The sequence below is a fragment of the Oncorhynchus tshawytscha genome, linkage group LG05, assembly GCF_018296145.1.
Source record: "Oncorhynchus tshawytscha isolate Ot180627B linkage group LG05, Otsh_v2.0, whole genome shotgun sequence".
NCBI lineage: Eukaryota > Metazoa > Chordata > Actinopteri > Salmoniformes > Salmonidae > Oncorhynchus > Oncorhynchus tshawytscha.
The window spans coordinates 62,826,936-62,956,241 of NC_056433.1; the positions used below are offsets into that span (position 1 = coordinate 62,826,936).

The 129,306-nt window shown below is 44.9% G+C and overlaps 4 protein-coding genes and 1 pseudogene across 7 annotated transcripts; 4 read left to right on the plus strand and 1 right to left on the minus strand.

Annotated features, from left to right (window-relative positions):
• LOC112251584 overlaps positions 1-5,688 on the minus strand; it is a 16,976-nt pseudogene extending 11,288 nt beyond the window's left edge.
• On the plus strand, positions 1,582-13,133 carry LOC112251820 (flavin-containing monooxygenase 5-like). The gene is made up of 11 exons (XM_024422759.2): positions 1,582-1,640; positions 8,333-8,471; positions 9,936-10,124; positions 10,211-10,376; positions 10,603-10,745; positions 10,962-11,161; positions 11,361-11,496; positions 11,599-11,818; positions 11,949-12,021; positions 12,244-12,496; positions 12,627-13,133. The coding sequence occupies exons 2-11, from the start codon at positions 8,340-8,342 to the stop codon at positions 12,777-12,779; spliced, it is 1,665 nt and encodes a 554-aa protein (XP_024278527.1). The 5' UTR covers positions 1,582-1,640; positions 8,333-8,339; the 3' UTR covers positions 12,780-13,133.
• A 17,825-nt stretch (positions 13,134-30,958) lies between these two features.
• On the plus strand, positions 30,959-56,501 carry LOC112251078 (flavin-containing monooxygenase 5). Of its 3 annotated transcripts, none has more exons than XM_024421760.1 (10): positions 30,959-31,047; positions 46,623-46,764; positions 48,104-48,292; positions 48,427-48,592; positions 48,835-48,977; positions 50,892-51,088; positions 51,156-51,291; positions 53,476-53,695; positions 53,847-53,919; positions 54,013-56,501. In XM_024421760.1, exons 2-10 carry the CDS (start codon positions 46,633-46,635, stop codon positions 54,446-54,448), a joined length of 1,692 nt encoding a protein of 563 aa, XP_024277528.1. In that variant the 5' UTR covers positions 30,959-31,047; positions 46,623-46,632; the 3' UTR covers positions 54,449-56,501. The 3 variants fall into 3 exon arrangements, with proteins under 3 accessions (XP_024277528.1, XP_024277527.1, XP_024277526.2); XM_024421759.1 differs by lacking the exon at positions 30,959-31,047 and adding an exon at positions 33,504-33,587; XM_024421758.2 differs by lacking the exon at positions 30,959-31,047 and adding an exon at positions 33,650-33,767.
• A 2,196-nt stretch (positions 56,502-58,697) lies between these two features.
• LOC112251079 (flavin-containing monooxygenase 5) lies at positions 58,698-84,682 on the plus strand. Of its 2 annotated transcripts, none has more exons than XM_024421762.2 (12): positions 58,698-58,990; positions 72,981-73,129; positions 74,851-75,039; positions 75,174-75,339; positions 76,848-76,990; positions 77,406-77,488; positions 78,251-78,367; positions 78,438-78,585; positions 78,670-78,877; positions 79,090-79,162; positions 81,966-82,167; positions 82,385-84,682. In XM_024421762.2, the coding sequence occupies exons 2-12, from the start codon at positions 72,998-73,000 to the stop codon at positions 82,607-82,609; spliced, it is 1,686 nt and encodes a 561-aa protein (XP_024277530.1). In that variant the 5' UTR covers positions 58,698-58,990; positions 72,981-72,997; the 3' UTR covers positions 82,610-84,682. The 2 variants fall into 2 exon arrangements, with proteins under 2 accessions (XP_024277530.1, XP_024277531.1); XM_024421763.2 differs by lacking the exon at positions 58,698-58,990 and adding an exon at positions 59,799-59,952.
• Positions 84,683-86,264: 1,582 nt separating this feature from the next.
• Positions 86,265-117,923, plus strand: LOC112251585 (protein PRRC2C). Its single transcript, XM_042322711.1, has 33 exons — positions 86,265-86,666; positions 91,052-91,221; positions 91,836-92,010; positions 92,152-92,402; positions 92,572-92,906; positions 97,043-97,122; positions 97,239-97,366; positions 97,481-97,568; positions 97,722-97,875; positions 98,048-98,906; positions 99,050-99,225; positions 99,404-99,686; positions 99,850-100,051; positions 100,389-101,247; positions 101,495-103,563; positions 104,156-104,304; positions 108,289-108,443; positions 108,590-109,004; positions 109,605-109,690; positions 109,823-110,017; positions 110,158-110,418; positions 110,546-110,734; positions 110,832-110,997; positions 111,133-111,333; positions 111,929-112,056; positions 112,188-112,351; positions 112,513-112,765; positions 112,935-113,042; positions 113,176-113,370; positions 113,554-113,657; positions 114,894-115,020; positions 115,561-115,839; positions 115,962-117,923. Exons 2-33 carry the CDS (start codon positions 91,107-91,109, stop codon positions 116,214-116,216), a joined length of 9,204 nt encoding a protein of 3,067 aa, XP_042178645.1. The 5' UTR covers positions 86,265-86,666; positions 91,052-91,106; the 3' UTR covers positions 116,217-117,923.
• The last annotated feature ends 11,383 nt before the right edge of the window (positions 117,924-129,306 follow it).

Below are 129,306 nucleotides of genomic sequence, written 5' to 3' on the forward strand. Positions count from 1 at the left end.
GAGTCATTAATTCAACACTAATATATTTTAATTTAGATAAGTATTCAACACTGAGTCAATACATGTTAGAACCACCTTTCTGGGTAAGTCTCTTAAGGGCTTTCCACACCTAGATTGCGCAACATTTTATTATTTTGAAAAATTCTTTAAGCTCTGTCAAATTGGTTGTTGATCATTGCTAGACAACCATTTTCAGGTCTTGCTATATATTTTCAAGCAGGTTTAAATCAAAACTGTAACTTGGCCACTCTGGAACATTTCACCGCCTTCTTGGTAAACTATTCCAGTGTAGATTTGGCCTTGTTTTAGGTTACTGTCCTGCTGAACGGTGAATTTATCTCCCAGTGTGTGTGGTGGAAAGCAGAATAAACCAGGTTTTCCTCTAGGATTTTGCCTGTGCTTAGCTCCAGAAACTACAATATTGTTGATCCATCCTCAGTTTTCTCCTATCACAGCCATTAAACTCTGTTTTAGTCACCACTGGCCTCATGGCCATGTGTTATTTCATAGTTTTGATGTCTTCACCATTATTCTACAATGTAGAAAATAGTACAAATACAGGAAAATCCTGGAAAGAGTAAGTGTGTCCAATCTTTTGGAGTGGTTGGCTGAAACACAACCGGCCGTGATTGGGAGTCCCGTAGGGCAGTGCACAATTGGCCCAGCGTCGACTGGGTTTGGCCGGTGTAGGCCGTCATTGTAAAAAAGACTTTGTTCTTAACTGGCTTGCCTGGTTAAATAAAGGTTCAATCAAGTAAATAAAAATACTGTAGTTAGGGATAAAGTGTCTAGGTGACAGGCTAGCTAAACAGTAGCAGCAGCGTATGTGATGAGTCAAAAGAGTTAGTCCGGGTAGCTATTTAACAAACTGTTCAGCAGTCTTATGGCTTGTGAGTAGGAGCTCCTTTTGGTTCTGACTGGAGTTTTTGACAACTTTTAGTCCCAAACTACTTTTGGCCAGAACCCTATAGGCCCCGGACTTGGAGCTAGTAGTCTGTTTGGAACTGTGCTCTACCAGTTTGGCCATCTCAGCCTCTGTACAGTCAAACAAAGTTTGCCGGCACAAACATAGTTATTTTAGGTTGACTGTATACTGTAGCAAATTTGACTTTATTCTATGGATTTTGGTTGGAGGCGTACTCCAGAATGATTTCACTAATTCTGTATATATGTTTTATAAATAAATGTGTCAAATTGTGACATTGACTCACCATGTGGTTTATATTTAGATATCTGGGACAAAATTACATCCGTTTTATCTTTTGTGGCTAATAGAAGTAGCTGAAAACTAGAAATGACAAAGTGGAATTTTAAATGGAGCTTGATGCTATTCTGCAGAATTGTTTGTTTTAAATCTGATCTAGAATATGTAGTATGGTAGAAATCTGCGTCATGGAAATGTACCAGATGTGGTGCAATGCCAGATATTTGTTTTGACTGTAATATCTAACCTCCACCAATATAACCCAGGTCATTGCACTCCTGTCAATGTTAAACATGTTCACTTTGATCCAGGTCTTATTTTGTGATGATTCAAAAAAAACGTCACTGTGTTTGCTCGGCAATAAAGGCTGTGATGAGCTCTTCCCTTTTGACACACACACACACACAACCCTCACCTGCCGACACTCAACACAAAGGTAAGTCGCATTAGAGTAGACATTACTGCTTCACCATATGTAATTGTCTAGAATCTATGTAGAAATGACATGTGCTCTGTACACTATTATGCAGAATGTATACTGCAATTACAGTGGAATAAAGAATTCTGTAGATGTTCTGTTATATTTAAGCCTAATGTCTTTATGCTGGAAAACCCTTTTGTCTAAATTGAAGTGTTAGAGGTAGGATTATCTTCACGAGGATTAGATTTCATGTTTGAATTAAATAATGAATGTCTGTTGAAATCAAAACGTGGGTAAAAAAAGAGCCTTCAATTCTGTGGTGCATTAAAGAGCGACTGCCCCTAAGAAGCAACTCATCCTTTTCAAAACAGCCTATGTAACATTATTTCATCACCCCCAAATGTGTTCAAAGGATCATGTGTCCTATAGCTACAGATTGACCATGCCTCCACAAGTTCTATGGTTTGCATACCCTGCCAAAGGACCCTTGTATGGAGTTCATCAGTCCTCAAGTCTGGGGCGGCAGGTAGCCTAGTGGTTAGAGCATTGGGCCAGTAAACAAAAGGTTACTAGATCAAATCCTTGAGCTGACAAGGTAAAAATATGTTGTTCTGACCCTGAACAAGGCAGTTTACCCACTGTTCCTTGACTGTCTTTGTAAATAAGAATTTGTTCTTAACCGACTTGCCTAGTGAAATGAACAGTCCCTATGACACCGATGCCTCACAAGTCCCCAACTGGCAGCTTCATTAAATAGTACCCACAAAACACCGGTTTCAATGCCAACAGTGAAGAGGTGACTTGGATGCTGGCCTAGGCAGAGTTCCTCTGTCCAGTGTGTGTTCTTTTGCCCATCTTAATATTTTCTTTTTATTGGCCAGACTGAGATCGGGCTTTTTCTTTGCAACTCTGCCTAGAAGGCCAGCATTCCAGAGTCACCTGTTCACTGTTGACGTTGAGACTGGTGTTTTTTGCAAGTACTACTTAATGAAGCTGCTGCTTTTCTTTCAAAAACACAGACATTTCTAAGTGACCCCAAACGTTTGAACGGTAGTGCGTATGAATATTTAAGATTCTTCAATATTCCACCTTCAGCCACCTTGGCGTACCTCTCTCTAAAGAGAGACCGAAGGCCCCTCCACTCACCTCGAATTTCTCAGAATCATACTGAACAAAGTCTCCTTTCAGGCCTCCCGGCCTCTCTACAAACACATTTCCCTCCCGCTATCCAATTACTTATAATCTCCACACTGCACTAAAAGTCAGCGGCTTTCACTGCTGGGCCACCTGATCTCTGCCATCAGGATCACCCCTTAAGGCAGTTCCTTCCTGTCCCACCTTCTCTCCCTGGCCAACTCCGTGCCTTTCCTGCTTCACGCCGTGGTCTTAGATCCCTCGTGCCTCTCGGAGCTCACCTTCTCCTCAGTCATTGGAACGGTATCACCTTTTTCTATGATGACTGTCTCTTCTCCTGAAGACTTAAAGCTTTTCACTGCACTGCCTCTTCCATTGGGTACGGAGGTTTCTACAGAGGTCATTTGTTTGCTGCCATAGCTGCTTTTCTCTGAGGAAATGAAGGGTCCAGAAGGGCCATCATTAACCGGGGCCGTTCTGACTCCCTCCCTATCATGAGTTTCCTAAGACAGCCAGGTTAGACGTCTGTCAGTTCCTTCTCAGAGCTGGACATGTACCCAGCCAATGTAACCGGCCAATGTTATCTGTCCCGTCTCCAATTTCAGAGATTAAGGCACTTGGCCACAAATGCAGAACCCCTACCAACCCCAGTCCCTCCTTATTCCATGATGACCTTAAAAAATACAGAAATGCCTTATTTGCTTTAGTATTCAGACCCTTTGCTATGAGACTCAAAATTCAGCTCAGGAGCATCCTTTTCCATTGATCATCCTTGAGATGTTTCTACAACTTCATTGGAGTCCACCTGTGGTAAATTCAATTGATTAGATATGATTTGGAAAGGCACACACCTGTCTATATAAGGTCCAACAGCTGACAATGCATGTCAGAGCAAAACACAAGCCATGAAGTCGAAGGAATTGTCTGTAGAGCTCCGAGACAGGATTGTGTCGGGGGCACATATCTTGGGAAGGGTACCAAAAAATGTCTGCAGCATTGTAGGTCCCCAGGAAAACAGTGGCTTCCATCATTCTTAAATGGAAGAAGTTTGAAACCACCAAGACTCTTCCTAGAGCTGGCCGCCTGGCCTAATTAAGCAATCGGGAGAGAAGGGCCTTGGTCAGGGAGGTGACCAAGAACTCGATGGTCACTCTGACAGAGCTCCAGAGTTCCTCTGTGGAGATGGGAGAAACTTCCGGAAGGACAACCATCTCTGCAGCACTCCACTAATCAGGCCTTTATGGTAGAGTGGCCAGACGGAAGCCACTTCTCAGTAAAAGACACATGACAGCTCTCTTGGAGTTTGCAAAAGGCACCTAAAGGAATCTCAGACCATGAGAAACAAGATTCTCTGGTCTGATGAAACTAAGATTCAACTCTTTGGCCTAGTGTCCCGTCTGGAGGAAACATGGCACCATCCCTATGGTGAGGCATGGTGGTGGCAGTATCATGCTGTGGGGATGTTTTTCAGTGGCAGGGCCTGGGGGACTAGTCTGGATAGAGGGAAAGATTAACGGCGCAAAGTACAGAGAGATCCTTAATGAAAACCTGCTCCAGAGCGCTCAGGACCTCAGACTGGGGCGAAGGTTCATCTTCCAACAGGAAAACGATCCTAATTACACAGCCAAAACAACACAGGAGTGGCTTCGAGATAAGTCTCTGAATGTCCTTGAGGGGCCCAGCCAGAGCTTGGACTTGAACCCAATCAAACATCTCTGGAGAGACCCTGAAAATAGCTGTGCAGCGACTCTCCCCATCCAACCTGACAAAGCTTAAGAAGATCTACAGAGAAGAATGTGAGAAACTCCCCAATAAAGGTGTGCCAAGCTTGTAGCGTCATACCCAAGAATACTCAAGGCTGTAATCGCTGTCAAAGGTGCTTCAACAAAGTACTGAGTGAAGGGTCTGAATACTTATGTAAATGTAAATATTGGGCCTCCCGAGTAGCGCAGTGGTCTAAGGCACTGCATCACAGTGCTAGCTGTACCACTAGAGATTCTGGGTTCAAGTCCAGGCTCTGTCGCAGCCGGCCGTGACCGGGATACCCATGGGGCGGTGCACAATTGGCCCAGTGTCGTCTGGGTTAGGGGAGGGTTTGGCCAGCAGGGATGTCCTTCTCCCATCATGCACTAGCAACTCCTGTGGCGGGCCAGGTGCAGTGCACGCTGACACAGTCGCCAGGGGCACGGTGTTTCCTCTGACACATTAGTGCGGCTGGCTTCCAGGTTAAGTGGGCATTGTGTCAAGAAGCAGTGCGGCTTGGTTGGGTTGTGTTTCGGAGGACGCACGGCTCTCGACATTCGCCTCTCCCCAGTCTGTATGGGAGTTGCAGCGATGAGACAAGACTGTAACTACCAATTGGGGAGAATACGGGGTAAAAAAAAGTTAATGTGATATTTCAGTTTTTGTATTTGTATATTTTTTGCAAAAATTTCTGAAAAACCTCTTATTGCTTTGTCATTATGGGGTATTATGTGTAGATAGGGGGCGGCAGGGTAGCCTAGTGGTTAGAGCGTTGGACTAACCGGAATGTTGCAAGTTCAAACCCCCGAGCTGACAAGGTACAAATCTGTCGTTCTGCCCCTGAACAGGCAGTTAACCCACTGTTCCTAGGCCGTCATTGAAAATAAGAGTTTGTTCATAACTGACTTGCCTAGTAAAATAAATAAGTTAAATAAAGGTGAAAGATTAAAAAAAAAAAAAAAATTTAAATAGATGAGGGGGGAAATTATTTAGTCAATTTTAGAATAAGGCTGTAACGTAACAAAGTGGAAAATGTCAAGGGGTCTAAATACTTTCCGAATGCCCTCCATCACCTGCCTTTTTCCTCCAACGACTTGGTCACCATGTTTGCCTTCTTCACCCATGCCAGCTCATCCCTCTTCATGCGGATATCATCCATCTGGATGTACCTGGCCAGGATCAACATCTTTCTCAAGTTGCTTACTGGGTCTTCATGTTCCTCCTCTCACCTGCATGTCTCCCTTCTCCTCAAGGGCTTCCAACGCACAGAAGTCCCCCCCTCGACACCAGTCCATAACACTCGACATCCTGTCTGCCTGTCTTTTGGCATTTTTTGGGATTCCTGCAATGTTCAGAGTTTACATCCTCATCTACTATCTACAACCCTTCTCGACATCCTAGTGTGTCAGACGTTCCCATCCTCAATCACTTTGGCAGGACCACACCAGTCTACCAGTTCCGGCTACTATCTACCCTCAGCCTCTGTGAACCACTTACCTACTTCCTGCAGCTCAGACAATCTCAACATGCCTCTCCATCCGACCCACTATTCAACACTGATTCTGCTTCCATCGCCTCTCGTCAATGATTCCATTCCCATCTGAGACAAATACTATCCCTGTCCGGTTATTTTGTTGACCAATTCTCTGGACACACCTGCCGCCTCCATGGCATCCCGACACAGCATCGCAGACCACACCGTACAACTCCTCGGCCACTGGTCCTCTGAAGTCTACCATTCCTACATCTGCTCTGACATAAACATCAGGACAGCCCACAACATGCTAATCTCACAGAACCTGCATTAACTCAGTCTCAGTCCTCCAGTCTCCGCCTCATTTCACGGACACCATCTACTTCACGCACTGTATCCTGCCAAACCTGGAAAAAGAGTATTTGTTCCCCAGCTGTGTCTGGTTCCTCAAGGTTTTTTCATTCAAGGGAGTTTTTTCCTTTCCACGGTTACTTCTGCTTGCTCTCCTGGGGTCTATGGTTAGTTTTCTCCATGGGCACCTAGTCCGTATGACTGTTCTACCTCCACTATATCGCCAATCATTCAGCACATGAAGTCCAGAACAGCTCACTTCCTATCCAGGGTCCAACTAACTTGGTGCTCTCTTATTGGAGATACTGCCTAACTACTGTACCACGACCTGACGGTGATGTTTACCTGAGGCTCCAAGCCAAACCATACAGAGTCAACCCCTCCGGATGTTTGATCTGCAGCCCTTGGCTTCATCCGGTCCATTCTCATTTCCCTGCTGAATCCTCATTCTCGCATCCATTCCACCTCCTCAATAAATATTCTAAACCCATTTCATGTCTAGTCCTGACACTCGTGAAATGGCGTTAAGGATTAAACAAATTCAGGAGAAGGGACCAGACTTGAATATAACACTTAACTAGTTGCCTAGCAACTCAACAAGCACCAGCTGTTAACCATTGCAAATCAGCCTATTTTTTGCAACACTTTACTAGTTTGCCTTGAACGTAACTCCTCAAACAAGCTCCAGCTGCTACTAACTGCTAATCTCCACCCCTGTTTTCACTCTTCTTAATCACCACTACCCCCCTACTTAAACCTGACCAAACAGTAATTCCTCCTCTTTTTTTGTGTCACATGCCATTCCTTTAAAAAATATTCTAAACCCATTTCACGTCTGGTCATGTGAATTGAACTCAACCTGCAGGAAGTTTGTTTGTTGTGATTGAGTGGAGGGAAACGGATGCTGGCAAGGTTCTGACAGATGGGTGTGTCATGGCTGCCAGCATTACATGAGGAGCAAGCCAAAAGACCAGGCCAAATCAGTGGGTGGAGTTCCCCTTTAAGATCACCAGCATGCAGCAGTTTGTTTTCTAATCAGCATGCAGTTTTTCTCCATGCACCTGATATTACAATAGGCGTGCAAGTTTGGCCTGTGCTTTTTCTAATGTTTAGCCTAATTTCAAACTGGTCAATGTTTGCAGGGTGTGGCATAGTTATCACTCAAAAGTCTGATTGTTACATTTAAATGTAACTAAATGACCTGGAGAGAAGCCATTGCTGTGACCTTGCCTTCAGCATTCTATTTGTATCATAACACTAAAGAACATCTCTCCACTCTCCTGCCTGATATCATCTACACAGAGTGTACACCTTCCTGATATTGAGCTGCGCCCCCTTTTGCCCTCAGAACAGCCTCAATTTGTCGGGGGCATGGACTGCACAATGTGTCGAAGGCGTTCCACTGCTGGCCCATGTTAACTCCAATGCTTCCCACAAGTTGGTTAGATGTCCTTTGGGTGGTGGAACATTCTTGATACACACTGGAAACTATTGAGTGTGGAAAAACTCAGCAGCATTGCAGTTCTTGACACACTCAAACCTGTGCACCTGACACCTACTACCATACCCTGTTCAAAGGCACTTAAATATTTTGTATTGGCCATTCACCCTCTCCTCCACCTTAATCTACACTGATTGATGTGGATTTAATAGGTGACATCAATAAGGGATCCTAGCTTTCACCTGGTCAGGATGTCATGGAAAGATCAGGCATTCCTAATGTTGTGTACACTCAGTGTATGTAAGTTAAATTAGAGCAATTAAGGTTTGCACAACAAACTGCTTTTTAAAATGAGTTCTTCTACCTACAACCTCTGCTGTCTATCCTTCTCTCCTATATTCTCCCTCCCTCTCTTTCTCCTCTCCTACTCTTCCTCCCTCTCTCCTTTCCCTTGTCTGGGGGTAGGGGCTTGAAGTGTGTCTCTCCCTGTAGTGCCATACTAACCATCACTCTCCCTCCTTGTAGTTCCAGCATGGTACTAACCTTCTCTCTCTCTCTCTGTAGTTCCATCATGGTGCGTACAGTAGCAGTGATTGGGGCGGGTCCCTCAGGTCTGACCAGCATCAAGAGCTGTCTGGACGAGGGTCTGGAGCCCACCTGCTTCGAGAGCAGTGATGACATTGGGGGGCTGTGGAAGTTCAAGGCAAGGCCTGGGACCAGGGACTGATGTACATTACATTTGGCAAACTTAGTTTGCAGATTTATTCAGGACGTTATAATGGTCGCCATGTTGGCACCAACAGTCCAAAGGTGGACAATATATACAAAAGTATGTAGTCATCAAATTAGTGGATTCAACTATTTCAGCCACACCCGTTTGCTGACGGGTGTATAATATCGAGCACACCGCCATGCAAGCTCCATAGACAAACATTGGCAATAGAATGGTCTTACTGAATCGCTCAGTGACTTTCAACATGGTACCGTCATAGGATGCCACCTTTCCAACATGTCAGTTCGTCAAAAATGCTGCCTTGCTAGAACTGCCCCGGTCAACTGTAAGTGCCGTTATTGTAAAGTGGAAAGGTCTAGCAGCAACAACAGCTCAGTTTGCGAAGTGGTAGGCCAACCAAGCTCACAGAATGGGACCGCCAAGTGCTGAAGCTCATAGTGCGTACAAATCGTCTGTCCTCGGTTGCAACACTCACTACCCAATTCCAAACTGCATCTGGAAGCAATGTTCTTCGGGAGCTTCATGAAATGGGTTTCCATGGCCGAGTAGCCACACACAAGCCTAAGATCACCATGCTCAATGCCAAGTGTCGGCTGGAGTGGTTTAAAGCTCGCCATCATTGGACTCTGGAGCAGTGGAAACGCGTTCTCTGGAGTGATGACTCACGCTTCACCATCTGGCAGTCCGACGGACGAATCTGGGTTTGGTGGATACCAGGAGAATGCTACAGTACCTGCCTCAATGCATAGTGCCAACTGTAAAGTTGGGTGGACAGGGGAATAATGTCTTGGGCTGTTTTTTATGGTTCGGGCTAGGCCCCTTAGTTCTGGTGAAGCATATAATGCCATTCTAGAGGATTCTGTGCTTCCAACTTTGTGGCAATAGTTTAGGGAAGGCCCTTTTCTGTTTCAGCATGACAATGCCACCGTGCACAAAGCAAAGTCCATACAGAAATGGTTTGTTAAGATCTGGCCTGAACAGAGCTCTGATCTCAATCCCATGGAACACCTATGGGATGAATTGGAACGTCAACTGCAAGCCAGGCCTAATCGCCCAACATCAGTGCCCGACTTCACTAATGCTCTTATGGCTGAATGGAAGCAAGTCCCCGCGGCAATGTTCCAACATCTAGTGGAAAGCCTTTGCAAAAGAGTGGAGGGTGTTATAGAATCAAAGGGGAGGAGACCAAATCCATGTTATATATCTGTATGTATCAATCTACAGAATAGTTACCACACTGTTGTACCTAGCGCAGCTAACATAATGTAATGATTATAAATGGGTGAAACAGTTCCACGTTTGAGTTGACCTAATATGCTCACAGAGTGAGATCTTATTTATTATGTAAGCACAAGGGAGCAGTCAGTTATCAGATGATAATATGGATATTGATAATCATAGCGCTATGACTTAAACATGTCTGCCTCCTTCCAGGAAGTTTCTGAGCCCAACAGAGCCAGTATCTACCGTTCCCTCACCATCAATATCTCCAAGGAGATGATGTGTTTCAGCGACTTCCCCATCCCAGCTGACTACCCCAACTACATGCACCACTCCCGTATCCTGCAGTACTTCAGGCTCTATGCTGAACACTTCAAACTGCTGCAGCACATCCACTTCCAGGTGACAGCAGTGACTTTACAAACCCAATTAGGGGGAATAACGGGCTGGTTGGTGGGTTCAAGGTTGGTTAATTGTGTGTGTTTCAGACCAGTGTGCGGAGTGTGAGACAGAGGCCAGACTTCAGTCATTCAGGCCAGTGGGAGGTGGTGACAGAGAACAGGGAGGGACAGGAGAAGAGACACATGTTTGACTCTGTCATCGTCTGCTCTGGTCACTACTCCTACCCACACCTTCCACTTAAAGACTTCTCAGGTCAGCAGAATCAATCAACAAATAAAAATCATTTTTTAAATAAAAAAGTGCTTTACAATAACCTGGCCCAGACCACCAGAGCAAGAAGTTAGCACAATGGCAAGAAGAAACTCCTTGAACCATTATCAGAGCTGAGACTATCTTCTGACACACACATACTGTATATACTGTATATACACACACACACACAGTAGAGCATGCCAATCGAGTATTCTGTTGGTTTCAGGTATTGAGTCGTTTGAAGGGAAGTACTTCCACAGTTGGGATTATAAGGGTCCAGAGGACCTTCATGGGAAGAGGGTGGTGGTGATCGGCATCGGCAACTCTGGAGGAGACATCGCTGTGGAGTCCAGCCGGGTGGCCGAGCAGGTAACTAACAACTGATACAGGGTCAGATTCAGAGCAGGTAACCACTAATACAGGGTCCGATTTTCAATTGGCATAGTTTCTGTGTTTATTTGTATGGGTTGTTTGTTTCTTATTATCTGTTTATTTGGTCTGTGAATGAAGCTGGGGGAAGAATGTTCTCTTATGTTCTCTCTTGATAAATGAATTATCCCATCCCTCCTATCTCCCGTTCTGCAGGTGTATCTGAGCACGCGTCGCGGTGCGTGGGTTATACGTGTGCTGTCGGACAACGGCTTGCCCGTGGACATGAAGTATAACACACGCTTTGTCCACATCCTGTTCCAACTGCTGCCAGTTAACTGGCTCAGCTGGTTCGGAGAGAAGAAGCTCAACGCCATGTATGACCACACCATGTACGCCCTCAAACCCAAACACAGGTAGGTAGGTGTGTGTGTGTGTGTGTGTGTGTGTGTGTGTGTGTGTGTGTGTGTGTGTGTGTGTGTGTGTGTGTGTGTGTGTGTGTGTGTGTGTGTGTGTGTGTGTGTGTGTGTGTGTGTGTGTGTGTGTGTGTGTGTGTGTGTGTGTACACAATACATGTATACATCCTCTCTTTTCATCCCAACCGCTCTCAACTAGGTTGTTCAGTACGATTCCAGTGATAAATGATGAGCTTCCCAATAAGATCTTGACTGGTGGAGTCATGGTCAAACCCAATGTCCAACAGATCAGAGGCTCCAGTGTGGTGTTTGAGGATGGGAGTGTGGTGGACAAGGTGGACACACAGCCAGACACAGATACACACACTGAAACATACATGCTCGCATTCACACACCCTATTAACGTTTAACATGGCTAAGTGTGTTTCGTTTTCTAGGTGGATGTGATTGTGTTCGCTACGGGTTACAACTACGACTTTCCCTTCCTGCCTCCCAACGTAATGCATAAGTCTGGCCACCGGTTGGGGCTGTACAAGCATGTGTTTCCCCCCACCCTGGAGCACCCCACCATGGCCGTAGTAGGCTTCATCCATGCCCTGGGTGCCATCATGCCCCAGGCAGAGATGCAGTCCCGCTGGGTCACACGTGTCTTTAAAGGTCAGACTGAGTGATAGCCAGTAGAGAGGTTTCAGGATCCATTACTGCACATCATTTGCTTCTACCCCCACCTGCTTCATGTGTAGTTCTGATCAGAGGAGTGGTCTTAGTTCTGTCTCGTGTTTCTCAGGTCATAAGAAGCTACCGTCCAACCAGGCCATGCTGAAGGCTGTGGAGTGCGACACCAAGGACATGGACAAGAAGTGAGATGGCTGTCCATCCCAAAGCCATATAATATCTAAACTTCATGCATACATGAATACAATGCATTCGGAAATTATTCAGACCCCTTGACTCTTTCCACATTTTGATACGTTACAGCTTTATTCTAAAATGGATTAAATTAAAAAAATAAAAGCTGGGTATTACTAATCAATATCCTGAATAATTAATAACTGATGACTGTTGCTCTGTCCTGTCCACAGCTACATCGTATCCAAGCTGGTGCCGCTGCAGGTGGACTTTGTGTCCTACATGGATGACATCGCTGGAGAGGTGGGGGTCAGACCCAGCCTGGCCTGGCTGTTCTTCACTGACTACCCCCTATTCAAGAGGGTTCTGTGGGGTCCCGTCACTGCCTACCAGTACCGTATCACCGGCCCAGGGAAATGGTCCGGGGCACGCCGAGCCATCTTCACCCAGTTTGAACGCATGTTCCAGCCCTTCAAGACCAGACAGGTGACATATTTATTATATATTCATACTGAAGATGCATCTAAGATATTTGTATTTAAGATGAATGTACATTGGTATCGAATAGGTTATTATACTATGATGTGATGTGTTCTTCTGTCCATCCTTGTACCAGGTGGAGGAGAAGCAGGGATGTTTTGTGGCGGGCCGTCTGCTAAAGCTCAGCCTCACAACGATGGTGGGAGGAGCAGCAGCCTACTACTTCCACCTCCAACCACCCCCCTCCCTCACCTACCTTCTCTCCAAACTCACTCCTCAGAGAGCCTGAACACCATCTTCCTCCACCTCCCTCCTCTCCACCCTCAACCCCCAGAGAGCCTGAACACCATCTTCCTCCACCTCCCTCCTCTCCATCCTCAACCCCCAGAGAGCCTGAACACCATCTTCCTCCACCTCCCTCCTCTCCACCCTCAACCCCCAGAGAGCCTGAACACCATCTTCCTCCACCTCCCTCCTCTCCACCCTCAACCCCCAGAGAGCCTGAACACCACCCTCTTTTCATCCTAAACCACCTCCATCCTCTTTTCTGAACACCACCCTCCACTCCTCTCCTCATGTGATCTTCATGATTGTCAGAACCATTCCTCTGCTGTGAAGTATATTATTAAATATTGTAACTGGACTGCTCTTTGTGTATAACTGGGTAGAGAAAAAAAACTTCTGTTAAATTTAATACCCCATATTAAATTTCATAAATATTGTTTTTCTTTCCAATTCAACCATTCCGCAACATAGCAAATGTTTAAGCGAACCGAATGCACATTTGCATTTGACATTTTCCAGTCAAAACTACTTCAGCTGAGAGAGAGCAAAGTATATCCCCCTGACTGCATGACTGACATACGACTGGTGTTACATAACAATCTGGGTTTTGACTGAGAGTTTAGAGGTTTTCCACACCAGAGAAACACAGCAGGCAACACACAGGCTTCTGGGTCCACTCACTGGACCAGGTGAGTACAGTCTATGGGTAACAGATTTAGATGGGTTTGCATTGTTATTCAGGTTTACAATAGATAATAAATAACTTGGTGGGTGATTATATTTATCCTGTTTCACGTGTACACGTACAAGAATGTATTATACCCATGTGTTAAATGGAAATGTGTTTTTGCATATCCCAACTTCCCTGAGACACCCTTGGTGAATGGGGTCACAGCCAGGGTCAGCCATTATCAATGGCGGCACAGTAGCAATTAAGGGTTAATCAACAGATTTTTCACCTTGTCAGAGGTCAAGGAGTGTCAAATTTAGTCAGCAATTTTTTGCATCTCTAATTTGCTATGTGAGGCTTATTTGATCTATTAGAAGTTTCATAATGGTTAGGTTGTTACGGACGCACTGATATAAGCCTTTACATGTGGCATTTCGGCAACTTTATATTGGACTTGCCTTCCACTTCATGATTGTGTCCCACTTGTTGTTGATTCTTCACAAAAAAATACAGTTTTATATCTTTATGTTTGAAGCCTGAAATGTGGCAAAAGGTCGCAAAGTTCAAGGGGGTCGAATACTTTCGCAAGGCACTGTAATAGATTGTCTAATAGAGACTCTTTGTTTCCACCCCTGTGGGAGAATCTCAATTGCATACTCCTATCTCCTTGCCTCCTTCTCAAAACCCAAAACCCATCCAACTGGTTTTGAGGAGGCGAGGAGGGAGGAAGCCAGGGGTAAACAATTGAGATTCTCCCTGTGTCCAATGGAATAGAGGTAAGCACAACTTCTTCAACATCAAAGTTTACTGTTTGTGCAGTAGACAGCTTTTTGGGCGATCCAACCAAATCCAATAGAAACGGGAGTTATAGATAAGTCATTCTCAGTAACTAGAGTTTTCATCCAATTGGTGACAGATTTTCTTGCGAATATTCTACAATCTACAAAGAAAATATGCACATTTTCCCACCCATGGTGTTTCCACCAAATAGACTTGTTGGGTCTAAAACTCAGAGCGTGATGACAGTGCACAAAAAAATTACTTTTCCGCTTAAGTTTTCATGTACCGATTAAAAGTTGTGTTTCCATCGCATTTTCAACTACCTCACACAAAAACGGTTGCATTGTGCCTCCCGGGTGGCGCAGTGGTTAAGGGCACTGTACTGCAGCAGCAGCTGTGCCATCGGAGACTCTGGGTTCACGCCCAGGCTCTGTTGTAACCGGCTGCGACCGGGAGGTCCGTGGGGCAACGCACAATTGGCCTAGCGTCGTCCGGTTTAGGGAGGATTTGGCCGGTAGGGATATCCTTGTCTCATTGCGCACCAGCAACTCCTGTGGCGTGTCGGGCGCAGTGCACGCTAACCAAGGTTGCCAGGTGCACAGTGTTTCCTTCGACACATTGGTGCGGCTGGTTTCTGGGTTGGATGCGCGCTGTGTTATGAAGCAGTGTGGCTTGGTTGGGTTGTGTATCGGAGGACGCATGACTTTCAACCTTCGTCTCTCCCGAGCCCATACGGGAGTTGTGGAGATGAGACAAGATAGTAGCTTCTAACAATTGGATACCATGAAATTGGGGAGAAAAATGGGTAAAAAAAATTACAAACTTGCATTAAATAGCATGTGCCTTCTCTGGTCCTGGCACGTGCGCTCTAGTTAACAGCTCGAATAAACAGTGCGAGTAGGTTGTGCGGGTAGGCTGGTCTGCACAAGATTATTCATATTTTTATTTGTCAAGCATCAATAAGGTATGTATTGGAAATGAGCATCAATATTACTGTGCACTTTCACCACCCTGTGAAGTTTATATTAATTTATTCCATCTGTAGATAACTTCTGGCTTGAATCCCGCTAACGGGATCGATATGACAACGCCAGTGAAGGTGCAGGGCGCCAAATTCAAAACAACAGAAATCGCATAATTAAAATTCCTCAAACATAGAAGTATTTTACACCATTTTAAATATAAACTTGTTGTTAATCCCACCACAGTGTGCGATTTCAAAAAGGCTTTACGACAAAAGCACACCAAACAATTATGTTAGGTCTGCACCTAGTCACAGAAAAACACAGCCATTTATCCAACCAAAGAGAGGAGTCACAAAAAGCAGAAATAGAGAAAATGAATCACTAACCTTTGATGATCTTCATCAGATGACACTCATAGGACTTCATGTTACACAATACATGTATGTTTGGTTCGATAAAGTTCATATTTATATACAAACTATGGATGGAAACGTGGTCAATGAAAGCAAGCCTGAGAGGCCGTAGATTTGTTCAATGTGGGATAATTCTATACTTGCCGTTCTTGTTTAGTTTTTGCTAAAATTAGGCCAATAACATTTAGAATTTAAAGCAGCAATCCACAGGTCGTGGGCTACACTATGCCGCCCCTCTTCTTGTGTCATGTTTTCACTGAGCCGCCTTGGGCTGGCCTTCTGGGTAAACTGTGTCTTTGCGCCAATCCTGCCTACACGAATGACCCCTCTTCCCCAGAGCTGGAGAGGAAGTAAAATTCACTTGAAATTTAACATTACAGCTGCCAGAAACAATCAGAGCAGACGAAGTCAACATGCATCATCTCTGTTCTTGGATCTGAATCAATTCAAGTCAAAAGAGAAAAAGAAGCGAGAAAAAGATTGCTCATGACCAATCCAGGAACCGGATAAACATAGGAATTCATTTTGAAAGGTGGAAGAGAAATGGCCACCATTCTCATGGACTGGTAACCTTAGGTAAGTGTTGGGTTGCATTTTTAGCCTGCTAACCTTAGTGTGTTCAATGTTCAAGTTAGCTATCATCTTCTGTATTCGGGCTGTTTTGTACTCAAGGGAAATTAAATGATAGCATCAAGTAGCTACACTGCATAAACTCCACAAGATGCCAAAAGCCTTTATTTCAACTAGCTGACATTAGCTAGCTAATGATATACAGATTATTGACATGATAGTGTTTTGTTTAGATGGTAGTGCTAACTTAGTTAGCTAGGTGGTCAACATAATTTTTGGCCAAGGACCACCCCAAAAAATGCATCTAGCTATAACATTTGGCACAGTAACATCACACAAACATGTATTTCTCAGGGAGATACTGGTGGAGACCTTTTCGAGGTAACCCGAGGCTGTACAAGTTGTGGTTGTACAAACCCCAAAACTGAAAGGGAGATAAGAAATGCTGTATGTATTTTCTGTTATGTTTTGTAATTCGACCAAAATAGTTTGCTATGTTTGCCTGTTCAGCACATTGCCTGCCTATATACAGCATTGATTCCTACCGAGTGTGAACTACCCACCAGAATGACAATGAAAACCCACTGTGGTCAGTAAACAATGGCTCATTGTTTCAGTATGATATGTTGGATGAATTAATAAAGACAGACACCAATGTCCAGTTCAATAGCCTTGTTCAAGCATTGTACAAATCCCTACATGCGGAGTCTGGCAGACATTCAGACAACCAATCGAGGCAGAGTAATTCACCACGAACGGTGAACACAGAGAGCCCCATAGCATGTAAATACTGTGGGAATACACACACAAAGAGCACTGCCCTGCCTACAGAAAACCATGCAGAGCTTGTGGAACTAATAATCTGTTTGCAAAAGTGTGTTTCAAAAGCAAATGAATGGTGAGTGAGGGCAAGATTCACTGTGTTGATGATGTCACTCAATGTTCAGAACAGTGAAAGTGACATTTACATGCATGAATCCATTGGAGTTGTACACTCAAGAGGGAAGAAATTGTTCATGACACTACGATTACACAACAAGCAACAACAATGTCAACTGGATTCCGGTGCTACATGCAACATAATGAGCTACAAAGACAAAAATCAATCTGGCATCTGACACACATCTATTGCCCAGCGACACTAGACTAAAGCTGTACTCAGGAGAACTAATGTGCTCTATGGGCATCTTTGAGACCAAATGTGTTATTTGGGGACGCAATCACAAGCTGGAGTTTGAGATTGTGAAAACCAGTCAACATCCTCTCCTCTCAGGCTCTACATGCGAACGCCTGGGACTGATGCAGTTCACCGTACTAAATGACCTGCACATTGTGGAGCATGTCCAGCATGGACCCCTGTCCAAAGAACAACTACTCAGCAGATATGACGATGTATTCAACAGGCCTGTTGAATCAGTGCCTGTGGAGGTACACTTTGAATTGGATGAGAGCGTCACTCCAGTCCAGTGTGCTCCTCGCATTGTGCCCATTGCAATGAAAGTGGCTGTGAAGGCCCAGCTGAACAAGTATGAGGCCGATGGCCACATGACATCTGTGACTGAACCAGCAATATGGTCATAGTGAAAAAACAGAGAAGCTGAGGGTCTGCATCTGAACCAAGCACTGAAACGATCCCACTACATCATGCCAACACTAGAGGATGTCCTCTATAAGCTTTCCAAGGCCAGGATTTTCACCTTGGTTGATGCCCGAGATGCATTCCATCAATGCAAGCTGGACGAAGAAAGCAGCTTCATGACTACCTTCTGGACCCCATGGGGTCGGAAACATTGGCTCAAGCTCCCGTTTGGTGTCTCAGTGGCGCCTGAGTTATACCAACGCAAGCAGCACAAGTTACTGGCTGGGCTCAAGGGTATTGAACCCATCGCCGATGGTGTCCTGATCGTAAGCTGTGGTAACACAGACGAAGAAGCAGAATGCGACCACGATGTGAAGCTCCTGGCACTGATGGAGCGCTGCCGATCAGTTAAGCTTTGTCTTGGCCTGAAGAAGCTGCAGTTCAAGGAATAAAGACAGACACCAATGTCAAGTTCAATAGCCTTGATCAAGCATTGTACAAATCCCTACAAGCGGAGTCCGGAGAACAGTCTGGCTAGTCGATTACCTATCAACTAGACTCCGTAACACTCATCTGCACAACATATAGGTGGACTATGGGCCATCAAGTCATGTGATGGTTATGTTCAAATTACACTGGTCATAGCACAACCCCAACTCCAATGTAATGTAACAGGTCAAGCATTTCCAACACTCCTTTTTTAAACTTTTTTTTTTACAAAAGATACCTAGAAAACGGTTGAAGCCCAAATGGCAACCTATTCCCTACATATTGAACTATGTTTGACACCCCCAGCCCCTGAGAAGCAGGGGGTCTCTATACGGGGACTTATGTTCATTTTAAAATACTGTAGAGACATTTGTAAAGTTGTCCTTTTGGAATCAATCCATTCTCTCTTCACACAACAGGATATCAAATAACTCAAATTACATAACTCTGAAAATCCAAAACACGCTAATAGATAAACTATTTTTTAAAGATGAACAACCATTTTAGTTTTTTTGTCTGGCACATGGTAATCTTAAGGGAAAAAACATGTAGTTCTGCTCATTTCCCAATGTCAACCTATAATGCACAGGATAGCTTAGACCTGTTGGATGGAGGAAAATGTCAGCCATAGACAGTGGTATAAAGTACTTTAGTAAAAATACTCAGACACAAATAGTCAACGGCTCAGACACGAGATGTATGTGGCAGGGTTTACTGGCAATCACGGACTACAAAGAGAAAACCACCCACGTCACGGACACCGTCGTCTTGCTTCCAGACAAACAAAACACCTTCTTTGCCCACTTTGAGGATAATAGAGTGCCACCGACACGGCCCGCTACCAAGGACTGCGAACCCTCTTTCTCTGTGGCCGACATGAGTAAGACATTTAAAAGTATTAAACCTTGCAAGGCTGCCGGCCAAGACTGTATCTGGAGCATCAGTATTTGTGGGTTTGATTAGAGACTTAAAATGGCCAGAAACAAAGAACTTTCTTCTGAAACTCATCAGTCTATTTTTGTTCTGAGAAATGAAGGCTATTCCATGCGAGAAATTGCCAAGAAACTGAAGATCTCGTACAATGCTGTGTACTACTCCCGTCACAGAACAGCGCAAACTGGCTCTAACCAGAATAGAAAGAGGAGTGGGAGGCCCTAGTGCACAACTGTTGATTTTTACACAAAAGATTTGTGATTCGTTTTTAAATGTTTAATGTTAAATGCCGCAAGTAGTCCAAGTCATCCAAGGTTCTGTTACTCCGGCAGTGTTGATGCTGAAGAGGGAGAAAATAATCACTGGAATGCATTGAAATCACAAATAAAGTATTGATTGTAACTCAATGTAATTGTATATTCATTTCTCAAGTTTCATCAGGAAAAGGTCAAATATTTGTAACAAGTGTAATATCTACCATTCTGTATGAACAAAAGTTTCTTACCAAGCCCTTTGCACTGATGTTCCTGGAGAAACTCTTGCTTGCTTGGTAGTGGGACGAGTCTGAGTTCATTAAACAAATTGTTACTTCAATAGTACACAGTACAATGCAATGTCATATTCCCGTATACACCCCACTGTATTCTGTGCATATACCAAATAAACATTGATACGAGTAAATTAGTGATAACATACGCACTGTTTATGAATTTAACCAATTCACCATCAATTAATTGATGGTTGGTAACATACTGGCCATGGTCTCACCTGAGATAGAGCAAAGAAGTAGGTAATTTACTGGCCATGGTCTCACCTGAGATAGAGCAAAGAGGTAGGTAATTTACTGGCCATGGTCTCACCTGAGCGAGAGAAGGTAGGTAATTTTCTGGCCATGGTCTCACCTGAGAGAGAGCAAAGAGGTAGGTAATTTTCTGGCCATGGTCTCACCTGAGAGAGAGCAAAGAGGTAGGTAATTTACTGGCCATGGTCTCACCTGAGATAGAGCAAAGAGATAGGTAATTTACTGGCCATGGTCTCAGATGAGCGAGAAAAGCGAGGTAATATACTGGCCTTGGACTCACCTGAGAGAGAGCAAAGAGGTAGTAATTTTCTGGCCATGATCTCACCTGAGAGAGAGCAAAGAGGTAGGTAATTTACTGGCCATGGTCTCACCTGAGAGAAAGCAAAGAGGTAGGTAATTTACTGGCCATGGTCTTAGATGAGCGAGAAAAGCGAGGTAATATACGGGCCTTGGACTCACCTGAGAGAGCGAAGGTAGGTAATATTTTCTAAATGTAATTGTATATTAATTTCTCAAGTATACTCAAAATACTTGTAAAGAGCGTAACGTCTGCCACTGTGTATGTCAGGATTTGGCCAGGGTTGTTCCAGTCTTTGGTCACTAGATGCCCCCATTGTGCTTTTTGACCCTTTTTGTTCTCCCTTGTTCCCTGTTATTATTTGCACCTGTGCCTTGTTTCCCCTGATTGTATTTAAACCCTTAGTTTTCCTCAGTTCTTTGCTCTGTGTTTGTATGTTAGCACCCAGCCCTAGTATGCTGTGAACTTTTGTGGCTCCCGTTGGACTCTCTTGTGGAATTCTGTTTTTGTTCTTGTTGATACATTTTTGAGTATCCTTTGAGGTTTTTTCATGCTATACCTACCACCCTGTGGATTTACCTTTTGTCTTGGAGGATTACCTTTGTTCTCGTGGATTTACTTTTGACGTTGTGGAGTTATATGTTTGCCTGAAGGACTTTCCTTTTTACTTTATTAAATACTCCAATCAAGTACTGCTGTGTTCTGCCAACTATTCGTGGTTCAGTTGGTTAAGTGACTGTTTCTCACTCCGGAGACCCGGGTTCGTTACCGGGCCCTGACAGAAACACAGAGCCAGAAATGAACCCAGAGGCAGCCAGTTCCCAGGACCTTGTTGCCATGCTGTCCCACCACGAGGAGACTGTGCAATGCCACGAAGCCGCTCTGGTTCAGCAAGAGGCCTTAATGGCTAGACATTCTCATCTTCTGTCGGAGATGCTGACTTCCATAAAGCAGATATCTGATCGACTTACCCCGGCAACTGCTCCCGCCCCAGTGCCTCAGATTCACATACCCGTGGCAGTTAACCCCCTGGCTGAACCTCGTCTTCCACCTCCCCAACGGTTCTCAGGTGATCCGAGTGCTTGTAAAGGGTTTTTCACCCAATGTTCTCTCTCCTTTGAGCTGCAACCCTCGTTGTTTCCCACCGACCCGTCCAAGATCGCATACATCATCACCCTGCTGTCGGAGAAAGCCCTGGCCTGGGCTACTGCTGTGTGGGATGCCCACAGTCCCTGCTGTGCCAGCTACTCTGCCTTTGCTGAGGAATTCAAACGAGTGTTTCAAGGCCCTAGCAGTGGTCCTGACTCAGCCAAACAGCTCCTGACTCTCCACCAAGGTCAGCGCAGCGTGACGGACTATGCCATCCAGTTCCGCACGGTGGCAGCAGCGAGTGGCTGGAACAACGAGGCGCTCACGGTGTGCTTTCTGAAGGGCCTTTCCGACACTATCCAAGATGAACTGGCCACTCGGGAACCACCGGACAATCTCGAGTCTCTGATCAAGTTGGCCTCACGCATTGACCAGCGTCTGAGAGAGAGAGAACTCAACCGTAGACCTCTAGCTCCTATCAGTCCCAGCTCCGAGTCCCCACCTTTATCCTCGCGGGCTCCACCGGAACCCATGCAGATTGGACGCATCTCCCAGGCTGAGAGAGACCGCCGGATGAGGGAGCGACGCTGTCTATATTGCGGCAAACCGGGCCATTTCCGTTCCACGTGTCCCGGGCTCCAGGGAAACGCTCTGTCCCGTGCAGACCGGGGGGAACTGTAACGGGAAACATAACCTCCTCCCATCCGTCCAACTCCCGTCTGCTCATTCCAGTCACCCTTTCCTGGGACAACCACAAGCTTCACCTTCAAGCCTTGGTAGACTCTGGAGCCGCAGGTAACTTCATGGATGGTGTCTGGGCGAAGGAGAATGGCGTTCCCTCTGAACCTCTAAGTGACCCCATGAGGGTTACTACATTGGATGGAAGCCCTTTGGGATCTGGACTTGTCAATCATGTCACTACCTCCTTGCGACTTTCAGTTTCCCAACACCAGGAATTGATGAACTTTCATCTGATCTCCTGTTCCGAGTTCCCTCTCGTCCTTGGATACCCCTGGCTTCACAGCCATAACCCTCACATCGACTGGTCTGTGGGCACTATCAAGCAGTGGGGTCCTACGTGCCAAGCTACTTGTATTTTCCCGAGTTCCCCGAATTCTACTTCTGAGTCTTTAGAATCCATCGACCTGTCCCAAGTTCCCGAGTTTTACCATGACCTCAAACTGTTATTTAGCAAACAGAGGGCCACCATGCTACCACCCCATAGACCTTACGATTGCCCCATCGACCTGTTTCCGGGCACTTGCCCCCCCAGGGGTCGGATCTTTTCCCTATCTCCTCCCGAACGAGCTGCTATGGATATCTACATCAAGGAAGCTCTGGAAGCAGGCCTCATGCGTCCATCCACCTCCCCGGCGGGAGCAGGGTTTTTCTTTGTGGCTAAAAAAGACGGTGGATTACGTCCTTGCATCGACTACCGGGGACTCAATGCCATAACCGTCCGTAACCGTTACCCGCTACCCCTTATGGCCACAGCCTTCGAGCTGCTCCAGGAAGCAGTTGTTTTCACTAAGCTTGACCTGCGGAACGCATACCATCTTGTGCGGATCAGACCTGGTGACGAGTGGAAGACCGCTTTCAACACGCCTACTGGTCACTACGAATACTTGGTGATGCCCTTCGGCCTGACCAACGCCCCAGCTGTGTTCCAAGCGCTCATAAACGATGTGCTTAGGGATATGCTTAACATATTTGTGTTTGTTTACTTGGATGACATCCTCATCTTTTCGAGCTCCCTTCAAGAACACACAAAGCATGTCAGACAAGTACTCAAACGCCTCCTAGACAGCCATCTGTACGTTAAGCCGGAAAAATGTGAATTCCATTCAGCCCGAGTACAATTCCTGGGATTTGTAGTGGAACCCGGTCGAATCCAAATGGACTCCATGAAGGTAGGGGCGGTAGCGGATTGGCCCACCCCCAAATCCGTTAAGGAGGTTCAGCGTTTCCTGGGCTTCACAAACTTTTACCGCAAGTTCATCAAGAACTTCAGCTTGGTGGCAGCCCCTCTCTCAGCTTTAACCAAGGGTGGCAATGCAAGGTTTTTGTGGGGAAGAGAAGCTGAGACGGCCTTCCAAGGACTCAAGCAGCGCATCCTCTCTGCTCCCATCCTGATACTACCAACTACAGATGAACCATTTGTGGTGGAGGTAGACGCATCAGAGGTTTGTGTTGGAGCTGTCCTGTCTCAGAGGGGTGAAGACAAGAAGCTTCACCCGTGCGCTTTCTTCTCACACCGGCTGACCCCGGCTGAGAGGAACTACGATGTGGGGGACCGTGAACTCCTAGCGGTTAAGATGGCATTGAAGGAATGGAGACACTGGCTCGAGGGTGCTTCTCACCCGTTTCAGGTGCTTACGGACCACAAAAATCTGGAGTATATCCAGCAGGTGAAGCGGTTGAACGCCAGACAAGCTAGATGGTCTCTTTTCTTCAATCGATTCCAGTTTATCCTCACCTATCGGCCCGGGTCGAAGAATCTCAAACCGGATGCCCTGTCCCGAGTCTACGCTCCTGCCATTCGAGACGACACGGACATGCCTGTCCTTCCTGCTGCCAAGATCGTGGCCCCGATCTCGTGGCAAGTTGAGGATACCGTGAGACGAGCTCAAGCTATCGAACCGGGTCCGAAAGGAGGTCCTGCCAATCGGTTGTTTGTCCCCAAGGCAGTGAGGACTCAGGTCCTTCTGTGGGGGCACTCCTCTCGTCTCACCTGTCACCCGGGCGTAGGTCGCACCTTGGAGTTCATCCAGCGTAAGTTCTGGTGGCCCACCATAAGAGAAGACGTTGCCACTTTCGTCAAGGCCTGCCCCGTGTGCTGCCAGGGCAAATCTTCTCACCTCCGCCCTCAAGGACTCCTTCACCCTTTACCTGTTCCCCACAGACCCTGGTCCCATATCTCGTTGGACTTTATTACTGGCCTTCCTCCGTCCCATGGCAATACTACTATCCTAGTCATCATCGACAGGTTTTCAAAGGCGGCCAGGTTCGTCCCCCTGACTAAGTTACCTTCTGCCAAGGAAACTGCTGAGTTGGTAATTAACCATGTGTTCCGAGTCTTCGGCATTCCTCAAGATATGGTTTCCGACAGAGGTCCCCAGTTCGCCTCAAGGTTTTGGAAGGCCTTCTGCCAACTCATGGGGGCCTCTGCCAGTCTATCTTCAGGGTACCACCCGGAGTCCAACGGCCAAACAGAGAGGATGAATCAAGAGCTGGAAACCACCCTCCGATGTATGGCTCTTAACAACCCATCCACATGGTCGTCCTTCATTGTTTGGGCCGAATACGCGCACAACACCTTGCGCTCCTCCTCCACTGGTATGTCCCCGCACGAGTGTCAGTTTGGCTATGCTCCTCCATTGTTCCCAGACCAGGAGGCAGAAGTCAGTGTGCCTTCAGCCTTGAAGTTCGTCAGACGCTGTCGGCTTATGTGGAGGAAGACCCGTCTTAATCTTCTGCGTTCCTCACAGAGGTACCAACAACAAGCCAACAGACGTCGCCGTCCCGGGCCTACCCTGCACCCCGGCCAGAGAGTCTGGCTCTCCACAAGAGACTTACCACTACGGGTGGAGTCTCGCAAGCTGTCCCAAAGATACATCGGTCCCTTTAAGGTTGCCAGGAGAGTTAACCCAGTTTCATATCGCCTACACTTACCCAGATCTCTTAAGATTAATCCCACGTTTCACATTTCCTTATTAAAACCTGTTTTTTTTCTCCCCTTGTCCCGGCAGACAGACCTCCGCCCCGTGTCATCGGAGGCCAACCGGCTTATACCGTCCATCGGATACTGGATTCCCGCCAGGTGCAGCGGTCCTGCCAGTATCTGGTGGACTGGGAAGGCTACGGTCCCGGGGAGCGCTCATGGGTTCCTGCTAAAGACATACTGGACCCTGACCTCATTCGTCAGTTCAGGGCCCTCCACCCTGAGAAAGCTGGTAGGAACGTCAGGAGCCGTTCCTAGGGATTCTGATTTCTGTCAGGATTTGGCCAGGGTTGTTCCAGTCTTTGGTCACTAGATGCCCCCATTGTGCTTTTTGACCCTTTTTGTTCTCCCTTGTTCCCTGTTATTATTTGCACCTGTGCCTTGTTACCAAGCCCCCCTGATTGTATTTAAACCCTTAGTTTTCCTCAGTTCTTTGCTCTGTGTTTGTATGTTAGCACCCAGCCCTAGTATGCTGTGAACTTTTGTGGCTCCCGTTGGACTCTCTTGTGGAATTCTGTTTTTGTTCTTGTTGATACATTTTTGAGTATCCTTTGAGGTTTTTTCATGCTATACCTACCACCCTGTGGATTTACCTTTTTGTCTTGGAGGATTACCTTTGTTCTCGTGGAATTACTTTTGACGTTGTGGAGTTATATGTTTGCCTGAAGGACTTTCCTTTTTTACTTTATTAAATACTCCAATCAAGTACTGCTGTGTCTGCCTCATCTTCTGGGTTCTGCCAACTATTCGTGGTTCAGTTGGTTAAGTGACTGTTTCTCACTCCGGAGACCCGGGTTCGTTACCGGGCCCTGACAGTGTATGCACATGTTTCTTACCAAGCCCTTTGCACTGATGTTCCTGGAGATACTGTTCCTCTTGCTTGGTTGGTTGTGAGAAAGGAGGGACGAGTCTGTGGGGAGTTGTTGGCACTGAGTTGACTACAGCTAAATGTAGAGTCAGTACCATCAAATAAGTTAGTGTTGGTCACAACAGTGTCCTTTTACATACAGTGCATTCGGAAAGTTTTCAGACCTTCACTTTTTCCACATTTTGTTACGTTACAACATTATTCTAAAGTGGATTAAATTAAATGTTTTCCTCATTAATCTACACACAATAATCCAAAATGACAAAGTGAAAATAGGTTTTTAGAAAAGTATAAAAAATAAAACACAAATGTTTTATGTATTCAGAAATTGAGCTCAGGTGCCTCCTGTTTCCATAGATCATCCTTGAAATGTTTCTACAACTTGATTGGAGTCCACCTGTGGTAAATTCAATTGATTGGACATGATTTGGAAAGGAAAACACCTGTCTATATAAGGTCCCACAGTTGAGAGTGCAAGTCAGAGCAAAAACCAAGCCACAAGGTCGAAGGAGTTGCCCGTAGAGCACAGAGACAAGATTGTATTGAGGCACAGCTCTGGGGAATGGTACCAAAATATTTCTACAGCATTGAAGGTCTCCAAGAACACAGTGTTCTCCATCATTCTTAAATGGAAGAAGTTTGGAACCACAAAGACTCCTCCGAGAGCTGGCCGCCCAACCAAACTGAACAATCAGGGGAGAAGGGCCTTGGTCAGGGAGGTGACCAAGAACCCAATGTTCACTGACAGAGCTCCAGAGGTCCTCTGTGGAGATGGGAGAACCTTCCAGAAGGACAACCATCTCTGCAGCACTCCAACAAACAGGCGTTTATGGCCTTTATGGTAGGGTGGCCGGACGGATGCCACTCCTCGGTAAATGCACATGACAGCCCGCTTGGAGTTTGCCTAAACACTCTGACCATAAGAAACCAGATTGAACTCTTTGGCCTGAATGCCAAACTTCACATCTGGAGGAAACCTGGCACCATCTCTACAGTGAAGCATGGTGGTGGCAGCATCATGCTGTGGGGATGTTTTTCAGCGGCAGGGACATGGAGACTAGTCAGGATCGAGGGAAAGATTAATGGAGAAAAGTCCAGAGAGATCCTTGATGAAAACCTGCTCCAGAGCGATCAGGACCTCAGACTGGGGCAAAGATTCACCTTCCAACAGGACAACGATCCTAATTACACAGCGAAGACAATGCAGGAGTGGACTTGAACCCAATCAAACATCTCTGCAGAGACCCTGAAAATAGCTGTGCAGCGACACTCCCCATCCAACCTGACAAAGCTTAAGAGGATCTGCAGAGAAGAATGTGAGAAACTCCCCAATAAAGGTGTGCCAAGCTTGTAGCATCATACCCAAGAAGACTCAAGGCTGTAATCGCTGCCAGAAGGTGCTTCAACAAAGTATTGAGTAAAGGATAAAGGATCAAATAATTTAATCAATTTAATCAATTTTATAATGAGGCTGTAACATTTGGAAAAAGTCAAGGAGTCAGAATACTTTCCAAATTATAGGATGTGGTGGTGTAACATATCATGCTAATTTAACCATCGAATGAGTCATGATTTGATGGCCCACCAATATGTCATGTAGATGAGCAATTTTTTACTTGACTGGCCATGCTGGATATTCATTGTCTTTCTGGTAGGTAGTTCAGACTAGGTAGGAATCAATGCTGTATATACGCAGGCAATGTGATGTACAGGCAAATGTAGCCAACTATTTTGTTCGATGAACAACTAAATGATTATTGAATCAATAACCATAACAGAAAATGCATACAGCATTTCTTAGCTCTTACAGCGTTGGTTTGCAAAACAACAAATTGTACAGCCTTAGGTTGCCTCGAAATCAGACTGTGATTCATATTCCATTCACTCAGCTTAATGTAACATTGATTGATGTAGTAGGCTAAACCTTACTCAAATTTGCCCTATACCCATCATGAGGTTGTTAGAACCTAGCCTACAAATTCAAGTTTAGTGTAGGTCTAGAGACAAATTGGAGTAATCAAGTTGACAGACAGTGAAACATGCACACACTTGCCTGTATCTAGCTGATCTAGAGTTTAGTTGAACTAAAACTAGTTTCTATTGGACAAATTCAGTTAGGTCCATCCCCGTTTCTATCCATTTGCTTCCGTTTAAGAAACTTTTTGCAACAGAATTGGTGGAATGAATACACCCCTGATCACCCGCACACACAGTTCACTTTCATAGTCGCCATACAAACAGCATCTACGCGCTCCCCTCCTCTCACATTTTCCCTTCGCTTGTGGACTTCAGTGCACAACACAACAGCTGTCTGTGACCAGGCAAAAACAAACAAACATCATACCAGAACCGATACACACAGCCTATATTGTTGTCATATTAGCTAACATCATAGTCAACATAGCTACTATAGTAACACTTTAGTAAACCCACAATCCAATCCATGGTGTAGAGTCATGCAGTACAGTGTACAGCAAGCAGTTTAGCAGTTACATCAGCAGGTCCCGTTGGCAATAAATTAATAAAACCGAAAGCAAAGACTGTTGTATACATTTATGTTAGCCAGCTAGCTAACATAAATGTCCTTCCTCTCTGTTTGAGTCAGGTTGTTGAATAGGCTAAATTAACTGCATTAGCTAGCGTAGGTGAAAGTAAATTTTAAAAAATACTACAAAATGTCTCTATCTGCTGCTTCACCTTAATTTAAGAAATGTGTTAAAAAACTTTCACCTATTGCCTTTCTCTTTCATTGAGTCACCTACTCAACACATTTTATGCACTGCAGTGCTAGTTAGCTGTAGCTTATCCTTTCAGTACTAGATTCATTCTCTGATCCTTTGATTGGATTCACAACATGTCAGTTCATGCTGCAAGAGCTTTGATAGGTTGGAGGACATCTTCCAGTAGTCGTCATAATTACTGTGTAAGTCTATGGAAGGGGGTGAGAACCATGATCCTCCTAGGTTTTGTGTTGAAGTCAATGTACCCAGAATAAGATGGAAAATAAATGTCCTCCAACTACACCCTGGTGCTACCCTACAGAGTGCTGTTGAGGCTACTATAGCCCTTCATTGCAAAACAGTGTGTTTTAATCAGTTATTTGGTGACGTGAATTTATTTTGTATAGTTTTGTTAAAAAGGATACTTTTTTGTGTTTCACTATTTTTATGAAGGTCCAGTTGTGTGTTTGCTAGGTGGATGTGATTGTGTTCACTACAGGCGCAACTACGGCTTTCAATTCCTGCCTCCCAACTTAATGCATAAGTCTGGCCACCGGGTGGGGCTGTACAAGCATGTGTTCCCACCACCCTGGCCATGGTGGGCTTCATCCATGCCCTGGGAGCCATCATGACCCAGGCAGACATGCAGTCCCGCTTGGTCAGACTGGGAGACTGATGGCCATGGGGGGCCGGGCATCAATTTGTTCTAGCCAAGCTCTGTTGCTCTGTTAATCTGTCCTGTCCACAGCTACATCATATCCAAGCTGGTGCCGCTGCAGGTGGACTTTGTGTCCTACATGGATGACAATACGGGGAGGTGGGGGTCGGGCCCAGCCTGGCCTGGCTGTTCTTCACTGACTACCCCCTGTTCAAGAGGGTACTGTGGGGTCCTGTCACCGCCTACCAGTACAGTATCACCAGCCCAGGGCACGCCGCGCCATCTTCACCCAGTTTGAATGCATGTTCTAGCCCTTCAAGACCACACAGGTGACATGTACTTCAGAAATATTCACACTAACCATGCAGGTAACTGACAAAATAAAAGAAACACTATCATAAAATGTATTAATAGGGTGTTGGGCCACCACAAGCCAGAACAGCTTTAATGCACCGTGACATAGATTCTACAAGTGTTTAGAACTCTATTGAAGGAATGCGACACCATTCTTCCACAAGAAATTCCATAATTTGGTGTTTTGTTGATGGTTTCTGTGTGAAAAGAAACATTTATAAATACGTTGTTATTCCTTGCTGTCAGTATTCTGGTCTAGACTTTATCTTACATGTCCACCCCTTCAAGAGGATTCTGTCAAAACAAGCTGAAGGTAAAATGGTGGATGGTGAGATGAGTTCATTATGTTTATGAGTTTCAGCTTCTTCCCATAGGTAGATGAAATAGAGTTATGTAGGCTAGTAGCAACCCTCAGGGTTATTTAAGTATGTCAGAAAAGGGTTAGCCTATAGCAGTGGTTCTCAAAACTCTCCTCCGGGATCCCAGCTGTTCCTTGTATTTGATCTATTCCAAAGCTAGCACACCTGATTCAACTTGGCAACTAATCATCAAGCCGTTGAAATGTCTGAGGGTCCCTGAGGAGAGGTTTGAGAACCACTGACCTATAGGACACTCCCCTACTCTGCTTTTTGTTCACTTCCTGATTTGTGAAGTTTCTTTACTCTGCTAATATGCTGGTCAGAGTCTATGTGTGCAGGACAGGCCTCTGAGGGAAAAGTTAAAGTCCTCAAGGAATTAGAAAGTTTGACCTGAAAGAATGTCTCACTACAGCTTACAGATCCAGTTATTCCAAGAATGCATCCTGAAATCTAACATGGGGGAGCACCACAAGCACACTGTGGAGCGGCACAGCCAGCCTCCCTTTCGGTTCTCAGCTGAAGGTATGGACCAGCTGGCTCCATGTGAACTTCTTTCCCAAAGCTGTGTTTTAACGTTTAGAAACATCAATGATACGGTTTTGGAAACCTTTGTATCTTAACTTTCATACCAGCAAGAAATAATCTTTCTCGTTCATATGAAAAGTAAAGTTGCAAATGTTTCCAGAACTGTCGTGTGAGAGGCATATTTGTGTCGGGACATTTCACTCACAAGGCTGCAGGGGACGTCCAATGACCCAATGTAATGGAATTGGAGTCATGATAAGGGCTATCTGTGGGGTACCAAACTATGACCTGCATCTGACAGAGTTTCAGTTAACAGGGAGCAAAGTCCTTCTCACTCACTCAGACTACATTACAGACTGGGGTTACACAAAAACCTGGGTTCTGGGAGTTTAGAAGTTTTCCACACCAGCTAGCACAGGTAATAAACAGGTAGTATATACAGGCAAGACACAGGTTTCTTGATCCACTCACTGGACCAGGTGAGTACAATCTATGGGTGACAGCCAACTGATTTTAGATTAGTTTGCATTGTTATTCAGGTTTATGAAATTATCTACATTTTCTGAGGTGTGATTCTGTTGGTAGAGTGAGTTGGACAGTTGTTGGTATAAGCTGCCAGTAGAGACAGAGGAACGATAACGGATCTGTGTGGTGATGCAATTGTGTCTCTGTAGGCTCAGTGGAAACTGAACTAGAGTGTCTGTCATCTGCCTTCTATAGTGTTGTCCTATGTCTCCCACCCTCTACAGACAGACAGACGTTATGTCTAAGCGTGTGTGTGATTGGGGCAGGTTCCTCAGGTCTGACCAGCATCAAGAGCTTTCTGACTGAGGGTCTAGAGACCACCTGTTTCAGTGCAGTTGTGACATCAGGGGGCTGTGGAACAGACTATCCACTCCCACAAAAATCAGCCTATGGCTGAATCTAGTTACTTACCCCTGGTCTAGACGATCCTCTCCGCCATTCAGGGCTGTGCGTGTAAATACTGTATACTACAATTTGTATCAACATGCCCACAGACTGAGCATTTCAAGGTCAAAAAGAGGCTCAGGGAAATACATTTGTTTTAATGAAATAGGCCACAGTGATGTATTGGACATGCAGTGATTTAAAAATACAATTAGAAAGACTGCATGGGGGCTTTAACATGGTAAACATTTGTGCCATGACTAGTTTTAAACACCAAACCAACTTTAAATGTGCAGACTGACTCAACGTACAGTGCATTCTGAAAGTATTCAGACCGCTTGACTTTTTCCACAATGACAGGTTTTTAGACATTTTTGCAAATGTATTAAAAAATAAACTGATATTACAATTTACATAAGTATTCAGACCCTTTACTCAGTACTTTGTTGAAGCATCTTAGGCAGCGATTACAGCCTCGAGTCTTAGGTATGACGCTACAAGCTTGGCACACCTGTATTTGGGGAGTTTCTCCCATTCTTCTCTGCAGATCCTCTCAAGCTTTGTCAGGTTGAATGGGGAGCGTCACTGCACAGCTATTTTCAGGTCTCTCCAGAAATGTTCAAGTCCGGGCTCTGGCTGGGCCACTCAAGGACATTCAGAGACTTCTCCCGAAGCCACTCTTGCAAAAAAATATTTGATCCATTTTAGAATAAGGCTGTAATGCAACAAAATGTGGAAAAAGTAAAGGGGTCTGAATACTTTCCAAATGCATTGTACATTGCTTGTCAAAATGCTTTTGATACTATTGAAGGCTTAGGGGGGAGAATTCTGTGTTAAAGGCAACAATTCAGATGAGTCATCAAGTTTCTGAAAATGTATTTAATGTCCCAACAGAGGCCTGATGCAATTTGCTAAGATGGCTGAGCCAAATGTCTCGAAGGTCCTATAGGCTCCAAGGCAAATGATTGTTCTGAGTCTCAGGGTTTATATAGTAATTTTGAATGACGTATACATGCAATATTACAGACTTTGGGTAATATGAGACTGATAAGTTTCAAAGGGAATATTCACAGAATGACATTGGATATAATGAGCTGGTGCCTGGAAGAGGCTCCATAATCAACCACACAAAATTATAATTTTAAAAACAAGTGTGCATTACCTGGCTAGTGTCCAGCAGAGAAAGGCCCGCTAACAAGCCATTTTATTATCTCAGTGGAAAAATACAGCTTAAACAGAATGGAAAATTACAGGTTAAACTGAACATGTCCTGATATGGCCTTATAAAGATCAATCAAGTGTGTCCTCAGCCAACCCTTCACTATCTATACATTATGAACTATGACCATTACATTTGCATAAAAGCTCCATAGACTTCAAAGGCAACATTTGGATTTGCCACTGCTCTTGATCCGTTTCAGCCTACTTCAAGACTACAACGCAAAAGCACACACACTTCAGGAAATGTCATTTTCTAGTTTATAATTGTGTTTTGTATTTATAAAAAATGTGTTTCTTATTCTGCTCCCTTGATTGTAGTGTCTGTGTCTAACATTTCTGTGTGATTGCTGCTGATCTTATCATGCAGTGCCCTCTTGAAAAAGAGACCTTGATCTCAATTGGACTCCCTGCTTAAATTGAATTAAACCATCCTTCATAACTGCCCACATGAAAAAATAGTAAAGTTTACTATAGAATATTACAAGTACTTACTATAGAATTCTGTTGTAAACTGTAATATACTGTAGAATACTATAGTAAATACTACAGTATTATCCATACAAAAACACTGTAGTAAATACTACAAATGTCCAAAAATACACGTCAATATTAGTTATTTTTTTATGTAGCCTCTATCCTCTAGTTTGTACTCTTTTAGGCTATATCCAGCCTTTTTTCTCCTCTCTTGATTTGAGTCACTCAGTTGATTAATCAGCCACAGTTGACCAATCATAATTGTTCCACAGACACACGGCTAGTGAAATGAACCAATCAGCGCTGGTTTCAGTGACAAGGGGCTGGAAGAATTGGGGGGAGGGGTGGAAGAGAGAAAGATCTCTGGGGTTTGTAGCTTGGGCTCATTTCAACCGGTGTCCACTGGAATAGCGAGGTAAGCACAACTTCCACATCATCATCAATGTTTACTGTTTGAAAACGTTTTTTTGTGTGTGTGTTGATCGATGACGTATCATAGCCTCGCGAATCCACCAGATCCCACAAGCGGACATTTAACGGGAACAGGCGGCATGTTTCATGCTTTTTATGAAAAAAAATCTAACCAGAACAATGGGTGAGCAACTCTCCCTTTTACATTTTCTGGGGAAACAAAAGCACGGTATTTATATTGCAAATCTTCCTGAGACACTGATTATATGAAAGACTGATAAAACATGTTCATGGATCTCTGTGTTCCTTATTCACTGAAGAGGCAGATTCTTTGTTTCTAGAGGTTCTTATTGTTCAGTTTGAAGTCAGGTATTTTTGATTACATGTATAATTTTTTATTTATTCCTTTCGGTGTTCTTCTGATCGAATCAAGCACTCTTAAATAGATGTAGGTCTCAAAGTGATTCATTGATTGACAATGGTGTATGGATTAAAACGCCTATTAGTTAAATTCTAAAGAAACAGTGCCTTCGGAGACATGCAAATTACTATTTTTCAGTGAACATAGCCACTCCTGCAGGGTTAAAATAGGGTTTACATTCTCTCATCACCATCTCACTACTGCCCATCCCCCTATTCTGGGCCTATAGTCAAGGGGGCATAAACTTTTGCTCCTAGTTGGACATTTTGTGACCATCCCCTGGAAACAGTGGCACAGGTTTGGCTACGACCCTTAAAGTTAACATATTTGCGTAGCTCTTCCTTTAGGTCGATTTTTTTTATTTTTTTTTGTGTGTTTTTTTATTTTTTTTATTTTTATTTTATTTAACTAGGCAAGTCAATTTAAGAACAAATTCTTATTTACAATAAAGGCCTAACCCGGACGCTGGGCCAATTGTGTGCCGCCCTATGGGATTCATGGCCTGTTATGATACAGCCGGGGATCGAATCCGGGTCGGTAGGGATGCCTCTAGCACTGCGATGAAGTGCCTTAGACCACTGAGCCACTCAGGATTCTGATACCTCCCAAGTGGGAAACTCAGGATCATCTTTCTACAGCAAGTTAGCAAGTCAGAAATGTCAGTTTCCCAGTTCCGACTAGCACGTGGCATTAGTCATAGGTATTTGTAATATACTGTATTATTTTATGTTTATACCCTTCTGTGGCCTCCTGATTGACTCACTCATATGGGTAGTATAATTTTGTACATTTTATTTATTTAAAACTTTTTACATTGTCATAAAGAGCACATGCGCAACTTCATAACATGTTTTTCCATCTCCAGAGGCTAAATTACAAAAAATGGCCTATAATGAGTGACAATTAAAGTAGCATTTTAAAATTAGCCATACCTTCCCTTGTGACAGGGGGAATGGATGCTTGTTGTGTGCAAAAGGGAGGGGCAACAAAAACATTGTAAAAAAATGTCTAGCCTTTCTATGTATGGGTAACAGGGTAACACTAATATTATCATTTTTAACATGGTTAACCTGTCTTGGGCAGGTGGTATTTTCACCTCCGAATGAAAAGCGTGCCCAAATTAAACTGCCTGCTACTCAGGCCCACAAGCTAGGAGATGCATATAATTAGTAGATTTGGATAGAAAACACTAAAGTTTCCAAAACTGTTAAAATAATGTTTGAGTATAACAGAACTGATATGGCAGGTGAAAATCCAGCCAGGAGGTACTATTATTTTGAAAGGCTGTTTTTCCATTGAAAGTCTATCCACCATACAAAGACTTAGAACCCAGTTCATGATCTCTATGGCTTCCTCAACATGTGACCAGTCTTTAGGCATTGTTTCAGGCTTTTACTCTGAAAAATGAGGGAGGTACACCACTTTCAATGAGAGGACAGTGGAAATTTCCATCCATGAACCAAGCACGTGATCGGGAGCGCACATTTCTTGTTTACCCTTTCCATTGACAAAGCTTTTGTACGGTTGAAATATGATTTATTATTTATGACAAAAACAACTTGAAGATCGATTTTTAAACATTGTTTGACATGTTTCTACTATCATTTATTGTACTTTTGACTTTTCGCATTGTGCCTTTGGATTTCTGAACTAAACGCACCAACAAAACGGAGGTATTTGGACATAAAGAACTTTATCGAACAAAACAAACATTTGTTGTCTAACATGGAGACCTGGGAGTGCCACCAGATGAAGATCATTAAAGGTAAGTGATTAATTTCAATGCTATTTCTGACTTTTGTGACATTCTCCTTGGTTGGAAAATGGCTGTATGGGTTTCTGTGGCTAGGAGCTGCGATTAACATAATCGCAAAGTGTGCTTTTTGCCGTAAAGCCTTTTTGAAATCTGACACAGCAGTTGCATTAATGCATTAAGGAGAAGTTTATATGTATTTGTATGTTTAACACTTGTATCTTTTATCAATGTTTATGATGAGTCTTTCTGTTATTTGATGTGGCTCTCTGCACTTTCACCGGATGTTTGAGACGATGCATTTCTGAACATAACACACCAATTTCAAAGGAGGTTTTTGGACATAAAGATAAACTTTATTGAACAAAATGCACATTTATTGTGTAATATGAAGTCCTGTGAGTGCCATCTGATGAAGATCAAAGTTTAGTGATTAATTTAATCGTTTGTTGAGCTTTCGCGGTAAAGCCTATTTGAAATCGGACACTGTGGCTGGATTTACAAGAAGTGTATCTTTAAAATGGTGTAAAATACTTCTATGTTTGAGGAAGTTTAATTATGGGATTTCTGGTTTTGAATTTGGTGCCCTGCAATTTCACTGGCTGTTGTCGAGGTGCTTGTACCAGAGAGGTTAAGTTAAAGCGTAGATGTACGTGATCCAGCTGTTAAATTGAGTGTAAAATAAAGGCACTCTATTCGTGGAACATCTCTTATCATGCTGTGTTACTGAGAGTTGAGCAGCTTTACAGCGATCGTTCCCATGCTCTATAGGATTTCCAGGAAATATGTGTTTTGGCTCTCTGCCATGTTCCGTTCTCTTTGGCTCACATCAACATTTTTGTTACCCTAGACCCTCCCTGTCCCCTTCCCACTGGGCACAGAAGTCAATTCAATGTATATTCCAAGTTGTTTCAATTTCATTGAAATGACGTGGAAACATTTATTCAACCAGCGTGTGCCCAGTGGGTTTCTCTCTCTCGCACTCTTTATTTCCCCTCTCTGTCTTGGCTATGTATGTAATGTAATGTATGTAATGTATGTATGTAATGTATGGTATGTATGTATGTATGTATGTATGTATGTATGTATGTATGTATGTATGTATGTATGTATGTACCGCACGCACAGTGGGGAGAACAAGTATTTGATAACCTGCAAAATCGGCAGTGTTTCCTACTTACAAAGCATGTAGAGGTCTGTAATTTATATCATAGGTACACTTCAACTGTGAGAGTGACTGAATCTAAAACAAAAATCCAGAAAATCACATTGTATGATTTAAGTAATTTGCAATTTATTGCATGACATAAGTATTTGATACATCAGAAAAGCAGAACTTAATATCTGGTACAGTAACCTGTGTTTGCAATTACAGAGATCATACGTTTCCTGTAGTTCTTGACCAGGTTTGCACACACTGCAGCAGGGATGTTGGCCCACTCCTCCATACAGACCTTCTCCAGATCCTTCAGGTTTCGGGGCTGTCGCTGGGCAATACGGACTTTCAGCTCGCTCCAAAGATTTTCTATTGGGTTCAGGTCTGGAGACTGGCTAGGCCACACCAGGACCTTGAGATGCTTATTGCGGAGCCACTCCTTAGTTGCCCTGGCTGTGTGTTTCTGGTCGTTGTCATGCTGGAAGACCCAGCCACAACCCATCTTCAATGCTCTTACTGAGGGAAGGAGGTTGTTGGCCAATATCTCGCGATACATGGCCCCATCCATCCTCCCCTCAATACGGTGCAGTCGTCCTTTCACCTTTGCAGAAAAGCATCCCCAAAGAATTATGTTTCCACCTCCATGCTTCACGGTTGGGATGGTGTTCTTGGGGTTGTACTCATCCTTCTTCTTCCTCCAAACATGGCGAGTGGAGTTTAGACCTAAAAGCTCTATTGTTGTCTCATCAGACCACATGACCTTCTCCCATTCCTCCCCTGGATCATCCAGATGGTCTTTGGCAAACTTCAGATGGGCCTGGACATGCGCTGGCTTGAGCAGGGGGACATTGCATGGAGCCCCAAACCGAGGGTGATTGACCATCATCTTGAACTTCTTCCATTTTCTAATAATTGCGCCAACAGTTGTTGCCTTCTCACCAAGCTGCTTTCCTATTGTCCTGTAGCCCATCCCAGCCTTGTGCAGGTCTACAGTTTTATCCCTGATGTCCTTACACAGCTCTCTGGTCTTGGCCATTGTGGAGAGGTTGGAGTCTGTTTGATTGTGTGTGGACTGGTGTCTTTTTATACAGGTAACAAGTTCAAACAGGTGCAGTTAATACGGGTAATGAGTGGAGAACAGGAGGACTTCTTAAAGAAAAAACTAACAGGTCTGTGAGAGCCGGAATTCTTACTGGTTGGTAGGTGATCAAATACTTATGTCATGCAATAAAATTAATTACTTTAAAATCATACAATGTGATTTTCTGGATTTTTGTTTTAGATTCCGTCTCTCACAGTTGAAGTGTACCTATGATATAAATTACAGACCTCTACATGCTTTGTAAGTAGGAAACACTACCGATTTTGCAGGTTATCAAATACTTGTTCTCCCCACTGTATGTAGGTTAAGGGTTATAGGGCCCTTCTGAATCTTTCTTTTAAATAGTGCCTGAGCATGTGTTTACCTCAGCGTTTAATTTTTACATCAAGAGTTTGAGTAATTGTAAACTCAGCAAAAAAAGAAACGTTATCTCACTGTCAACTGCGTTTTATTTTCAACAAACTTAACATGTGTAAATATTTGTATGAACATAACAAGATTCAACAACTGAGACACAAACTGAACAAGTTCCACAGACATGTGACTAACAGAAATGGAATAATGTGTCCCTGAACAAAGAGGGGTCAAAAGTAACCGTCAGTATCTGGTGTGGCCGCCAGCTGCATTAAGTACTGCAGCGCATCTCCTCCTCATGGACTGCACCAGATTTGCCAGTTCTTGCTGTTAGATGTTACCCCACTCTTCCACCAAGGCACTTGCAAGTTCCCGGGCATTTCTGGGGGGGAATGGCCCTAGCCACAACAGGTCCCAAACGTGCTCAATGGGATTGAGATCCGGGCTCTTCGCAACTTGTCAGTGAAGAGCACTTTTTGCCAGTACTGTCTGGTCCAGCGACGGTGTGTTTGTGCCTATGGGCGATGTTGTTGCCGGTGATGTCTGGTGAGGACCTGCCGTACAACAGGCCTTACAAGCCCTCAGTCCAGCCTCTCTCAGCCCATTGTGGACAGTCTGCGCACTGATGGAGGGATTGTGCGTTCCTGGTTGTTGTTGCCATCCTGTACCTGTCCCGCAGGTGTGATGTTCGGCTGTACCAATCCTGTGCATGTGTTGTTAAACATGGTGTGCCACTACGGGGGCGATCAGCTGTCCATTCTGTCTCCCTGTAGCACTGTCTTCGGCGTCTCACAGTACGGACATTGCAACTTGTTGCCCTGGCCACATCTGCAGTCCTCATGCCTCCTTGCAGCATGCCTAACAGGCTGACTACACCGCTTGTGTCGTGTGCGTGAGTGTTGAAAAATAAATGTAGAAATCTATGTCATTCAGTTATTGCGTGCGCCAACGAGCGTCTGCGTTGCCTTGGGCTAAAATAGAAGTCAGTTCTATTTCTGACGCAGTTCGCGCCACAATTCCTGCCTCTCCCATCTCCTCATTGGTTTATAGAAGCAGGTACCCACGTGCCATCTCCTCATTGGTTATACCCACGTGGGTGACTGAAGATGAAACAGGTCAGTGGCGGTAATGCACCTCATTTATGAAAGTTGCCAATTGCAATATAAAGTCAAGAGAAGAAAAAGCCTGGAAGGATGAGGGATGACTAGAAATGATTTGGTTGGCTGTTTTATGTGTGGATTAATTGGTGGAGTAGAGGACCTTGTGCATTTCAGGTAAAATAACAACTCAATGTTTATATCCCAGGACAAATTAGCTAGCAACAGCAAGCTAGCTAAATAGTACAAATTAGCTGGCAAGTGCAAGCTAAATTGCTATAAATGTTTAATGCTTTTCGACCTGTCCTCAAATTAATATAATTGTTTGAGTTTTTGATATTTTAACTTGTGTGTCCTGATCGCGTTTTGGTGTGGGGGGACAAAATACATTTATGCATGATGGCGCATGCGCGCAGCTGGTTTGGGATCCGTGTAAGGCACGTTCACGCAGATGAGCAGGGACCCTGGGCATCTTTCTTTTGGTGTTTTTCAGAGTCAGTAGAAAGGCCTCTAGTGTCCTAAGTTTTCATAACTGCGACCTTAATTGCCTACTGTCTGTAAGCTGTTAGTGTCTTAACGGCTGTTCCACAGGTGCATGTTCATTAATTGTTTATGGTTCATTGAACAAGCATGGTAAACAGTGTTTAAACCCTTTACAATGAAGATCTGTGAAGTTATTTGGATTTTTACGAAGTTTGTTTTTAAAGATGTGAGTTTTTAACTGTACCTACATGGGAATACAGTATTTGTACACAGCAAATTGGCAAGTGTTACCTAGTAATGACTTTTCAGTGTAACATTTCTAGAGTTGATTCAGGAGTTAAATTAAGTGGTGTAAAATAACCCCAGTGTTGGTGTTAATACCCAGAGTTGAGTGTGATTGGGTCATTGTTACTCTGTGTAGAGTAACACACTTAGAAATACTCAAACACACCTATCATTATCATATTTCTGGAGGTTGATTTTGAATCATTTGTTTCAATATCTGTGCTTGACAGCTACATTGATGGATTCATCTTATGCTTCTCAAACAAACAATAACATGCATGTTTCTAAACTATTCCTATCTGTGAGTAGTTGGATTTATTGCACCCTGTTACTGAGATGGTTGTTCCAGTTTAGATGGTTTAAGTGGTCTCATTTCTAAATCCTCCCTACCTTTGCAGTCATTTCAACTGCAGGTTGTGTGGGGGTTAAACGTTCCAATTGTTGGGTATCCTTACTCTGGAATTCCAATAGCAAAAAAAACATCACTTGCAAGTGAGCATAATGTGACTTGCATGTCTGATGTGGCCTGCAAACCAGAAGTTTTGACCAGTGTGTTTGGGTAAAACTAGACCGTCAAGGGTAAAACTAGACCGTCAAAGTTAGGCACTTTGATATATGTAATGTATTATCATAAAGAGTTTAACTTCTTATGGCTGGGGGCAGTATTGAGTAGCTTGGCTGAATAAGGTGCCCAGAGTAAACTGCCTGCTACTCAGTCCCAGTTGCTAATATATGCATATTTGGATAGAAAACACTCTGCAGTTTCTAAAACTGTTTGAATGATGTCTGTGTATAACAGAACTCATGTGGCCGGCAAAAACCTGAGAAAAAATCCAACCAGGAAGTGGGAAATCCGAGGTTTGTAGTTTTTCAACTCTTTGCCTATCGAAGATACAGTGGGATATTGGTTGTGTTGCACTTCCTAAGGCTTCCACTAGATGTCAGTCTTTAGAACCTAGTTTGATGCTTCTACTGTAAAGTGGGGTGAATGAGAGGGGAATGAGTCAGAGGTCTGGCAGAATGCTTTGAGTTCGTGACGCTCGTTCACGTGAGCGGTAGCTCGCGTTCCGTTGCATTTCTACAGACAAAGGAATTCTCCGGTTGGAACATTATTGAAGATTTATGTTAACATCCTAAAGATTGATTCTATACATCGTTTGACATGTTTCTAAGGACTGTAATGGAACGTTTTGATATTTTGTTTGCTCCTAGTGAACGCGCTTCGTGACTTAAGATTTGTTTACAAAATGCGCTAACAAAAGTAGCTATTTCGACATAAATGATGAACATTATCGAACAAAACAAACATTTATTGTGGAACTGGGATTCCTGGGAGTGCATTCTGATGAAGATCATCAAAGGTAAGTGAATATTTACAATGCTATTTCTGACTAATGTTGACTGCACAATATGGCGGATATCTTTTTGGCTTGTTTGGTCTCTGAGCACCGTACTCAGATTATAGCATGGTTTGCTTTTTCCGTAAAGCTTTTTTGAAATCTGACACAGCAGTTGCATTAAGGAGAAGTGTATCTAAAGTTCCATGCATAACACTTGTATTTTCATCAACATTTATAATGAGTATTTCTGTAAATTGGTGTGGCTCTCTGCAAAATCACCAGATGTTTTTGGAACTACTGAACATCACGTGCCAATGTATACGGAGATTATTTTTTATATAAATATGAACCTTATCGAACAAAACATGCATGTATTGTGTAACATGAAGTCCTATGGGTGTCATCTGATGATCATCAAAGGTTAGTGATTATCTCTCTTTCTGATTTTTGTGACTCCTCTCTTTGACTGGAAAAATGGCTGTTTTTCTGTGACTTGGCTCTGACCTAACAGGCTTTACGGCGAAAGCACCACAAATGATTATTTGAAATTGGACACTGTGGTGGGATTAACAAGAAGTGTATCTTAAATGGTGTGAAATACTTCTATGTTTGAGGAATTTTAATTATGGGATTTCTGGTTTTGAATTTGGCGCCCTGCACTTTCACTGGCTGTTGTCATATCGATCCCGTTAGCGGGATCTCGGCCCTGAGAAGTTTTAATGACAATTCATTTAGGTTCTCACTTGGTGAAGGCCATTGAATGCAACAACCATGTCTCTGTCACCAACAAACACAGTAACTGTACAATTCACTCAAAGTTAAGTAAGTACCCTTGGCTTGTGCGAGCCCGGAACAGCTCATATGAGCAGGAGCCGATCTCCTGTTTCTGTAGCGTGATGTACACATACACCCCCTTGGCACAGGGCCTTATCTCCCCCCCCCAATCTATCTATAGCTAAGTGCCAAGCAGAGGGTCCAATTTTTACTGTCTTTGGTATGACTCAGTCAAGGATGGAACTCTGAACCTTCCAATCTCAGGGGGGACACTCTAACCACAAGGCCACCGAGATCACTCGAAAGGTACACTGGTAAATATGCAAATAAGGCTTTGCACCCTTCATAGAGAGTTCAAGGAAGAACTTTTTTAGAGGATTAAAGCAAAGATTCTGATAACTAACCCTGATAAATGGGTTCTTCATAGAAATAGAAACAAGCCCTTTAAAGTATTCAGTAATATGTACTGAATTGCCCCTTACCGTCCCCTGCTCTCCCACTGCCTCATGCCCTCAAGGAGTGGAGACCAGGACAGGAGCTGTAAAAACGTTTAACTAGACCAAAGTTCACACCCACATAACTGCTGCTTCTCTCTGTAGATAGCATTTAGTTTGAGGTGTACATCCATTGATTAAAGGAAATTCAGACACCTTGACTTTTTCCACATTTAGTTATTTTACAGCCTTGTTCAAAAATGGATTTAATCGTTTTTTCCCCCCTCATCAATCTACACACAATACTCAATAATGACAATGCAAAAACAGGTTTTTAGAAATGTTTGCAAATTTCTATATCACATTTAAATAACTATTCAGACCCTTTACTCAGTACTTTGTTAAAGCACTTTTGACAGCGATTACAGCCGAGTATTCTTGGGTATGACGCTACAAGCTTGGCACCCCTGTATTTGTGGAGTTTCTCCCATTTCTTCTCTGCAGATCCTCTCAAGCTCTGTCAGGTTGGATCGGGTTCAAGTCCGGGCTCTGGCTGGGCCATTCAGAGACTTGTCCCGAAGCCACTCCTGCGTTGTCTTTGCTGTGTGCTTAGTGTCGTTGTCCTGTTGGAAGGAGAACCTTCCCCAGTCTGAGATCCTGAGCGCTCTGGAGCAGGTTTTCATCAAGGATCTCTCTGTACTTTGTTCTGGTCATCTTTGCCTCGATCCTGACTATTTTCCCATCCCTGCTGCTGAAAAACATCCCGACAGCATGATGATGCTGCCACCACCATGCCTCACCGTAGGGATGGTGCCATCCTCCAGATGTGACGCTTGGTATTCAGGCTAAAGAGTTCAATCATGGTTTCATCAGACCAGAGAATATTGTTTCTCATGGTCTGAGATTCCTCTAGGGGCCTTTTGTAAACTCCAAGCAGGCTGTCATGTGCCTTTTACTGAGGAGTGACTTCCGTCTGGCCACTCTATCATAAAGGCCTGATTGGTGGAGTGCTGCATAGATGGGAGAACCTTCCAGAAGGACAACCATCTCCACTGCAGAACTCTGGAGCTCTATCAGATTGACCATCGTGTTCTTAGTCACCTCCCTGATCGGGGCCCTTCTCCCCCGATTGCTCAGTTTGGCCGGGCGGACAGCTCTAGGAAGAGTCTTGGTGGTTCTAAATTCTTCCAATTAAGAATGATGAAGGCCACTGTGGAAACAGGATGCACCTGAGCTCAATTTCGAGTCTCATAGCAACGGGTCTAAAACGTATAGAAATGTGATATTTCAGCGAATGTATAAAAACCTGTTTTTGCTTTGTCATTATGGGGTATAATGTGCAGATTGAGGGGAAAAAAAACAATTCAATCCATTTTAGAATAAGGCTAATGTAACAATGTAGAAAAAAGAGAAGGGGTCTGAATACTTTCTGAATGCGCTGTAAATAGCTGTGAGTTGCTAAGCCAATCATTGATTGACAATGGTGTTTGGATTTAAAATCCAATCTGTGAAGTTCTAAAGAAATAGTGCTTTCAGAGAAATGCAAAACATGGTTAAAATAACACCAACACGGTTCAAATAAAACAAATGGAGGAAAAAAGCCTTGAATTCCCCATTTCACACCTCAGTCCACTTCCCATCCCCCCACCAGAAGTCACTCCACTGCCCCACCAGGGCCTATGGTCAAGGGGTCATAAACTATGTCTCTTAGCTGGACATTTTTCGTGACCATCCTCCAGAAACCGTGCCATTCCCACTAACCAATCAGGCACTGATCTGGTCTGGCAATGACCCTCTCCTGCATGTGGGGCGGCAGTGTAGCCTAGTGGTTAGAGCATTGGACTAGTAACTGAAAGGTTGCAAGTTCAAATCCCCGAGCTGACAAGGTACAAAATCTGTCGTTCTGCCCTTGAACAGGCAGTTAACCCACTGTTCCTAGGCCGTCATTGAAAATAAGAATTGGTTCTTAACTGACTTGCCTAGTAAAATAAAGGTTAAAAAAAATGTGCAGGGTTCCTAGTGTCCAGGAGTGTAGTGCTGCCGGAGCGTGGGCTAGTGGTGCTCCCTCACTTTTTCGGAGCTGGTTAAACTATTTTTGGAAAATTTATTTTGATAAATTCTAAATGATATTTAATTGCCAATAAAATCCCATGATGAATGGCAAACCAAATAAATATGTATAGCAGCCTAAAGGTAGGTAAGTGGCAGTGTCTTTTCTCTGACAGTGGCGAGACTTATGAAGAACTGTAGGCTATGTGTGTGTGTGTGTGTACTGCGGAGGCCCGTCAGGCTTGACAAGTTTGGCCAATAAGATTGTGGGGGAAAAATCTGCAGCTCAGTGGAGTGTGACGGGGTTTAAACAGATTAACTTTCTCACACCAACGGTATCTATGATCCAAATTCACTGCGTCTGCATTGATGTTCATAAAACTCCACGGACCCCCTCTCGCGCAGTGGAACCCAGAATGATATGTGACACCATTCTGCCAAAGACCCCAAAACCAGAGTGGCCACTGAAAAGCCCAAGGAGCCTGACCGCCTCTGGAAGTTGCTGTAGCCCTGCTTAGGATATTTGAAGCAAAGTTAGTCACCAACGCTCTGGATAACATCAAAACAACAACCAGCTCTGCTAGGACAAGTAATGGTCAGAGTGGGGTGTTCTCTCATGTGTCTGGAAGTAGTTAGGAAGCTAGCCAATGTTGGCCAGTAAGCTTGGGTGTGGAAACAGAGCGAGAGGGGGGACTCAGAAGCACCAAGGAACAATGCGCTGAACCACAAACTGAACTGAATCCCTAATTGACGGACCTCCACGTCTACAGACAGAAATAATGTTTGTGATAGAAATCTCAGTATATGTAGACTTTTTTTTTTTGTACATGTCTTTGTTTATTACTGCCGTTGTGAGGCCAGAACATTTGGATCAACCCTACTCATCGGCCAGAGTGTCCGGAGTGCGCGTTGAACTTTCCGAACGCCACACGTTTTTGAATTACGAACTGACAATCTGACAGCACAGTTGCAGTCACCAACGCTCTAGATAACATAACAGCCTAACCAGCTTTGCTAGGGCGAGTAATGTTCAGTGAGATGTTCTGTCATTTGTGTCTGGAAGTAGCTAGCAAGTTAGCTTGGGTGCTAGACTTCTGTTCGTACAGAACGCTCGGCTCAACCCTTAGAGGTGGGCGGTGATAAAGCTTAAGAGGGTGTGAACAATGCTGAATGATTGTAGAAGGCTCTTCAATAGTAGTACCAAAACATTCAAAGGCCATTTTACAAAATAAAAAAGTTTACAAGTTTATCAACTTTCAAACCAAAATGACTTTCTCATTGTTCCTCAACTGTAGTGTATGATATAGCATTTTGGAGCTCTGAATCTCTACTTTTATCCAATTTAAAAGACAGGTCCAAATGTTTCTATATAAGAACGGTTTGGAGCCGGTCGGTCACATATGCTTTTATTGAAACAAAATACAAGAAAGTCCAATAGTTTTTAATGCCATCTGCTCTAAATCACTCACGAAAGAGTAATTCAAGAATAGCTAAATGCATATTCCCATCCATGAAACTGAGATCAAATGAATGGCATGCAGATGCAGTTTGGACGTGAGTCATCATTCATGATAATGAATTTTGAAATGAAGTATGCCAAACTTGGTGTTTGAGGCTATTCAATAAGCTACATCTGTCGGTACAAACTTTGAGGAAATTATGACGTGATTTACACCACTGTCAGTCTTTCTCCAGGTGAGTGTGATATTGTAAATGAGTTGTAGTTATTCCAATGGTACAAACATCGCTCTCTCTGTCTCTCTCTCTGTCTCTCTTTCTCTCTGTCTGTAGTTCCATCATAATGGTGCGTACAGTAGCAGTGATCGGGGCAGGTCCCTCAGGTCTGACCAGCATCAAGAGCTGTCTGGATGAGGGTCTGGAGCCCACCTGCTTTGAGAGCAGTGAAGACATCGGAGGGCTGTGGAGGTTTAAGGTGAGTGGACTGGGTGAGGAACCTGATGCCTGATCAACACTAATCTACTCTGTGTGTGTGTTGAGTGTGTACCTATATGGAGTTTTGGGATTGCCCACTACTGCTGGAGATTTCAATATCCAATATAAATGACACTGGCTCTGTTTCAATATCTACAGTGTATGCATCATAGATTACCCAGGCTTTGTTCCAATATCTAATGCATTGGACACATTTTTAAGGGGTCTATTCACCTTATGATGCCCCGCTCACTTGACCCTGTTCCTGGGTTTCCACTAGTTATCACAACCACAAAGAAAACATGAATGAAAACAAATGTGCTTTCTGGTCATAATTTAAGGTTACGGTTAGGCTAAAGGTTAGCAGTGTGGTTAGTGTTACGGCGGTTAGGTTTAAAATACAATTTTAAGAAGAGAGATTGTAGAAATAGTCAGGGTTTATGACTTTGTCGTTGTGGTAACTAGTGATGACACGTTCCTGATCGAACGTGATTGTTTTTCTTCTTCCAGCCCATTCACAAACAAGCAAAACTTCATTAAATATTAATTAAATTGGTCAAAACTTGCACAGAATTTGAAAGATGTGTTTATTCTTTGTTTAGGAAAATGATTGAAAAAATCTTAGTTTGTTTTAACGTAATATAAGCACTCGGAAGCTGACGTTAGCATTCTCATAGAGAATGATTGATGGTGATAGCTAGTTAGCATATTAGACTGTATCAAATGGTCGTTATACTTAGGGTGTATCCTAATCCTAACCTAATCTGTATCCTGTATCCTAAGCTGTATCCTAATCAAAGATCAATGTTTGAATGGCAATGTTGTTAGACACAGAATATCAATGAAGACTGAAACCGTGTTCAAAATGTTTTCTGTATAGATAACATTACGATATTTGCTATATTTTGTCACAAAGCTAGCTAGCTAGCTAACACCGCCAGTCATTCTCTATGAGAATACTAATGCTAAATAATGTCAGCTTCCGAGTGCTTATACTATGTGAAAACAAACGTTTATTTTTTAAAATAATTTTCCTCGACATAGAATTAACATTAATTAATAGTTTTGACAAAGGTAATTCATATTTAACAAAGTTTTGTTTGTTAATGGGCCGTAAGGAGGATAACAGTCGTAACAATTTGGATGCGCCCTTCAAATCAAACTTTGTCACATGCGCAGAATACAAGTGTTGACCTTACCGTGAACTGCTTACTTACAAGCCCTTAACCAACAGTGCAGTTCAAGAAGAGTTAAGAAAATATTTACAAAATAAACTTGCCAGGTGTTATAAGTTGTGTGTCTATTGGAGCATATCCTTAGTCGGTGTCCTTGTCCTTTAGGAGCATCTAGACCCAGGCAGGGCCAACATCTACCAGTCAGTCATCATCAACAGCTCCAAGGAAATGATGTCATACAGCGACTTCCCTCCTCCAGCTCACCTGCCCAACAACATGCACCACTCCCAGCTGCTGATCTACCTACGACTTTACGCTGAGACCTTTGACCTCTTCAAGCACATCGTCTTCCAGGTCAGGGGGCATGAAGGAAGGAAGTTGATGTTTATTCAGTCACATCTTATGTTATGATCCCTTTCAATGGTAAATAATAATTCATTTTGCGGTGTGTGCGTGCATGTCTGCCCCTGTCTACCTGTGTGTGTCAGACCACTGTGGTGAGTGTGCGACAGAGGCCAGACTTCCCAGTGTCGGGCCAGTGGGAGGTGGAGACAGAGAGGACAGAAGGTCAGAGGGAGTCTCAGGTCTTTGATGCTGTGATGGTCTGCACCGGTCACTTTACACAACCACACCTGCCTCTCAAAGACTTCCCAGGTAACTGTCAACTCTGTCGCTATCATAGTCCCCGGTGACATTGTGTATTGTCCATTTTATATGCTACTATCACTGGAGATATATAGACTCACATCCTTCTTACATACATACATACATCATCATGTGTATATCCCAGTCATAGCCCTCACAATTTATAATTTGAATAATATGCTAGATTATCATCAATCAATTACCATGATAGTGTATCATTTATTTATCATTTGTTTTTCTTATCCACCCAGGTATAGAGGAGTTTGAGGGCAGGTACTTACATAGTTGGGAATATCGCAGTGCTGAGGGGCTGCAGGGGAAGAGGGTGGTGGTGGTCGGGATCGGGAATTCTGGAGGTGACATCGCTGTGGATGCCAGCAGAGTAGCGGAGCAGGTGAGTGGGAAATCATCTGATTCTTCTGGAAGTATTTCTCTGCAAAACTCCTAGCTATCATGAACAGGAAGAGACTAAGCAATCTCTAGCACCATTTGTTCTCGCTGTCGGTTTCCCACAGTTCCACCATAATTTGCAAATAAATTCATTAAAAATCCTACAATGTGATTTTCTGGATATTTTTTTTCTCCTTTTGTCTGTCATAGTTGAAGTGTACCTATGATGAGTGGGAGAACTTGCACAATTGGTGGCTAAATACTAAATACTTTTTTGCCCCACTGTAGCTGATGCTTAAAGATAGTGAGGGAGATATGGGTCTCCAGCTTCAGTGATTTTTGCAATTTGTTCCAGTCATTGGCAGCAGAGAACTGGAAGGAAAGGCGGCCTAAGGAGGAATTGGTTTTGGGGGTGACCAGTGAAATATACCTGCTGAAGCGAGTGCTACGGATGGGTGCTGCTATGGTGACCAGTGAGCTGAGATAAGACGGGGCTTTACTTAGCAAAGAATTATAGATTACCTGGAGCCAGTGGGTTTGGCGAGGAATATGAACCGAGGGCCAGCCAACGAGAGCATACAGGTTGCAGTGGTGGGTAGTATATGGGGCTTTGGTGACAAAACGGATGGCACTGTGATAGACTGCATCCAATTTGCTGAGTAGAGTGTTGGAGGCTATTTTGTAAATGACATCACCGAAGTCAAGGATCGGTAGGATAGTCAGTTTTACGAGAGGTATGTTTGGATGCTTTGTTGCGCAACAGGAAGACGATTCTAGATTTAATATTGGATTGGAGATGTTTGAGTCTGGAAGGAGAGTTTAGTCCAACCAGACACCTAGGTATTTGTAGTTGTCCACATATTCTAAGTCCGAACCGTCCAGAGTAGTGATGCTAGGTGGGCGGGCAGGTGTGGGCAGCGATCAGTTGAAGAGCATGCATTTAGTTTTACTTGCATTTAAGAGCAGTTGGAGACCGCGGAAGGAGAGTTGTAGGGTTAGTTAACATTGTCCAAATAAGGGCCAGAAGTATACAGAATGGTGTTGTCTGCGTAGACAGAGAGAACCTCTGACACAGAGAAGGACAGTCTTGGTTGAGTGAACCGTCTGGTTAGGGTCAAGAACGTTGCGAGGCATTGGAAAACCTCTGGTCTTTGTGATTGAATCTGTGGTTGAAATTCACTGCTTGACTGAGGGACCTTAAAAATAATTGTATGTGTGGGGTACAAAGATGAGTTAGTCATTCAAAAATCATGTTAAACACTATTGCACACACAATGAGTTTATGCAACTTATGTGGCTTGTTAAGCAACTTTTTACTCCTGAACTTATTTAAGCTTGCCATAACAAAGGGATTGAATACTTATTGACTCGAGACATTTCAGCTTTTTATTTAATTAGAATTTCCACTTTGACTTTATGGGGTATTGTGTGTAGGCCAATGACAACCCCTCAATTTAATACATTTTAAATTCAGGCAGTAACACAACAAAATGTGGAAAAAGTCAGGGGGTATGAATACTTTTTGAAGGCACTGCACAGAAATTCATCAGTGGCAATTAACGCAACTGGGATGTTAGTCTATCTACTGAGGTCGTATTGACTTGATTCTCCTGTTGAAGTTTCTAGAAATGGTTTTATCTATGGAAGGAAATATATTTATTCCTAAATATTAAAATGGAAAACTATTGTGATTCCATAAGTAGAGATGGAGTCCTCCATCAGGGTCTTGAAAGGCAGTAGGGCAGATTTGGTTAGATTTATTTTATAACTTGAGATGGTGCTGAATCTGTCTATGATCTTCAAAGCGTTTGGGAGGTATTGAGATACTTTATCTAAACAATGTAAGATATCATCGGTGTATAATGAAACTAGGCCACCTCTGACAAAGATCATTAACCCTTCCTCTCCTGGTCTACAGGTGTACCTCAGCACACGGAAGGGGGCATGGGTGGTCAGCAGGGTGGGGGCAGGGGGCTTGCCAGGTGACCTGGTGGGCACTTCACGATTGGACAAGCTGCTGCAGAAGCTCTTCCCCTCCTGGATTACGTGGATGATGGAGAAGAATCTGAACCAGAGCTTTGACCACAGACTGTACGGCCTACAGCCAAAACACGGGTATGCTCTATACATATCAGACTGACTGGCTAGCCGGCTAGCTGGCTGACCGATCCATCTATTTCAGGTTCTTTGCCCAGATTCCGGTGGTGAATGATGACCTGCCTGGTCGAATCATCTCTGGTCGTGTTCTGATCAAACCTAACATCGGGGAGATCAGAGGCTCCAGTGTGGCGTTTGAGGACGGCAGTGTTGTGGACAAGGTATACACACACACACGTAACAGATGTGAAACGGCTAGCTTAGTTAGCGGTGGTGCGCGCTAAATAGCGTTTCAATCGGTGACGTCACTTGCTCTGAGACCTTGAAGTAGTATTTCCCCTTGCTCTGCAAGAGCCGTGGCTTTTGTGGAGCGATGGGTAACGATGCTTCGTAGGTGACTGTTAATGTGTGCAGAGTGTCGCGATACGAAACCTTCAGCCCCGCCCCTTGGCCGGCAGTGGGGCTGCTAGAGGTGGTTAGCGTCCCGTTCCCTGGATTGGACAGGGCACTATAGATACTTCAGGTTGTCTCGGTATAACCAGGACCGCTCACGTAGCCCTGCCTCTCTTTCTTTATCGATGCGTTGTCCGCGTAGAGGTCTTTTGCCTTGTCACTCTCAACGGTCTAGTTCTAGCTGGGATGTGTGAACCCCACCTTTATCCTCTAGACTCTTTGCTTCACCACTAATTGATCCCTGAGTTGTTATTAAGCACTAGTCCTACCAGTCTCTATATGATTTCCCTGTGGTTGAGTATTTCCCCTCTGTGATGTATCTAGTTTAAAGTGTGAAGACCTTTAGTCAACTTAGTCTCACTACTCTGCCCGTCGGCTATGTATCGCTTGGAAAATAAAACTTTAGATAGATTGATAAGACAATTAAATGAATCACTACTGGACACACCTTCCTCCTTGTCTTTTAATGGTAACTCATTCTGTCATAGAGCATTGATCCCCGTTTCCAGTGTCCCGGTAGCGGGGAGTGTCAGAGTTATCTCCCGTGCCGTTAACTGTCTTTGAGAGAACCTTTTGCTCGAGACAAAATAAGACTACTGTTTATTTTTGAAAACACTCTTGTTTTTTGTCTTTTACAAATCAAACATACTTCAAAATACACAATTTGTTACTCTGTCACACACAGCGTTAATCAAAAACATGCAATTGACTTAATGCTCTTATAAAATGCCTGGTACAATGATAACACTTATCTCTATATTAAATACTTATAATAGTTATTTAATTACCTTTGAGAGATGACGAGGAGACCCACAAGATCAGGAGCAGAGTTTCAATCGGTCAGTTTTTTTAGAATTTAGTTAGTAGCGACTCCCCTCTACTGGCTGAGAGGTTGACTTGGAGTCGGTGCTTTACTAAATTGAGAGATTCAAGTTTGGGCTGGATGAGAGAACCCGCTGGTGATTCCCTGCCCCAAATGGAATATCAAAAAAGTCTGTGTCCGCAACGAGGTCGCGATACTGAGCTCAATCGAGAGGCTACAGAGAACTCTCTGGATATATTTGCATCAGCACCCACGTACCTGGCGCAAAACCACAGGGTCAATTCAGACATCCATAAGAGAAAGCAAGGGATAACCTTAAGGACTAGAGTGCCTCTCAACCCCGTTGAACTATCGCAGTGTCAGTGGCTCGCAACGAGGTCGAGATGCTGAGCTCAATCGAGAGGCTACAGAGAACTCTCTGGATATATTTGCATCAGCACCCACGTACCTGGCGCAAAGCGACAAAACAGCTGTTCGATAGTTAAACGGTATATCGGAGAGTCACTTCTCAGATCCAACAAGTTAGAATCTTTTAAGTAATTTGAGTCAGGTGTCAATTTACCCGAAGTCAAATGGTTGTCTAAATGAATTCAGAATTCAAGAAGTCAGCGCCAAAGTAATGGCAAATGTCTCTTTATATACCTTTTGATTCTCTGCACCCGATCCGCTGCTCCTCCCATTCCCTCAGAGCAGAGAGGGTGATGACATATCTTACAACAGGAAATACTTTTCTTACAGTGCATATATGGGCCTCTGGTTATGACAGTGCCCTTACTCTATCAGCAATGAGTCTATCAGCTGTTCCCATTCAGAGGTGTCACTTGAGGCAGAGGGTGATTCTTCCTGACACCAGTCAGGTTCAATAGTTGGTTGGCTTGAATTGTCTTCTGGTGGCTTTGCCCAATCCGGTATTTCAGTAGGCGAGGTCATCTCTGTCTCTACCCTTGGTGGGTAAGACAGGGGAAGAGGACCAGGAGGTAGATCCATTTGGCGTTTTACTACAAGAGGGTCCCTGGTTCGCGCCCGGGTATGGGCGAGGGGACGGTCTAAAGTTATACTGTTACACACACACACACTCACCTCCTCCCTTCTCACCTCCCCTCTACCCTACCTTACCTCACCTTCCTAGGTGGATGTTGTGGTGTTTGCCACCGGCTACAACTATGACTTTCCCTTCCTGCCTTCGGGTCTGCTGGCTAATAGCAGTCACCGCCTGTCTCTGTACCGTAATGTGTTCCCCCCTGGGCTTGCCCGGCCCAGTCTGGCTGTAGTGGGCTTCGTCTGTAACCTGGGAGCCATCAACCCTCTGGCTGAGATGCAGGCCCGCTGGGCCACCCGGGTCTTTAAAGGTAAAAACTAACTAACTCATTAACTCCCCTTTTCCTGAATTGTCCAGCTTTGTGTCTGAAGTTGTTGGGTAGACTAGTGTATTTGAATGCGATTGATTGAAGCTTTGAGGTTGTTGTCATTATTAATGTGTGAATACATTTCTTGCTCCAGGGTTACTAACTCTGCCCTCTGAAGAAGCCATGCTGCAGGACATAAAGAGAGACACCAGCACCTTGCAAAACAGGTGGGACAACAACCATGCGTTATTACACTCCCATCATTATTTTGCTAATAGGTAACAAACTATTCACCTGTGTACGTCTCCCTCTCCCTCCAGGTTTGCCTGTTTGGAGCGTCACCCTCTCCAGGTGGACCATATCCCCTACCTGGACTCCATGGCAGAGGAGTTAGGGGTTCGACCCAACCTCCTAGGGCTGCTGTTGAGGGAGCCTGGTGTGGGGCTTCGTGTGCTGCTGGGGCCCTGCACTCCGTACCAGTACCGTCTGAGAGGGCCAGGGCAGTGGGACGGGGCCCGCCAGGCTATCCTCACCCAGTGGGAGCGAGTAGCCCAGCCATTCAGGACCAGGATGGCTGCACAACCAGAGAGCAAAACCAGAGCCTCCTGTAGTCTGAGACTGACATTGACCCTGTCTGGCGCTGTTCTCCTACTAACCCTCTATACTAGACACAGTCTCTCATCACTCCTCTCACATCCCACAGGCCTCCTCTATAAGCTGTACAGTCCATCTGAGACCATGTGGGGGTGGAAATGAACACTATGGGTCTATTGCAACCACTGTTGGCCACCATTTTATCTCCAGGTATCTCTTGTTAAACCATCAATACACGTTAACATCACCCATACAGCTGATCTCAATTGCTTCCAAATTTGCCGCTCCCAAAAAGCAGAGCTACGTGTGAGGTTGGTGTTAAGTTAGTCCTGTTTTCTCCCAAAATGTTCACACTCTGCAGGGTATTATCTTTGGTAGAAATAAAACCTGGTAATCGGCTGACTAAGGGGTGATTTAACTATTTGATAATCATTCAGTACAACTACAATAGTAATTTCTTGTTTAAGACCGCAATTATACTGTGACAATATAGGTTATATGAAGGGGAAACTCATGTTGGTGCACTCATTAATTTACAAATTATTCATGAATTATTACTTGTGTAATTAAGTATGGCTAAAATATCCCTAAACTGTCCATCTAAAATGTGTAACAAAATCAAGCCAATCATGATTGAGTTAATATAATCTGTATTAAATTAAAGTCTAATCAAGGTTTTTCAGATGACACAAATTATATTCTAGTTATATTGGTATGTTTATATGAATATATAATACTTTATTCTTTAGGGCTGTAAGAGTTATTCAGTTAACTCAAATTACGTTTTTGTAATTTTAGTGCTTACATTTATTTTTATCGTGGTTAATCAAATTGTCTAAAAGCGCACAAAATACACTGAAAACAATCTATACAGCTAAAAACAACAATGCGATGTCAAAACAAGATGAAATTGAGGTTAAAGAAAGTGTGCTTTATCAATCTACCTGATTTTGCTAACCGTTACTTTTGAATAAAACATCTTAAATCACAGCTTAATTTGAGCAATTTCTGAGTTTTCCATTAATCGTGATTAATCACAGGAAATCTTGCGACTAACTCAATTACATGTTTTTATAGTTTGGCAGCCCTAATATTCTTACAATGTGCATTTTACATTATTTACCAGCCTTCTGATTTGGAATGTTCCTTATAGTTTGATACTTCATTGGGGACGGGAGTAGATGTTTGGTATCAGACTTGTTTGACACGGTAACAACATGAGATCAACTGATCTGGGTTTATTCTTGTGGGTTTTTGGTTGAAAGCAAGTTTGTCTTAACACTTAGGCGCATTTAATTTCCCATTTAGTAGCATCAAGTGCTAACATACAACTGCGTGTTAAGTTCTGCCTGTTGGTTGCAATGGGCCCATAAGAGCAGGGGGTAGGCTAAGTGTGTGAAAGACAACTACTGTAGACTAAGACCATTGTGCTGTCTTATTAGAGAGAAATTACAAGAGAATGCAATAAAGCAAGGCTATCAAACCCTGTTTCTGGAGAGCTGCCCTCGTATGTTTTCACACCAACCCCAGTTGTAACTAACCCGATGCTGTGTTCATGACCAAGTGGGAAGGCGGTAATATTTACCACAAACAACTGGGAAGTATCCAGTTGAATGGCCCTCACACTGGTAATTAGTAGTGGGAAACTTGTCTCATTACTGTGCTCGGAGTTTCCCACTTGCACCTCTGACATCACTGTCAACAAAAAGACTACAAGCCTGGCGGCATCTTCAGCAGTTGTTGTTCATGGTAAGAACTAAATACAAATTGTTGATACACAATTCTTTCTGTTATTTATTTTGATTTAGAAAGTGAAAGCAGCTCTGGATATACTTTTTATGGGCAGAAACGGACTGTTTTGCTCAATCACAAGCCTTCTAAAGACGTCCATATTTATATTTCCCAGTTCAAAACGTAAATGTACCCACCTCATATTTACGACTTCACAACGGGTAATTACCACCTTCCCACTTGGTTATGAAAGCAGCATGGTTCAGTTTATCAACCAGCTAATTAAATCTGGTGTGCTACATTAAAAGTTGGAGTGAAAACCTACAGGATGGTAGCTCTCCATGAACAGGGATATGCCCTGCAATAGAGCTTGCCTTGGCCCCTGCAAGTAAAGTAGGCCTGGCAGGAGTTGAAAATATGTATTTGTCAATGAATGGAGATTATATGAATATTTTATAATCTATTAAATAGATTAATACAGTTATTGAAACGCATTGATTGGGGCAGTTTGTTGAATTAATTACCGAGACACATTACCCACCAGCTTTTATCAATTGGCCTACATTAAAATGTTTGTTAGTCGCGTATGTTACTGTAACTATAGACTTCCAGTCTTTGGCTGGTTGGCATTGGCTTGTAAAACTACCTTTAACTTCCTTCACACTGCATGCAGAGCTATAAACATGGTATTTATAAGTTCATCTGACTCTTGAGTAGGTAGAAAAACAGTTTAAAGTGTGACTACCTTTTTAAAAAGCAACAAATCCCTTCAAAACTTCTTATGTGGCATCGATATGAGTCAAACATTTATTCTAGTGTCAAAATTGACTATAAAGTGTAAATAGGATCATTTTTCAAAGTCAATCTCATCTAAAATGGAGTTTGGGACATCTGTGTGTATCAAATGAAGGTTGGGTTTTGATTTGACAATGTCCATTTGCCCACTAACATGGGGTGAACAGCTGCGGTGATTACTCTCTATGGAATAGCATAGACCGTGAGAAAGACCTACCCAGCAGTTCCGACCAACAACACGTCACACATTTTTTACTTGAGAAATACTGCACCAAACACCTTAAATGTAAAAGTATGCAACTAAAACATCCTCTACAAAAACATAAATTAATTAAAGATTTCTTGAGTCATCTTAGATTCATTCTGGGGATTTTGAGGAAGTGAAATAGGCTTCCATGTCTGTAGTGTCTCATGGGGGACAATCATTATTAACCAATGCGGAATCGGCCAGGAAACAACTCCAAGACTGAAATCTTGTTTTTCTAATGAGCAACAGAAAAACTCACATGCCAATCTGCGTGTTCAATGGCTCTTTCATTCCCAAAATCCCCGATTACAGTATCCCTTTTAATAAAGAGAAGGCAAGTTCAAATAAAGTCAGACAGGCCGCCTCAGTCAGTCCACCCTATACGCACCATGCAAGTGGTGTCTGGAGAAGTGGGTATACTGTAATTTTGCTTAACATTTCCCAAACAGCCTGCCCGGCAAAGGAAAGGAGCCCCGTGTGGAAAAATTATACGAGAAACAGTAACATGTACTCTGAATGACCTAAAATGATAAATATCATATTGGTTTTTCAGTCAGGCCAACCCAAACTGTACTGTGCATGTAGGCTAATAGTAAGTAGGCCTATTGAACTAGATAAAAGAGTCATAAATTCACAGGTTTCTTTTTTTTCTTCAGGTTTTTGCTCTCAAAGTCACACTTTAATAGAACATTCAATTAGTAGAACTATGCTTAAACCACATCAGGAGACCACTTTTGAGGTCTGGGATAAATATATATATATATTTATGTAGTTACCCTTTAATTCAAGTCTATTTCTGTGAATCAAATCTAATTTTATTGGTCACATACACATGGTTAGCAGATGCTATTGCGAGGGTAGTGAAATGCTTGTACATTTTGTAAGAAATTTTACATTAAAAAACAATATACTGCAAAGTTTCCTAAGGACTAGAAGCGAGGCAGCTAAACAAACTTATATTTAGGGTTCTGATGGGGTAGGACAGTTGGCTTTATAAATGATATAATTCAAGAATCAATGGTTACATTGATACCTACATGTACATATTACCTGGAATAACCTGTGCCCCTGCACATTGACTCTGAACCGGTATCCCCTGTATATAGCCTAGTTACTGTTATTTTATTGTTGCTCTTTAATTATTTGTTATTTTTCTATTATTTCTGTATTTTTTACATCAGTTTATTTTAGTAAACACTTTCTTAATTATTTTTCTTATCTGCATTGTTTAAGGGCTTGTAAGTACACGTTTCACTGTAAGGTCTACTACACCTGTTGTATTCAGCGCATGTGACAAGACAAATAGAATTGATTTCGATTTGATATATATATATAATTAATTTATAAATCCAAAATTGATGTAGCAACTGCCGATTGTGCCTTTACCATGTTACATTTCAACGTCAATGTGGTAGGGACCTTTACACAAGTAAAGTTACACTCTGCCAATTAATTATATAAACGCCATTAGACTCTGCCTTCAACATTAGATATTGTAATGAAACATCAGGGAGCAGGTCTTGAACCCTCGACCTTCGAGCCCGATGTCCGGCGCCGCAAAAGCATGCTCGCGCGGCAGAATCGATTTCCGCGCTTATAACCCCAGGGTCGTTACATTACTCCCTCCTTTCAAAGAGTGCTCCTCGCGCTAGCTTGCGGCTCTACGTCTTACAGGAACGCGCTCACCGGCCAAGCACACGCACTGTCGTGGATGCAAGGTCCGATCACTTCTGACACCAATGTAATGAAACAGCAGGGAGCAGATCTCGAACCCTCGACCTTCGAGCCCGAGGTCCGGCGCGCTATCGACTGTGCGACAGAATCGATTTCCGCGCTTATAAACCCAGGGTCGTCACACTATTGACGATTTGTGTTGCAACAAGCAAGTTTCCTGAACTTCTATTTGCAGATTTTTTTCGGGATAATACGAGGTAAGACCACGGTTTTATTCGAAGTCATACTTTAATAATAGAACAATGTAAATATAACAGTGTCTTATTATGCGTTATAACGTTAACAATAACTTTTGCAAGGAGGTTCTAGCTATTCCAAAGATGTTTTATTATATTAACAAGATAGTCGAGTGACCGCTCTAACAATGGAAATACATGTCCTCAACTGTGAAAGGCAGGCAGGAGGCGAGAATCAGGTGGGACCAGCGCTATGAATGCAAGAGTTGACCATCCATGATGTAAAAATGATAGTTTTACCATATTTTGAGGCTTTTACATGTTCTTTGTTTACAGACATTGGAGTAATAGAAGCTTATATTTAGGGTTCTGATGTGGTAGGACAGTGAGGCATAAGTTATATTCTTCAAGAATCAATGGTTATATTGATACCTACATGTACATATTACCTCGACTAACTTGTGCCCCCGCACATTGACTCTGAACCGGTATCCCCTGTATATAGCCTCGCTACTGTTATTTTATTGTTGCTCTCTAATTATTTGTTATTTTTAGATTATTTCTTAATTTTTTTACATCAGTTTATTTTAGTACACACTATAACACTTATTTTTCTTAACTGCATTGTTGGTTAAGGGCTCGTAAGTACATGTTTCACTGTAAGGTCTACTACACCTGTTGTATTCAGCGCATGTGACAAATACAATTGTATTCGATTTGATACATTTAATTAATATAATAGTTCCAAAAATGGATGTAGCAACTGCTGACTGTCCCTTTAAGCATGTTACATTTCAACTTCAATGTGGTTTGGGACTTCCCAAGAATCCCGGAGAGCAAGGACCTTAACACAAGCAGACACCCCGCCAATGATTATATAAACGCCATTAGACTGCCCTCAACATTATACATTTGACGATTTGTGTTTCAACAAGCAAGTTACCTGATCTTCTATTTGCAGATTTTTTTCTGGATAATACGAGGTAAGACCACGGTTTTATTCGAAGTCGTACTTTAATCGTAGAACAATGTAAATATAACAGTGTCTTATTTTGCGTTATAACTTTAACAATAACTTCGCAAACAGGTTCTTGGAAAATAGACAGCAAAAACTAGCTAATCCAAAGATTATTTATTATATTGACAAGATAGTCGAGTGACCTCTCTAACAATGGAAATACATGTCCTCAACTATGGAAGGCGGGCAGGAGGCGAGATCAGGTGGGATATTCTAGCCAATGAGAGCGGGCGAATAAGCGTGTGAAGAACAGGCACAAACAACTAAAGCGAAAGAGATCGTGGAGATCGTTTTGCATGGCCAGGTGCCAGGTGCCCTCGGGTAAGCGGAGTTTCGGGTTTTAGACCATTCCATTGGTCTTTAAGTGAATTTCCACCCAACCGATACACCGGGCCTTGCAACACGAACTCCACTCACCAGAACCGAGCGGGCAAGCAGAGCAAGGCGGGTGGAAAGGACGAGACAGGCAGAGCAGTGGACTGTATGCTAGCAGGATAGTCCATATCTCAAAAAAGTAGATTGTGCTGATTTATTGAACCATAGTTTAAAAAGTCTGGATAGTGCTCAAACGATGACGTCATATCTTAATTGCACTATCTTTATGCATATTTGCCATTCAGCAGGCGAAGGTCCGCCCCCGTTATTTTTCAACATGTGCACATGGAGGAATGTGCAGGGGATTGTGGGAAGTGAACGGCGAGAACCTTGCTAGCAGAGCGATTTTTTTGATAATGCAAATTTCAAGTGAAGTGAAGCATGTCAAGAGTAGGCGCATCCTCTGGTCAAAAACTCTACTGTAATAATTGAGAGGTGTCAAACTAGACAACCCGCCCGCCCAGCTTGCTTTGGTTGGACCATTATAATTCAAAACAATGCCTTCTAAAATAAGTCACACGTTTTGCATGCTCGCCTTTGGAGTGGGACTTCTGACTTTCTCATCCAATGGGATTTGAGAAGGAAGCGAGGACGAGACATACATTTGACGCTCTTCTCTGAGCATCTGCGCCTGCAATGCTGTCATTTTATTTATTTATTTATTTCACCTTTATTTAACCAGGTAGGCTAGTTGAGAACAAGACTGCGACCTGGCCAAGATAAAGCAAAGCAGTGCGACACAAACAACAACATAGAGTTACACATGGAATAAACAAACATACAGTCAATAATACAATAGAAAAAAAGTTTATTGTCCTGATCTTGCCACAGTACTGTGAACCTCTGCACATTGAAGCATGTGATTGGTCTAGTTATGTAAGGGATCAAGGGTTTGGATGCATGTTTTAAAGACACGCCCCTCAAGATTAGAGCTGAGCAGAAAGGAGAGAATGTTCTCTGCTGAGTTTAGAAAATGAAAAAGTGTAGCGCTGTTTTATTTATGCTTAGTGGCGACCCGTCATTCAGGACAGGTGTTTTCAGCCCCACCTGTTTAGGCAACTCCAAAATGCAGCTGTTTCAGCCTAGCTCAGTGCTTTCTGTGGAGGAGGGGCAGCCAGCAGAAAATACAGAGTGTAGGCTTTGGTAATCTTCTCTATTTGAGCCGTGATTGGCTCAGTGTTCTGTCACCATAGCTTTGATTGGACTGATACATCATTCTTTCAATCTTAGCTAAAATATATATATATGTATATTAAAAAAGCTAGACAAGCAGTCATCATCATGAATCACGTCGACAATCTACTGGCAAATCCTTCTTGTATAAAGAGAAATTATAGATAAAACCAAGTAGGAAATTGCGAATTCAACAATGAGTAATTTTGAATGAATCAGTGGCAAACTGCAAACGTTGCAAAGCAATCCCTGTTTTGCTTCCCCTGCCTGCTATTCGGTGGAGAGGGTGTGTGGTCCAAGTCTGGGTTCAAGGATTTAAAACACCTATCTGAAAGGGTCTCTTTTCCAAGCTTATAAGGATAAACATTAACATGCAACACCATGAGACAGAAAAGGTTGAATACATTGGCCTTGCTGTCATTCCAGCATGACTTCTGCCGTGTTCAAAATAACTGGAAACTCGGAACTGGGAAATCTCAGACTTCAGTGAGTTCAAGACAACTGGGAACTCTGGGGAAAAAAACTAGCTCCGACTAGGAAAATAAGTTTTGAAAAGGTTGAATACTCAGAATTCCAAGTCGGGAACTTGGGCCTCTTTCTAGAGCCCCAACCTGAAGATCACTGATGTCATGATTCAACCTTGTTTTTTTTGTTGAGTTCCCAGTTGTCTTGAAAGCATCATACATCCAGAGAAGGCCAGACTTGACAAAGTTTGATGACAAAATTTGCCCACAAGAAAGACCTCCACTCCATCTTCCTGTTCAAGTGAGCACAGCACAACAAGTCCAAAAATGTATTGTATGCTGCTGCATAAATTATGTAATATGCCAGGGAGATATGTATACTATAGCTAAGAAAGTAATAATAAGTGTATGTTGTGTAGTAAGCTGTTAATAGCCCATGTGCTTCACCCTAATCATTTGATCCCTTTCCCCTCAGAACTTAGCCTACTGCTTTGACTTGGTGGTGCACATGTAGCCTATAGCCTGAATTAGAGAAATGTCATTATCCAATATTGTAAGAGCTTTCTCTGTCTGCCTATATGCCCCCTTTATTTATCCTTTGGTTCTGACTTGGTGTACAGGGAGAATACTGTAAGAAGATCCCATGTTCTCAATTCTGTCGCTGTACATTTCAAAAGTGCTGAACAAATAGTTATATTGACCACGTCCATCTGATCTCATTCATTAATGTCTTAATCGAAATTAGGGATAGCCTCTTATCCGCTCATCGTTCCCTTATGCCATAGTTGGTACATCTCACTTGTTATAGGCATATTGTTAAATAGGTCTATTTCATTAGTGTCTTCCTGATTTTAGGCAAAGTTGGAAGGATTTCATAGTTTTGCTTACTTTGTGTATTATAATTAGCTTGTGCATTTCTTTACGAGGAGGAGATACTATATAATGTTGTTGGGTCTGTAGCCATGTTTGCCAGTGACAGTCTCTTCAAATTCAAATATTTGTTTTCAACAAAAAGTTCAGTAATAGACCCATATAATTCCAGTTGATATTGCGAGGGTTGTTTTGTTTGCGCAATGCGCTGTCTGTGTGTCGGTATATTGTATATAAAAGTGGATCCTCATGATTGTATTTTCCTTCCTAAAATACTTCAAATGGTAGGCTAACCAAGTCTCTCTCTCTCTCTCTGTGTGTGTGGTGACTTAAAGAGGAGTCAAGGCCTCATGTTGCTGAATTTATCTGAACTAACAACTGTCTCAATTTCTGTCTGTGTCCATTTTGAAAGTGATGAATGAATAGGCCTACCTCGTCGCAGCTCATGTTAATGATATAAGAATAAACATGAATTTACTGAACATACATGTAATAATGTTTGTGTATGGTTCAAAAGTCAAAACTCATTATGCTGTTTATTATTGAAGGAGAATGCGGTTCTTATCAACTTTGCGGTTCTTATCGACTTACTCAAATCCACAAGGAGTCCAGAGTAACCACATTTGTTTAAGCAAGTCAGCCATATCAGCAATGGCTTTTAAAAAGGCAGTAAATGAGGCTGAATGAACTGTTTCGCTAACATACATACAGCTGATATCCAGGTGTAGCGGTGGTAAGGATTCACTCCATGGTGCTGAAAGGAAAGCTCTGCTGTTAGGACAGCTTTATGCAGCCCCTAATAGTTTGTGGCACCGTTTGTCACCGTTATAGTGCAATTAATGTATGCTTTAGTGTTGTCTTGTGTAGTAGCTTTGCTGGCAACTAAAAAATAATAATTTGTTTGCCCCACCAAGATTAATATGCTAAACAAAAATATATACTGAACAAAAATATTAACAACATGCAACGATTTCAATGATTTTACTGAGTTAGAGTTCATATAAGGAAATCAGTCAATTGAAATAAATTCATTAGACCCTAAACTATGGATTTCACATGACTGGGCAGGGGTACAGCCATGGGTGGGCCTGGGAGGCATAGGCCCACCCACTTGGCAGCCAGGCCCATCCACTGGGGAACCAGACTTAGCCAATCAGAATTAGTTAAAAGGGCTTTATTACAGACAGAAATACTCTTCTGTTTCATCAGCTGTCCGGGTAACTGGTATCAGATGATCCTGCAGGTGAAGAAGACGGATGTGGATGTCCTGGGCTGGTGTGGTTACATGTGGTGTGTGGTTGTGAGGCTGGTTGGACGTACTACCAAATTCTTTAAAATGACGGAGGCAGCTTATGGTATAGAAATGAACATAACATTTTCTGGCAACAGCTCTAGTGGACATTCCTGCAGTCAGCATGCCAATTGCACGCTTCCTCAGAACTTGAGACATCTGTGGCATTGTGTCCTGTGACAAAACTGCATATTTAGTGGCCTTTTATTGTCCCCAGCACAAGGTGCACCTGCATAATGATCATGCTGTTTAATCAACTTCTTGATATGCCACACCTGTCAGGTGGATGGATTATCTTGGCAAAGGAGAAATGCTCACTAACAGGGATGTAAACAAATGTATGCACACATTTAGAGAAAAATGAGCTTTTTGTGCATATGGAAAATTTCTGGGATTTTTAATTTCAGCTCATGAAATTTGTGATCAACACTTTACATGTTGCGTTTATATTTTTGTTCAGTGTAAAATGTTGTCAACAATTTGGTTGCTGTTACTTCAGTCCCTATTGCAGAATGCAGCCTTTTGACAGCATGTACTAAAGTTGATATAATCCACTTGCATTAGTCCCCTCATTTGGTGATTGGCATTTAGGCTGTGACAACGAAAAGGCAGCAGACAGACCTACATACAGCACGTTTTAGCAGGGAAATTTGGTAGAGACCTGATTTGTAACTATGAACATTTTTGTCGAACTGATTGTGAACTGAAAAGTGTAAGTTTGATTCTAGAGGGACAATTAATAGAAAAATAATTAAGGGCAGATTTGTAATTTTGTCTTCAAGAAATTTGATTATCTATTTACTTTATTTAGTCTGAGCAGTGGAACAATTCTCATTCTTAATGGGCTAAAATATAGGGTAATTACTGTTCTTGTCAGCAAGAACACTTATTTTATTATTCCATTTCTTCCCAATTTTGCCAGTGTAATCACATATTTGAAATCTAATATGCCTACTTGTGTCTTTGAAAATTAATTATATGAAGCTATGAATTATTGCAGCCATTCATGGCCAGTTTTGAATATGTCATACAAATAAGCTTTGGATATTAAATGGTCCGGGAATCAAATATAATTGTTTACATTTTGTATTGTGCACATGCAAGGCAGAGATGGCAGTTCACCCAAATTAAAAAATGTTTGTGTCCTTACCTTAAAAGCTGTCTATGAACAAGTAGACTGCAATCTATGATTTGGTTGCCCACTGCCATCAACCATTAATCTGATGATTTCCTGTGCAGAGCCTTGGTGTAGTGGTAACACTCCTGGCACATGTCACATACAACATTCCACCCGAGAACAGGGATAAGTCCCTGCTTCCAACCTTCCCACTGTATCTAGCATTTGCCTGTCTCCCTCTCATTTGTCTGAATAAACTGTCAAACCACCTAAAAAAATATATTAAAAAAAATATTAGCATTCTTTAAATTTCATCCCCCCCCAAATCTCAAAGTAACAAAGTCATTGAATTGGGTGTTAATTTAATGCTCAAAAAACCCTGAATACACCTGGCCTCTGTTTTAATTATTATTATTTTTTAAATTTCCACCATGTTCATACGCCTAGGCCATGTTAAAATACGTAGAATTGCAGGAAATTAGCTTTAAAACAGTCACATTTTCCATTTAAGTTACATCTATATGCAGATGATACAGTTATACACTGCTCAAAAAAATAAAGGGAACACTAAAATAACACATCCTAGATCTGAATGAAATATTCTTATTAAATACTTTATTCTTTACATAGTTGAATGTGCTGACAACAAAATCACACAATTATCAATGGAAATCAAATTTATCAACCCATGGAGGTCTGGATTTGGAGTTACACTCAAAATTAAAGTGGAAAACCACACTACAGGCTGATCCAACTTTGATGTAATGTCCTTAAAACAAGTCAAAATGAGGCTCAGTAGTGTGTGTGGCCTCCACCTGCCTGTATGACCTCCCTACAATGCCTGGGCATGCTCCTGATGAGGTGGCGGATGGTCTCCTGAGGGATCTCCTCCCAGACCTGGACTAAAGCATCCGCCAACTCCTGGACAGTCTGTGGTGCAACGTGGCGTTGGTGGATGGAGCGAGACATGATGTCCCAGATGTGCTCAATTGAATTCAGGTCTGGGGAACGGGCGGTCCATAGCATCAATGCCTTCGTCTTGTAGGAACTGCTGACACACTCCAGCCACATGAGGTCTAGCATTGTCTTGCATTAGGAGGAACCCAGGGCCAACCGCACCAGCATATGGTCTCACAAGGGGTCTGAGGACCTCATCTCGGTACCTAATGGCAGTCAGGCTACCTCTGGCGAGCACATGGAGGGCTGTGCGGCCCCCCAAAGAAATGCCACCAGACACCATGACTGACCCACCGCCAAACCGGTCATGCTGGAGGATGTTGCAGGCAGCAGAACGTTCTTCACGGCGTCTCCAGACTGTCACGTCTGTCACGTGTTCAGTGTGAACCTGCTTTCATCTGTGAAGAGCACAGGGCGCCAGTGGCAAATTTGCCAATCTTGGTGTTCTCTGGCAAATGCCAAACGTCCTGCACGGTGTTGGGCTGTAAGCACAACCCCCACCTGTGGACGACGGGCCCTCATACCACCCTCATGGAGTCTGTTTCTGACCGTTTGAGCAGACACATGCACATTTGTGGCCTGCTGGAGGTCATTTTGCAGGGCTCTGGCAGTGCTCCTCCTGCTCCTCCTTGCACAAAGGCAGAGGTAGCGGTCCTACTGCTGGGTTGTTGCCCTCCTACAGCCTCCTCCACGTCTCCTGATGTACTGGCCTGTCTCTTGGTAGCGCCTCCATGCTCTGGACACTACGCTGACAGACACGGCAAACCTTATTGCCACAGCTCGCATTGATGTGCCATCCTGGATGAGCTGCACTACCTGAGCCACTTGTGTGGGTTGTAGACTCCGTCTCATGCTACCACTAGATTGAAAGCACCGACAGCATTCAAAAGTGACCAAAACATCAGCCAGGAAGCATAGGAACTGAGAAGTGGTCTGTAGTCACCACCTGCAGAACCTCTCCTTTATTGGGGGTGTCTTGCTAATTGCCTATAATTTCCACCTGTTGTCTATTCCATTTGCACAACAGCATGTGAAATTTGTCAATCAGTGTTGCTTCCTAAGTGGACATTTTGATTTCGCAGAAGTGTGATTGACTTGGAGTTACATTGTGTTGTTTAAGTGTTCCCTTTATTTTTTTTGAGCAGTGTATATTCATGTGCTCCTTCTCTGGTTCAGGCTGTTGAAGAGCTCCAGACTGCTTTTCAGTCACAGCCGGCCTACCTTTATAGTCTCAAACTGGTCTTGAATCTACAAAAAACGAAATTCCTGACCAGAGCTAGAACTCTGCCAGAGAACGTTAGCATTGTCACATCTGGTGGCTTATCCATTGAAAAAAAGTGTCATCCTACAAATACCTAGGTATTTGGTTGGATGACAAGTTGTCCTTTAAAGTTCATGTCGATAATCTTGTTACAAAGCTTAAATTGAAATTGGATTTTTATTTTTGTAATAAGGCTTGCTTCCCGCTTATGGCTAGAAAGAAGCTTGTTCAGGCCACTTTTCTCTCTGTAATTGATTATGGTGACTTGTTGTATATGCATGCAACCTCCTCCGTCTTAGAGACTGGACTCTGTTTATCATGCATCCTTTCATTTTGTTACAAATGCCAAGTCACTCACCCACCATTGCACATTGTGCCAAATGGTAGTTTGGACCTCACTTTATATGCGCAGAAAAAGATACATTTGTATGTGTTCATCTACAAAGCCCATTTGGGTAAACTCCCTCTTTACCTCTGTAGTCTGGTCTCCTTCACCACCAGCAGTTACCATACCCTGTCTGCTAGGTGGTTGCTACTTAAAGTCCCCAGGACATTCACAGTATTAGGCAAGACTGCCTTCTCTTCTTGTGCCCCAGACACATGGAATAATCTACAATCCATGCTTCATCTAGATATGTTAGTGCCACTGATTGAATTTAAAATATTGATGGGAGACTGTTACAGAGGAGTGTAAATGCTTTTTTTAGGCTGGATCGTGTTGTTGTATTGTTATATGTTTTAATTATGTAATGTATTGATTGTTGCTGCCTTCTTGGCCAGGTCTTCCTTGAAAAAGAGATTCTGGGTCTCAGTGGGCTTTTCCTGGTTAAATAAAGGTTCAATTTAAAATTGGCATTTGGATTGGAACCAGTACTATGGTCAGATCACATGAAAATAGCCATGCACACACCAGTGGTGGGTTAGTATAAAATATAATTTCCCCCCCAAAAATGTGTATCATAGCTCAGTATTTGTATTATATATTTTATACAGTTTTTTTTGCTCATCTTTATCAAGGGTGCCAATAATTTAGGTCATGACTGTACTCTGTCTCTACTGAGTTGAGTTACGATGAGTGTCGGCAGAGTGTACCACTGTCAATTTCATTCGAGCTGCTATCAGTTGATACTTGTAAAAAAAAAGTCCATTATTTAATGCGTATAGCCTACCTTGTACCTATGTTTGTCCTGTGCAACTATGGGCTTTTCTTTGGTCTGTCAAATTGCACCCTGTAATTCACTGTTTCCAATGGAGTACGAAGTTACGACTTCAAATGTGCTCTACCACTTGATACTTTTATAAAAGTAACCATTCTTTAGTGCTTACTGTGTACCTGTGCTTGTCCTGATTGATATAGTGTTGTCAGTTGACATTGGAATCCCTCATTTTTGAATCTGCTGTGCAATGACAGGCTGCTCCTTCTTTGTTAACAAACAAACAAAAAATTATACTTTTATTAAAAATTAGATTTCAGCACCATAAGAAAAGCTCAGAGTTACATAGGCATTCAATGATTGACATTTTTACAAGAAGGGCAATTCTACGATAACCGAATGATGCTGATGCCATGTTCACATCGTGATATAATTCCTTTCGCAGTACCTCATCTTCAAGGAGTCTTGCCCCGCTACTGAACGGACAAGTGTAGTGTTTGTAACACAGAGCCAGTCTCTTGTCAGATATTGCATTTATTTTGGGAGATTGCAAATTATAGCCTTTTAATTCGAGACAGGATTGTGTTGTTATGTGTTAATAACATTTAGACTACGTTACCCAGCAGGCTAGGCGGATGGTTAAAGAACGCCTTGCATGGCTAAACATGGAGTTTTCTAGCTGAAGTATATGTTCATTAAAAGTAGTTAAACCTACGCCCCAGTTTGTCATTATTAAGGAACAAACATAACAAGGATAAATATATTGTTTAGTTACTTTTTCCTCAAGTTGTTTCTCTAACTTTATTGCAAGCAAAGATTATGGATATACTGACAAGATGCTTGTCTCTCCGACAATAATAAAAGGGAGTCGTCGTCGTCCACAAAGCGGCAGGGTGGGCTGTCTAGCTCCCCCTATTTTTTCTTTGGATTGGAGAATAAGTCTCATTATGTTGACATCAACCGTCTGTATTCAATGAAGAGAGATTCTATACTACAAGCCTCATACCATGGACATGCATAGCCATCTTGAGACAACTATAAAGTGTTTTTTCTCAGTTGCCAGGATGTCACATGGCCTACTTATATCAGTACACTTGTAACAACCTAAGCATTATGAATCTTCTATTCGATCAAATAAACCTCACGTAGCAAATAAGCCATTCATTGTTTTGTTGACCAAATTCGACATCCTCTTATTGATCTCTACACAAAAGCTCATTGCTTGGTGGGCTAAACAATGGACAAAACGCACTGCAGAGCAACTATAGTTAGCGAGCTAAATCTAGGCTAGGTTGAAGATACCATTGTAGCTAGCGACCTCATCCTAACAGTTATTATCAAAAACAGACATCATTACCATCACAATAAAATTACACGGGCATCAGTCTCATATAATATAATTGGCTTAACAGCCAATGTGTATTATTTAACATTACTATTAAAATAGTACTCGCATATAGGAATTGTTTACAAATTGCTAGCTATCCCATAAAGCCAACACCGAAAAACACGTTTTCATCTTCTCTGTTTTGGTAACTTCCTGTTCTTCGATGGACTCTGGCTGGACTGAAGACAAGGCAAAGTGTTGGTGTTTACATACAGGAGAGGGAGAGCAAAACAACTACGCTGGACAGAGTGGAATCAGGTGTAGCAAAAAGGCAGTTTATTTTAAGATCAGAGATATCTTTGTTCTGCACCGTGCACGGACCTAAGCAATATGACTCTGTGAGGAGTCAGAATAATTAGGCTGCCCAGCCAGAGTTTACAGCAGAATGTATACACAGAATAATGTAGGTGGAGTCTCGTCGTGTTGGTCTTCTGACTGGTCCTGAAGAGTTGGAGGCGGGCCTGCTCTAGCCAGAGCAGGAGCCCCATTGGTGCACAGCAAAGTCCTCTGCTCTTGGCACCCGACCAGTAGGGGGGGGGGGGTAGAGTGTGTGTACAGTGCTCACGAAATGTATGTGTGTCAAGGAAGCGTGGATTTAGGTGTTTCCTGTCTTTGCAGGAGTGCATGCAAGGGTCAATGTCAGTGAGATAGTTTGGCACCCTAAGCTTGTTAGTGTTGCAGGCTGTTCTTTGTAGTTACAGGGGAGTATATTTGCGTGATGGCAGCTGTGTGTCCTTCGGATAATCATGTTATTGCACGTAGGCTCTAAACTTGACTGAGGACACTGGGCCCAGAGTTATCTGAGGGCATCCGGTTTAACCAGAGATTTGGTCTGCTAGTAATGCTTGATATTAGATTATTTATATAACAAAAGTTAGAAAAATGTCAAGGTATGCGGTGTCCGTCTCGCAACGGAGCCTTGAACCACAAGGGGGAGTTGCGTTTTCACTCCGTTGTGGACGTCGCCATTGAAATGCATGACTTTTGGCGGAACGTAACCAAGTGCTTATAGGTAATGAGGCTTGAGAATGTATGTTAATCCAAAAACATTTTGAAATGTACCGTGCATTTAGAAAGAATTCAGACCCCTCCCTTTTCCCACATTTTGTAACGTCAGACTTATTTTTAACTGGATTAAATTATTTTTTTCCCTCAATCTGCACAAAATACCCCATAATGACAAAGCGTAAACAGGTTTTTAGAATTTTTAGCAAATGTATTAGAAATAACAGAAATACCTTATTTATATAAGTATTCAGACCCTTTGCTATGAAACTCGAAATTAAGATCGGGTGCATCCTGTTTCCCATTGATCATCCTTGAGATGTTTCTACAAATTGATTGGAGGCCACCTGTAGTAATTTCAATTGATTGGACATGATTTGAAAGGGCACACATCTGTCTATATAAGGGTCCCACAGTTGACAATGCATGTCAGAGCAAAAACCAAGCCATGAAGTCGAAGGAATTGTCCGTAGAGCTCAGAGACAGGATTCTGTCAAGGCACAGATCTGGGGAAGGATACCAAAAAATGTCTGCAGCATTGAAGGTCCCCAAGAACACAGTGGTCCCCATCATTCTTAAATGGAAGAAGTTTAGAACCACCAAGACTCTTCCTAGACCTGGCCAAACTGAGCAATTGGGGGAGAAGGGCCTTGGTCAGGGAGGTGACCAAGAACATGATGGTCACTCTGACAGAGCTCCACCAATCAGGCCTTTATGGTAGCGTGGCCAGATGGAAGCCAGTCCTCAGTAAAAGACACATGACAGCCCGCTTGGAGTTTGCCAAAAGACACCTAAAGGACTTTCAGACCATGAGAAACAAGATTCTCTGGTCTGATGAAACCAAGATTGAACTATTTGGCCTGAATGCCAAGTGTCACATCAGGAGGAAACAAGGCACCTTTCATCACCTGGCCAATACCATCCCTACAGTGAAGCAAGTTGGTGGCAACATCATGCTTTTGGGGATTTGTTTCAGTGTCAGGGACTGGGAGACAGACCTGAAACTAGCTGTGCAGCGACGCTCCCCATCCAACCTGACCGTGCTTCTACAAAGTACTGAGTAAAAGGTCTGAATACTTATGTATGAAATGACGTGGAAACAATATTGATTCAATCAGTGTGTGCCCAGTTGGAAACCATACAACTTTATGCACAAGGACTACTTTGATCAATTTTCACAGAACATTTTACTTTAAGAACAGTGCAGATACAACATTTGGTAAAAGAATGACAGCACAAACTGTAATTTTGTTACCAAGCTTGGCATCTGCACTGTTCTTCAAGTAAATGTGTACATTGTTACAAGTAGTCCTTGTGCATAGAGTTGTATGGTTTGTATAACTTTTAAATCATTGGTTTTGTTTGTTGAAGTGAAAAGTCTCAGCATCATTCTGATTCCGTGGAATTGCCCAGTGTCGACTGATAGCGACTCCATGTAGTTGGTGGTAGACTCCGCCTACACAAATCGCAGCTCAACTCAGTATAGATGTATATATGGACCAGAGGAGGCTGGTGGAATGAGCTGTAGGCAGATGGGCTCATTTTAATGGCTGGAATGTCAAATGTGGTTTCCATATGTTTGATACCGTTCCATTGATTCCATTCTAGCCATTACAATGAGCCCGTCCTCCTATAGCTCCTGCCAGCAGCCTCTTTTGATATGGACGGAGTTGAGATCCTCAGCAATGGCTACAGTAGCCTGGGCTGCATGACGGGTAAACAAGCAGCTCTCTAGCGGCCACACCCACCCCACTGATTGGAGAGTTTGGATAGATTTAGATCTTGTCTGTATACAGTATCTACTTCCATTTATCCTCCATGAGTTACTGAATCTCCTCTCTACTTCTGTCCTTCCTGTGGAGACGGACAGCATGTATTTTTTTGTAGGCTACTAACCCTAATGTTTTGCGTTATACTGTGTCTTTCCCTGCCTCTGCAGACAGACAGACAGACGGTATGTCACGGCGCGTGTGTGTGATTGGAGGGGGAAGTTCAGGTCTGACCAGCATCAAGAGCTGTCTGGACGAGGGTCTGGAGCCCACCTGCTTCGAGAGCAGTGATGACATCGGGGGGCTGTGGAGGTTCAAGGTAAGACGGACTGCTGCATCTCAGTGTTAATTTCGTCAACATTGACTGACGAAAAATATTTGTAATCCTATTTTCCCTGACGAAAACGAATGATGACAATGAGACGGGATGCCATGAATAAAACGATGGCTGTATAACACATTCGTTTACATTTTAGTTAACGGAAAAAAATTGTGACGATGAGAATTAAAAGTGTGACTAATGGACATTCAATATGACATCTGTTTTGTCCAGCCTTTGTAGAATATTTAATGTAATCCTCTCATTGGCAGAATGAATGTCTTTCAGTTGTGTGGTCTGTAAGTTGATCTGCCCTGACTCACACACAGCTCCTGGGCGGTCACTTCAGTCACTCGTCAATCTTTTGAACTGATGCGCAGTGAGGACAAGACACTTAAATTGTAACTAAACCTAAACTAGAAACAATAATGTTTACTCTCTCTTACTTTCATGTAGGCTATTTTAGCTTTAATCACATCAGAAGCTCTATTTTCCCATATGTGCTGTTATTCGTCTGTGTTGCCGCTATCACGGTCCGCAAATGCGAGTGCAGTTGTTTTTTCATGCTATTTGCTGAATATTAGGATTATAGTCAGTGCTCTAAATTAACATTTTTAATTGGTAGCATTGCTGCTACTAACTTCAAAAAGAAAGGAGCACCAGACAAAATGTACTGCAAATGACTGTCCTATCATTCCTAATTGTTATCAGTTGTTACCTTGATGTTGTAGAACACATCACTAGAGTGGGAAAGACATTACAATAAAAAAAGACTAAATCATTTTATTCAAAAGTACAACTGCAAACATATTTGCATAGGTGACTAGTTTTGGACAAAGTAATATACAAAACAAACATTGACATTGATTCAAAAGTGCAACAGCAAAGAAATGTATATAGATGATTAAAACAATCTTTATTGTATTTAAAAGTTCAACTGCAAACTGAACTGTTATCCATAACTGCGTTCAGCTAACAGAATAATAATAAAACAAAACTATGTAGCTAATAATATTTGTTGTTACAAAGCAACATGCTGACTATGAGCTGATACGTGGATAATGAAATAAATGTTTAGTCGCCTCTCACAATAACAAATCAATTTCTTTGATCGAGAATCTAGCTATTAAATCAACTTGCTTTTAGGGTTAAGGCTTAGGGTAGATACATCCCAAGGATCCCGGGTAATACTAACCCTCTTCCCGGATAGTGTTCTCGATGGTGCCAATAATGTTTGCGCAGGACACCTCGTTTCCATATGTCGGGTAGATTTGTAATCCATTATTTTCTGGGAGAGTAACATGGGTCTGAATTTGGTAAAGGCCATCTCCTCTTTGGCAATGCAGTAAGCAGTGTTAAATTCAATCTCTAACTCAGTTAGTGATGTTGCGCTCTCCCCTGCCCCGATGCACTTGTCCCTGAACTTGATGTGCTTTTGACTTAAGTTATATTTTAGCAATGACTCGTGTTTTTGGTTGCTGGACTCAGTAGCAAAATAAGTCTTCCCTGCTACTATTAAAATGTATTTTAGTCATAAAGGCTAACACTAAAACAATATCTAAAATAGCTGCCAAAATGAACACTGCTCTAGATACAGTGGCCTCATCTTCTCTCCATCTCCATAGGCTAAAGTGGTTTCATCTCCTTGTCTGAATCGCTCATAAAAAGTGTGGGGAAATCATTTTCTGACCTTTTACACATATTCTTCTCTCCATCCTTAGGAGAACCCGGAGGCTGACAGGGCCAGTATCTACCACTCTGTCATCATCAACACCTCCAAGGAGATGATGTGTTTCTCTGACTTTCCCATCCCAGCCCACTTCCCCAACTACATGCACAACTCCCTCATCATGGACTACTTCCGCATGTACGCCGAACACTTCCAACTCACCAAGCACATACGCTTCCAGGTAGGAGCTCAGTTCCTGGTCACAGTAATCATTTATACAGTTTCAAGGTTGTACTCAGGGAGGTGAGGCATTTAGAATGTTACACAACACTGTTACACAACACTGATACGCGTGTGTGTGTGTGTGTGTGATAGATCAGAGTCCTCCAGGTGAAGCCAAGACCCGACTTCTCTCGTTCGGGCCAGTGGGATGTGGAGACAGAGAACAAGAAGGGAGAGAAGGAGAAACATATCTTTGATGCTGTGATGATCTGCATAGGACACCACTGTCACCCCAACCTGCCTCTACACGATTTCCCAGGTAGCCTACAACACAGTGACCTCAGATACTGGGCCAATCTCAAATGACACCCACCCAAAGGTATGTCATTTTAGATGCAGCGCCCCTAAGGAATAGGGTTTTATTTTAGACGCATCACCCCTAAGGAATAGGGTTTTATTTTAGACGCAGCACCCCTAAGGAATAGGGTTTTATTTTAGACGCAGCACTCCTAAGGAATAGGGTTTTATTTTAGACGCAGCACTCCTAAGGAATAGGGTTTTATTTTAGACGCAGCACCCCTAAGGAATAGGGTTTTATTTTAGATGCAGCACCCCTAAGGAATAGGGTTTTATTTTAGATGCAGCACCCCTAAGGAATAGGGTTTTATTTTAGACGTTGGCACAATACAGAGTGACCTTGAACTGTGTCCTGTAGATACAATACATGACCAAAAGTATTTATGAACATCTCATTCCAAAATCATGGCCATTAATATAGAGTTGGCCCCCCCTTTGCTGCTATTCCAGCCTCCACTCTTCAGGAAAGACTTTCCACTAGATGTTGGAATATTGCTGCAGGGATATGCTTCTATTCAGCCACAACAGCATTAGTGAGGTAGGTCGGGCACTGATGTTGGGCGATTAGGCCTGGCTCGGAGTCGGCGTTCCAATTAATCTCAGATGTTTGATGGGGTTGAGGTCAGGGCTCTGTGCAGGCCAGTCAAGTTCTTCCACACCGATCTTGACAAACCATTTCTGTATGGACTTTGCTTTTTGCACAGGGCATTGTCATGCTGAAACAGGAAAGGGCCTTCCCCAAACTGTTGCCACAAAGTTGTAAGCACAGAATCGTCTAGAACGTCAGTGTATACTGAAGCATTAAGATTTCCATTCACTAGAACTAAGGGACCTAACCTGGACCATAAAAAACAGCCCCAGACCATTATTCCTCCTCCACCAAACTTTACAGTTGGCACGATGCATTGGGGCAGGCAGCGTTCTCTTGGCATCTGCCAAACCCGTATTCGTCCGTTGGACTGCCAGATGGTGAAGTGTTATTCATCACTCCAGAGAACGCGTTTCCACTGCTCCAGAGTCCGATGGCGGCGAGCTTTACACAACTCCAGCAGACGCTTGACATTGCGTATGGTGATCTTACGCTTGTGTGCAGCTGCTTGGCCATAGAAAATAATTTCACGAAGCTCCCGACGAACAGTTCTTATGCTGACAATGCTTCCAGAGGCAGCTTCGAACTCGCTAGTGAGTTTTGCAACTAAGATCATACGATTTTTACGCGCTTCAGCACTTGGCTGTTCCATTCTGTGAGCTTGTATGGCCTAACACTTCAGCTGAGCCGTTGTTGCTCCTAGACGTTTATTCTTCACAATAACAGCACTTACAGTTGACCGGCGCAGCTCAACCAGGGCAGAAATTTGACTAACTGACTTGTCTCATTTCAGCCACAGTCTTATTTCTCTTACTGTGCTCTTACTACCCCTAGTAGTACTGTGCGGGGTGGTCAGTCAGTGACACAGGCCTGTTTTCCAGGTATCGACAAATTCAAGGGCCAGTACTTCCACAGTCGGGACTATAAGACGGCAGAAGAGTGGCGGGGGAAGAGGGTGGTGGTGATCGGCATCGGCAACTCTGGAGGAGATATCGCTGTGGAACTCAGCAGGGTCACCAAACAGGTACTGTAGAACAGTGGGGAGTTAGAATCCTAACAGGTACAACGACCAAGAAAAAACATTTTTACGAGCCACCAAGTAGGCCCCAGTCAAACAGGGCATTTTGTAACAATCAGTTCATATTCTTATGAAACGTCTTCCTAGAAATTATCAAAACCATTTGAACACATTCACAAAATGTAGCCCAATTTGCTGTGTGTAGTGAGGTGGGGCCAATATTGTCATATGCTCAGAGGTACTGAGATAAGATTGCAAACTTGGGCAGAAGTCTGAAACAGTAAAACAAGGCAAGTCTGTCTATCCAAGTACCATTTTATTATGTCAAAACATCCTCAGACCTCTCTGCCGGTCTTCGCCTCGTCCTCTTCCCTAATCTCGCCCATGCTCTTCCCCCCCACTCTCCCATCTCTCTCTCCAGGTATTCCTCAGTACCAGGCGTGGGGCATGGATCCTCAACCGTGTGGGTCAACAAGGGGTGCCCATGGACTTTCAATTGAACAGGTAGATTGTCTGGAAATCACCTTTTTGCACCTTACACTTTAAAAACATTACAAATGCAAACGGTCTTCCTCCATCATTACTGATAAGAAATGATTGGACAGATGAAAGGAAAGTGCTTGGTCGTAGATGTCACCTGTTTCAGAAACATGCCTAATCAATGGATTCCACTTGAAGGAGGTTGCGTTCCATCAGTAACGTACACTGAGTATACCAAACATTAGGAACACCTTCCTAATATTTTAGTTGCACCCCCTTGCCTTCAGAACAGCCTCAATTTGTTGGGGCATGGACTCTACAAGGTGTCGAAAGCATTCCACAGGGATGCTGGCCCATGTTGACTCCAACACTTCCCACAGTTGTCAAGTTGGCTGGATGTCCTTTGTGTGGTGGACTATTCTTGATACACAGGGGAAACTGTTGAGCGTGAAAAACACAGTAGTTTCGCAGTTCTTGACACAAACCAGTGCGTCTGGCACCTACTACCATACCCCGTTCAAAGGCACTTACATTTTTTGTCTTACCCATTCACCCTCTGAATGGCACACATACACAATCCATATCTCAATTGTCTCAAGGCTTAAAAATCCTTTAACCAGTCTCCTCCCTTTCACCTACACTGATTGAAGTGGATTTAACATGACATCAATAAGGGATCATAGCGTTTCCCTTTATTCACCTGGTCAGTCTACGTCATCGAAAGAGCAGGTGTTCTTCACATTTTGTATACTCAGTGTAATCTAACATTGCGTTGGTTCTATTTAGAAGGGTGGTAAAGATGGCCCAGTCTGTACTGCCCTTTGGCCTGGTCTGCAGACTGGGAGAGAACAAAATCAACCAGAGATTCAACCACAGCCTCTACTCTCTACAGCCCAAACACAGGTAAGAGCACACACACAAAGAAAGAAGAAAGAGAATGGAATATATTTTAAACCTGTTGTGTATGTCCCAGGCTGTTCAGCCAGCACCCTACAGTGAATGATGAGCTGCCCAACCGGATCCTGTCTGGCACAGTGCAGGTCAAACCCAACATCCGCAGGCTCCAGGGGTCCAGCATTGAGTTTGACGACGGAACCGTGGAGGACAACATAGACTTGGTGGTGCGTAACCATACAGTCATATATACGCACACCCAAACTCACGCACAGTTTCCACCTTTCACCTGTCCATTACCTCATTTCCAGGTGTTTGCCACTGGCTACAACTTCTCCTTCCCCTTCCTACCGTCCAATATGCTGCCGGTTTCCGGGAACAAGGCCAATCTGTATAAGTACATGTTCCCTCCGGGGTTAGAGCGTCCCACACTGGTCGTTATAGGGCTGGTGCAGCCGCTTGGAGCCATCATGCCCATCTCTGAAATGCAGGCCCGATGGGCCACCAGGGTCTTCAAAGGTACGTCACTGTTATTTTACCAGACATTGGCCCACTTGTTTAACTTCCCGCTTTCTCTCTCTTTTTGTCTTGTTCCAACAAGCATACCTCTGTTCAGAAGGCACTTATAGTCCTTTAAAAATACAATTAAAATTACCCAACAGTCCCTTTGGTGCACTTATTTTGTCCAGAGCCATGCTGTATATCAGTTGGATTATCTGTTTCACCCACAGGGCTGAATAAGCTTCCCTCAATGGACTGCATGTTGAAGGACATTAAACACAAGGAGGAGACAATTGCCAAGAGGTACTGAGATTTATTTAGTAGATTTGAGGGGACAGGATAAGTTTAAGCAATATAATGATGGCTCCACCTACCTTTCTAATTGGATTTAGGGAAGTTACCACCATATTGCTTGCACCTATTTAATAATGGCACCGGAGGGGATGGTTGCCGTTTTACTGGCTCCTAACTAACTGTGCTATTTCATCCCTTTTTTCTCCCCAATTTCATGGTATCCAATTGGTAGTAGTTACAGTCTTGTCTCATCGCTGCAACTCCCGTAATGACTCGGGAGAGGCAAAGGTCGAGAGCCACACGTCCTCCGAAACACAACCCAACCAAGCCGCACTGCTTCTTGACTCAATTGCCCATCCAACCCGGAAGCCAGCCGCACCAATGTGTCGGGGGAAACACCGTACACCTGGCGACCGTGTCAGCGTGCACTGTGCCTGGCTCTCCACAGGAGTCGCTAGTGCGCGATGAGACAAGGATATCCCAAGGAAACCCTCCCTTAACCCGGACGACACTGGGCCAATTGTGCGCCGCCGGCTGCGACAGAGCCTGTACTCGAACCCAGAATCTCTAGTGCACGGATAGCACTGCGATGCAGTGCCTTAGACCACTGTGCCAATTGGGAGGCCCCAACTGTGCTATTTTGTTTGTTTTTTCGCATTGTTTAACTTATTTTGTACATAATGTTGCTGCTACCGAATCTTATGACCGAAAAGAGCTTCTGGACATCAGAACAGCAATTACTCACCTCGAACTGGACAAAGATTTTTTCTTTAACGAGTCCGACGCAAAGGATATACTGCTTTGTCAAGACAAGGCACAAATCCCCGTCATCAGCGTGAAGAAAAGACAGAGAAAAAAGGGGGAGGATGGCAGGGTGCATAGTAAGAATTTGCTGACGAGTAGGTAAACCACTACTACTCCCTGTATTATTGACCAACGTGCAATCATTGAAAAACAAACTGAACGATCTACGATTAAGACTATTCTACCAATGGGACATTAATAACTGTAATATCTTATGTTTCACTGAGAAGTGTCTGAACAACAACACGGATAATATAGTGCTGGCTGGCTTCTCCGTGCATTGGCAGGACAGAACAGTTTTGTCTGTTAAGACGAGGGACAGGGTGTGTGTCTATTTGTCAATAACTGCTGGTGCTCGATGTCTAATATTAAAGAAGTCTTGATGTATTGCTCGCCTGAGGTAGAATACCTCATAAGCTGTGGACCACAATATCTACCAAGAGTTCTCATCTATATTATTCATAGCCGTCTGTTTACCACCACAGACCGATGCTGGCACTAAGACAGGACTCAGCGAGCTGTATAAGGCCATAAGAAAACAAGAAAATGGTCATCCACAAGCGGCACTCCTAGTGGCGGCGGACTTTAATGCAGACAAACGTAAATCCATTTTACCTCATTTCTACCGGCATGTCACGTGCAACCAGAGGGGGGGGAAACAAAACTTTAGACCACCTTTACTCCACACACAGAGATGCATACAATGCTCTCCTTCGCCCTCCATTTGGCAAATCTGACCATAATTCTATCCTCCTGCTTACAAGCAAAAACTAAAGCAGGAAGTACCAGTGACGAGCTCAATAAGGAAGTGGTCAGATGACGCGGACGCTACGCTACAGGACTGTTTTGCTAGCACAGACTGGAATATATTCAGGGATTCATCCCGCTATACCCTCCAAAGGGAAACCCAGTGTTGTGGTAACCCACCAGGGATCAAACCCAGGCTGTGACTGGGTGGCTAACACAGTCATGTTAGCCCACTATGCCAAACAGGCAGTGTCAATACAAGACTAAGATTGAATCCTATTACACCGGCTCTAACGCTCGTCGGCTGTGGCAGGGCTTGAAATATCTTACGGGAAAACAAAGGGAAACCCAGCCGCGAGCTGCCCTGTGAAGCGAGCCTACCAGACAAGCTAAATGCCTTTTAGGCTCCGAGGCAAGCAACACTGAAGCATACATGAGAGCACCAGCTGTTCTGGACGATTGTGTGATCACTCTATATTTTAAATTTATTTTGCCATTATTTAACTAGGCAAGTCAGTTAAGAACAAATTCTTATTTTCAATGACGGCCTAGGAACAGTGGGTTAACTGCCTTGTTCAGGAGCAGAATAACACATTTTTACATTACCTTGTCAGTTCGGGGATTCAATCTTGCAACCTTCCGGTTACTAGTCCAACGCTCTAACCACTAGGCTACCTGCAGCCACAGCCGCTCTCCGTAGCCAATGTGTGCAAGACAACATTCACAAAGCCGCGAGGCCAGAGGGATTACTAGGACGTGTACTCAAAGCATGCACCGGCCAACTGGCAAGTGTCTTCACTGACATTTTCAACCTCTCCCTGACCGAGTCTGTACATGTTTCAAACAGACCACCATAGTCCCTATGCCCAAGAAAGCGAAGGTAACCTGCCTAAATGATTACCGCCCCGTAGCACTCACATCGGTAGCCATGAAGTGCTTTCAAAGGCTGGTCATGACTCACATCAACACCATCATGCCGGAAACCCTAGACCCACTTGTTCTGTCTGCTACTCTATGGCAAGCAGTACCGGAGCACCAAGTCTAGGACCAAAAAGCTCCTTAACAGCTTATATCCCCAAACCATAAGACAGTTAAAGTGAATCAAATGGCCACCCTGACCATTTACATTGTTTTTACACTTCTGCTACTCGCTGTCTATCTAAAATTTGATTTGATTAGATATCCTGCTCCTTCAGATCTACAAAACACCGAGGGGGGCCTATGGGTTGTTTTTGGGCAGGGCCTAACTCTCCTGTCTCAGGTATGTGACCTCCCAGAGACACACCATCCAGGTGGATTACATTGACTACATGGACCAGATAGCTTACCAGGTGGGGGCGCGTCCCAGCCTCCTAAGGCTGTTGCTACGAGATCCTGGTGTGTGGCTGTGTGTGCTGCTGGGGCCATGCACCCCGTACCAGTACCGTCTGAGAGGGCCGGGACAGTGGGACGGGGCCCGACAGGTAGGGATGGGCCTACAGTGTATTAATACAAAAATATACTGCTGATAATGTTGTGTTTTCTGGTATCGATACAATCACTAAAATAAAGCTGAACTTGAAATTCAGAACTAACTATTCATGTGTATTAATTTTCCCTATTTAAATGAATTGTCTTCGATACTGGCCTAAGTATTACTTGGGACATTAGAGAAACTGAAACATCTACCTCTCCCTCCAGGCCATCCTGACTACATGGGATCGGATGGCAGGAGCCCTGAAGACCAGGCCCTCGGACATCCCTGAGCCCAAGCAGAGATCCTTACCCCTGACCCTAACCGTGGGGGCTGCTGCCCTGGCTCTGGGGTACTACTGGAACATACACAACCACCCATCCCTCCTCATCGCCCTGGACCCCACCACCTGGCAGGACAAGATCAAACCATACCTGCCAGTGTTGTGGTAACCCACCAGGGATCAAACCCAGGCTGTGACTGGGTGGCTAACACAGTCATGTTAGCCCACTATGCTAAAGCCTAGCCCTCAGCCATTCCACCTATTTATTCAATTCCAGTACACAACCAGCTGTACTAGTGGTGGTATAGAACAAATATGTTTAAGGACTGAGGGTCCCAGAGTACTAGGTATTGTAAGACTGGTTTGGTTGACTAATGCCCATTAGCCCACTGAGCTAAAGCCAAGGAGGTCACCTCCGTTACACCAGGACAGTGACCTGAAACAAACTCATAATCCAGATGAGCTATTAACCAGAAATACAGAAATGCTATAGCAGGCAGCAATCACTAACCTTACTGTCTGTTAATTAATCTGCCAGGTCATCTTTGTGAAAGATGAGAGCTCTACCAACTAATCAGGGATCACCAATAATTCACAGAATGGATGCACAGAATTGGAAATAATACACTAATTTTGCACTATGCATTATCCACAGCCTGTTCTCATAATTGTTGGGATTCAATTTTACTTGGTGCCACAGTGCCTTAGACTGATCAGATATATTATAATGTAATTTATTTTGTTCTATAATCTTATTTTCGAAATAGCAAAATGATTTTAGGAGAGTGTAGTGTAATACATTTTTGCCTTCATGTTTGGATTGGCTTTGAGTGTTACAAGTCTGTAATTCACTAATCTAGTCAAATGTATGCACACACTAACCTCTACCTTCTCCCTCCTTACGATGTACTGGTGACCATGATAAATGTCACCACTAAGTGCCTACTCCAGGAACATCTTTGCTATAAACCACTAAAGTGTGGCCCAGAGACAACCCCCCCCCCCCCTAGCCTCTATGCACTTGTATGTGAATGGATATGGCATTTTTGCCATCCTTGTCTGTCATCCCTTTCAGATCTATACAGGTGCCTAGGGTGGTAGGAGACAGGAGGTAGTTGCTAGGCATGGTGTCTGGATGTTTAAAGAGCCACTGAACACGCCGATTGGCACGTGTTCTTCTGATGCTCATTATAAAATGTTGATTTCTGGATCGATTGGGCGTTTGGTTAATTATGTTTGTCCCCCATGAGACACTGTAGATGCGGAAGCCTGTTTCACTTCCTCAAAATCCCCAGAATAAATAACTCAAGAAATCTGTAATTCATTTTGACATTTTTGATGAGGATGTTGCACAATTTTACATCTAACTAAAAAGGTGTTTGGTGCAGTATTTCTCAAAAAAAAAAAAAATGTGCAATGTGTTGTCTTATGTAAGCAAAGTTAGAGCTGCTGGGCAGGTCTGTCTCACTGTCAATACTATTAGAGAGTGAGCAATCCACACAGCTGTTCACCCCATGTTAGTTGGCAAATGGACATCAAATCAAAACCCAAACTTAATTTACCCGTTGTGACGCACAGATGGTCCAAACTCTGTTTTAGATGAGATGACTTTATGACAAATTATTTTACACTATATAGTCAATTTTGACACTAGATTAACTGTATCTTGCTAATTTGTTGTCACATAGGCGGTTTTCAAAGGGATTTGTTGCTTTTTAAAGGCAGTCGCACTTTAAAGCTAGAATCCTTAGTTGCTACATCCTATTTTTGACTAATTAAATGTACCCATTATATTCAAGAATAAACTTAGAAATGCCTCGCGCTTACTTCAAATGTCGTACCCAATCCGAACCCAAAATACAAGCTAATTTTACTCAAATTTAGTAAACAATGCATATTTAAACAAACACTGTGTAGCCTCAACATCTTTAAAACTTTCATTTTGATTTCATGGATGTTCAGTCTATGCATCCTCTGTCTATGATTTGAGAGCGGTTACATTTCTCTGGGCCCATCCCTCAGGTTTTTTCCAAAACTGAAGCAGGGTGCTGACTTTGCTATTGTTTCAATTAAGGATTCTAGGTTTAATTTCTTTGTGATGTTGTATGTTTTTTAGCCCAGCAACATTTACTTTGTTTCTGCTTAATAACATTTTAATGTAATACTATGGGATGAAAACAAGTTATGAATTTGAAACATTATTGTAGAATAGATTCAAAAATAAAAAATGAATGACATTTGCCTTAGCCTCTCAGCCCACTATGTAAACAGTTATTGCTTTTGGGGATCCTTGGGACGGCCCTACCTTAAACAGTAACCTTCTCCCCTACCGTAGCCCTACCTTAACCATTTAAAATGCCAACTTCAATGCACGTCAGAATTGGGACATCCCAAGGACGCCGGATAGCAAGGACCCAAAAGTGGTGGGAAAAGTACCCAATTGTCATACTTGAGTAAAAGTAAAGATACCTTCATAGAAAATGACTCAAGTAAAAGTGAGTCTCCTGGTAAAATACTACTTGAGGAAAAGTATTTGGTTTTAAATATACTTAAGTATCAAAATTGTAATTGCTCAAATATACTTAAGTATCAAAAGTATAAATAATTTCAAATTCCTTAAGTAAACCAGACTGCACAATGTTCTTGTTTTGTTTAATTTACATATAGCCAGAGGCACATTCAGACGTCATTTACGAATGAAGCATGTGTTTAATGAGGCAGTAGGGATGACCAGGGATGTTCCCTTGATAAGTGTGTGAATTGGATCATTTTCCTGTTCTGCTTAAGCGTTCAAAATGTAACGAGTACTTTTTGGTATCAGGGAAAATGTATGGAGTAAAAAGTACATTACTTTCTTTTGGAATGTAGTGAAGTAAAAGTAGTCAAGAATATAAATAGTAAAGTCAAATACAGATACCCCAAAAAAACGACTTAAGTAGTATTTTTACTTAAGTACTTTATACCACTGGGGAACAATGTAAACCACAAGCCTCATCCCCAGACTGCAAACAATCTTTGGTTGTCTGTCTTAGAGAAACAACCACCCTAACTGTACATAGGGTGTTATTATCAGCTGTGGGGCTAATGATGCATAGCTGAGCTACAGTAGGGTTCCAAGCCAAGCACTCCAAACAATTTGATCCAGCTAGAAGTTGACCTTAAACACTGATCTAAAATCAGTTTATTCTCACAACACCATCCTTACCCTTAATTCTTTGTGAGGGGAAATGCAAAACTGAACTGACATCAGTGGTTAAAAGGCCTGAATCTATCTGCTCACCTGTGGCGTCATCAAAAATGATCTATTATATTGACAAGATAGCCGAGTGACCGCTCTAACAAAAGAAATGCATGTCCTCAATGATTGAAGTCAGACGAGATCAGGTAGGACAATTCTAGCCAATGAGAGGGCAGATATGCGTGGAAACTCAGAAATGAGGTCAAATCATGACGTCGGTGATCTTCAGGTCAGAAAATCGGAGCTCTATGTATTTTTTATTATTTAACTAGGCAAGTCACTTAAGAACAAATTCTTATTTACAACGAGTTCCCAGCGGTTTTGAACTTGGCATAATTCGTTTTTCTCAAAGTTGCCGGAATGCCACGTGTATCCACTTATCAGTACATTTGTAACAGGCTCAACATTACGAAACTTCTATTCGATCAAATAAGCGTCGCGTAATTCGATACTCAGACCACCATACAAAAGAGCGTCTCTCTCTTTAACAGATTTTGTACATAGTAAATTCACTCGATTCGCGTCTTCCTCTGGCTTCATCCTACTCCCAAAACTGTCGCTCTGCAGCCGCCGTCTTCTGTGCGTGATGACGTCAGACACCCGTGGACTGGCGGTCTGCCATCTTTGATTGTGAGACAGGCCGCGGCGCAAGCAGCACTCAACGAGAGCAGCACTGTCTCACACGAGATAACGGGTGGGCAAAAAAAAAGACAGAAACACAAATCGTGACCCTCTTAACGTCCAAATAACGGTGGAGACCCCGGGAAAGAAGAAAGGGCACCGTGTTGGCACAGAATAGATTTGAGGCCCGTGCAAGTCGAGAGGAAATGGTTGGATGCTAGCTACTGTACCACGCTAGTTACCTAACTAGCTATCGTTAGCAAGCTAGCCAGTTTTTGTAATCCGCCGGCCACACACTCGGCTCGGATACTACAAAACAAGCCGAACACAGACGACATACTAGAAGAAGAGAGACCGACGGTGACAGGTTGGTCGCCATGTCAAGAATTGTCTAGCTAGTTCGTGGTAAAAAAAAAAAAAAAACAGGTTAGGAGGTGTGATGGTGTACGCTAGCTACGTTGGCCACTTAGCTAGCACTGTACGTCCACTGGGAAAAAGCCGAATGTGATGATGATGATTGCGATTTAAGAATAGAAACTGATCTTTGACTCTTCAACTACTTAACCCACCATGCTGCAGTATCGTGTAAATCTGAACGATTGCAGCCAAATAGTATTCTACTAGTTTAGAATCATGTTTGATATCGTTAATTTGTGTTCGATTGTTTTGGGCTAGAAAAGGCGCCGGGACGATGTGACCCATGTCTCAACCTAAATCTGATCCATCAAACCATCGGCCTGCCCGTTACGGTGAACCAGTTAGGCTACAATTTGACCAGTTAGCTAGCTGCACCGATATTTTAATATAATCTCCAAGCCTTGAACTATTGCTAAAATAAAAAAGCACTGCTAGAGGTTTGAACACGTTACATCGACATTTCTTTGTGTTTTGGGCGTGACAGCGTCGGTGTCCCCAGTTTAAAAATGTACAACAACAAAAAATATTAACCTATAAACATCCTCTCTAGACAACTCGGAATACATTTACCCAGACAGTTGGCAACCACAGTCCACAAGTCTTTAACATTTCCGGTTGACCGTGATCCTGTCTTCTGGACAAGGCCATTAGTAAATTATATGAACCAAAATCCATGTTGATTACCTCTGCTACCATTGATTCCGATCACTGACAACGCAGGTATTTATTGTGTTCTCTGGTGTGACTGGTATGCAAATGACCAGGCATTTGACCTGGTCATGAGTGTGGTGAGGAGATGAGTGAGCATGTGCAGCGTGTCAGAGGAGATTGGTTTAGGAAACAGTCCAAAGTGAATCGACCTACCTGCAAGTCAAACTTTGATGTTAAGTCCTCAAGTGGTCCATAGTCCAGCTGATTCCATATTCAATGCCATCTGTTTTGTATAAAAAATAGCAGGCTTTAGTCCCCAATGACTGGGAAAATATTTAGAAACCATCTAATTCCATCTACCTACAGACTGGACGATATTGAAGTTCCCTCCTCCCAAGAGGCAGCAGCTCAATATAACTTATTATGGGATGAATTTCAATAGCCTAAAGTGGCTTCCTCACTGCGTCTCCTGTCACTCGTGTCCACTTATCTGAAAACAGGATGATAGAAGCAAAATGGCAGATTAATCCCATTAGGGATTTCAGATAATTCTAGGTGTGTTGTGGCCCTCTTCCATGGCTATCTGTTGACTACTGTTGTATCTCTGTGAGAGGTGACTCAGCTGCTATCCACCTCAGGTGGCACAGTGCACACAATCTTGGTTCTGTATGTAGCTTCCTGTCATGGGGGCCATCTCGGTAGTCTAATGCTGTGTTTAGATGAGACATGCAAAAACCTTCATAACAGTCGGCATAGCTTGACAAGAAAGTAAGAAAATTGGTGACGGAAAAAGCGAGCCAGGACGACATGCGTTGCTATTGTGATTTCGGTAAACAATCAGTGCAAATCAACATCCAGGGGGGAAAAATGCTATGACGAAAGTGGAAATATTTTAACTTGTGGCAAGTCCCGTCTACCATGGCGGCTGACTGCATTCACCACCAGCCTCAACGGCATTTACCTTCGTGCTCTCATTAAAAACAATGACATCCGGTTTGCCGTCTACCTCATACCAACTAACAGCAGCATAAAGCACGGGTGTCAAACTCATTCCTCGAGGGCCGAGTGTCTGCGGCTTTTCGGACTTCCTTTGTACTTAATAGTTGAATTTAGGTCTCTAATTAATAAACTCACCTGCTTGTCTAGGTTTTAATTGAAAGGAACTCACCTGCTTGTCTAGGTTTTAATTGAAAGGAACTCACCTGCTTGTCTAGGTTTTAATTGAAAGGAACTCACCTGCTTGTCTAGGTTTTAATTGAAAGGAAAACCCAAAAGCCTGCAGACCCTAGGCCCTCAATGGAAGGATTATGACACCCCTGGTCTAAAGGTTTCCTTTCCTTGTTTTCTTTACCCTCATTTACAGAGATCTGAATGTACTTGGTGAAGGCAAAGAACAAATCAGGATATCTTCTTTCTGCCTAGAGGTCACATCCCATTCCTGAGCCTTCTGCGCCTCTTTTTCATCTCTGCTCTCCCTGGAGGCAGAAGGCCATGGTTGGAGTTCTAAGGGATATATGTGTTATGTCACTTGATTTTTTTTTTAAACATCTCAAAGATGTTAGAGTAATTGGGTAGAGCTGGTTTGCAGAGAGAGATGACTGGGCATGATTTGAACTGAAGCTGTGATGAGGGTTTGGGCCTGGGTTGAGCAGGTGGGCAATGACCTCTTTGGGAGCATGGCTGGGTTATGTGGGACTTGACAGAGTAGGGGAACAATGTATGGCTGGAGACCTGGCAGATAGAGGTGAGGGCTATACAAGGTATGACTTTGGGGCTGGTCAGGTTTATGGGGGGGGTGTTTATGACAATCAGAGGAGCAGAATGTCTGTTTAGGCTGCTTTGTCCTTGTGACTCACACTCTGTCCTTGATTGACTCTGTCCCTTTCTGGGGTCTCTCCCTTGTGGCTGTGGCACACGTAGGGGCTGGCCTTCCCTGTGGAGGAAGTGTCTCTGCTTATCTCTCACTCATGCCTCCCCTCTCCCAGGCAGTCTGCGTTCTTTGCTAGTTGACGTGTGCCAGTTTAGTGTGGCTAGGAGGGTGTCAGCGCAGTGTGCCTGTTTGTGACTTTGCTTTTGCTCATACAATCAGTTTGCCCACTGCCTAGAGCAGGGGTATTCAACTGTTACCCTATGAGGTCCGGAGCCTGCTGTTTTTCTGTTCTACTTGATACTTAATTGCACCCAACTGGTGTCCCAGGTCTAAATCAGTCCCTGGTTAGAGGGGGAAAAAATCAAAAACACAATGGAACTACCGGAGTTTAGGAAATATCTATTACATTTCGGGTTGTTGAACTTTTACTGTAATCGTGAAAGCTTTTGAATTTTGAATGTAAGAGATCTGCAACAACAATTAGTGGGTCCTGCTCTACCATTTGGCCATTAATTTATATCAGAGTATCTTCCATCAGCATTATGTAGGAGTGATGCCACCCACCAGAAGTCATTGAGCATTTGATAAACAGCACTGTTAGCCTCAGTGCTGTGCTGTTAGCTGCCCTGGCCCCCACCATGCTCAAACATCGCTCCTCCATCAATTATGAATGGCTCCCGGCCGTTAGGCAGCACAGCCGCATGGCTCAACAAAGGCTGCTCTCTTAGGGCCCGTCGGCATGGCAACACGACATGCCCCATTGAGTGGAGAGAAGCCATTGTGATGGTGTGAAGTGTAGAGTCTCTCCTAGTCAAGTCATTCCGTCACTCTGAAGAGCTGTGGAGTTACCTTCATTCTCTCCCCCCTTTTCTCTCTTCCCCTACCCGCTCATTTCCCCCATAGCTACCTGATGATGACATCTATCTATATAGTTAGCTAGCTAACTATAGCTACTGAAACAGATTGTCGTTTTGTTTTTGGGGAAGAACATTGTTTGCATCCATGAGCTAGATAGCTTTTTTTTATGACCAGCACTGTAGGTGCACGAGACAACTTTACCAGCATCATAGCATACGTATTGATGAATCATTGTGACATATGAAATACGAGTTTTACGTAATAACTACGGTCCTGATTGGTCAACAAACTTATTTGACAAGTCAAATAGTGTTAAATGGTATATTTTTTGACACGTAAAGACCCAAACGGCGTTCCATAGAAATCCTGGTTGAGAATGAAACGACTGAACAAATGAACAGCACAGCAAGTAAATGAAAGAAATAGGTTTTGATTATGTTTTTACTGGTAATGGGGACATGCGTAAATGCCAACTAAATAACTATTTTGTGTGTGTAACCTTTATTTAACTAAGCAAGTTAGTTAACAACACATTCTTATTTACAATGAGGGCTAAACCCGGACGACACTGGGCCAATTGTGCGTCGCCCTATGGGACTACCAATCACGGCCGGATGTGATGCAGCCTGGATTTGAACCAGGGACTGTAGTGATGCCTCTTGCTCTGAGATGCAGTGCCTTAGACCGCTGCGTCCATGTGTGTGTTTAACTATTTAACTATACTAGAATGCTTAAGGCTGCTGAAATGTTAAATATTGATTGACGGTATTAGTTTTTTTTTGTCAAGGAAAATATTGGATATCAGTATCGGCCAAAATGTCATATTGGTGCATCAATCATCTGAATACTTTCCGAATGCACTGTATATTATATACATTTTCTGAAGTTACAATGCAAATGTCATTTAAAAACTTCTGTGTAGCACTTCGTTGAATAAAGTTTGATTTGTATTGCAGGAGGCTGGTTCTGGGGGTGAGACCAGAGGACCAGACTCAATGAGTTTCCAGCGAAATGTCAGAGAAGTCAGGGCAGAGCACCAAGGCAAAGGATGGCAAGACCAAGTATGCAACCCTTAGCCTCTTCAACACGTACAAGGGCAAGTCTCTGGAGACCCAGAAAACTGCAGGTACGTTCGTGCTTCCCAACACGCGCACATTTTCATTTTTTTTCAATGTCTCATTGTAAAATGTTTGCCTCCTTGTGGCTAGAGGCCAGTTTGGGTTTGTCCATAATGCAGGGATGCGAACTCGTTGCTTTTCAGCAATATTTGCAGTTTTGATCTGAAAATAGACCATTCACGTGAATCGTGTAGATCTGAAGAAGAATTTAAAAAATCGTGGGAAATCCAAAACCTGGAGAAACAAAACCAAGATAACGGAATTTGGGCTACAAAAATAAATAAAAATGTTCCCCTATGTATTCCTGTCCGGGGAGACTGAGATGATTATCATGTCATGATAAACCTTAAACGCAGACCAAAGAACCCTACTCCCCACCCCAGGACACAATTTTCTGTCTATGGTGGTTTGGAAGTTAACAGTTTTGAGAATAATCAAATGTGTATTATATGCATGACTTATTCTCAAAAAATAGGCCCCAAAAAAATCACACTGGCTTGTCACACATTTCCGCACAATTAATTTTCTGCCTGTTTGGGTCCTCATCATTTTCATCCCTGTAATACATGTGATTATGTAAACTGCTCCTTGCTTAATGTCAATGTTTCATGCCCTCGTCCAGTGGCTGCCAGACATGGGCTCCAGAGTTTGGGTAAGGTTGCTGTCAGTCGGCGCATGCCCCCCCCTGCCAACCTGCCCAGCCTGAAGGCAGAGAACAAGGGCAACGACCCCAACGTTAACATTGTCCCCAAGGACGGCAGCGGCTGGGCCTCCAGACCTGAGGGAGGAGACGAGAGGTGAGATACCAGGGCTGTCCCTTACTGGGTCTCTACATACACTTTACTAGGTCATAGTTATTTCTGCCTTTAGGTTGTTTCTCAGCCCTAATAATAAACAACTACTTTCCACGATCCCCCCCTTTGTGTTGTGTGTATCAGGCAGTCCGATACCCCCCCACCCCAGCCTAACCCAGGGCCCCCCCAACCCCCAGAGGTCTCGTCCTCTATAGGGTGCAGCAGATCCTGGGCCAACAGCAAGCCACCGCCACCACAGCTAGATGGAGGAGCCCCTCGTGTGAGCAGCCAGTTCCACCAGGAGTTCCCCAGTTTGCAGGCGGCCGGAGAGTCGGAGAAAGGGGAGGGGCAGGAGGAAGAGCCTTATGGACCTGGACCCAGCCTTCGACCTCAGAGTACGAACGCACACTCACATAACCACACACACATTCCCCAGTCTGTCCTTAGAACATGAGCGTTGCACTCTTCTACCCGCAAACTGATGGACCAAATTACCGACCCAAAGATTGTTACCCTACCATAGAAATGACTGGCCTGTGTTGTCTTGTCTCTGCTCCCCTATAGATGTTGGTAGTTGGCGCGAGGGCGGGGGAAAGAATCTGACCACCTCAGCTAGCCCTTCTGAGATGGACAGCTGTGGGCCAGAGGAGGGAGGGGCAGCTCTCAGCACTCCCTCACCCCCTGGGGAGGTGGAGGAGAGAGGCAGGGTGCCCCCTAATGAGAAGAAAGAGGTCAGGGAGAGGCTGCCCCTGTCTGCCAAGTCTGCACCCCTCTCCTCTCAGCCCAAGCTACAACCCCCCTCTGTTCCAGCCCAGCCTAAACTCAATGGTGGCCAGCAGGCCCTTGCCGGTGTGCCTCCCCAGTTCCACCCCCAGTTCAGGGGCATGATGCCACCCTACGTAAGTAATGGACCGATTATTGATTTTTACTTGGTATTAATCTATAATGCCTGGCCACTTGATTCAGTTCCTGGTCGAACATGATTGTTTTCCTCAACGGCCCATTCACAAACAAGCAACACATTGATAAATGTTAACCTGTTGTGACGAGCAATCCCGTATCCGGGAGCGTAATTATAGCCTCAAGCTCATTACCATAACGCAACGTTAACTATTCATGAAAATCGCAAATGAAATAAATATATTGGCTCACAAGCTTAGCCTTTTGTTAACAACACTGTCATCTCAGATTTTCAAAAAATGCTTTTCAACCATAGCTACACAAGCATTTGTGTAAGAGTATTGATAGCTAGAATAGCATTAAGCCTAGCATTCAGCAGGCAACATTTTCACAAAAACAAGAAAAGCATTCAAATAAAATAATTTACCTTTGAAGAACTTCGGATGTTTTCAATGAGGATACTCTCAGTTAGATAGCAAATGTTCAGTTTTTCCAAAAAGATTATTTGTGTAGGAGAAATCGCTCCGTTTTGTTCATCACGTTTGGCTAAGAAAAAAAAACGAAAATTCAGTCATCAAAACGCCGAACTTTTTTCCAAATTAACTCCTTAATATCGACAGAAACATGGCAAACGTTGTTTGGAATCAATCCTCAAGGTGTTTTTCACATATCCTTTCGATGATATATCGTTCGTGGAAGTGTGCTTTCTCCTCTGAATCCCATGGGAAAATGCCTGCAGCTGAAGATTACGCACCAATTTAGACAAAGGACACCGGGCGGACCCCTGGTAAATGTAGTCTCTTATGGCCAATCTTCCAATTATATGTCTACAAATACGTCACAATGCTGCAGACACCTTGGGCAAACGGTAGAAAGCTTAGGCTCGTTCATGGCACATTCACAGCCATATAAGGAGACAATGGAAAACAGAGCCTCAAAAATTCTGCTCATTTCCTGTTTGAAGTTTCATCTTGGTTTCGCCTGTAGCATGAGTTCTGTGGCACTCGCAGATAATATCTTTGCAGTTTTGGAAATGTCAGTGTTTTCTTTCCAAAGCTGTCAATTATATGCATAGTCGAGCATCTTTTCGTGACAAAATATTGCGCTTAAAACGGGCACGTTTTTTTATCCATAAATTAAAAGAGCGCCCCCTATATCCAAGAAGTTAAAGCCATATTATCTAGTTAGGCTATAACACAGAAAATAATGAGTTGTGATAACTGCACTGGGGGCGTGCTTGGCCTTCTGTTTCCTGTAGTCCGCGATCAACTCTTGTCTTGGTGGTGTTGAGAGAGAGGTTGTCCTGGCACCACACTGCCAGGTCTCTGACCTCCTCCCTATAAGCTGTCAAATCGGTGATTAAGCCTACCACCGTGTAGTCGTCAGCAAACTTAATGGTGGTCTTGGAGTCGTGGGGGAACAGGGAGTACAGGAGGGGGTAAAGCACGCACCCCTGAGGTGCCCCCGTGTTGAGGGTCAGCGTGGTGGATGTGTTGTCTATCCTCACCACCTGGGGCCGGCCTGTCAGGAAGTTCAGGATCCAGATGGAGGTGATGAGCTTGTTGAACGCTGAGCTGTAGTCAATGAACCGCATTCTCACATAAGTGTTCCTTTTGTTCAGGTGGGAAAGGACAGTGTGGAGTCCAAGTTTATTTGTCACGTGTGCCGAATACAACAGGTGTAGGTAGACCTTACAGTGAAATGCTTACTTACAGACTCTAACCAATGGTGCCAAAAACAAGGTGTGTGTGTGTAGGTAAGTGAAGAAATTTAACAACCGTAAAAAGAAATTTGAAAACAGAGTAGCAAGGCTATATACAGACACATGTTAGTCAGGCTTATTGAGGTAGTATGTACATGTAGGTATCGTTAGTGACTATGAATATATGATGAACAGAGAGTAGCAGAAGTGTAAAAAGAGGGGTAGGCGGGTGGTGCGACACAATGCAGATAGCCCGGTTAGCCAATGTGCGGGAGCACTGGTTCGTCGGGCCAATTTGGGTAGTATGTACATGAATGTATAGTTAAAGTGACTATGCATATAAGATAAAGAGAGAGGGTGGGGCACACAATGCAAATAGTCTGGGTAACCATTTGGTTACCTGTTCAGGAGTCTTATGGCTTGGGGGTAAAAACTGTTGAAAAGCCTTTCTGTCCTAGAATGGGCACTCTGGTACCGCTTGCCATGCGGTAGTAGAGAGAACAGTCTATGACTGGGGTGGCTGGGGTCTTTGACAATTTTTAGGGCCTTTCTTTGACACCGCCTGGTGTCAGAGGAAGTGCCTTGCGGTCGGAGGCCGAGCAATGATGCAACCGGTCAGGATGCTCTCGATGTTGCAGCTGTAGAACCTTTTGAGGATCTCCGGACCCATGCCAAATCTTTTAAGTTTCCTGAGGGGGAATAGGCTTTGTCGTGCCCTCTTCACGACTGTCTTGGTGTGTTTGGACCAATCTAGTTTGTTGTTTATGTGGACACCAAGGAATTTGAAGCTCTCAACCTGCTCCACTACAGCCCAGTCGATGAGAATGGAGACATGCTCAGTGCTCCTTTTCCTGTAGTCCACATTCATTTCCTTTCTTGGTTACGTTGAGGGATAGGTTGTTATTCTGGCACCACCCGGCCAGGTCTCTGACCTCCTCCCTATAGGTTGTCTCGTCGTTGTCGGTGATCAGGCCTACCACTGTTGTGTCGTCAGCAAACTTAATGATGGTGTTGGAGTCGTGCCTGGCCATGCAGTCGTGGGTGAACAGGGTGTACAGGAGGGAACTGAGCACGCACCCCTGGGGAGCTCCAGTGTTGAGGATCAGCGTGGCAGGTGTTGCTCCCTACCCTCACCACCTGGGGGCGACCTGTCAGGAAGTCCAGGATCCAGTTGCAGAGGGAGGTGTTTAGTCCCAGGTTCCTTAGCTTGGTGATGAGCTTTGAGGGTACTATGGTGTTGAATGCTGAGCTGTAGTCAATGAACAGCATTCTCACATAGGTGTTCCTTTTGTCCAGGTGGGAAAGGGCAATGTGGAGTGCAATAGAGATTGCATCATCTGTGGATCTGTTTGGCTGGTATGCAAATTGGAGTGGGTCTAGGGATTCTGGGATAATGGTGTTGATGTGAGCCATTACCAGCCTTTCAAAGCACTTCATGGCTACGAGTCTGTGCTACGGGTCTATAGTCATTTCAGCAGGTTGCCTTTGTGTTTTTGGGCACAGGGACTATGGTGGTCTGCTTGAAGCATGTTGGTATTACAGACTCAATCAGGGACATGTTGAAAATGTCAGTGAAGACACCTACCAGTTGGTCAGCACATGCCCGGAGCACACGTCCTGGTAAATCCGTCTGGCCCCGCAGCCTTGTGAATGTTGACGTGTTTAAAGGTCTTACTCACGTCGGCTAAGGAGAGCTTGATCACACAGTCACCCAGATAGTTGGTGCTCTCATGCATGCTTCAGTGTTGCTAGCCTCGAAGCGAACATAGAAGGCGTTTAGTTCGTCTGGTAGGCTTGCGTCACTGGGCAGCTCGCGGCTGGTTATCCCTTTGGAATCCGTGATAGTTTGCAATCCCGCCACATTCAACGAGTATCAGGGCCGGTGTAGTAGGATTCGATCATGGTCCTGTTTGATGGTTCGTTGGAGTCGAGATCTCTTATAAATGTCTGATTTAGTGTCCTGCTCCTTGAAAGAGGCAGCTTTAAGTCAGTGTGGATGTTGCCTGTAATCCATGGCTTCTGGTTGGGTTATGTACGTACGGTCACTGTGGGGACGACGTTGTCGATGCGCTTATTAATGAAGCCTGCGGCTAAGGTGGTAAACTCCTCCAATGCCATCGGATGAACCCCGGAACATATTCAAGTCCGGTAGCATAGATAAAAAATGTTTAAATGTTTTCTATAATTTTACTCAACATAGTATTAACATATCTTTCTAATTCTGTATTAGTTTTGACATTGAATTTGTATTTAAGGATGTTTTGCTTGTGACTGGGCCGGAAGTAGGAAAACAATACGATGAATAAAAAGATCCCCTGATGCGGGATGTTTTCTTGACAATAGTTGCTAGTTTGCTAAACATTTCTTTAACCTTGCAGAGTAGGATTCTCCTAGTAATGGCTGGGTGTTGTGTGTTTCTGTGTCCTGTTCTAGATGTTCAATGCGTATCCCAGGATGCCCTTTACTCCAGTGCCAGGGAACATCAGATACCCTATTCCACAGGATGGAGCCAGGTGAGTACACCCACATCTACATCCCAACACTCTTCATCATTATTACAACACAACTTAGTAGACCTCGCATCACCCATTCCTCGGTGTACTGACCCTCCTGTGTGTTGGCTCCCCAGGAGGGTCCGTCCCCTGCACGGGCCCCCCCAGGCCTGGATCAAGGACCCAGATAGACCCTCCATCATCAGCGCCACAGAGCTCAAAGAGCTTGACAACCTGGACACAGAGGCTGATGAGGGCTGGGCTGGTAAGACTCATCTGTATTTATACATAATGATTCTTTACCTTCATTACGTTTTAGTGGCTTTTCACGTAAACTCGATGTAACGGTAACCCTCAGCTTTCCCTATCTGTTCTCCAGGAGCTCAGATGGAGGTCGACTACACAGAGAAACTCAACTTCAGTGACGACGAGGAGAACCATGCCGCCAAAGAGAAAGGGGAAAACTGGTGAGTCTCACTGAAGAAGGTGCTTTCTTTTCTGCCTCACTACCTGGGTGTGAGAGACTGTTTTTGAACATTGGTTTTCGGTACACCTCAAGACTGTTAGCCTAGGCATTTCCAAGACTCCTAACCATTGCACTCTCTCTCTCACTCACTCAGGGAGTGGATGGGTAAAGTGGAGCGGATGAGGGCACAGCGTCCGTCAGACGGCCATGAGGGCAGCAAAGGCTCATGGGTAGATGGAAGGGACCCCAGGGTGCTTTCCCTAGGCAGTAAGGGGGTGTACAAGACCGGCCCGCCACAGGACCACCAGGTGAGGCTGAGGGTGGCTGGTTGACTCTGTTTGGGGTGTGTTTGACTGGATGGAGGGGTCCAGGACTAATGCGCCATCAAGAGCTTTACTATACAAGTTCATTTAGGCTTTGGAGGTTCTAAGGTAAAGTAGTAGTGTTAGATCATCTTTTTCACTCGCTCTCTCTCTCTAGGGTCAGCTAGGTGGGCGCTCGGTGGGCAGCGGAGCCCCTCGCGTGGCCAAACCCCCCACCATTGCTCCCCCTGCTGGTGAGGAGGAGTGCGAGGCCTGGCGCCAGAAACACAAGAAGCAGGACCTGTCGGAAGCGGTAGAAAGAGCCAGGCGGAGGAGAGAAGAGGAGGAGAGGAGGATGGAAGAACAGAGACTCACCGCTTGCGCAGAGAAACTCAAACGCCTCAACGAGAAACTCCACCCGGCAACAGATGCCAAGCACGGCCCTGCCGCCGAGACGACCAATGAAGAGACTGGAGCTGTGTGTGAAGACACACCTCCTTTGTCTGTTCTTCCCCCTGTCTCCAACCCTGCACCATCGCAGCCTGCACCTTCCTCTCAGCCCCCGAACATATCAGCCCCTCTCCAAGACCGAGAGAGTGTGGAGAGGGAAAGGATTGAGAGAGAGAGTGTGGAGAGGGAAAGGATTGAGAGAGAGAGTGTGGAGAGGGAAAGGATTGAGAGAGAGAGTGTGGAGAGGGAAAGGATTGAGAGAGAGAGTGTGGAGAGGGAAAGGATTGAGAGAGAGAGTGTGGAGAGGGAAAGGATTGAGAGAGAGAGTGTGGAGAGGGAAAGGATTGAGAGAGAGAGTGTGGAGAGAGTAGAGCCTAGTGTGAAGGAAGAGAGTCAGTTTGTGCCTCGCCAGCCCAGCCCTCCAGTCCAGAGACCATTGTCCATACCTCCAGAGCCTCGGCTCGGAGAGGGTCCCCTGCACTTGGTGAGCCCCCTGAGTGAGGTGAGCCCTCTGGTGGAGGAAAGCCAGACTGAGAGACTGACGCCCATGCCTATCAGAGACTACTTCAGCACCGATGAGAGCAGAGGTGAGCCCCCTGGCAGAGCCCTGTGTTTCCACCAACATAAATTAACCAGCTGCTTTACCTCCCACACTTTCACTCCAAGAATAGCCACTATTTGTTTATTTCAATTGTTTAATTTCAGTGTCTCTCTCGCTCTCTCTCTCTAGTGGAGGAACCTGTGCCGCTCACTCTGCCCCTTATGGACCCCCTCAGTGGAGAGGATGCCCCTGTGGCCCCCCTGGACCTTGAGGGAGAGGTGGGGGCTGCCATGCGCCCCTCTCTCACCTCTGGATACTCGAAACAGTTCCAGAAGTCTCTGCCCCCGCGCTTCCTCAGGCAGCAGGTATTGGACTTGTGTTGCTTAATTTTTTCCAAGAGGAATTTCAGATGTGAAATTAGATATAGAAAACAGTTACCAAATTCCATTACATTCTATCTCTGGAGTCCTGATCTTTTTAATGTTGTCCATGTTATTTTGAAGAGAATCCCTGTATCGAACTCCTACTTTTTTCTCCTTGCAGGAGCAGATGAAGCAGCAGTGGCAGCAGCAGCAACAGCAGCAGGGGGGTGGTGGTGGGGCTGTGTCCCCATCAGGAGGAGGTGCGGGTGGAGGATGTGTAGCTGCCTCCCAGCAGCAGCACCGCTCCCTGTACCAGCCCGTCGGCCCCCCTCACCACCAGCATCAGCAGCACCTGGCTAACATGGGCTTTGACCCTCGCTGGCTCATGATGCAGTCATATATGGACCCCCGCATTATGTCTGGAAGACCACCGCTCGACATGCCAAACATGCACCCTGGACCTGGTACGACAATACTGACATACTGTGTCTCTTTTGACTGTTTAGGTTTGCATGTTTTCTGTGAGATTTGCTGCCCTGTATGTGTTTGGCACAAAAGCCATGAATTGTTAGAGAGAGAGATAGATGTCTATCTAACATTTTGACTGTCCCTTTTCCTCGTCTCCAGGGCGGATTCCTCCTAAGCAGATAGTTCGTAGAGAGCCAGGGGACAGCTCCAGTTCTGACTCCTTCGACCACCTGACCAGGCCCATACGGGACCACAGTCTCCCTTCTGAACCGCGCATAGTATGGGGATCTGACCCATACCCCCAAACTGAACCCCTTCCCTCTGTCACACCCCCTAAAGGACGGGAGGACGAGGACAGCAGGTGAGTAGACAACAACACTCAGGCTGCATCTTATTACACTAACCTGGCGGCAGGTAGCCTAGTGGTGAGAGCGTTGGGCCAGTAACCGAAAGGTTGCTAGATCGAAACCCAGAGCTGACAAGGTAAAAGTCTGTCGTTCTGCCCCTGAACAAGGCAGTTAACCCACAGTTCCTAGGGTGTCATTGTAGTTAGGAATTTGTTCTTAATTGACTTGCGTAGTTAAATAAAGGTTAAACAAAACTTATTTTTATTTATTTTTTTACATTTCTTGTCTCCACGGTAGATAGTAATAAGAGGATGCCACTTTATTTTATTAAAACATCTCTCCTTTTCCCAGACTGGACTCTGGGTTGGAGATGGAAAGGGGTCTCCCAGCCATGTACCCCAGCCAGGATCACAATCCCCTGGAACCCTGTGGCAAATCAGACCTTTTCAGAGACCCCACAAAGCCCCTGTCAGGATTCGGCCCAGGCCCAGAGGAGGCTCCAGAACCCCTGCAGACAGAAATAGGGCCTGGTGGGACTCCCTTTGAGCCAGTGGAGCCTAGCCTGCCCACTGCAGAGGTGGAGTCTCTGGGACAGGCCATGCTACAAAGAACCATCTCCCAGGGCTCCAGCCACTCCCTCAAACTGGATGAGCCCAGGTTCGACAGCCTCCACCTGGGAACAAAGACACTTGAGCTCCAGGATCCGGAAGAGAGGCCAGGCGGGGAAGATATAAAGGCCAGTAAAGAGCCTTTCTCCCAGGCTGCTGTGACCGGGGACACCCCTCCAGCTGACTGCCTCCACAAGCTCGAGAAGCCGGCCCCCAGCAAGCAGAAGGCTGAGCTGCGCTGGGGAGGGAGGTCTGGGGCCGGCCGGAGGGATGGACCAGGGGGAGAGAGGCCGGTACGCAGGTCTGGACCCATTAAGAAACCTGTACTCAGAGACATGAAGGAAGAGCGAGAGCAGCGGGAGGAGAGAGAGCGACACCGTGAGAGAGGAGAAAAGGGGGAGAGACCCAAGAAGGAGGAGCGAGGAGGAGTGAAAGCTGCCTCCGCTGCTGCTGCGGTGTCTGAGGGCCCCAGGGACAGACCCCACGGAGAGAAGGAGAGGGACAGACCCCACGGGGAGAGGGACAGACCCCACGGAGAGAAGGAGAGGGACAGACCCCACGGGGAGAGGGACAGACCCCACGGAGAGAAGGAGAGGGACAGACCCCACGGAGAGGAGAGGGACAGACCCCACGGAGAGAAGGAGAGGGACAGACCCCACGGGGAGAGGGACAGACCCCACGGAGAGAAGGAGAGGGACAGACCCCACGGAGAGAAGGAGAGGGACAGACCCCACGGAGAGAGGGACAGACCCCACGGGGAGAGGGACAGACCCCACGGGGAGGGGAGAGGGACAGACCCCACGGGAGAGGGAGAGGGACAGACCCCACGGGGGAGAGGGAGAGGGACAGACCCCACGGGGAGAGGGAGAGGGACAGGCCCCACGGGGAGAGGGACAGACCCCACGGGGAGAGGGAGAGGGACAGGCCCCACGGGGAGAGGGACAGGCCCCACGGAGAGGGACAGGCCCCACGGGAGAGGGACAGGCCCCACGGGGAGAGGGACAGGCCCCACGGGGAGAGGGACAGGCCCCACGGAGAGAGGGACAGGCCCCACGGAGAGAGGGACAGGCCCCACGGAGAGAGACAGGGACAGGCCCCACGGAGAGAGACAGGGACAGGCCCCACGGAGAGAGAGACAGGGACAGGCCCCACGGAGAGAGAGACAGGGACAGGCCCCACGGAGAGAGGGACAGGGACAGGCCCCACGGAGAGAGGGATGGGAAGAGTGAGACCCCTGAGACAGAGGGGCCTGGGAAGGGCCTCCAGAGATCCAGAGATATACATGCCCCGATACCAGCCTCCCAGGACGACAAGATAGACCAACTACCAACCAATGACATAAACCCTGAACCTAAATTACCCTCTACGAAGGAGCCCAACCTGCCCCCACGGACCTACCGCCGTGAGGAGAGGGAAAGAGACCGGGAGAGAGAGATGGAAAGGGACAGAGAGCGAGACTGGCCGGCTGATGGTTTTAGAGGCCGAGGCAGAGGGGAGTACTACTCTCGAGGACGGAGTTTCCGGGGAACTTATATTGGTCGAAGTAGAGGTGGCCGGGGTCGTAGTCGATGGGAGTACCCTTATCAGGAGCCGCGCTCACGCTCAGACTTTCCTGCCGTCAGTGGAGCTGCTGCCTTCCGCTGCCGTGAAGAGAGCGAGACGCGCAGCGAGAGCTCAGACTTCGAAGTGATGCCCAAACGCAGACGGCGTCGTGGTTCCGATACCGACTCGGAGAGCGAAGGAGGACGGGAGTCCGCTAGCGACACTGGGGCTTCAGACCGTGAGCCCAGTGCCAAACCACCTCGACCGCTCCGCAGGGAAATACCAGGAGAGCCCCGCTCCGGACCACACAAACCTGGCTTCGGACCCCATCACCTGGGGGAGAAAGGAGGGCCCAGGGGAGGAGATGAGGGAAGGCCCAAGCCAGGCTTCCTGCCCAGAGGAGATCCTTCACGGCGTGGGAGAGGGGGACTGTACAGCAGGCGAGGGGGAGCCAGGGAGAGAGGAGGTCCTAGGTCAGCTCCTCTCAGACGCCCAGGAACTAGAGAGTCATCCTCCCAGTGGCCCTCTAAACCCATGGAGACCTTCCGACCTGAGGACACAGAACCCTCGTCATCACGCTATGACAACTGGGACCACCACTCTGACCGACGGCCTGTTCGAGGGGACAGAGACCGACAGTTCGAGGGGAAGAAGTTTGGGGAGGGGGGACCCCAGAGTAGCAGAGACAGAGAGAGGCCCCGTCGCCCTCGGCCAGCCCGACCCCCCAGACAGGACAAACCCCCCCGCTTCCGGAAGCTGAAGGAGAGAGAGGCTGCAGTCTTAGCTGGAGGAGACACAGGACCTGGACCCACCTCCACTGCCCCAGTCCCAGCCTTAGTGCCTGGCCCTGTCTCCCTGTCCCCTACTCTCTCAAGAGCTCCAGGGCCCCCCTTCACCCTGCCTGTAGATAAGGATCCCAAAGCCGCTGACCTAACCTCTGACCAAGCCCTGCCTGACGCCACCCCTCCCACCACCTCTGCCGTGGGCACCAAGTCACCTGACCTGTCCACGCAGAACTCTTCTGACCAGGCCAACGAGGAGTGGGAGACGGCGTCAGAGAGTAGCGACTTTAACGAGCGTAGAGAACGGGAGGAGAGGAGGGGAGCGCGGGAGGCTGCTAGCGGCACTGCTCAGCCCTCGACACCAGCCCCCTTACCCCCTCAGGGCTCAGCACCCCCCAGCAGGACTCCCACCGAGGGAGGGGTGACACCCAAACGCGAGGCAGCCGGGCCCGCCGGGGGCAGGAGGAGTTTCTCCAGTCAGCGTCCGGTGGAGAGACAGAACCGCTGGGGGAACAGCGGACCCAAACCAGGCCGCGGCTACGCAGGGGGGAAGGGAGAGAGGCGAGGAGGGGGGGGAAAGGCTGGACGCAGAGGGTGAGTCATCCACCAATCTCACACCATGATGTGGTTTGGCCTTTTGTCTTGTTCACTGACTGTTTGCATGTTATATCTTCACTGTTAACATAATGAACAATATCTTATTAAACAACCAAACTCCAGTACTTTTCTGTTTTTGTTTGTGTGTGTGAATAAGAGCTGTAGAAGCACTCTCTTCCTGAAGGACAAATGTTTCTCATCTCCTTTCGTATCCTGTTCTAGTTGCTGGCTGTGTGTTTTGGTATGGAGTTGACATATATAGTCTGCTACATCTCTGTGGCCCCTCACTCTGGAGGAGAATACACTGGGTACACATCACTTCCTCTCCCTTTCTGGCTGTATCTCAATAGTCTAAAGCGGTTTCCTTTCCTTGTTTCCTCACCTACACTGATGTGAAAGCAATGTCCTTTATTACACTACTATATTTTGTTATCAGAGAGGACTACTATAGATCCTGAAGTTTTTACACTATTGGGATGCCTGTCTTGTTTTAGTTTTTTTATCAATCTGCTGCTTCTCTGTACAGTGGCCTGTCCTCTTGTCTCCATCTCTCTCTCTTTCCCTAACATGTCTCTCTCTTCCCCTCCAGAGCGGCCCCTAACCCAGACTCAGCCCCGGGTGGGGGAGGGGTGCGTACTGGGGGTAAAGACCCTGCTGGACGCAGGAAGGACGAGACCAAACAGAAACCCAAGGAGAAGGAGAACGCTCTGTTGCAGTTTGACCTAAACAACTATGCCAGTGAGACAAATGCGCACACACACACAGATGTACACACCTGCTATCTAGTAGGGATGTAACGATTCACCCATACTCATCGGTCCCCGGTTCAAATTTTTAAGGTGTAAGTGTATCAGTCTGCGGGACCCCTGACTAATCCAAACGAAGCATGCATCAGCAAGAGAACCGATCCAAACGAAGCATGCATCAGTAAGAGAACCGATCCAAACGTTATGAATCGCCGGGTTCACAAGTTTATTTATTTTTTTGCCTCGTTCCAAAAATACCTGATCTGTTGACTGAGTTGATGCATCTTCTCCTTCAGCCTATCAAACTTTTATGCAAGTACAGTAACTGAGAATGACATTGATCTACAAGTCAGATAACTATGTGCACCGTGTGGGAGACTCAGCTGCTCGCGCCAATGAGAGCGTAGTCCTACACTATCTCTGTTCTAATGTTTGTAGGCTACACCTTCAGCATGTAACTATTTCCCCGGGCGTTGCTGTAAATGAGAATGTGTTCTCAGTTAACTTACGTGGTAAAATAAGGGTTCAATAAAATAAAGCATTCAGATGTTTGTAAAATGGCTTTTGCAATATTAATTGAGGGACAACCAATGTAATTGTTACCAAATGCGGTGTAGAAAATTGTGTTATACCCGTGGAGCTGTGTAAGCGCCCGCTGACTGGGGCTTTTCATTGCCAGACTCACCTTACAAAATATTTTTGTTAATTCTGCTACAGTCAGTCAGTGCCTTTCGTCATTTTTACATGAACTGGGTAAAGGTGTAATTTCAACAATTTTCGAGCCACACTAGTCAGAATGGGAGAAGTGGGCAGCTCTCCTCCATAAAGTTCCAAACCATTTGCTTTTGAGACTGGGTGAAATCCAAAGCTGTATTTATATTAATTGGCTATGTAAATTTCATTGCACATTTTTAAAGATAAGTATTGACATATTAGGAGCTCAAAACATTTGAATCTGCTATATGACAAGTTAATCAGTAGGTGATGAAGAAGTGGGGGGACAAGACATGAATAGCCTGCCTAATCTGATAGTGGTAGATGCCCTATGTCTCAGCTCACCCAGTACAGAGAAGTCGGCTCAGACAGATCCAGCTCATGAGCTCCATCAGTATCAGATTCATTTAGAATGGAAAATGAATGTGTTCATGCAACAATTATTAAAGCGATGAATCGACCTAAATCGCATCCATTCAGTCCATAAATCAAATTGCACCGAATCGTTTCAAACTAAACGTATTGTTCCTGTATCGTATCGGAACCCATTTATCTAGATTAGAAGTCGCCCGATTATGATTTTAACGCCGAAGCCGATTATTGAAGGACCAAAAAATGCCGATACAGAATAATCTGACTTTAAAAAATATACACTGCTCAAAAAAATTAAGGGAACACTAAAATAACACATCCTAGATCTGAATGAATGAAATATTTTTATTAAATACTTTTTTCTTTACATAGTTGAATGTGCTGACAACAAAATCACACAAAAATGATCAATGGAAATCAAATTTATCAACCCATGGAGGTCTGGATTTGGAGTCACACTCAAAATTAAATTGGAAAACCACACTACAGGCTGATCCAACTTTGATGTAATGTCCTTAAAACAAGTCAAAATGAGGCTCAGTAGTGTGTGTGGCCTCCACGTGCCTGTATGACCTCCCTACAACGCCTGGGCATGCTCCTGATGAGGTGGCGGATGGTCTCCTGAGGGATCTCCTCCCAGACCTGGACTAAAGCATCCGCCAACTCCTGGACAGTCTGTGGTGCAACGTGGCGTTGGTGGATGGAGCGAGACATGATGTCCCAGATGTGCTCAATTGAATTCAGGTCTGGGGAACGGGCGGGCCAGTCCATTACATCAATCCCTTCCTCTTGCAGGAACTGCTGACACACTCCAGCCACATGAGGTCTAGCATTGTCTTGCATTAGGAGGAACCCAGGGCCAACAGCACCAGCATATGGTCTCACAAGGGGTCTGAGGACCTCATCTCGGTACCTAATGGCAGTCAGGCTACCTCTGGCGAGCACATGGAGGGCTGTGCGGCCCCCCAAAGAAATGCCACCACACACCATGACTGACCCACCCGCCAAACCGGTCATGCTGGAGGATGTTGCAGGCAGCAGATTGTTCTCCACGGCGTCTCGAGACGGTCAAGTCTGTCACATGTGCTCAGTGTGAACCTGCTTTCATCTGTGAAGAGCACAGAGCGCCAGTGGCGAATTTGCCAATCTTGGTGTTCTCTGGCAAATGCCAAACGTCCTGCACGGTGTTGGGCTGTAAGCACAACCCCCACCTGTGGACGTCGGGCCCTCATACCACTCCCATGGAGTCTGTTTCTGACCGTTTGAGCAGACACATGCACATTTGTGGCCTGTTGGAGGTCATTTTGCAGTGCTCCTCCTCCTCCTTGCACAAAGGCGGAGGTAGCGGTCCTGCTGCTGGGTTGTTGCCCTCCTACAGCCTCCTCCACGTCTCCTGATGTACTGGCCTGTCTCCTGGTAGCGCCTCCATGCCCTGGACACTACGCTGACAGACACAGCAAACCTTCTTGCCACAGCTCGCATTGATGTGCCATCCTGGATGAGCTGCACTACCTGAGCCACTTGTGTGGGTTGTAGATTCCGTCTCATGCTACCACTAGAGTGAAAGCACCGCCAGCATTCAAAAGTGACCAAAACATCAGCCAGGAAGCATAGGTACTGAGAAGTGGTCTGTGGTTATCACCTGCAGAACCACTCCTTTATTGTGGGTGTCTTGCTAATTGCCTATAATTTCCACCTGTTGTCTATTTCATTTGCACAACAGCATGTGAAATTTATTGTCAATCAGTGTTGCTTCCTAAGTGGACAGTTTGATTTCACAGAAGTGTGATTGACTTGGAGTTACATTGTTGTTTAAGTGTTCCCTTTATTTTTATGAGCAGTGTATATATAGTAATGAATGACAATTACAACAATACTGAATGAACAATGAACACTTTATTTTTAACTTAATATAATACATAAATAAAATCAATTTAGTCTCACATTCTAAATAAATCACTGACTGTGTCACCAGCAAAGCACCATCACACCACCTCCATGCTTCACGGTGGGAACCACACAGGCGGAGATCATCCGATCACCTACTCTGTGTCTCACAAAGACACAGCGGTCGGAACCCACAATCTGAAATTTGGACTCGTCAGACTAAAGAACAGATTTCCACCCATATAATGTCCATTGCTCGTGTTTCTTGGCCCAAGCAAGTCTCTATTGGTGTTCTTTAGTAGTGGTTTCTTTGCAGCAATTTGACCATGAAGGCCTAATTCATGCAGTCTCCTCTGAATAGTTGATGTTGACATATGTCTTTTACTTGAACTCTAAAGCTTTTATTTTATTTGGGAATCAGGTCTTCATGGTCGATTTGCTGCAAAGAAACCACTTCTAAAGGATACCAATAAGAAGGCAAAGGGTGGCTACTTTGAGAATCTCAAATATAAAATATACTTTGATTTGTTTAACACTTTTTTGTTTACTACATGATTCAATATGTGTTATTTCATCATTTTAATGTCTTCACTATTTATTCTACAGTGTAGAAAAGAGTAAAAAGAAAAAACCTTTGAATGAGTAGGTGTCAACGTTTGACCTGTACTGTATATTTTTCAATATGCTATGGGTACTGTAATGCTTTATTGGCTCAGTACTAGGGCTGGGACGATACTGGTATTGCAATGCTCGTTAGTGTTATGGCAAAGAAACGGAACACGAAGTGAATTTAGCTTCTTTAGGAAAACAGCCGTAATGTTGGAAACAAACACTGTTGTATTTATTTTCCAAGCTATAGCACACACTATTTTGCATACAGCAGGAAAAAGTATTGCGTTACTGGTATCGTCACAGCCATACTTAATACTGAATTTGACAGATCTATTGTTCTAGAACTTGTACCTAGTCCATGGAACTAGTTTCACTTTGTGCTGTCCTGTAGGTGTGGTGATCATAGATGACCATCCAGAGGTGACAACCTTAGAGGACCCCCAGTCTAACGCTACAGATGACGGCTTCACTGAGGTGGTCTCACGCAAACAACAGAAACGACTACAGGACGAGGAGAGGAGGAAGAAAGAGGAGCAGACTACACAGGTGAGAGAGGCAGAGTGTGCAATTCACCACTGGGAGGCAGTTATTCCTGTATTGACTAAACACAAGATTTTTATTCACACTGAGGACCATAGGACCCTAACATCTGACATCCCTAACATGTATCTCGTTGCCTTGTCGGTTTATAGCACTATGGAAAGAAAGGATCAGGGGAAAAGGGGAGAGGAGGAAGCAAGCTGCCACCAAGATTCGCCAAAAAACAGCAGCATCAACAACAAGCATCACAACAACAAGCATCACAACAACAACCACAGCAAGCCTCACAGCCGCAGCCTCAACAGCCCTCACCTCCCCCTCAACTACCCCAACCCCTCCTATCTGCCTCCCAGCTCCCTTCCCCCTCCCAGCCTGCTGCCTCTCCCCAGACTCTGGAAGGCTCTGTGGCCACCCTACCCCCCGCCCCTACCCCCACCACTGTGGACTTCACCTCCAAGACGCCCCTTCCCCCTGTGGCGCTGCTCACACAGACCCACAGCACTCTCGGTACGGAACTCTGGGAGAACAAGGTGGCCGGATCCACCATACTCCCTGACGTCAAGAAACGTGAGTCACACAACATCAGGACAGTCATTTTTCACAACGAGATGACGTTTCGTTAGTTAAAACATGTACATCTCCTGAGTGGCGCAGCGGTCTCAGGCACTGCATCGCAGTGCTTGGGGCGTCACTACAGACCCAGGTTCGATCTTAGGCTGTGTCGCAGCCGGTGGCGACTGAGAGACTCGGAAGGCGGCGCACAATTGGCCAAGCGTCGTCCGGGATAGGGGAGGGTTTGGCCGGCCGGGATTTCCTTGTCCCATCGCGCTCTAGCAATTCCTTGTGGCGGCCCGGCGCATGCATGCTGACTTCGGTCGCCAGCTGTACAGTGTTTCCTCTGACTCATTGGTGCGGATGGCTTCTGGGTTAAGCAAGCAGTGTGTCAAGAAGCAGTGCGGCTTGTCAGGGTCATGTTTCGGTGGGCACATGACTTTCAACCTTCGCCTCTCCTGAGTCCATAGGGGAGTTGCAGTGATGGGACAAGACTGTAACTACCAATTGGATATCATGAAATTGGGGAGAAAAGGGGTAAAAAATATATATTAAAGAATTATACATGCGCTAAGGTTTTCATATGCTTGGTCTCATCTGATGTGTGTGTTTCAGTTGGACCCATCAGCCCTCCTCAGCCTCCTTCAGTCAGTGCCTGGAACAAACCTCTCACCTCCTTCACTGGGACTGTCACTCCTGAGGTACGCACCTCCTCTCTTGCTCTCAATATCTCTCGTTTCACAACCCGTATTGTACAACAGGCTGAGTTGCTATGGATTCGTTCTGTTTTATTGTGCCTCCAAATAAATGGGAAAAGTGCCTTTGTGTTGTAGGGTGTGAAGCCTGGCTCAGAAGGCAGTGTGGATCTAGGGATGGAATGTATCCAGTTTGGAGCCCCGTCCTCAGCTGGCAGTACAGACAGCGATGGTGTTCCAGCCATGCTAGAGCCTGGACCTGACAACAAACTACCTGCTCCTAAAGAACAGAGACAGAAACAGCCCCGTGCTGGACCTATCAAAACACAGAAGGTAGGGTACTAAACACACACACTGACTGACACAAATACTCAGAAAATCCATAGTGACTGATACGTTTGTGCAAAGAATTACATTGACATGATTCTTCATATTTTCTCAACTTGAACTGTATCTCTTCTCTCTACTTCCAGCTCCCTGACATGGAGCCAGTAGAGCCTAAGGAGTACAAGCCTGGCCCTATTGGTAAAGAACGCTCCCTGCGTAACCGCAAGGCTAAGGACGTCCGTGTGGGGGGGGAAGAATGTCTTGATGGGGGGATAGTACCAGGTGGAGGGACCAACAGAGCAGTAGATTCCAGCCCCCCCAACACAGACACCTCTGTTCCTGAGCTAGGGGGCGATATCGAGGGGATGATCACCATACCCTCGGCAGAGTACGCCAGCAGCTCCAAGGTGAGAGGGGATGGTTGGTATGGTATACCCAATATGGCCACCAGTCTATCCACCACATTCATGAATGCTCCATTCATTCCAGTTCTATTGACTTAAACTTGTCTGCCCCTAACCCTCCCCCTGCCAGGAGTCAGTGACCGACTACACCACCCCCTCTTCCTCTCTGGCGGACAGCGTTCCTACTGGAGGGAGTAAGATGGAGGAGAGCCTGGTGGCCAACGTGGCCCTGCCTCACCCTCTCCCTCGTAGAGAGGCCTTACAGCAGAGCTCCAGCCTCAGTACTGTCTCTCCTGCTTCTGTTGACCTCACACTGAAGGTACACACACACACACACACACACACACAGCACACCCTTCTATGCATACTGTGTCTATCTGCTTCTAATACGTTATCTTATTTATTTCTTTGGTAAGATGGAGTCAGCCCGTAAAGCTTGGGAGAACTCCCCCAGCCTGGTAGAAAAGAGTTCTCCTGTCACCTCCTCTTCTCCTATCACCTCCTCCTCCTACTCCTCCTTCTCCTCTGCCTCCATGCCTCAGATACCAGTAGCCTCTGTCACACCAAGCACTTCTCTGACAGGTACAGTCTTTCTTTGGAAGTCAATAATGTTTTTACACTAATGCTAAATGGATTGACGGTTGGGCAACATCACCCACATAAACAGCAACTGGGTGTAGTGACATCTAGCTTCCATCTCCTGTCACGTCCCCCCAGGTGCTGGGACATACACTACGTCCGCTCTGAGCACTAAGACCACCACGGCCTCTGACCCCCCCAACATCTGCAAGGTGAAACCCCAGCAGCTGCAGACTGGATCCATGGGTGGGACCAGCTTCTCCCAGCTGGGCTGTGTGGCACCCCTGCTTCCCCAGCAGCAACAGACTCCACAGGTCTACGTCTCACAGTCTGCAGCAGGTGAGTCCTCAAACACATCTGACTTGTGTGCACTTAGCGGTATGACTAGGGCCAGGAGTTTTTCCTTAACTACATGACCTCACCAGGAAATGACTTGGCCCTACTTAGACTTAGTCTAGCAGATACTACTAAACCTGAATGAAAACAGTTCTGTTAAATGGGCATGGAGGTGTAACGCTTTTGATGAGACAGCCATTTAGTGTTGTGCTCCTCTCTCTTGTGTCGTATCAGTGACTGCTGAGTGAGCCTCTCATTGGGATGCTAGCTATAGAGCTTAGTACAGTGCAGTAGGCCCCATAGGAAGGTCAGGTATCATCTTCAATCAGAGAGTGCTGAGCCCACAGGAACAGCCATCACAGCTCATAAAGGACATAATTACCTCATGTCTCATAGAGGACACTTATTTAGAGAAAGGTCAATGTATTCACAAACCTTATGTGATCTGAGATGGAGACAGCTGTAATGTTACTGTGAAGGTGATGCTAGTGATTTAAAATGTCCTCAGGACACACAATAGTCATGCATTTGTCAGAATTGTGGTGAGTTTGTGAATTCAGTAGTTTTCATCTTCTCCTCGCGGTGTGTGTGTGTGTAGGCTCTGCAGCCCAGATTCCAGCGTTCTACATGGACACCAGTCACCTGTTCAGCAACCCCCACTCCCGCCTGGCACCTCCCCCTCTGACACAGCACCAGCAGCAGGGCTACCAGCCTAGACTCTCACAGGTACACACTACAAGGATCTCTTTAACACGACTTCAAGCTTAAAGCTGCCTTTAATGTAGCCTTATTCTCTCCATATGTAGCCTTATTCTCTCCATATGTAGCCTTATAAGGCCTTATTTTCTCCCCTCCAGCAGCAGGCGGCAGTGCAGCAGATTCCTATCCCAATCTATGCTCCCCTACAGGGGCAGCACCAACACACACACACACACTCTCACCAGGCCCAGCTAAGCCTCAGCACCGGACCTCCCGTCTCCCAGCCACAGGACCTCTTCAGCTCCTCACTGCAGCCTTATAGGTAACAAACACACACACAATGATATGTATTTATCAAACAATGCTGTTTGGCTCAAATTTTGTGTCATTCTGACTGGTAAGAGGTGTGTTTGATCACACTATTATACACTACTATACAATATTTTAACTCTCTTCTCTCATCTCCCTTCCTCTGTCCTTCAGATCACAGCAGGCCTTTATGCAGAGCAGTCTGTCCCAGCCCAGTCCCATGATGTTATCAGGGCCATCTCTCCACAGCTACCCTGGTGTTGGGGGCCATGACCTGGGCAAGCCCCAGTCCAGCTTGGCCTACCAGCAGCCCTCCAACACACACACACAGCACATCCCCATCCTGTTTGAACCACAGCTCAACCAGCCCTCTGGCATGGGAGGATCCCAGTTGATAGATACACACCTACTGCAGGTATGGAATAAGGTACATACAACGTAGTTCCAACTCTCTTAGAATTTATTGAACTGTTGAGAACTCATGATATCTTTGTCAATGCTGAAGCAAGCTTATATGTATGTGGTCATACAAGAGCTTTGTAAGAAGTGGTCATGAATGTTATTGCCCTAACCCTCTCTCGCTCTCCTCTCTCTAGCGTCAGGGGATGAGTCCACATTCTAACCTGTACTCGGGACAGGTGCAACAACACGGACAGAGCAGTTACTATAGTAACACACAGTCTCCAAGCTCTGCCATGCAGCAGGTATACACATCATTTACACACTTTCTGTTCCTGCAAAAGGAACAGATTGTCAAAACAGACAGTCGTGACATTGCAACTAACTCACCCCTCCCAATCTCCTCCTCTTGCTCTCTCGCCTTCCCTCTCCCTCTAGGTGCAAGTCCCTATGCCAGGCTCTCAGCTCGGTCTTCCTAACTATGGTTCCGTGGGCAGCCAGCCCCTCCTGGCTCTGCCCCCCACCCCTCCCCAGGCGCAGCCCCCTAGCCTCAGCCGCCAGCCCCCAGTCTCCCAGCCCTATAGGGGACCCTTCGGACACACACACAGCGTGATGCACCCCCCCTCCAGCAAGGTACTCACCAGGGAATGATACAAAGTTCTGCATGTGTGAGAGACAGACTTGTGTGTATCAAAGCCCTTTCATGGCCTATAGCTACCTGTATTATGTCTTCTGCGTGTGTGTGTAAGCATTGTGTTGGTGAGATGCTAGCAGTACATAACGTAATGTGTGTCTGCTCTGTGTGTTTCTATCCAGATGTGTGAGATGGACCTGAAGCTGTTTGGCAGTGGGATGGACATGAAGCCTGGGACAACTCCTCACAGCGCTAGGAGCACTACCCCTACATCTAGTCCTTACAGGTAACACACACACACTACCCCTACATCTAGTCCTTACAGGTAACACACACACACTACCCCTACACCTAGTCCTTACAGGTAACACACACACACTACCTAGTCCCTACACCTAGTCCTTACAGGTAACACACACACACTACCCCTACACCTAGTCCTTACAGGTAACCCCTACACACACTACCCCTACACCTAGTCCTTACAGGTAACACACACACACTACCCCTACACCTAGTCCTTACAGGTAACACACACACACTACCCCTACATCTAGTCCTTACAGGTAACACACACACACTACCCCTACATCTAGTCCTTACAGGTAACACACACACACTACACTAGTCCCTACACCTAGTCCTTACAGGTAACACACACACACTACCCCTACATCTAGTCCTTACAGGTAACACACACACACCCTACATCTAGTCCTTACAGGTACACATCTACACACTACACCTAGTCCTTACAGGTAACACACACACACTACACCTAGTCCTTACAGGTAACACACACACACTACACCTAGTCCTTACAGGTAACACACACACACTACACCTAGTCCTTACAGGTACACACACTACACCTACAGGTACCTCTACACCTAGTCCTTACAGGTAACACACACACACTACCTCTACACACCTACAGGTACACCTAGTCCTTACAGGTAACACACACACACACCAGTCCTTACACACAACCCCTACCCCTACACCTAGTCCTTACAGGTAACACACACACACAATACCCCTACACCTAGTCCTTACAGGTAACACACACACACACCTAGTCCTTACAGGTAACACACACACACACAATACCCCTACACCTAGTCCTTACAGGTACACACACACACACACTACCCCTACACCTAGTCCTTACAGGTAACACACACACACCTAGTCCTTACAGGTAACACACACACACACACACACACACACACACACACAGGTACCCCTACACCTAGTCCTTACAGGTAACACACACACACACTCTACACCTAGTCCTTACAGGTAACACATACACACACACTACACCTAGTCCTTACAGGTAACACATACACACACACTACACCTAGTCCTTACAGGTAACACACACACTACACCTAGTCCTTACAGGTAACACACACACTACACCTAGTCCTTACAGGTAACACATATTCTCACACAGAACCTGTCCCACCTTCTACCGGTTTTATGAGTATACCAAGAGCTGATGTATTTGTCTGGTCAGGGCCAGCTCTACATCTCCCAGCAGCCAGTCCAGTAAGATGAACAGCATGCTGTACCAGAAACAGTTCCAGCCCAGCTCTGCTGCCATGAGGATCACACAGCACTTCCCTGGACAGTTCAACCCACAGGTAACGCACACACACATACTGGGGCGCCACAGCGCCTCTACTTCCTAAGGCGGCTGAAGAAACTGCATGCTGCCCCGGGTCCTCTCCAAATACTACCGCCGCACCATTGAGAGCGTCCTGACCGGTTGCATCACGGGCTGGTACAGGAATTGCTCTGTCCACGACCTCAAGGCCCTCCAGCGGGTGGTGAAGACGGCCCAGTACATCACTGGGACCGTGCTCTCACCCAACCAGGACATCTACTTTAAACGCTGGCTGGGGAAGGCCTGCAGCATCAAGGATCCCACACACCTCAGCCACACGATATCAGAGCATGAGGTCTTATACCAACCGGCTCAGAGGCAGTTTCCATCTACAAGCCATCATACTGCTGAACACTTGAACTGGACTGACCAGCTGCACTGATTCTCCACACCTTACCACACACATCATTATGATGAACATTTGACACTTGTGATAGAGGCCAGCTTAACACCACCTTTTCCTTGGATTTCTAATATAAAGAGTTAATGATGTTAACAATCCTCTCCCTCCTTTCAGATTCTGTCCCAGCCCAACCTGGTCTCTCCTCTGGTGCGTCCTCCCTCCCACACCCAGCATGCTAACTCATTTTGTGGAGGGATGCAGCGTTCGCCTATGGGCCCACCCCCCATGTCTCCCTCTCTGGGAGGGGGTTTGATGCCTCACCCCCGGCCACCACCGCAGCAGCAGCAGTTCCCCCAGATGCACCCGTCCCACCCCCCTAGAGGGCCTCTTCCCCCCCTCGCACCTAGAGGCCCTACAGGTCCCCGAGGCAACCAGGCAGAGCAGGACCTCAAGGTATAGTACTGCTTGCTGATTAGTTGACTGGTTGACCTAGAATGTGCCTGGTGTTGAAATCCTGATGTCTCCCAAATGAACCCAGCATGTGGTTGAGTGATTCATTTGATTGCTGTCCCCAGGCGAAGCAGCGAGCCGAGGTGCTCCAATCGACTCATAAGTTCTTCTCAGAGCAGCTCAAGGCTCCGTCAGTCTCCAAACCCTCTCGTCTCGACCAGGGGGGTGGCAAACCCCCCCTCGACATCCTGCCCCCCAACCACCAGACGGTGGGAGTCGTGGAGCGCCCTGAGCCCGACAAACCCTCCCTGTCAGCGGGCAAACCCATCCGCACCGGCCCCATCAAGCCCCAGGCCATCAAACAAGAGGAGGGGAAGTAGAGCCTCACACATCTCCACGGATGGATGGATGGGAGAGAGATGATCCAGCTGCTCCACATATTCATGCAATCACTCGCTCACACATCACCCTCTCTGGTGTTAGAGGCGGAGAAAGAGAGGAGAGGTGGGGGTGTATTAGTCAATGGTTACTGAGGGGGCTACTGTGTGTGTGTGCGCTCCAACCTCATCTCTCTCTCCCCTTCTCTTCTCCTCCACTATTGGGGGTCTGTGTGATATTTTTTTTTAAGCCCCGCCTCTTGTAATTTGGGCGGGGCGGAAGGCGGCAAGCTGTACTTCAAATGTCTACTAGGATGGTAAAAAAAGATTGAATGGAGAAAAAAGATTTGCCAGTTTGCCATTTTTATAGCCCTATGATTTCTGTTCCTTTCTTTTTCACAATAGAATCCCGTTATTAGGAGGACAGGGCTGTTCTTTTTGTTAACAGGATAATCAAGCAATCTTGTTTTTGTAGTTGGATGAAACAATCTTAGTTAAAGATGTATTTTAGTGAAGCACAGACGTGTTCTAATCCTCTGCCAGTCTTCCATCCATCATTGCTAACACACAGCTGTGTGACTGTATACAAGCTTGTACGATCACCACACACACAGCTGTGTGACTGTATACATGCTTGTACGATCACCACACACACAGCTGTGTGACTGTATACATGCTTGTACGATCACCACACACAGCTGTGTGACTATACATGCTTGTACGATCACCACACACACAGCTGTGTGACTGTATACAAGCTTGTACGATCACCACACACACAAACGCTCAACGCTTTCACCAATATTCACTAAAGAGTGAAACTATGAAATGAGGGTTTGTCTCGAAAGGAAATGTAAGATGCAGCCGTTTAATTGATTTGTCTGCCTTTTCTCTCGCTCGCATCTCTTTGAGCGGAATGATAAAGGTGGTGTTTGTGTGTGTGTTTGCGTGGGGCACATGGGAGGCCACTGCCCGGTTTTCTCCTGAATCTTTAGCCAAAGGTTAAGCGTGCAAAGATGATTTCACAGAGCCTTGAGAATCCCTGTTGCTATGGCAGCAGAGTGGAAGGGGATTTATTATGGGCTGTCTGTAAATGGACAGACAGACCCTGAATTCAGTCTGGGAGCTTTCCTCCTCCCCCTTGAGAGAGGAGGATAGAATACCTCTTCACTACTGTTCACTCACTCACTTGCCTGTAGGGAAACCAACCCTGCTGCTACTAACAGAAAGGGAGAGTGAGTACGAGTTCAAAACAGTTCAGTGTGGCTTTCTGTTAACCCTCACCAAGAGGGAAAGGGAGACGGAAGGGGGAGAAGTAAAACAAAATTAGAAATAGCTTTGTGTTTGACTGCAGACTGCAGTTCTGCTGCATTTCAGGGCAGAAGGACAGGTGTTAGTGTTGAGGAGAGATTATTCCTGTCTCATCTCACTTCCACTCACTCAAACCTACACCACTCTCATCGCAGGTTTACCATGGTGACAAGGGTCCTTCAGAAATGTACAGTAGTGTGCTCCACTAGTGGGGAGGGGTATACCCCTAACCAGAACACAGGATGAGGAACCTTGTGTAGGAGGACAGAGTGGGGGGTAATTGGTTTGTTTTTTTCTTTTACTTGTACAGGGGGTACATCGCTGTATTAAAATATGTACGGTCTTACATTCTTGGTTTTAGTTAAGAAACTAATAAAATAATATGCTGTTTAAAAAGTGGCCCTGTGTCTGGGGTAGTTTGAGTCTTTTAACTCATGATTCTGTTTGAAGAACCAACATGTAGTTACAGATGGCACCACTAGATGGGAATTTCAAGACCAATACCGTAGGAGGGAAAAGTCAACATTTACTTAAGATCGCAGTGGAAATGACACTGCTCGCACGCTTTGCCCACACGTCCAGTTAGGGTGGAAATCCAGAGGCCAGGATTTATGAGGAATGTGGAAGATCAACTTTTGACCATTCAGTCCTACCACAGCCTCATGCTGAAGTGATTCTCCAACAGTTTTAACCTTGGACCCACTTCATTTGGGGTTCCCCAGTATTTATGAGACTATGAGAAGTGGGCTGTTAATCATCACAACCACTTTGAAGCTTTCAACAAACCAATTTGGAAATATGGAGTCAGTCACAGGCAAGAAACTCTGGAGTTCATTTCATTATGATTCATGTCATGATTTGTGGACAGATTCTGTTGAAGAACTTGGGGTTACACAAAGGGCTCTGGTCAGAAGTAGTGTACTACATGGGCAATAGGTAACTTGAGAAAGTCTGGTGTAGGTTCTGGTGAAGTGAGGTATGTTTGGCCAACCTCAGAGGGAAGTATTTAGGAGGCTAGGACAGACTCCCCTCTATAGCACATCAAACCCTCTGCCCCTTGGTGGGTTAACAATGGAGAGAACTCATAAAAGCAGGGGTGGGGTTGCTCTCTACCTTCCTCCAATTAAACAACATTCCTCTTTTCCTAATCCAATGGAAATACCTCTGTCCTGTCTACCGTCCACCCACATCGCATGTATGTGTGGAGAGGGGTACCGATAAAAGTTGTTATTGATGTGTTGCATCTGCTTCTTAAGACTGCGGTATGAGAACATCCTGCTTCTCCTTGATGAGGAACCAGCCATCAGACACACCATACCAGGAATGACTGACAAAGGGACTTTCACACTACTTCCTATTGCTGTTTAAACATCTATTACAAAGCTGACAAACGTGATGATATAATAAAACGTATAACACTAAGCATGCAGCCCTCAGTCAAAAATGCTCCAGTCAAGTTACACATCTATCCTGCCCAACTGAGAACTGCTGCATGGAGACAATATTCTAGGAATAGTAGAACAATGGCTTTCATGGAACTCTGAACATTATGAGCCTCAGCCCCACTTGTCACTCTCCTATTTCCACACAATGCAGAGCCAAAGAGTCTTTAAACCACTACTGATTTCACACCTGATAGGGTGGTGTTTAATCACCCTAAGCACCTGCAGGGTCGAAAGGCTGCGTGATAATGTGTGTTTTAATGTGTTCTCCATGAAGACCCTAGTAAGGGTAGAGTCCTGTTGAACACGTCCTAATCACTGGCCTTTTATTAGTCGGGACACATCCAGTCTACGTAAACGTGTGTGTGTGTGTTTTAATGTGTTCTCCATGAAGACCCTAGTAAAGGTAGAGTCCTGTTGAACACGTCCTAATCACTGGCCTTTTATTAGTCGGGACACAGACACATCCAGTCTACGTAAACGTGTGTGTGTGTGTTTTAATGTGTTCTCCATGAAGACCCTAGTAAGGGTAGAGTCCTGTTGAACACGTCCTAATCACTGGCCTTTTATTAGTCGGGACACAGACACATCCAGTCTACGTAAACGTGTGTGTGTGTGTTTGCGCACGTGCATATCACATCTGTCTGTCATCAGAAATACACGGTATTGACGGTTGTTTAGTGTGTGTTTACAGGTTGTTTAGTTATGTGTGGGTTTTTGCATAGCCTCTCCATCGAGTGGAATATATGACTACTTCTCGCATCGGGGGACAATCTGTTAACAGCCATGTTGTGACTGGAAAAACACAGCACCGGATAAATAAATGATCGCCATGTTAAACTTCTGTTCACTAGAAGACACAGACCTGTGATGAAAACAGTCAAATGGAAAGTGTTGTTTCCCTCAACACCTTCTGTTTACTGTTAGTGATTATAATTAACACACTTTTTTCAGATTTAGAATCTGGCATGTGTTTTGGTACATGGCAGTGTTAAGTGAGGACATAATTTCCCCTTGGCTACCAGTATCTTACTCGGAGCAACTAGGCTGGGATTGAGAGTCCGTGTGTGCTCTAGCATCGGTCATGACCTCACACACTGGGAGTACAACAGGGCTGGTGTGAGATATGGGAAATAGGGATATAACCACTGGGCTAGGGAAAGGGGGCTAGGAAGTCTTGAGGTTTTTCTCAGTACCTTATGATAAGCTGTAGACCACAATATAAGAGGGTTTTCATCTATATTCTTATCTGTCTATCATCACAAACCAACGCTGGTACTATGATGGCACTCAACGAGCTGTTTTAAGACCATAAGCAAAAAAATAAAATGCTCATCCAGATGCAGCGCTCCTAGTGGCTGGGGACTTTAATGCAGGAAAACGAATCTGTTTGACCTCATTTCTACCAGCATGTCACATGTGCAATTAGAGAAGGGAAAAAAAGTTTTAGATCACCTTTACTCCACATAGCAGATAAAGCTCTCCCTCGCCCTCCATTTGGCAAATCTGACAATAACTCTATCCTCCTGATTCATGCTTAAAGCAAAAACAGGAAGTACCAGTGATGTGCTCAATACAGAAGAGGTCCGATGAAGTGGATGCTAAGCTACAAGCACAGACTGGAATATGTTCCAGGATTCATCCGATGGCATTGAGGAGAATACAACATCAGTCACCAGGTTCATTAATAAGTGTTTTATCTGCATTTTGTTACGTAACAGCCTTATTCTAAAATGTATTAAATTGTTTTCCCCCCGATCAATCTACACACAATACCCCATAAAGAGAAAGCAAAAAATGTTTTTTCTAATTGTTTGCAATTTTCCACAAAAAACATCTGAAATATGACATACCCTTTACTCAGTACTTTGTTGAAGCAGGGATTATGGCCTCATGTCAAATCAAATCAAATGTTATTTGTCACATACACATGGTTAGCAGATGTTAATGCGAGTGTAGCGAAATGCTTGTGCTTCTAGTTCCGACAATGCAGTAATAACCAACAAGTAATCTAACTAACAATTCCAAAACTACTGTCTTATACACAGTGTAAGGGGATAAAGAATATGTACATAAGGATATATGAATGAGTGATGGTACAGAGCAGCATAGGCAAGATACAGTAGATGGTATCGAGTACAGTATATACATATGAGATGAGTATGTAAACGAAGTGGCATAGTTAAAGTGGCTAGTGATACATGTATTACATAAGGATACAGTCGATGATATAGAGTACAGTATATACGTATGCATATGAGATGAATAATGTAGGGTAAGTAACATTTTTAAGGTAGCATTGTTTAAAGTGGCTAGTGATATATTTACATCATTTCCCATCAATTCCCATTATTAAAGTGGCTGGAGTTGAGTCAGTGTCAGTGTGTTGGCAGCAGCCACTCAATGTTAGTGGTGGCTGTTTAACAGTCTGATGCCCTTGAGATAGAAGCTGTTTTTCAGTCTCTCGGTCCCAGCTTTGATGCACCTGTACTGACCTCGCCTTCTGGATGATAGCGGGGTGAACAGGCAGTGGCTCGGGTGGTTGATGTCCTTGATGATCTTTATGGCCTTCCTGTAACATCGGGTGGTGTAGGTGTCCTGGAGGGCAGGTAGTTTGCCCCCGGTGATGCGTTGTGCAGACCTCACTACCCTCTGGAGAGCCTTACGGTTGAGGGCGGAGCAGTTGCCGTACCAGGCGGTGATACAGCCCGCCAGGATGCTCTCGATTGTGCATCTGTAGAAGTTTGTGAGTGCTTTTGGTGACAAGCCGAATTTCTTCAGCCTCCTGAGGTTGAAGAGGCGCTGCTGCGCCTTCTTCACGATGCTGTCTGTGTGAGTGGACCAATTCAGTTTGTCTGTGATGTGTATGCCGAGGAACTTAAAACTTGCTACCCTCTCCACTACTATTCCATCGATGTGGATAGGGGGGTGTTCCCTCTGCTGTTTCCTGAAGTCCACAATCATCTCCTTAGTTTTGTTGACGTTGAGTGTGAGGTTATTTTCTTGACACCACACTCCGAGGGCCCTCACCTCCTCCCTGTAGGCCGTCTCGTCGTTGTTGGTAATCAAGCCTACCACTGTTGTGTCGTCCGCAAACTTGATGATTGAGTTGGAGGCGTGCGTGGCCACGCAGACGTGGGTGAACAGGGAGTACAGGAGAGGGCTCAGAACGCACCCTTGTGGGGCCTCAGTGTTGAGGATCAGCGGGGAGGAGATGTTGTTGCCTACCCTCACCACCTGGGGGCGGCCCGTCAGGAAGTCCAGTACCCAGTTGCACAGGGCGGGGTCGAGACCCAGGGTCTCGAGCTTGATGACGAGCTTGGAGGGTACTATGGTGTTGAATGCCGAGCTGTAGTCGATGAACAGCATTCTCACATAGGTATTCCTCTTGTCCAGATGGGTTAAGGCAGTGTGCAGTGTGGTTGAGATTGCATCGTCTGTGGACCTATTTGGGCGGTAAGCAAATTGGAGTGGGTCTAGGGTGTCAGGTAGGGTGGAGGTGATATGGTCCTTGACTAGTCTCTCAAAGCACTTCATGATGACGGATGTGAGTGCTACGGGCGGTAGTCGTTTAGCTCAGTTACCTTAGCTTTCTTGGGAACAGGAACAATGGTGGCCCTCTTGAAGCATGTGGGAACAGCAGACTGGTATAGGGATTGATTGAATATGTCCGTAAACACACCGGCCAGCTGGTCTGCGCATGCTCTGAGGGCGCGGCTGGGGATGCCGTCTGGGCCTGCAGCCTTGCGAGGGTTAACACGTTTAAATGTCTTACTCACCTCGGCTGCAGTGAAGGAGAGACCGCATGTTTTCATTGCAGGCCGTGTCAGTGGCACCGTATTGTCCTCAAAGCGGGCAAAAAAGTTATTTAGTCTGCCTGGGAGCAAGACATCCTGGTCCGTGACTGGGCTGGATTTCTTCCTGTAGTCCGTGATTGACTGTAGACCCTGCCAAATGTCTTCTTGGGTATGACGCTACAAGCTTGGCACACCTGTATTTGGGGAGTTTCTCCCATTCTTCTCTGCAGATCCTCTCAAGCTCTGTCAGGTTGGATGGGGAGCATCGCTGCACAGCTATTTTCAGGTCTCCATTTTTACCCCTTTTTCGTGGGATCCAATTGTTAATAGCTACTATCTTGTCTCATCGCTACAACTCCCATACGTGCTCAGGAGAGACGAAGGTTGAAAGTCATTCTTAACACAGCGCGCATCCAACCCGGAAGCCAGCCGCACCAATGTGTCGGAGGAGACACCGTGCACCTGGCAACCTTGGTTACTTGGTTAGCGCCCGGCACTGCGCCCGGCCAGCCACAGGAGTCGCTGGTGCGCGATGAGACAGGGATATCCCTACCGGCCAAGCCCTCCCAAACCTGGACGACGCTAGGCCAATTGTGCATCACCCCACGGACCTCCAAATCAAATCCCAAATCAAATCAAATCAAATTTTTATTTGTCACATACACATGGTTAGCAGATGTTAATGCGAGTGTAGCGAAATGCTTGTGCTTCTAGTTCCGACAATGCAGTAATAACGAGCAAGTAATCTAACTAACAATTCCAAAAAAACTACTGTCTTATACACAGTGTAAGGGGATAAAGAATATGTACATAAGGATATATGAATGAGTGATGGTACAGAGCAGCATAGGCAAGATACAGTAGATGATATCGAGTACAGTATATACATATGAGATAAGTATGTAAACCAAGTCGCATAGTTAAAGTGGCTAGTGATACATGTATTACATAAGGATGCAGTCGATGATATAGAGTACAGTATCAACGTATGCATATGAGATGAACAATGTAGGGTAAGTAACATTATATAAGGTAGCATTGTTTAAAGTGGCTAGTGATATATTTACATCATTTCCCATCAATTCCCATGATTAAAGTGGCTGGAGTAGAGTCAGTGTCATTGACAGTGTGTTGGCAGTAGCCACTCAATGTTAGTGGTGGCTGTTTAACAGTCTGATGGCCTTGAGATAGAAGCTGTTTTCAGTCTCTCGGTCCCAGCTTTGATGCACCTGTACTGACCTCGCCTTCTGGATGACAGCGGGGTGAACAGACAGTGGCTCGGGTGGTTGATGTCCTTGATGATCTTTATGGCCTTCCTGTAGCATCGGGTGGTGTAGGTGTCCTGGAGGGCAGGTAGTTTGCCCCGGTGATGCGTTGTGCAGACCTCACTACCCTCTGGAGAGCCTTACGGTTGAGGGCGGTGCAGTTGCCATACCAGGCGGTGATACAGCCCGCCAGGATGCTCTCGATTGTGCATCTGTAGAAGTTTGTGAGTGCTTTTAGTGACAAGCCGAATTTCTTCAGCCTCCTGAGGTTGAAGAGGCGCTGCTGCGCCTTCCTCACGATGCTGTCTGTGTGAGTGGACCAATTCAGTTTGTCTGTGATGTGTATGCCGAGGAACTTAAAACTTGCTACCCTCTCCACTACTGTTCCATCGATGTGGATGGGGGTGTTCCCTCTGCTGTTTCCTGAAGTCCACAATCATCTCCTTAGTTTTGTTGACGTTGAGTGTGAGGTTATTTTCCTGACACCACACTCCGAGGGCCCTCACCTCCTCCCTGTAGGCCGTCTCGTCGTTGTTGGTAATCAAGCCTACCACTGTTGTGTCGTCCGCAAACTTGATGATTGAGTTGGAGGCGTGCATGGCCACGCAGTCGTGGGTGAACAGGGAGTACAGGAGAGGGCTCAGAACGCACCCTTGTGGGGCCCCAGTGTTGAGGATCAGCGGGGAGGAGATGTTGTTGCCTACCCTCACCACCTGGGGGCGGCCCGTCAGGAAGTCCAGTACCCAGTTGCACAGGGCGGGGTCGAGACCCAGGGTCTCGAGCTTGATGACGAGCTTGGAGGGTACTATGGTGTTGAATGCCGAGCTGTAGTCGATGAACAGCATTCTCACATAGGTATTCCTCTTGTCCAGATGGGTTAGGGCAGTGTGCAGTGTGGTTGAGATTGCATCGTCTGTGGACCTATTTGGGCGGTAAGCAAATTGGAGTGGGTCAAGGGTGTCAGGTAGGGTGGAGGTGATATGGTCCTTGACTAGTCTCTCAAAGCACTTCATGATGACGGATGTGAGTGCTACGGGGCGGTAGTCGTTTAGCTCAGTTACCTTAGCTTTCTTGGGAACAGGAACAATGGTGGCCCTCTTGAAGCATGTGGGAACAGCAGACTGGTATAGGGATTGATTGAATATGTCCGTAAACACACCGGCCAGCTGGTCTGCGCATGCTCTGAGGGCGCGGCTGGGGATGCCGTCTGGGCCTGCAGCCTTGCGAGGGTTAACACGTTTAAATGTCTTACTCACTTCGGCTGCAGTGAAGGAGAGACCGCATGTTTCCGTTGCAGGCCGTGTCAGTGGCACTGTATTGTCCTCAAAGCGGGCAAAAAGTTATTTAGTCTGCCTGGGAGCAAGACATCCTGGTCCGTGACTGGGCTGGGTTTCTTCCTGTAGTCCGTGATTGACTGTAGACCCTGCCACATGCCTCTTGTGTCTGAGCCGTTGAATTGAGATTCTACTTTGTCTCTGTACTGGCGCTTAGCTTGTTTGATAGCCTTGCGGAGGGAATAGCTGCACTGTTTGTATTCAGTCATGTTACCAGACACCTTGCCCTGATTAAAAGCAGTGGTTCGTGCCTTCAGTTTCACACGAATGCTGCCATCAATCCACGGTTTCTGGTTAGGGAATGTGTTAATCGTTGCTATGGGAACGACATCTTCAACGCACGTTCTAATGAACTCGCACACCGAATCAGTGTATTCGTCAATGTTGTTGTCTGACGCAATACGAAACATCTCCCAGTCCACGTGATGGAAGCAGTCTTGGAGTGTGGAGTCAGCTTGGTCGGACCAGCGTTGGACAGACCTCAGCGTGGGAGCTTCTTGTTTTAGTTTCTGTCTGTAGGCAGGGATCAACAAAATGGAGTCGTGGTCAGCTTTTCCGAAAGGGGGGCGGGGCAGGGCCTTATATGCGTCGCGGAAGTTAGAGTAACAATGATCCAGGGTCTTTCCACCCCTGGTTGCGCAATCGATATGCTGATAAAATTTAGGGAGTCTTGTTTTCAGATTAGCCTTAAAATCCCCAGCTACAATGAATGCAGCCTCCGGATAAATCGTTTCCAGTTTGCAGAGAGTTAAATAAAGTTCGTTCAGAGCCATCGATGTGTCTGCTTGGGGGGGGATATATACGGCTGTGATTATAATCGAAGAGAATTCTCTTGGTAGATAATGCGGTCTACATTTGATTGTGAGGAATTCTAAATCAGGTGAACAGAAGGATTTGAGTTCCTGTATGTTTCTTTCATCACACCATGTCACGTTGGCCATAAGGCATACGCCCCCGCCCGTCTTCTTACCAGAAAGATGTTTGTTTCTGTCGGCGCGATGCGTGGAGAAACCCGCTGGCTGCACCGCTTCGGATTGCGTCTCTCCAGTTAGCCATGTTTCCGTGAAGCAGAGAACGTTACAGTCTCTGATGTCCCTCTGGAATGCTACCCTTGCTTGGATTTCATCAACCTTGTTGTCAAGAGACTGGACATTGGCAAGAAGAATGCTAGGGAGTGGTGCACGGTGTGCCCGTCTCCGGAGTCTGACCAGAAGACCGCTTCGTTTCCCTCTTTTTCTGAGTCGTTTTTTTTTGGTCGCTGCATGTGATCCACTCCGTTACACTGGTTGTAAGGCAGAACACATGATCCGCATCGCGAAAAACATATTCTTGGTCGTACTGATGGTGAGTTGACGCTGATCTTATATTCAGTAGTTCTTCTCGGCTGTATGTAATGAAACCTAAGATGACCTGGGGTACTAGTGTAAGAAATAACACGTAAAAAAACAAAAAACTGCATAGTTTCCTAGGAACGCGAAGCGAGGCGGCCATCTCTGTCGGCGCCGGAAGTAACTCCTGCAACCTCCTGGTTGCAGCCGGTTACGACAGAGTCTGGGCGCGAACCCAGAGTCTCTGGTGGCACAGCTTGCGCTGCAGTACAGCACCCTTAACCACTGCACCACCCGGGAGGCCCCCAGAGATTTTTGATTGGGTTCAAGTCTGGGCTCTGGCTGGGCCACTCAAGGACATTGAGACTTGTCCCGAAGCCACTCCTGCATTGCCTTGGCTGTGTGCATAGGCTCGTTATCCTGTTGAAAGGTGAACCTTCACCCCAGTCTGAGGTCCTAGGCGCTCTGAACCAGGTTTACATCAAGGATCTCTCTGTACTTTGCTCCATTCATCTTTCCCTCTACCCTGACTAGTCTCCCAGTCCCTGCCGCTGAAAGGTTATCTCATCTCCACAGCGGAACTCTGGAACTCTGTTAGAGTGACCATCGGGTTCTTGGTTACCTCCCTGACCAAGGCCCTTCTCCCCCGTTTGCTCAGTTTTGCCAGGAGGCCAGCTCTAGGAAGAGTCTTGGTGGTTCTTCCATTTAAGAATGATGGAGGCCACTGTGTTCTTGGGAACCTTCAATGCTGCAGACACTTTTTGGTACCATTCCCCAGAACTGTGCCTCGACACAATCCTGTCTCTGAGCTCTACGGCAAATTCCTTCTACGTCATGGCTTGGTTTGTACTCTGACACGCTGCCTCTGAAATGCACTGTCAACTGTGGGACCTTATATAGACAGGTGTGTTCCTTTCCAAATCATGTCCAATCAATTGAATTTACCACAGGTGGACTCCAATCAAGTTGTAGAAACATCTCAAGGAAGACCAATGGAAACAGGATGCACCTGAGCTCAATTTCGAGTCTCATAGCAAAAGGTCTGAGTACTTATGGAAATAAGGTATTTCTGTTTTTATTTTTAATACATTTTCAAAAATGTCTATTAACCCGTTTTTGCTTTGTCCTTATAGGGTATTATGTGTAGATTGATGATAAACAAAATGTTTTCATCCATTTTAGAATAAGGCTGTAATGTAACAAAATGTGGAAAAAGTCAAGGTGTCTGAATACTTTCCGCATGCACTGTATAATTATCATAATGATTTGGCACTAGATTGTAGGGAAAAGCTGATTCAGGTGTTTGAAACATGCTAAATTCTCCAACTTCAGGAGGGGGGTGAAGACCCTCCGGACCAACCCACTTCCATCCTCACGTAGTTCATGCCCCCTCTAAATTAATGGGTGCATGATGCCCTGCCAAGGCTTCACATAATGGACAAATCACTTGCCACATTTGTGCTGGGATACAGACACAGAGTTGTCTACTTTATAAGATGCAAGAGAAAGTTTCCCAAAGTAGATACAATAAACTAACTAACTATGAGCTGACTCAGACTTTCCTCAACAAAGCATTTACTGTTGAGGCCCAATCTAAACTTAATGATTATATTAGACTGATTAGTTTGACTCTGAATGGTTTAATAAGATAAACAGTTGATCATGAGGGAAACGTGATGGCCCATTAGTGTAAACTGTAACTGTTAAATGGGGACAAATCCAGCTTCAGCTGACGAGTGTGTGTGTGTTTTGACATACCTGTATGTGTGTGAGATAAATTATCTGGTGTTAGTCTGGGCTAAGCTCTGGGGACGGTTGTGTGTGTGTGTATATGTGTGTTCTGTCGGCACATCTGGGAGGCATCACTCACAAGTTTGAGCTCAGTTCCTGTTCTAGGGTAGTTTATAACCTAAACTCCCCTAATGCTGCTGTTGTGTGTGTGTGAGTGTGTGCATGTGTGTATGCATGCGTGTGTTTGTGCGTACTGAATGACCTCCGTCTTCCTCTCAACATCCACCCTGCCCTCCTTCCTCCTCTCCTCATTCACTTCTATCGTTCGATCCATCTCAGCTCCCTCATCCTCTCTCCAGCCCAAGATCCCCTCTCAGGCGCTAGTCTGTTACTCTCATTAGGACCTCTGGTGCTCCATTCTACAAATTCTCTTGGTCTTTCATTGATTCTCTGCCAGGGTTACACACACCAGAACAGACTATTCTATGGCTGTTACTAGTAGATCTGGACACTAGACAGAGCCCATTAAAAATGCTGGCTGAGTTGAAGGCTTGGGACCTGGATTGCAAGACCTCATCTGAGGCATGGCATAAAAGTGTAATACCAGTAGGCATATCTGAGCCATGGTCACCCTCTTATAAATAAATACAAGGCCTGGTCACACCTATGAAGGTTCCCAAGCTTAGCCATTTCTCTCTCTTTCTCAATAAAGAATACTCAAAATGAGAGATAATGTATATTTTCAGTATTTATCAGTCATCCAGCAATTGTATTGACTTTCAAATCAATTAATTTGAATCTTCTAATTGATGCTGCTTCACATCTGGGAGAAACTGGGCACTGGGCAGGCAGTGATTCTAGGGACTACAGCTACAACTGGAAGTT

Excerpts from the sequence above, each read along its gene's own strand:
- LOC112251820 (XM_024422759.2), top strand. The coding sequence starts at position 8,340 with ATGGTGCGTACAGTAGCAGTGATTGGGGCGGGTCCCTCAGGTCTGACC. Across the intron at positions 10,746-10,961 it reads CCAGCCGGGTGGCCGAGCAG|GTGTATCTGAGCACGCGTCG; the intron begins GTAACTAACAAC and ends CCCGTTCTGCAG. Across the intron at positions 11,497-11,598 it reads ATGGGAGTGTGGTGGACAAG|GTGGATGTGATTGTGTTCGC; the intron begins GTGGACACACAG and ends TTCGTTTTCTAG.
- LOC112251585 (XM_042322711.1), top strand. The coding sequence starts at position 91,107 with ATGTCAGAGAAGTCAGGGCAGAGCACCAAGGCAAAGGATGGCAAGACC. Across the intron at positions 91,222-91,835 it reads GGAGACCCAGAAAACTGCAG|TGGCTGCCAGACATGGGCTC; the intron begins GTACGTTCGTGC and ends GCCCTCGTCCAG. Across the intron at positions 97,569-97,721 it reads AAAGAGAAAGGGGAAAACTG|GGAGTGGATGGGTAAAGTGG; the intron begins GTGAGTCTCACT and ends TCACTCACTCAG.
- LOC112251078 (XM_024421758.2), top strand. The coding sequence starts at position 33,658 with ATGACGTATCATAGCCTCGCGAATCCACCAGATCCCACAAGCGGACAT. Across the intron at positions 33,768-46,622 it reads AAATCTAACCAGAACAATGG|TTCCATCATAATGGTGCGTA; the intron begins GTGAGCAACTCT and ends CTCTGTCTGTAG. Across the intron at positions 51,292-53,475 it reads ACGGCAGTGTTGTGGACAAG|GTGGATGTTGTGGTGTTTGC; the intron begins GTATACACACAC and ends TCACCTTCCTAG.
- LOC112251079 (XM_024421762.2), top strand. The coding sequence starts at position 72,998 with ATGTCACGGCGCGTGTGTGTGATTGGAGGGGGAAGTTCAGGTCTGACC. Across the intron at positions 78,586-78,669 it reads AGGACAACATAGACTTGGTG|GTGTTTGCCACTGGCTACAA; the intron begins GTGCGTAACCAT and ends CCTCATTTCCAG. Across the intron at positions 82,168-82,384 it reads AGTGGGACGGGGCCCGACAG|GCCATCCTGACTACATGGGA; the intron begins GTAGGGATGGGC and ends CTCTCCCTCCAG.